Source organism: Saccopteryx bilineata, chromosome 6 (genome assembly GCF_036850765.1).
Source record: "Saccopteryx bilineata isolate mSacBil1 chromosome 6, mSacBil1_pri_phased_curated, whole genome shotgun sequence".
In the NCBI taxonomy this organism is placed as follows: Eukaryota; Metazoa; Chordata; class Mammalia; order Chiroptera; family Emballonuridae; genus Saccopteryx; species Saccopteryx bilineata.
This window is the reverse complement of record NC_089495.1, coordinates 59,750,210-59,894,388: the sequence shown is the minus strand read 5'-3', so window position 1 is coordinate 59,894,388 and position 144,179 is coordinate 59,750,210.

The following is a 144,179-nucleotide window of genomic DNA, read 5'->3' as shown; positions in this document are numbered from 1 at the left end:
GATTGAATTTTAAGAAAATGTTAATAATTAAGATTAAACAAATATCAGTTCATGGAGGTAAAGTTATTAATTTGATACCTAATGTATGACTTGGCTGCAATTAATGCCATAGCAATTTTTTGTATTATTTTTTAATAGAAGACACAATCTATTGTTTTATCAAGTTTAAAACATGCATATTTTGTATACTCTTCACCCATTTCTTCCACCCCTCATCAATCCACCCAACCTCCGCCTCTGGCAATCACCATTCAGTTCTTTGTGTCTATGAGCTTTTTTTGTTTGTTTGGGGGAGAGGGGAGTGATTTTTGTTTGTTTTAGATTCTACATACTGGGCTAAGCAAAAGTAGGTCTCCAGTTGTGAGTACACTAAAAAGAGTTTATTCTTGTATTATTATTTATTAATTATTTATTATTTTCCATACTATTAACTGTAAACTTACTTTCCCCACTTCTATATAAGAAGGCTGATATAGTATTTGTCTTTCTCTCACTTATTTCACTGAGTATGGGCTTTTAATCTAACCATGTTGTCACTAATGACAATATTTTCTCTTTTTTATGGTTAAATAATATGCCATTGTGTATTTTTATATTACAATTTATTTTTCCATTCATCTATTGATGAACACTTAGATTGTTACTATAACTTGCTTATTATAAATAATGCTACATTGAATTTAAGGATACCAATGTCTTCAATAGTTAGTATTTTCATTTCCTTCAGGTAAATAGCAAGAAGTGGAATTGCTAGAATCATATAGTGATTCTACTTTTAATTTTTTGAAGAGCTTCTATATTGTTTCTTTACAGACAACACTAATTTACCTTCCCACCCACAGTGCACAATAGTTCCTTTCCTCCACAACCTTGCCAACATTTTCTATTTGTTGTTTTGTTTTGGGTTTTTTTTTATAATGGCTATTCAGACAAGTGTGAAATGATATTTAATTGTGGTTTTGATTTGCATTTCCATGATGAGTTAGTGATGTTGAAAATATTTAAGATATTAGCCCCTATTATTAGATATACATTTTGCAAGTATTTTATCCCATTCAGTAGATTGCCTTTTTATTTTGTTAATGTTTTTCTTTGCTGTGTAAAACCTTTTAAGTTTGATGTAATTCATTACTTAAATTTAATATAAAAATTAGTATCAAAACATTAGAATGATAGTAGGTCTTCATGAATACATACTCTAAAGGTATATGTAACTGCTATAAACCAAATTGATACATATAAACATTTCTCTACTATACATACCTGAAAAATCAGTCATATCCACTTGATGGGCAACAAAGCTTTAACCATGACTTCTTAATAATAGTTTCTATGTGCTCTGTTACACTATTTTGGGAAAAGAAGGAAAGTGAGCATAAAAACAAAGCCTAAACATAAAAACAAAAATTTAAGAAGAAGCAAAAAACCATAGACAAAAAATTTTTTTTCCAGAGAAGTTGGTCATCCTAACAGTTATTTTTTTCAGAATACTTTTTTCTGCTTAAGACTGTAGGTCAATATGGATAACATCTCTAAGACGAAACCCCAAGTTAGAATCATTCTCTAAAAAATAAAGATTCTTTGCTTGATGGTCTCTTGTTTCCTTGATTCTCATTATTGTGCCATACTATGTTTAAACTTTAACAGGTTAAAAATTTATTGCAGCCCTGGCTGGTTGGCTCAGTGGATAGAGGGTTGGCCTGACATATAGACTTCTTGGGTTTGATTCCCGGTCAGGGAATAGAAGAGAAACAGCCACTTGCTTCTTTCCCTCTCCTTCTTCTTTTCCTCTTCCCCTCTCCCAGCAAGTGGCTCCATTGGTTCAAGAATCACCCTAGTGCTGAGGATAACTTGGTTGGTCCCAATGTATCTGCACCAGGTGCTAAAAATAGCTAGGTTGGTTCAAGCTTCCCGGTGGATCCCAATTGGAGCACATGCAAGAGTCTGTCTCTCTATCTCCCCTCCTCTCACTGGAAAAAAAGTTATTGCTTTCTTAGAAAACTAAAACAGGTTCCCCCTAATTGGGAGAGCAATATCATAAACAAATATGATAATAGGAAGTGACGGGGTGAGCTGCAATAACCATGCCAGAACTATTCCAACAGCAACAATAGGAGTCATAGTGATGGGAGTCCTTAGAATTATCCTCTAGAAATAGGGCTCAAAAACTACATAAGAGATATCAGCTTGCAAAAGAAGACATCTTATCAGTAGCTTAGTATAAGATTCAAATAGTAATGAAATAAAAGAGGTCTTGGAACATGACTGACACTACTTTTAAGCAATGATAATTGAAAAACAATGTTGGTTCTTCAATAAAGAGTGAACAACTAACACTATTAAGGTAGTAGCAAGTGGTATTCTTAGAAATTCTTTTTACAAGTGTTCTTATATACTTCTCTACATGCATAGCAGAATTTATATAACTTGCCTTCACTGACATAACACTGTTCTCAAGGTACCAAGCAAGTAGCATTCTTTCATTTTTTTTCTTTCTCTTTTTCTTTTTTGGTCATAATATACCACAATTTATAAGCATGTAGAGAATTGTATAAGAGCACTTGTAATAAAGATATTATTAAGAATGTTAAAAAGAGAATGAATAATGAAAATCATGTGTAGTTACATACAAAAAAAAGATTTAACAAATGTTTTATATGGGCAACAATATTTTATGTGATATATATCTATTTCATGAAGTTATATATATGCAAGCCCACTTTTTTTTAAACCTACATTTTTTTAAGACTTTATTTAGTCATTTTAGAAAGGAGAGAGAGGGAGGCAGGAAGCATCAGATCTCATATGTGCCTTGACCAGGTAAGGCCAGGGCTTTGAACCAGCAACCACAGTGTTCCAAGTTGATGCTTTATCCATTGCACCACTACAGGTCAGGTTGTAAGCCCACACTCTGTGATTATAAATTGACTGTTATCTTGACAAACCTAACTGCAAAATGACATAAAGTAAAACTATTTCAGAGTTTTGGCCATTTTAAACTCATTCTTTGTTTTATAAAATAATGCAATAAAGTATTACTCTTAGTATGAAAACCTGGGAAACATTTACTCAGCAGCCAAAAAGCTAATCCCACCAGAATTGACCTAAGTACAGACAGACCTTCCTCTGAAATCATTTACTCCCCTCAAGATAAAAATAATATGCCTTTTGAGTGATCTCCAAATGTTTCTCTATGTAATCATCCAGCTATTCTATCCATAATGCCATGTGTTATTTGACAAATATTTACTTAATATTGGCTGTATATAGAGTATTATTCTAGTTACTGGAGATGTGTTAGTTAACAAAAGCAAGTTTCTATTCTCTTGTGGAACTTATGTTCTAGAAGGAAAGATTATAGCAGAAGGAATACAGACAATATATAATAAATCAAATAAATAATCACAATTTATCCTATGTAATAGGCATTGTGGTGATGATAAATGCAATGAATACATTTAGTACATACATTTAAAGTAGCAATGTATGTGCTCCATTTTAATGTACTTGTTGATATGTTGACCACTGTGCTCCTTAACATTGAGTGCAACTAACAAAGACCTGGTATGGTGTCTTAAACAAATTAACGGTTTATTATTCCACATAAGAGAAGTCCATAGGAAATTATTCCAGTGCTTTCATAATGTATTAAGAAGTCATTAGGCTGTTTCTTTCTGTTCAGTTCTTAGAACATGACTTACATTCTTAAGATAACAAGATGGATGCTGTGATCTAATTTTATGTCCTACGTTTCATGTAAGAAGAAGGGAAACATCAGGGAGCAAAATAATGCCTTTCCTCTCAAGTCTGCTTCTTAGAGACACATCCCGGATTTCAGACACTGTGACCTCTTAAAGCAAATTGGTTACAAACAAGGATGAGAAATATAGTATTTTACCTTAAAACATTGGTGTCCTAAATAAAATCAGTTATTTTACCAAGCAAGCAGGGATAATGAATATTTGGAAAGTTCCCAGCAGTCTTAGCACAGCCTCCTAGACTTCAGACTTCTTTAACACAGTGGGAATTCTTATACTCACCTTGGCAACCAGCACAATGTATGGCATATTAAATATGCTCAGTAACTGCTAGAAAGAACCTTGAATAAATGAACCAATGAAGTCTTCTGTTTCACTGACAGCGGTTCCTTCCCTGTTGTCTGAAAGAGGAAATAGTCCAAAAATGAACAATCCAAGTATCATGCAAGCACTGTGGCCATTCTTGAGCCTACAAAGGTGGATAAAGCAGTCTTTTACAAGAACATTAAAACCTACTATAATCACTAGACTAATATATACTCAGTGCAACTTAGAATGTTGTATCATATGACAGGTATAAGCAACCTAGAAAACTGTATCATATTACAGATATAAGCAAACTGTTATGGCAGAACTTAAGAAAGAGAGAGGGCTTACAAAGGCAAGATAATTAAATCAAAAATATTTATTGTTTTGAGTATTTGACGCTGTGTTAAATTTATATTGTGCATTATTCTAATTTTATTTATTTATTTATTTTAGGTGAGAGGAGGGGAGATAGTGAGGCAGACTCCCATATGCATCTTGAGCAGAATTCACCCAGCAACGTTGTCTGGGGCCTATGCTCAAGTACTGAGCAATTTTTAACACCTGAGGCTAATGTGCTCAGACCATCCAAGCTATCCTCAGTACCCAGGGCCTTGCTCAAACCTATAAAGCCACTGGCTGTTGGAAGGGAAGAAGAAGAGAAGGGAGAAAGGGAAGAGGATAGAAGAAGATGGTGGTTTCTCCTGTGTGCCTTCACCAGGAATTAAATCCAGGATGCCCATATGCCTGGCCGACGTCCTATGCACTGAACTATTTGGTCAGGGCCTATTTTGATTTTAAAATATAAAACACTACTATCTGCAAAAGTTGTATATAATTTGAAAGAAATGCTAATGATAGCATTAGAGAATATGAGTTCATAAGACCAACATTACTTTAATATGCAAGGCAAATATTCCAAATGCATTCTGTAAGATAGTTGTGTTTTCTATTTTGTTTAGGTGTTAATATATAACAAAAGGTCAATAGAGAAGCAGCACTTACATTGTGCATTTTGGAGATTTATTTATTTATTTATTTATGGTATGGCTTCCAGAAAAAGATAAATCAATCACTTTAGGATATTATTCTTTAGTATTCCCACAATATTTATTTCTCATCACAATGTGAATGTTTTAAAGAATTAGTGCTTGTTTTTAAAATAAACTCTATATAAATGCATATATACATATACATACAGTATATTTATATATATGAAACTAAGAATGATAGACCATCATATATGGTCATATGTAATTTTTTTTCTTGAACTGTTTCTAGAAAATAACTATGGCCAAGTTTTGTCTCAAAATGAGAATCGATCATTACAAATTTTTAAGAATCTAAATAAAAATGATGAAATCTCTCATAAGGTAGAAAATAATAGATTTGCAAAATGTAGAAAGTAGCATTTATACACTTGCACAAAGAAGTATACTAAGAGAAACTCAGTACCAGTTCAAAGTATGGGAAAGGGATTATCCAATAAGGGATATTAGTTTGTAACCATAATATAATTTTTATTAAATTTATTGGGATGATATTGGTTAATAAAATTATATATGCTTCAAATGTAAAATTCTATGATATATCATCTATATAGCATTGTATGTTTACCACCCAAAGTCAAATTTTCTTCTGTCATTTGATTTTCTTTACTCCATACTACCTTGTCACTCTCCTTTCCCTCTAGTAATAACCACATTGTTGCCTGTGTTTATGAGTTTTTGTTTGTTTGTAGATGAAAATTTTAAAACCATTTATTGGCAAAGATATATGCACCTGTATGTTCATTGCAGCATTATTCACAGGGGCCAAGACATGGAAACAACTGAAATGTCCCTTGACAGATTATTGAATAAAGAAAATGTGGTATGTATATACAGTGAAATATTATACAGCTATAAAGAAAAGATAAAATATTGCCATTTGCAACAGTATGGATGAACCTTGAGACCATCAAGCTAACTGAAAAGTGTCAGATGAAAAAAATTTCCAGAACTATATGATTTCACTCATATGTAGAATATAAAACTGCAAGCAACAAACTAATAAAGACAAACTAGCAAATACAATATAATTTTTAGTACATTGTAGAAAACTGAGCATTTTCCCTTGGAAGATTACTATACCTGTGGCTAGTGTGCTAAAATTTTAGGTGTGTGTGCTTTATGTTGGTAAGTCTTAGATTCATTCCTAGAGTCACCATGCATGATTAGTATCTGTTCTCTGTCACAGAATGAGATCTGATTTATATTTTATGTTTGCAAAATACATTATGCAGGTTCATAAAATAAATACAGTGGTACCTTGAGATATGAATTTAATTTGTTCTGTAACCGAGCTTGTAAGTCAGTCAACTCATACATCAAACTGCCGATATTGGACCTATGCACCAACGCGCTAACTAGTGGCAGCTTCCCGAACCATGACTCGTGTCTCAGAATTTCACTCAGATCTTGAACAAAAATACAGACTGAGTCGCAGCTCGTAACTTAAAAAATTTGTATGATGATCTATTTGTATCTCAAGGTACCACTGTATAGAACACATTTATGCATGATTAGGCATGTGTATATGAGTGTGCATATGCCATGATGTACCTGTAGACATTTGTAGATAGATATAAACAATTTCAACCATATCTATTTGTATTGTCTTGAAAATCAGACACTAATGTAGCCACACTAGCAGTGGCTAAATGAAGAAAACAACCAATTTAATCAATGTTTTTCTGGGTAGCTGTATTGAAGATGTAGGAAACCACATAGTGCTATAAAAACTTTTCAATATAATATTCTATTCCTACTTACATTGTAATGCTATAGTTTCATCATAGGGCTAAATAAATTGTGGCTTTCAAATAGTTTGTTTCATCTTAGTATTTTAAAAAATCCCAGAATTTGTAGTGATACATCAAATCCTCCTTTACCCTGTATCATGTGAGTAATTCCAGGAGAATGGCTGGATAGAATCAGTTATTACTCATTTTAATCATAGTTTATAGCAATGTTAGTAACTTAAATTTCATTTAGTGTAGTGCCTGACCACAACATATATTTAGAAAAGCGTTTTTTAGAATGAATGATGAAATATTATGCACCAAATCTAAAGTGCATACAAGGCCTCTTAGATCTTATGAGACCTAAAAAGATATTTTTTTCTAGGAACCACACAGTCCATGCTGTCTTTAATGTCCCCAGTTCAATTCTCATCTTCAGGAGAAGCAGATGAAACCTTGTCAATTATCTGTATCCAGCATGGCAAAAGTATGTAGAGGCTAAAAAGAGAAATCCCAATGCACAGTTTTCTCATCATATATTTTTATCTAAGGAAAGAATTTGGACTATCCAAAGTAGGAATTTTCAAAATTTAATATGCATAAGAATTACATTAAAAGATTATGAAAAGTGATATTTCCAAAGCTTTGATCTCAAAGTCTCTGATTCTGTGGGTTAGGCAGGGCCTCTAAATTTCACTTTTTAAAATTAAATTGTTCCTGTAAACACTTGATAAAACATTAATATGTAGGAACAGAGTGAATATATATCCTTATTTCTCAGATTTCAACTTTTGACAGCAAATGTACACCAGTGATCTTGACATCATATTCAACTACAATAAACCAGTGCAGGGATTCCATTTTGCTGATTAATTAAATGTGCATGTTTAAAATTAAACAGAGAAGAGATTTGAATTGAAAAATTAAATATTGAATACCAAATATATATATGGTAACTAAGAAGAATTTTGGCTAAATAGAAACTGCACAATTTTAAGATTTTTATTAGAAAATATAGTTCACCTTCATCAATTTAAAATGTGTGGGTCATAAAGCTGCCATGATTTTGAGCCATGAAGTCTGAGCCTCTAAAAATTTAAAAATAGATGAGACTAATTGTCTAATATGGTCATACAATGAAAAACAGAGATTCAGTAAGGACTCAGGGCATCCATGTCTGTTTCTGCATGTATGCATATGTACATTCAGTAAATTGGTTGACTTGATATACTATATTTATTAACCAGTGTGCTACCACAGGTCTTGATGTACTATAACATTTGTTAAAAAACCAGTGGAATCAATAGATAATTGAAACAAATTTAATTTTAAAAGCGAATTAAAAACCATATACTTTTTTCTATTTTTGTCAGCTTTTAAGTAGAAAAAAATATATATACATATAGCTAGTATTTGTGTGCATACATCTATATTTATTATATATAAACCTAAATTTATATATCTAGATTATCTAGTATTATCAAATAATAAAATTACAAGTTTTAAAAAGATTTTTTGACCTTTCAAATTTATGTTGCTTTTGACCCTGAATCCTCTGGGAGTATTAAGGTCTTTATAGGCATCATTTTCTGCCTGCTCTCTAGTGATACCAATCAACTTAGCTATTGGTGGTCTCTCAAGGTTGAAACCTAGAGAAAGATCAATAAAGTTGCAAACAATCTCATGTTGTTTTGACTGAATTTACAAGGTAGGGGAAAATAGAATGTGTATCTCAACTGTTAAGTTCTGTGTTGGACTCATGCTTGGAAAAAGCCAATATAACTTCAATACTTAAAATAACGCCTTCAGAGAATCATTACTAACCTTCATGATTCTGATGCACTCTCACCTTAATCACCTTTTTTAAAGTTTTATTTTTTATTTTCTTTAGCTCGATTGAGGTATAAATGATAATACACAAACACATATATGTATGTACATATAAAATTGGAATGATAACACAGAAAAACTGGAAGATGCAGAAAGCAGTAATCCAAAGCTACAATCATTTCTTTCAACAGATGCATTACCTTCAGTGTCAAAGAGATGGTTTGCATCAGAAATCTCAGTGAATGTTATGTTATGTTAGCATCCCACAAGGACTGTGTGTGACCACCTGCCATACCTTTTGTGAAAATTAAGCTATAAAACTCACAGAACAATATCCCTGCAATTCCTTAAGTCATAGTCACTAAGACACAATGTGAAGAATTTGCTTAAAAACTTCTTGTAGAAATTTATAAGAAAACCAGTGTTTGAGCAAATTGTGTAATATAAATACAACCATTTTTAATAAAAATAAAAGGTATTTAACATGGGTTTTTGACATAAATATACCTTGTGTAATGATTATCACAATTAAGCTAATTAACATATTTACTTTTTTGTATATTTGGTGAGAACACAGGCTGGAGAGGATGTAAAAAAAAAGAAACCTTTGTACAACATCAGGAAATGTAAATTGATATAGTCATTATGAATAATACTATAGAAAGTTCTCAAAAAATTTAAAACAACACTATATATGATAATGTCTTTGAAGTAGAAAAATGTTTGTATGTATACCAAAAAGATGGTATAATAATAAGTGAAATATTGTAGTGAGAAAGTTGTCTTAAACACTGAAAATGCAATAGCAGGAAAAGTAAAGAGGGGTTGTAAGAATTATTTGAGGTAATTACTGAGAAAATAGAACTTTGACAGTGCTCAGAAAATTAAAGGACTAATAAAAAATAAAAACTGAGTGAAGAAATAACAAAAGTGGATGCCAATAAAGGAGCTAACAAAAATTAGAGAAAACAAATGAAATCATAGGAGAGAAAATTAAGAAATACATGGTGTAAAAAATCTTTCTTAGTCCTGAAGGATACTGTATTCCACACTAAAAGTGTTTGCTAGCTGGTCTGGTCCCCAGGAAAACAAATGAAGAAAGACCACAGCAAAACACATTATTGTGAAACTTTAGAAAAGAGAAACAAACAATTAAATAATTAAACAAATCAAACAAAATTGTTTGTCAGAAGTGACAATGACAAACAAGATCGTAAAAGTTTGAGAAAACCAGGGACCTACATAGAAGTTGCTATACAAAAAAACTGAGAAGCAGAAAGGTATCAAATGTTTAGAATGACAATGGAAGTTCTAAAGACTCTGAAAGGATGTTTTTAAGAGAAAAAAAAATGATAGTAATTATCTCCCCAATCAAATCACTAAAGAAATATTAGGGTAGAAACATAAAATTTTTGGATGCACAAATTTAAAAATATACCTCCCAAGTACTTTTGCTCAGGTTACTTACTATTTGAGATGTGAGCTACACCAAAATAGACAGGTGTACAAGAGAGAATTGGGAAGATTCCAACCAGGAGTCAGGTAAAGGGACTCTGCAGTAAGAAAGCAGGGCAGGAGAGCAACCAGTCAAGGTTGGGATAGGAAGAGAGGAGTATCAAGGACAAATGGACATGTTTAACAGTATGGAGAATGTTGTCCAAAAGTTCTTTCAGAACTTTGGACAATTAGTGGTAAGTTAGGTTGAAAATTAAGCTGATAAATAGGAAAAGTCCAGGAAAAAAATGTCTTCTACCTAAACATTTTTGCAGTTACAATTTAAATGCTAATCAAATAGTGTAATATAACTATTGCAAGAATAAGAAGAATAGAAGTGCAGTGATACCTTGAGATACGAATTTAATTCATTCTATAACTGAGCTTGTAAGTTAGTCAACTCGTATATCAAACTGCCGATACTGGACCCATGTGGCAACGCGCCAACTAGTGGCAGCTTCCTGAATCATGACTTGTATTTTGGAATTTCACTCGGATCTAGAACAAAAATAGAGACCGAGTCATAGCTCGTTTTTTAAAAAATTCATATGTTAGTCTGTTTGTATCTCAAGGTACCACTGTATGTATATATATATATGTGCTAGGGCAGAGAATGAGCATGAAAGGCTAACAAAGATAAATATTCACTTACTATAGTTAAAGAATATCAAGAAATAGTATTATAAGTGGTGTAAGCTTATTAAGTGGAAACATGGAAGCATATATAAAAAAAGCTTTTTCGAAGAGTTTATAAGAGTTGCCTCTAGGTATTGGGAATTTGGAAAAAGAAAGTGGTAAAGTAATAGACTACTTATACTTATTATCTTTTATATTTAAAACTGTGCTTCAATATAACTTTAAAAATACAAATGATTTAAATAATATTTAGCTAAGTGCTAAGCATTTTAACCATATAATTAATTATTTAAAAATTTTAAAATTAATTAATGCTTGAAAATTTTTAGTGTCACACATGTCCACAAAATATGGCTATTATTATAGCATTGTTTATAAGAGCAGAAGATTAGAATCAGACTAAACATCTATTAATAGAAGCAGGGGGCAATAAAATACAACAATTTATATAATGTAATAATATGCTTCAGTCAACAAAAATACAAATTTTGATCTGGAACTTCCTCTAAAATTATTTGCTAAGCCAAAATATTATAACAGTGTCTTTGGAAGCCACCATGTGTTAAGTATATGTGGTGCATGTGTGGAAGGGACTATACATAAAATAATATATCATAGTATCGTATCGTATAGTATAGTATAATATAGTATACTGTTATAGAATATAGTATATAATCTATGTGTAAACTTACAGATGTGTGTGTGTTTTATATAGTATTTTGCATGTACAAAAAGAAAGATTTGTATGTGGTTCACAGAATCAGAAGATAACCTACATCTTCAGCTTGGCTCCGTTACCTTTCTTTGCTCTGTACCTTAGAAGAGAAGTACTATTCAGTGCCTCACTCCTCACTGTTATATTGTTGATGCTCTTATTCTCAGTATATTATTATTTACTTATTTTGGTTGCCAAAGTGTTTCAACTTTAAAAACTTCTCTAAAGACTACTATTGAGATACCTGAAGCAGATAAACCCAACAGATTATTTCAATAAAAATCTTACTTTATACATTTATAAAATATATTTTATTGTAACTAGTCATCCCAGTTACCTCATTTCTATGATTCTATTCTAAGAAATAATTAGATTTGTCTCAAAAATGCATGCCATAAATTTTACATCACAGCATTATTTATAACAAAAGTGATAAACATTAAATTTCTATAATAAGCAATTATTTGAATACATCAGATTAAATCTTCAGAATAAAACTACTCTTTATTTTTTTAAGTATTTAAAAATTAAATTTAATGGGGTGACATTAATCAATAAAAGTACAGAGGTTTTAGGTAAACATTTCTATAGCATTTGAACTGTTGATTATGTTGTATGCTCATCACCAAAGTTAAATCATTTTCTGTCACCTTATATTTGTCCCTCTTTACTCCCATCCTCCTCACCCTCCTCCCCCAACTCCATGCCCCTAGTAACCACAGCACTTTTAACTATGTTCATGAGTCTCATTTTTATATCCCACCTATGTGTGAAAACATAGTTCTTAGCTTCTTCTGATTTAGTTATTTCACTTAGTATGATATGTAGTTAGTCTCAATGTCCATCCATGTTGTTGTAAATGGAAATATGTCATAATTTCTTATGGTTGAGTAGTCTTACATGTATGTATGTAACACATCAGCATTTTAAAATGTAGTTTTAAGTTACATATGTTAAAAATAAAAACAAAGTCTACAAAAACAAAATTATATAAACCTGGTGGGTCAAGTTTATTTTTAAAAGGCAATTACTACCCACTTATGTATATACATATTAATCTTTTTATCTCTATATGGATGCAAAGATACCAAAATAACAGCAGTTACCCACGCTTGATGGCAGTATTGTTTTCCTCCTTCTTCTACTTCTCTTTATTCTTCTTAGTCTCCTTTTTCTCCTATATATTTTTAAATATACTATATTGCTTGAAATATTGCCTGAACAAGGCATGTTTATGGGATGGGAAAGGTACATATCATACTTGCATTCACCTTGACAGAGAGGAGAATAGTGCCTTAACTTCAGCTGTCTTCCTGCACCACACCTCAGCATGTCTATGTCTGACAAGGTGTAGCTGTAGCTGTCATTATCTGGAAGGACAGATGGCATAGTTTTGTCACACCAACACACAAACTGCCTTGAGCCATTGCTTACAAATTTCTAAATATAAACCTTGGTCATTAGCAAGAACAAACCAGTATTCTGTTTCCTAAGTAAACAAGAGTTAACTATTACTAAAAGTTTATAATGAAGCTTCCTTTTATAGTTTGGATAAAAATCATTATATCCAAATGTATATATCCAATTATATTCATAGCAAAGAAAATGTTTGTTATGAATCAAGAACAAGGGCAGCCTGAAGTTTGATGGAAATAATTAGTTTTAAAGATGTCCTTCTGTAGTATAAACTTGAAAAAAAATTTGCTTCTCTATTTAACTATTGGGATTATATTGAATTATTGTTAATTGTTATTTTAAAGATAATAAGCAATTATATGAAGGAAAAATGATTATAAAACAAAGATAGCTTGTGAATGCATTTTCAAGTTCTGTAGACAAAATTGTACAATATGTTCTTTCAAACATAAGGAAGATTATTATCACATGCTGTATTTGGAAAATCAAGATAAAATTACATAATATATTAGATGTTAAAATGTAAGGGCATGAAAAATGTGCAGTAGAAGAGGGGCAAAAAGAAAGATTCAAGGAGCTAGTTTGTCACATGCCACAGAATGTTCAGAAGTATTTTTAAATGTGTTATTAAAAGTAGTACTTACACTAGTAAATTTTGGAAGTCATGTGGGGAAACAGAAACCAATATTCTTTCAGTAGGATTACAAATTAAAGTAGTGGTTCCAATGTGGAATCAGCCATTTCTTCATGAAACTGAGAAGAAACATTCCCTATGACCCAGCAATCCTGTCTGAAAGAGGATATGAAGGCAGTACTGTTCATTAGTAATGAGGGACTGAAGCAATGTGGCAAATGTCAGAGAAAGAGATAAGTCATACAGAAGTCTGTGGTATACGCTTCAGCAGTTAGGTATATAAAAAATTCACATTTTTCATTATGAACAATCTTTTATGAGGACATATTAAGAAAAGGAATGACTCATATGAAATATCATTTATATAAAATAATACACATGAACACATATAGCATATGGACATTTGTTAAACTTATTATAGAGGGAACCTAAATAGAAAAGGAGATGAAGAATTGTGAGAGGTTATAAAGAGGATAAGGAAGGCTTAAATATATTAATGATTACAGAGGAGATTAATTCAGTCAATCCTCTAGCTCTCTGCACTAAAGTAAAAAAAATAGTAATAATGATAATAAACATGTGTTCTTGAATGTTTGAAATGCAATTTTTTTCATTCCACTATTGTCATGTAGCTTTCTATGTTGGCTGAGAAGGATTGAGCTCTCAAGACACTCCTACTAAAATCTCTTAGCTGTTGGATCTTTGCAATTTTCTTAGCAAATGTTTGCTAGATACTTAATGTACTTATTATATTTATCACAGGCTAGAGTCATCCCTTTTTCAATGTCAATGTTCATTTCTAAAGTGAAAGCACAAAGATTAATGATGATAAAATGTAAGGACATGGGACAACCTCAATCTGGTTTGAAAACATGTCCAAAGGTCCTGTATGATAAGAACCTTTGTAAAACAATCAAATATCTATATTGCTATTATTTTCTAAGAAGTAGTCTACCTGGAAAAAAATCATATTTTTAAAAAAATTTATATAGACTTTATTTATTTAATTTATAGAGAGGAGAGAGAGAAAGAGAGAGAGAGAGAGAGGCAAGGAGAGACAGAGAGAGAGGAGGAGGGAGGAGCAGGAAGCATCAACTCCCATATGTGCTTTGACCAGGCAAGCCCAGAATTTTGAACTGGCAATCTCAGTGTTCCAGGTCAATGTGCTTTATCCACTGTGCCATCACAGGTCAGGGTTTAATCTAGAACATCCTTAACTTGAATGCCAAACCTAACAATGTTAAGATGTGAAGGGAATTTGGCAATTTATTAACATCAGTTCTGTAGGAAATTACTCAGTTTCTTTAATGGTATTGTATGGATTTTATTGCTTTCAGTGTGAAATTATTTAAGCATGACACAGTCTGATCATATTGTGCATCAAAAAAATCAACTTTCTATGTGTAAAATTAATGGGAAGGGAGATTTTTTGGACATCTGCTAAAAAAATACGTGAAAAAAAAACTATAGAGACAGTCAAAAGATCAGTGGTTGCCAAAGGTTAAGGGGGCAGAAGAGATGAATAGACAGAGCATAGATTATTTTAAAGACAATAAAACTACTCTGTATGATAGTACAATGGTAGATACATGTCATTATGCATTTGTCAAAACTCATTGCATGCAAAACAGCAAAAGTGCACTGTAGTGTAAAATATGGACTTTGGGTGATAATGATGTGTCAATATAGGTTCATTGATTATAACAAATGACTGCATCCTGTGCTGCAGGATGTCAATAGCAGGGAAGGTTATAGGTACATGAGAACAAGGAATACATGGGGATTCTCTACTTTTATTCAATTTGGCGGTAAACCTGAAACTGCTCTAATTTATTTTTATTAAAAAAAACACAGATGTAGTAGAAATGTGAAGGAGAGGACACATTTGAGAGCTAGTTAGAATAAGGAATCAACAGGAATTTACTGAGCAATTGGCTATTAGAAAACATAGGAGAAGTAGTATTACCCAAATTTTTCGCTTAAGGGAATGTAGTAAATCTGCTTAGCATTCAATGGTAAATAAAATAGAAGAGGAGAACCAAGCTTCAGAAAGAAGTGTGTGAGAAATTATTATTTTTGATGTACTGAATCTGTGCAGCTCATTAGACACTGTAGCAGAGATTGCTGAAAAATAGTGACAGAAATAGCCAGAGCCCAATACTTTGAAGCCATGGCCCCCAAAAGGCAAACTCCAAAGCTGGATACTTTTACAGTGTCTGGACTTCACATTACACAACCTAGTCATTTAACATGGCTTTTTGTTATGATTAAGGTATCTGTAATAGCATTTGTTTCCTGGCATCTTGACTACCTATGTAAATATTAAAGAAAGAAAAATATCTCTGTTGAAGAAAAAGAATAACTTTCTACTTAGATGGTCATCCTCTGGTAAGTATCCTTATTAAGTAGAATTTTTATAAATAGAACAGCTTAGAGTAAGTCAAGATGAAGAAAAAGGTTTGCAGTGAGAAGAATAATAAGAATTACCCTGCTTTTTATCATAAGGAAAGAAAATTAAAATAGAATAAAAGTCTGTTCCATCTTTTTGGCAACACAAACATGTCCATGAAAAACTACTGTGCTTTACATGCATGCCATGTATGTCTTGAACTGCACATTGGGGATCTACCCATTCTCTATGGTTTTTCAGAACTTGTTAATTCTATAAGCAGTCTTTCCCCAATGCAGAATTAGGCTATATTATCTCTGAAAAAAAAATTTCATTTGCATAGATGTATTTTTTTTAAAGTTCATTTAGTAAAAGAACTGGTAAGTTCAGAGCTTTTGTTGCTTATAAGAATAAACTAGAATTTAATAACGCATTTTCAAATTTGTTCATGGCTTAGAACCCAATAGAATTTTAGAGTTTTATGACAAGAATTGAGAAGATGACCTCTGAAATCATAAACCCAGGAAGTACCCAAGAAATACAATTCCCTTAGCTGGAAATTATGAATTTTTTTAGCAAGGAGATGGTTGAGCTTTGGCCAATAATAATAGCAATTAATAATAATAAAAATAATAATATTGAAGTCCAGTGTGCAGTAAAAAAGGTAAACTAAAGAGAGACAGAGCCAAGTTAAAAGACTTCAGGAGAACACACTCTTTAGGAAGGATTAAATCTTCACTTTCAATATGCAGAAAAGTAAATAACTAAAAACTACAAATATTTTTCTTTATATGTAGATAACTAAAATTAATTCACTGTATTGGGGTTGTTTAGAGAAACAGAACCAAAAGGATGTGAGTATATAAAAAGAGATTTAATTTATGGGTTTGGCTTATGCATTATAAATGCTGGCAATTCCAAAATTTGCAGTGTAGGCTAGCAGGTTGAGGACTCAAGAAAGAGCCAACATTTTAGTTCAAGTCCAAAAGCCATTGGCTGGCAGAATTCTGTCTTCTACTAAGGAAGTCAGTCTTTTTCTGTGAATGCCCTCAATTGATTGGCTAAAACTCACCCATATAATAAAGAGTAATTTGCTTTACTCAATGTCTACCAATTTCAACATTAATCTCATCTAAAAATACCTTCACCAAAAACCCTAGAGTAATGATTGACCAAATATCTGGGTAGTCTAGTCAAATTGACAAATAAAATTACCCATCAAAGTGACATTTTTCAAAATTTATGAAACTAATTTTTATTATAATAAATTGGTATCCAGTTGTTGGTACAAGAAAACAGTAGTCCAAGAAGGATGCTCTGCCCTACTTTTTTCTAAACTTTACACTGAGAAATGGAATAAGTTTGTCTAATGTGCAGAATAAAGACAGCAAAAAGGGTGCAAGAGAGCAAGAAAATATAGACTGTCCACATACCAGATATTATAAAAACAAGTTTCCTGACTTTCTTTTGAGTTTTGAAATGGGAGAAACTTCTCATCATCCAGCTCACAACTAAGAGGGGATCTATTGTCTTTAAATGTACATTAGGTACATTTAAGTTTCAGACAAACCCTCTCCCATTCTTTAGTCTATCAGTAAGGTTTACATAAGTAGTATCAAATTAATGATAGCTATCAGTGAAATATAAAAAAATATTGTAAATGCATGGCAGCTCAGTGATGCAACTTCTAAGAAAATTTTCATCTCTGCTAAAACATATAATAAATAATCTGGCCACCAAAAATCTTGAAACTTGGTCTTTGGATTTATGAACACAAAATTCTGTAATGTCTAGAGATGTTACTCCTGCAGTTGGATCTAAACATCTTGTTATGTGAAACCAATTCCAGAGAAACTATTTTGATGTCAAGATACTCAGTCACAAAAAAAAAAATGTAGCTCGTTGGACTTTTGAATAGCTCAGGCATTTTATAATCCAGAGATCACTTTTCAGTCAGACTTTCCATTGTAAGGTAAATTATAGTAATGGTCTCACTGTCTTCAAATGAGATTGAAACTTTCTGAAAGCTATTTTTTTCTTTTCTGAATCTATCTATTTTCTCTCAGCCTACATAAAGTAATAAGCTTTGAAACCTAAGCTAGTAGAAATCCCTTATCGTCAGCAATTTGGGCCATGATAATCTTAGCACAAGATAAATTCTCTGTTCTTATATTTTTTAGGGCATGGCAGATGAGTTTGAAAACTTGAAAATCCCTTATCAAAGAGCATGGGCCTGTTGCTCTTAAAACAAGTCAATCCTCCTCACAGATACAAAGAGGCCAACATGGGGTCAGTTACATAGTCACAGTCTTGGTATACAGTGGACACCTGCCTCTTGTTTGTAGGGCTTCTCAAGGTCACCTGTGGGTAAGCTTTGAAGTGGAATGGTTAACCATAACCTAAGGTGAAGCTTATAGTCTGGGTGAAAAACAAAATTAGTAAATGACCAATAGCAGCAGCAAGTTTATATGCTTCCCTTATCTAATTTCCATTCATGGGAACTGTTCCAATCTTAGACCCACTCAGTAGCTGCTTCTGTCATTCATGACCTTCCACTTAAGTTGGATAGAGAAATTTAAATTGGTGGAATAGTACTTTGAGGGTGAATAGAATCCTCAAAGGCCTATAAATGGACTTGAAAAGGGATAAACAGCTTGCAGCTTGACCCAAAATCCTGCATACCCATAAATGGCGTGCTAGATGTTTCTCTGACAATATTTCATCAGTTCCTTATTGTAAATGTTTAGTGTCTTAAGATATATAGGTAAATCCTGACAACCCTGCTGGTGCATGGCTAATGTAACTCATTCAAGAGTTTAAAATAAAAGGTGGTGGTCAGAGATACAGAAATGCATCTGGAGACATGATTTGAGTCCTTATAAATCTAGTATAATAAACAGTGAGGTAAGGTTTTTTACCTTGTTTTCTGGGGACTGAGTAGAATAAAGTAAATATATAGGGCTGTATGTGTACAGGGCATCAAGATTCTGATCATAATCCCTGGCCAGTTGGTTCAGTGGTAGGACGTCGGCCCAGTGGGTGGATGTCTTAAGTTTGATTACTGGTCTGGGCACTCAGGAGAAGCAACCATCTGCTTCTCCATCCCTCCTCTCTCCCTTCTCTCTCTCTATCTCTCTCTTTCCCTTCTACAGTCATGGCTCAGTTGGAGCAAGTTGGCCCTGAGAACTGAGGTTGGCTCCATGGCCTTGCCTTAGGGACTAAAATAGCTGTTACCAAGTAACAGAGCAATGGCCCCAGATGGGCAGAGAATCGGCCTATAAGGGGCTTGCTGGGTGGATCCTGGTCAGGGTGCAAGCAGGAGTCTGTCTCTGCATCCCTGCTTTCCATTTAAGAAAAAAAAAGAGTTTCTGATTATAAAATACTGACTCACCAGTTACAATTAAGTTAAAGTTTCTCAGATGTGGAATTTCTACAACAACCATATTCAATTTCTTAAAGTTTTATTAATATCACTTATGAGCTGTGTATAACTCAGTGAATTTACAATACCACATGGCTAAGAACAAAGTCTGAAAATAGAGTGCATTGTCAAATGTAGATAATTCATTTTCTAAAACTTAATTCTTAGCTGAGAAAACATATTTATTGTGTAATATCTATGTTCCCAAACAACTACTGAGTAACAGGTAAGTTTGGTAGACATAAAGCCATATACAAAAAAAAAAAAAAATTTAGAGCCCTATTGTGCATTTCGATGTCACTATAGGCAGCCAGGGCTGGAGATTATGGGGCCCAAGGGAGGGGTGTGTGGGGAGGAATGAACACATAATTAGCTTGAGGTAATTGCAGTAAGAGAAATAACTTGTTTTGAGTAAGGACAGACTTTGAAAGAAAAAGAGTCATAAACAGAGTTGGCAGTGACTATTAACTTCCATTTGTATGCTGCACCACCCATTCCAAAACACTTCCATATGTTTTATCTCAGTCGAATTGGAAATTATCCTGAAAGTTAGAAAAGGCAGGTATTGTTCTGCCTATTTTATATGCAAGGAAAGGAATACAGAGAGGTTAATTGAGCTGGCTGAGGTCACATTGCCACTTAGAGAAGCAACAAGGAACAGAACCTAGGTTTCCAGAACCTCAGTGTAATGTATTTTTAACCACTCCTGTCTGTACAGAGCAGTTTTGCTGACAAAGAAATTCTTAACTCATTTACAGCTTAGATAACATTGGTGTTTTTAGCCAGTCTTACCCTAATAACAATGATGTCAGTTCATCCTTCTCCAGCCATAAAATCACGGGACCCAGAGGCCATCTGGTTCATCCATCATCAATTGTGCCACAACATCACCAGTCCAAGACATTAACCTTTTCAGCAGCCCCATCAAATTTTTTTTCCTATTATTCTTAAGGCTTAACATAAACATCAGAGAAAATTATAATACATAAAATAACTTAGTTTTACTTAGAAGAAATAGCATCTTTTCTAAAGAACATATTCAATCTACTTTGTGTCAGACGTGGCTGAGAAAAATATGGGGTATTTACAATGTATATTATGATATTAGACTATGGGTGGGTTTGGTTTTTCTTAGCAAATCACCTAAAAATGCAAAAGGATTGTTTATGTTTATTTCCCAAGCTAACATATCTTTTTCTATATCCCAAGTATATAAATTAAATTCCATTGCCATGAGTGCTATAAAAGGGAGGAGAAAAACAGCTGCATTTTGGTGCCTAATCACAACCTGTCAATACCTGTTGTTTATCAGCAGTGAACTCCACTTTTAATTGTCAAACAATTGACTTTTCCCAGGCAATGCGGGTAAAGTAGAAGAAAAAATCTCTTGTGTTTGCATTCAGGACAAGTCCTCCTACTTCTAATAACTGAACCCTTAATCAAAATAATTTCACTCCACATTCTAATTATATCAGTTCTCAATGTCTCCAGCATCAAAAATATCTCCTTTTCTCTGCCAGTTGAGCATTTCAAGTACAAGAAAATATAATCTAAAGTGGGAGTGAAAAGAAGCATGATTTGAATCGCGAGAGCTGTTTTGCATAAGGCAAAGCTGTACTTTAGTTTGCATTTGAATATATTTCAGTCTTTGAAGCTCTACATTTCTCTTCTTACAATGGTATTATCATTGATTGTGCAACTTGTATGAATAAATGAGGCTTAAAAGATAACTACATGACTTAAAGTTCTTTCACCAGTGAGAATACTTGTAATTTGTCCTCCAGTTTGAAATTCAAAATACAGCTAGGAAAACCTAAATTTGTTTAATGTTCTGCCTTTTTCTTCATTGGCTGCCTAATGTTTTTGATCTAGTCAATTCAGCCCATTTTTGATTGATGGGCACCACCAAAATCTAGCTGCTGATGCTGCGTGCCTTCAGTCAATAGCAATGGGACATTGCCTCAAATTATATTTATCAAAATATTCGCATAGTTCTGTTGCCATACTTTAGTGAGCCACATTTTCTTTTCTTTACTAAGTAAAGTCAATTTCGCACATTTGAGTTACAAAATAAATGGCAAGAGACTAATCTAAGTACTGTGGAGAGTAAAAGGAATTCAAGATATGGTCAATGATCTCTAAAAAAAGAGGAGACTGACAAATCTTGAACCCTTACAATCTGTGATATACTAAACATTTAAAATGTAAAGAAAAATGTCTTACTCATTCTTTTAAATAAGGAGACATTTACTGACACTCAAAGAAATATAATCACATGTTATTGTCACTCAGTGAGTACATGAGATGTCTCTAGTTCCAAAGCCAGTGATTTTTGCAACACATTACAATCTCCCAAAACATATTCTATTGTCTAGTTGAAAATTAGACATAGAAGTCATACAAGTTATAACACAAAGATGCAAATGAGAAAATGAAGATATTTCTTAGTGGTGATAAAGACACTAGTTACTGTAGTAACTATGCTTTAAGACAGTGGTTGGCAAACCGCAGCTCGCAAACCACATGCGGCTCTTTGGCCCCTTGAGTGTGGCTCTTTCACAAAATACCACGTGCAGGCACACAGGTACATGTGGGGGTGTATGCCAGTGCAGCTAGGGGAGATGTGGCATGGGGGAAGTGCATGTAACTCATGCACAAGTTGAGTGAGCCAGTCAGTCAGCAATCTCATTGTGCAGTGGTTAGTGCTAGTCGCATCACAAATAGCACATAGGAGACCAAGGTACCTACTGGAAGCATAAAGTTACCTGTATTTTTCCAACCAGCTGCAAATCCTACAGGTATTTTTGTCACCAATTTAAGAATTGTGTTAGTGGCTTTATTATTATAAAATAAAACATTTTTTTAGTTGCCCTGTTGGACATGGCTACAAAGAAGAAGCAAACAAAAACGGAAGATGAAAACCATGAATTTAAAGTTGAATGAACAGAGACTTTCATGTTTATTCAAAACTTAAATGGCCTTCCAACCTGTCTTATTTGTCAGGAAATATTGGTGCATAACAAGAATTCAAATTTGGAGAGACACTTTGCAACTAAACACGTATCATTAAGTACCTTGTCAGTGATGCAAGGAAGAAAGCAGTTGAGGAACTTCAGAAGAGTCAAGAAAAGTCAAGTTCTATATTTAATAACTGGATGCAATCTTCCAACAATGTTAATATTGCAAGTTTTGTGGTTAGTCAAGAGATTGCTAAGAGAGGAAAACCATATACAGATGGCAAATACATAAAAAGTTGTTTTATAAATGCATCCGAAGAGCTATTTTGGGATTTTAAGAACAAAGAAGATATTCTAAAAAAAATTAAAGAGTTACCATTGTCTGCTAAAACAGTGAAAGATAGAACAGTCAAAATGTCTTTGAATATAACCAACCAGCAAGTCAAAGACCTTAAATTGGTTCCAGCTTTATCAATAGTAGTTGACGAGTCTTGTGACATAAATAATATAGCAAAAGTTTCACTTTTTGATGATTTATTTCATCTATAGGTCCTAAAGAAAAACTTTTAGGATTATGGCCACTCGAAGATCAAACACGTGGAGAGGATATAGCAAATGCTGTAATTGAGTGCATGGAAAACATCATATTCCACATGATAAAATTGTCAATTTGAACAGATGGGGTGAAAAGTATGACCGGTGTAAGAAACGGATTTGTTGCTATTTTAAAAGAAAAATTAATCACGAGATACTTACTTATCATTGCATCATTCATCAAGAAGCACTTTGTGCACAGACATTTCCAGAAGAAATTTGCAAAGTTATGGAATTGGTGAATAACATTATCAACTCCATTATAGCTAAAGCTTTTAATCATTGCCAATTTAAAGAATTTTTAGTTGAAATGGAGAGTGAGTATGCAGATCTTCTGCTGCATAACAAGGTACATTGGTTATCAAGAGGAAACGTTTTAAAATGTTTTGTTTCCTTATTAACAGAAATTAAAGCATTTCTCCTTGAGAATTGTGTTCACTATCCAGAACTAACAAAAGATCAGTGGATCCAAAAATTTCATTTCATGGTAGACATTATGTCTCATCTAAATCAGCTTAATAGTAAACTACAGGGGAAAAGAAACAATTATTTTGATGTAAAAAGAAGTTATTTCATTCAAAAACAAATTATGTCTTTTTGCTTAAGATTTTGAAAGAGAAACTTTGATTCACTTTCCAAGCCTGTTGGAACATTGCCAAGAAAATAATTCTGATATTGACATTTGCTATTTCAAAACAACACTTTTAAATATGAGGAAAGCTTTTTTCAACAGGTTTCAGGAATTTAGAAACAGCAAAGCAACAATAGCCTTTGTTAAAAAACCTCTTAATGCTACTGTAACAGAATTAAATTTTTCTCCCTTTAATATTGACATTGGCAACTTTGAAATGCAATTGCTGGATTTAAAAAACAAAGAATTGTGGAGCTTGAAATTTGAACGTCTTTGTGCTGATATAGAAATATTGGAGAAAAACAAATGTGAACTTAGTTCACAGCACAAGTGGTCTGTTTTGAAATACCTGGAAAAGGAGAGTATGTTGATTTTTAAGATCTGGAATAATATTCCTGACTCATATAATTAGCTGAAAAAACTAGCATTTGCTGTTCTTTCCTTATTTGGGTCTACATTTTCATGTGAACAATCATTTTCAAGCATAAACCTTATCAAGAGTAAATTGAGAAGCTGTCTTATTGATGAGAACTTGGAATCATATCTAAAATTAAAAACAACAACATATAAACCTGACTTACCTAAACTGTCCAAAGAGATGCAAGACCATTGTTCACATTAGTATTTGTCAGGCATTGCCATGATTTAATTTTATAGATACCTTACAATTTAATTTTATCAATAAGTAATATCATTATTAAGTATAATATCAAGTTTTATTCAACATACTTATAGTTTAACTATGACTTAAAACTTTAAAGTTTATTAAATTAATTTTAGGAAACATTGTGAAGTGAAAGAAGATGTAGTATTGAGGACTGAGAAAGGAATTTTGAGATGGTTTGGACATATAAAAAGGATGAACAAAAGGAGATAGATGAAACAAATATACAAGACGAGTGTGGATGAGAGAGTTGGAAGGGGTCTACCTCAGTGAACGTACCTCAATCAGACTGAGGACATTTTTAGCAAAGGCCAGTTTAGGAGTACCCTAATTAAGTTAGTAACAATGTATCTACCTATATAGTTTAAGTTTAAAAAATTTGGCTTTCAAAAGAAATTTCAATTGTTGTACTGTTGATATTTGGCTCTGTTGACTAATGAGTTTGCCAACCACTGCTTTAAGAGCATAGTGAAACTAGAAATTACTTTAGGTAAAAATGTTTAAGCAAGTCTTTGAGGGAGTTAAGATAATTAAAATACTCCTTGAAGAATGGTAGAATTTGAATAGATAAGTATGATGGGCTGAGTATTCTGCATGAGGAAAATGGTATGAGGAAAATACTCAGACATTTAAAGCAACGTGCTCAGGTGTATAAATAAAATTCAGGGCTTGCTTTCTATGCCCTCTTTCATTTTAGAGAATAGACTGGCTGAAACATGATGTCCTAGACATAGCCTGATCAAATATCTACCTCATGGGTATATTGGAAATCAGGCTCAATAGCTTGTCTACTTAAAAATTGCTGCATCAAATGGCCATATGATTATTTGAAATTCTCATTAGTATATATTTTTTTCAGTTTTTAGGTCTGTGTAGTTATTATGATATCTCTAAACTAAATGTCAATTTTTTTTGAAGTTCTTCATACATTAACCACTATGCTGTCAGCAACATATCTGTTTTGGATTTTCATGAACATGTGACTCCAATAGTTAATTCTGAGGCTTGTGAAAGGATCAACAGCACAAGGGATTGCCTAAGGAAGATTAGCCTGAGAGTGGGTGAGCAGTGAGAATAGAAAAGATGATTGAGATCCCTAAAATGATGGGTACACCAAGTATACTTGATGGTAAGGTGAAAGGTAGAAAGTACTTCAGGAAAGGCAAAGGATATTCATATAACACAGAGAGACATTTTTAGAATAGCCTGAATAAACGAGATTACTTCATATGAAAAGTAAAATAAAGGTCAAATAGTATAGATGACAAAAATGTTTATTTTTTGAAGATTAGTGAATTTATTTTAATAGTTCTTATACTTGGAGAAAGACTAGTACTTGGGAATAAATGTATTCTTCACAATACAAAATATTAAACATTTTTTAAATATTATATGACAGGAAATTAGTAGTATTACTCATTAAATGTCAGTAGTTTTTATAGTATTACAACTTGGATTAAAATAAAGTACCTCTGTAGTCTAACTCTATGAGAATTTTTTAAATTAAGATATTTGGTGACATCAGAGAAATGATGGTGTGATAGATACTTTTGATCTCTCCCCTTAAAATTAAAAAAAAACTGAACTAAAATACAGTGGAAAAAAATCCAGCTGAGCTCATAGCTCCACCTGAAAGATCCATGGAATGAATGGACTGAAGTGGGGACGGTTGAAAACCAGGGGTGGAAGATAAAATGTGTTCATGGAAGAATCTGGAGAGGAGAGAAGGTGGAGGGTTAAATTTTTCTTTCTCTTTGCTGTACTGAGGGAGGGAGGCTCGAGTTTTATTCTGAGCAAGGAGAGGAGGAGAAGCTGAGGGGAAAAGGGGAAAGAACTGAACTCATGTGGGCAGCAACCATGTGTAGGGTTAGGACCTGGGTTACTGAGGACTGCCCATGTCGCTTGGCTTGTGAATAACTGGCAATTGGGCCCACACCCAGTCTTCAGTGCTCATTTGATCGGTGCTCATTTGATCAGTGCACACTGGGACCAAAGTGCTTGGCTCTTGAGGCATGTGATGTGCACTGCATCAGCATTTGCTGGACCTATGGTGCCTGGCTTATGCAGGGCGGTGCATGCTCTATTGGTGGGCACTTAGCCCCCAAAGTTCAGCCCACGTAGCACTGTGCATGCTAGGCCCAGAGCACTCAAGCACACACAGCCATGCCAGTACTCTATAAGCAGCTCACACTTTGCACAGTGTCAGGGAGGACCAAAGTGAACCCCTCCAGTATTTCATATCTCACCTCTCTCCTTATAGAGTATAAAGAGTGGTGGTGGCCCTGGCCGGTTGGCTCAGTGGTACAGCGTCGGCCTGGCATGCGGGGGACCAGGGTTCGATTCCTGGCCAGGGCACATAGGAGAAGCGCCCATTTGTTTCTCCACCCCCGCCCTCCCCTCCTTCCTCTCTGTCTCTCTCTTCCCCTCCCACAGCCAAGGCTCCATTGGAGCAAAGATGGCCCGGCCACTGGGGATGGCTCCTTGGCCTCTGCCCCAGGCGCTAGAGTGGCTCTGGTCGCAAAAGAGTGACGCCCCGGAGGGGCAGAGCGTGGCCCTTGGTGGGCGTGCCGGGTGGATCCCGGTCGGGCGCATGCGGGAGTCTGTCTGACTGTCTCTCCCCGTTTCCAGCTTCAAATAAGAAAAAATAAAAAATAAATAAAGAGTGGTGGTGAGAGGCCCCCCACAGCTGACTTACTGGGGCCACTCTCTTCCCTGAGAGGTGGAAGTGTACCTCATGTGATCCCCTGGTCTGCAGAGATGTGGGAAAAGTGCCTAGAAACCTAAAACCACCACTGCTAAAGTCATAAAGCTGCAACACCATAAAGCTGAAACCCTAAAGTCTTCACAACACGCTCCACCCACCAACTCACCTGTGGCCCTGCCTATATCACTATGACAGCAACATTTCACTGAAGGTCTACCCAAGAATTGCACAAAGCCAAATCTTGTAATACAGCAACATCTCCTGAAAAAAAAAATTGTTTCTTGTTAGAATTCTTAATAATACCACACTCAAATGTCATCAAGAAAGAAGAAATCAAATATCATGGATACACAAGACAGAGACATAGTTCAGATAGATAATTAAATATCTCCAGAAAAAAAATCTTGATTAGATGGAAACCTTGGAGTTAAATGAAAGAGAATTAAAAATCAAAGTTCTAAAACTACTCAATGAGCTGTGAGAAAACACTGATAGGCAATTTAATGAGCTAAAAAAAATTAATGAACAAAAAGAATACTTCACCAAAAAAATGGAAACTTTAAAAAAGAACCAAACAGAAATGACAAACTCAATACATGAGCTGGAAAACGAGGTAACAAGTCTAGCTAATAAAACAGACCAGATAGAGGAGAGAATCAGTGACATTGAACTAGGGATACTATAGAGAGACAAAGAGAAAGACTCACAAATTTAAAAAAGAAAAAAATGAGAGAACTCTACAAGAATTGTTTGAATATATCAGAAAAAGCATTATAAGAATAATGAGTATATCAGAAGAAGAGAGGGAAAAGGGAATGGAGAACCTGTTTAATCAAATAATTGATGAAAACTTCCAAAACCTATGGAGAGGGTTAGAGCCTCGAATCTAAGAAGTAAACAGAACACCGAGTTACCAAAACCCAAACAGACCTACTCTAAGGCATATCATAATGAAATTGTCACAAATCAATGACAAGGGAAGAATCCTCAAGGCAGCTAGAGAAAAGAATATAACATATAAGGATAACATTAAGTTGTCATCAGATTTCTCAGAAGAACCCCTACAAGCCAGAAAAGAGTGGACCCAACCATTTAAAGTACTGAAAGAGAGAAATTACCAGCCAAGAATACTATATACATCATAGCTATCCTTCAAATATGAAGGAGAATAAAAACTTTTATAGACATAAAGAAGTGAGGAAATTTATCACCAGAAAACCTCCACTGTAGGAAATAATAATGGGGATCATTTGACCAGATACAAAGAAAAAAACAAACAAACAAAATAATACAAGTAAAAGCTCCAACAAGAGCACACACACACAAAAAGACAAGAATAATCTGTGACAACAATAACATAAAAAGGGAGAGGATAAAGATCATCAGTAGGAAAGGAGGATGGAGTGCAGAAGCACTGATATTATAATGGACTCATAAATATAATAATTTCTCTATGAATAACCAACCTAAAGGTAACGATCCACAAAAACGCCACTAGTGAAAAACATAGCTTAAAAAAAAAAAAAGAAAGAAACAAGGGGAAAAAGTAAGGAATACCAAAAGAAAAAAGGAACTGACAGAGAAACAAAAGAGAAGAACCAAACAAGACCAGAGCTATCAGAAAACAAAACATAAAATGCCTATAGAAAATCTTCAAGTGTCAAAAATTACTGTAAATGTAAATGAATTGAACTCATGTATAAAGAGACACAGAATAGTAGATTGAATCAAAAAGCAAAACCCAGCCAGATGCTGCCTTCAAGAGACACATCTAAGCTTCAAGGACAGAAGTAGACCCAAAGTGAAAGGTTGGAAAATATTTCTCCAAGCAAATAATACCCAAAGAAAAGCAGGTGTAGCTATACTCATATCTGACAATTCTCACTTCAAGACAACAAAGGTAACCAGAAACAAAGATGGTCATTTCATAATGATAAAGGAGACATTGTATCAAGAAGACATAACACCTCTTTAATATGTATGCACCAAACCAGAGAGCACTACAATATATAACACATCTACTAACTGAGTTAAAAATAAAAACAAACAAAAACACATTCATACTTTGACACTCAACACACCATTGATGGCTCTAGAACAATCATCCAAACAGAAAATCAATCAAGAAATATTGGCCTTTAATTACCCACTAGACCAGGGGTCTCAAACTCGCGGCCCGCCCACCAATTTTGTGCGGCCCGCAGACTAATCAAACTTCGTGGATTAGTCTGTGGGCCAGTCTGCGGCCGCACAAAATTGGTAGGCGGGCCGCGAGTTTGATACCCCTGCACTAGACCAAATGAACATAATAGACATTTATGAGACATATCACTTCAGACTTCAGAGTACACATTTTATCTAGTGTACATGAAATATTCTTAAGGATAGACCATATGTTGGGCCACAGAACAATCAACAAATTCAGGAAGATTAAAATTATACCAAGCATATTCTCTGAACATAAGGCTCTGAAATTAGAATTCAACTGAAAAAAAGAAGAAATCCATAAAAATGTAGAAATTAAACTAGATACCTCTAAAAAGTGACTAGGTCAAAGGAGAAATAAAAACAAAGATCAAAAAATACATACAGGCCCTAGCAGGTTGGCTCAGCGGTAGAGCATCAGTCCAGTGTGTGATGTCCCAGTTTCGATTCCCAGTCAGGGAATACAAGAGAAGCATAATCTACTTCTCCACGCTTCTCCCTCTCCTTTCTCTCTATTTTTCTCTTTCCCTCCTGCAGCCAAGGCTCCATTGGAGTCAGGTTGGCCCAGGTGCTGAGGATGGCTCCATGGCCTCCACCCCAAGCAGTAGAATGGCTCTGGTTGCAATGAAGCAATGCCCCAAATGGGCAGAGTATCACCCCTTAGTTGGCATGCCAGGTGGTTCTTGGTTGGATGCATGCAGGATTCTGTCTCTCTGCCTTCTTGTTTCTCTTCTTTTTTTTTTTTTTTTTTGTATTTTTCTGAAGCTGGAAACAGGGAGAGACAGTCAGACAGACTCCCGCATGCGCCCGACCAGGATCCACCTGGCATCCCACCAGGGCCGACGCTCTGCCTGCCAGGGGGCGATGCTCTGCCCCTCCGAGGTGTCGCTCTGCCACGACCAGAGCCACTCTAGCGCCTGGGGCAGAGGCCAAGGAGCCATCCCCAGCGCCCGGGCCATCTTTGCTCCAATGGAGCCTTGGCTGTGGGAGGGGAAGAGAGAGACAGAGAGGAAGGAGGGGCAGGGGTGGAGAAGCAAATGGGCGCTTCTCCTGTGTGCCCTGGCCGGGAATCGAACCTGGGACTTCTGCACGTCAGGCCGACGCTCTACCACTGAGCCAACCGGGCAGGGCCCCTTCTTGTTTCTCAGTTCAGAAAAATACAAAAAAAAAATACAGACAGACAAATGAAAATGACAACACAACATAGCAAAATTTCTAGGATGCAGTAATAAGAGGGAAGTTTATATCATCACAGGCTTATATTATGAAACAAGAGATGGCCCAAGTAAACAACCTAATATCACATCATAAGAAACTATAAAAAGAACAAAAGCAATCCAAAATCAGCAGAAGAAAAAATAAATAAAATTAGAGCAGAAATAAATGAAAAAGATAAAAAAAACTATAGAAAAATCAATACAACAAAGAGCTAGTTCTTTGAAAAGATCTATAAAATTGAAAAACCTCTTGCTAGACTCACTAAGGAAAAAAGGGAAAGGACTCATATAAACAAAATCTGAAATGAGAGAGGTGAAATTATCACAGACATCATAGATATACAAAGGATTATTGTAGAATACTATGAAAAATTATATGCCACCAAATTCAACAATCTAGAAGAAATGGATAAATTCCTAGAACTATACAATCTTCCTAGACCAGCAGTTCTCAACTTGTGGGTCACGACCCTGGTGGGGGTCGAACGACCAAAACACTGGGGTCGCCCAGAGCCATCGGAAATACATATTTTATTTTAAAATGTATTGTATAGTAAATATATATTTTCTTTTTTTTTTCTTTTTTTTTTTGTATTTTTCTGAAGCTGGAAACGGGGAGAGACAGTCAGACAGACTCCTGCATGCGCTCAACCGGGATCCACCCAGCACGCCCACCAGGGGCGATGCTCTGCCGCGACCAGAGCCACTCTAGCGCCTGGGGCAGAGGCCAAGGAGCAATCCCCAGCGTCCGGGCCATCTTTGCTCCAATGGAGCCTCGCTGTGGGAGGGGAAGAGCGAGACAGAAAGGAAGGAGGGAGGGGGGTGGAGAAACAGATGGGCGCTTCTCCTGTGTGCCCTGGCCGGGAATCGAACCCGGGTCCCCTGCACGCCAGGGTGACACTCTACCGCTGAGCCAACTGGCCAGGGCCTATAAATATGTATTTTCTGATGCCTTTAGGTGACCCCTGTGTTTTGGTCATTCAACCCCCACCAGGGTCACAACCCACAGGTTGAGAACCACTGTCCTAGACTGAGTCACAAAAAGTGGAAAGCTTAAATAGACTCATAAGCAAGGAGGAAATAAAAACAACTATCAAAAACCTTTTCAAAAATTAAAATCCAGGACCAGATGGCTGCACTAATAAGTTCTACTAAACATTCATTGAAGCTTGGTTCCTATCTCTCTCAAAGTCTTCCAAAAAATAGAAAAGGAAGCAATGCCTCCTAACACATTTTATGAGGTCAACATAACCCTCATTCTAAAATCTGGCAAGGACATTACAAACAAAGAAAACTACAGACCAATATCTCTAATGAATACAAATCCAAAAATCCTAAACAAAAAGTAGCAAATAGAATACAACAACACATTAAAAAAAATACATCACAATCAAGTGGGATTCATGCCAGGAGCACAAGGTTGGTTCAACATATACAAATAGATTACATTATATACCATATCAACAAAACAAAGATCATATAATCCTATCAATAGATGCTGAGAAGGCATTCTAAGATATAACATCCCTTTATGTTTAAAACATTCAATAAAATGGGTATAGAAGAAAAACACCTCAACATAATAAAGGCCATGTATGACAAACCATCAGCTAATATCATACTACATGGTGAAAACTGAAAACTTTTCCTCTAAAATCAGGAACAAGACAAGGTTGCCTACTCTCTCCATTCTTATTTAACATAGTGCTGAAAGTTTTAACTAGAGCAATCAGACAAGAAAGAGAAATAAAAGGCATTACTATTGGAAAAAAAGAAGTAAAGGTTTCACTTTTTGCTCATGACATAATTTTGTACATAGAAAACCTCAAAGACTCCATAGAAAGACTATTAGAAACAATAAACCAATACAATAAGGTCACAGGATTAAAAATATTGCTATACAGAAGTCTATTGCTTTCAAATATGCCAGCAATAACCTTTGGAAAATAAACTAAAAAAATAATTTCTATTACAGTTGGAACAACAACAAAAAATCTAGTGATAAACTTAACAACGAATGTAAATAATCTATATACTGAGAACTACAAAGCATTAGTAAAGAAAATTGAAAAAGACAATAAAATAGGAAAATAATCTATGTTCATGGACAGGAAGGATCAACATAGTTAAAAAATGGCCATATTGCCCAAAGCAATATACAAATTTAATGCAATTTCAATCAAAATTCCGATGTCATTATTTTAATAAATGGGAAAAAATCACAGGTTTGTATGGAATCATAAAAAATCCTGAATAGCCAATGCAATTTTGAGAAAAAAGGATAAAGCCAGAAGTATTATAATACCTGACTTAAAACTATACTACAAAGCCAAAATAATCAAAACAGCATGGTATTGGCAGAAAATAGACACACAGACCAATAGAACTAAATCATGAGCCCAGAAATAAAACCATATATATATGGACAAATTGTCTTCAACAAAAAATTTAAAAACAGACAATGGAGAAAATAAAACCTCTTCAATAAATGGTGCTTGGAAAATAGGAAGCGACATGCAAAAGAATAAAACTTGAATACAGTTTGTTCCCCTGCTCAAAAATTAATTCAAAATGGATCAAAGACCTAAATATAAAATCTGAAACAATAAGTTACATAGAAGAAAACATAGACACTAAACTCAGAGACCTTGGCTATAGAGAATAATTTATAAATTTGACCCCAAAGGCAAGGGAAGTAAAGGCAAAAATAAATGAATGAAACTATATCACACTACAAAGCTTCTGCACAACAAAAGAAACTGACAACAAAACAATAGACAGCCAACAAAATGGGAGAAGATATTTGCAAACAACAGCTCTGATAAGAGGTTAGAATCCAAAATACACTGCTCACAAATATTAGGGAATATTTTAAAATGAATATGAAAAAATAAAAAAAGAAGCATATGATTTTTTCTTATTAAAGAATATCAGAAGAGGCCCTGGCCGGTTGGCTCAGTGGTAGAGCGTCGGCCTGGTGTGCGGGGGACCCGGGTTTGATTCCCGGCCAGGGCACATAGGAGAACCACCCATTTGCTTCTCCACCCCCCCTCCTTCCTCTCTGTCTCTCTCTTCCTCTCCCGCAGCCAAGGCTCCATTGGAGCAAAGATGGCCCGGGTGCTGGGGATGGCTCCTTGGCCTCTGCCCCAGGTGCTGGAGTGGCTCTGGTCTCGGCAGAGCGACGCCCCGGAAGGGCAGGGCATCACCCACTGGTGGGCAGAGCATCGCCCCTGGTGGGCGTGCCAGGTGGATCCCGGTCAGTCGGGCGCAAGCGGGAGTCTGTCTGACTGTCTCTCCCCATTTCCAGCTTCAGAAAAATACAAAAAAAAAAAAAAAAGAATATCAGAAGAGCAAATGAAAAGTCAAAAAAAGTTCAATTATGCAAAGGAGATGCAAAATCAACTTTTATTTCATTGGTGAAAATGCACTATACAGAAAGCTAAAAGTACTGGAGTATCTGCACATTCCTTTATCCCCTAATTTCTGTGAGCTATGTTTATAAAGAACCCACAAAGCTTAGCAACAAGCAAGCAAGCAATCCAATTAAAAAATGGGGAGAGGACCTGAACAGACACTTCTCCCAAGAAGACATACAGATGGCCAACGAATATATGAAAAAATGTTCATCTTTGAGAAATGCAAATCAAAACTACAATGACATACCACTTCACACCTGTTAGATTGGCTATTATCAACAAGACAGGTAATAACAAGTGTTGGAAAGGCTGTGGAGAAAAAGAAACAATCATTTACTGCTGATAAGAATGCAAATTAGTACAATCATTATGGAAGAAAGTATGGTGGTGCCTCAAAAAATTAAGAATAGAGCCACCATATGAAGCAGCAATCCTTCTACTTGGTATCTACTGCCCAAGTTAAAAATTTTGATGTATAAAACACATGCGCCCCCATATTCATCACACCACTTTTTACAGTGACCAAGACATGGAGACAACCAAAGTGCCCCTCGATAAAGAATTGGATAAAGAAAATGAGGGAGGAGAAGGTGGGGGGAGAGTGTATAAAGAGGAACAAATATAAGGTAATGAAAAACCATTTGACTTTGGGTAATGGATATACAACATAACTGACTTCAAATGATGTAATGATATGTACCTGATATTTATGTACACTTGTTGGTCAATGTCATCCTGTTAAATTATCTAAATAAAAAAAAATTAAGATATAATTGATACATATCACAATAGTTTAAGGTGTAGAACATAATTCATTATTTGTATACATTGAAAAATTATCACAATGTCTAGTTAACATCACTATATACAGCTATAATTTTTTTCCTGTGGTAAGGACTTTTATGATCCAGCTTTAACATTTGGATTAAATAAGACTAACAACTTTCAAGTAGACAATACATTACTATTAACTGTAGTCACTATACATTACATTCCTAGGGCTTTTATTTTATTACTAGAAATTTATCATTTTTTACCACCTTCACCCATTTTGCTTACCCTTTATCCGTGACCTCTGGCAACGACCAATGGGTTCTCTGTATCTATCAGTTTGGTTTTCTTTATTCTTGCTTGGTTTTTTGGTTTGTTTGTTTTAGATTTCATTTATAAATAAGATCATAGAGTTTTTGTATTTCTGTCTGACTTATTCTACTTAGTCTAGTGTCCCCAAGGTCCATCCATGTTGGTGCAATGAAGTACACAACTTCTTTTTTCATTCATCCATCAATGGATATGTAGATTACTTCCATGTCTTGGCTATTGTAAATAATACTACAATAAACAGGTATCCACATATCTTTGAGAGTTAGTTTTCTTTTTCTCTCTCTTTTTTTTCCAAGGGAGAGGAGGGAACATAGAGAGACAGAGTCCTGCATTTGTGCCGACTGGAGTCCACCTGCAACATCCATTTAGGGCCATTGCTCTGCCCATCTATAGCCATGCTCACAACCAAGCTATTTTAGCACCTGAGGCAGAGATTACATGCAGCCATCCTCAGCACTTGTGCTAATGCACTCAAACCAATTGAGCCATGGATGCAAGAGGGGAAGAGAGAGAGAAAAGGAGATGGAGGAGGGGTGGAGAAGCTGATGCTCACTTCTGTGTTCCCTGATTGGAAATTGACTCCAGGACATCCACACACCAGGCCAATACTCTACCACTGAGCCAACCAGCCAGGGCCAAGTTAGAGTTTTCATTTAGCTTCAGAAAAAACATACAGAATTGAAATTGCTAGATCATGGAGTAATTTTATTTTCCTTTTTGAGAAAACTCCGTACTCTTTTCCACAGTAGTTGCATCAATTACATTGTCTACCAACACTGCACAAGAATTTCCTTTATTCCACATCCTCACCTACTTTTGTTATTTCTTGTATTTTTGATAATAGCCATCTAACTAGTGTGAGGTGATTTTGATTTGCATTTCCTTGATGATTAGTAATGTTGACCACATTTTTATGTACTGTTGGACATCTGTATGTTTTCTTGGGGGATGAAGAATGTCTTTTCATACTCTGTGCTTATTTTAAAGTCATATTTTCTTTTGTTATTGAGTTATATAAGTTTTTAAAACTATTTTAGATATTAACCTCTTATCAGATATATGCTGTGCAAATATTTTCTTCATTCAGTAGGTTGACTTCTCATTACGTTGATGGTTTTCTTTGCTGTAATGTTTAGTTTGATATAATTCCAGTTGTTTGTTTTAGTTTTTGTTGCCTTTGCTTTTGGTGTCAGATTAAAAAATTATTACTCAAGCCTATACAGTATTATAGAGCTTACTGGCTACAGTCTACAGTTTCAAGTTTTACACTGAAGACTTAAGTCAATTTTGAGGGATTTTTTTGTATGACATAAGTTAGTGGTCCAGTTTCAGCCATTTGCATGTGGCAGTCTAGTCTTTCCAACATACACAGCTTATTGAAAAGACTGTCTTTTTTTCACTATTCTTCTTCCTGAATATAGCTTTTACTATTTAGAGTTGTTTGTGGTTTCATGCAATTTCGGATTGCTTGTTCTATATGTGAGTAATGTTATTGGAAATTTTATTTTGATTGCAATGAATCTGTACACTTCTTTGGCAGTTTTCACATTGTAACAATATTAATTTTTACAACTCATGAGAACAGAATCTTTTATATACCTTCATCAAATTCTTTTGTCAAAAACATGAAGTTTGCAGTATACAGGTCTTTCACATCCTTGGTTAATTTTACTCGTAGTGTCTTTCTTCTTTTTAATGTAATCATAAATAGAATTTCTTACTTCTTATAGCACATTATTAGTGTATAAAACCCAGAAGATTTTTGTATGCTGAATGTTATGTCCTGCATCTTGCTGAATTTATTGATAAGTCCTAAGAGTTTTTCAGTGTAGTCTTTAGTCTGTGAACAATACAGTTTTATTTCTTTCTTTCTGGTTTGAATACCTTTTATTTTTTTGCTTTGCCTAATTGTTTTGGCTAAGACTACCAATACAGTTAAAACTGGTGAGAGTAGACATCTTTGTCTTAATCTTAGTTTTAGAGAAAATGCTTTCAGCTTTTTACCATTAAGTATGATGTCACCTGCAGTTTTGTCATAAATGGCATTTATTATGCTAAGGTATGTTCTCCCTATACTAACTTGATTGAATTTTACCAAATGCTTTTCCTGCATCTACTGAGATAATCACATGATTTTTATGCTTACTTTTGTTTATGCAGTGTATCACATTGTTTGATTTGCAGATGTTAGACCATCCTTGCATTGCTGTAATAAATTTTATTTGATCATAGTTTATGAACCTTTTAACATACTGTTAAATTTGGTTTGTTAATATTTTTTTGCCCTGGCAGTTTGGCTCAGTGGTAGAGCATTGGCCCAGCTTGTGGAAGTCCTGATTTGATTTCTGCTTCTAACTTTGGAAAAATACAATATATATATATATTTTTTAAATGAAAAAAAAATATATATATATTTGTTGTTGTTGTTGTTGTTGAAGATTTTTGCAGACATGTCCATCAGTGATATTGGCCTCTGATTTTCTTTTCTTGTTGTGTTCCTGCCTAGTTTTGTTTTCAGGGTAAACCTGGCTTTGTAAAATAAATTTGAAACTGTTTCTTCCTCTTCTACTTTTTGTAATAGTGTGTGAAAGATTGGTATTCTTTTTTAAATTTTTGGCAGAATTCACCAGCAAAGCCATCTGGTCTTGGACTTTTGTTTGTTGGGAGGTTTTAGATTACTGATTTAATGTTCTTATTATAATTCATCTGTTCAGATTTTATGCTTCTTTATGATTCAGTCATGGTAGGCTGTATGTTTCTAAGAATTTACTCATTTCTTCTAGGTTGTCCCTTGGAAATATTAACTAAAGGCAGAGTGGCTAAATCATTGTGAGATAGGGTAAAATAAAACACAAAAATAACTAGTACTAAATCACCAATCATTATTACCTTATTAAAAATACCCATGTGCTGTGTTATATTTTTCCCTTAACCTCTCTTTTCACATTTTCTATTAATTTATCTAATTTGACAAATTGCACTTTTCTCTTTAGCAATAATACATCTTGATAATCCTTGCTCACCCCAAGCACTGAAAAGTTTTTGTACACAATAGATACTTTATATTTTAGTTAATTCTGAAGTCTACAATGTTGTTCTCAAATATGTCTCTGATATTCTAAAAATAGCTAAAATGTTTAGGAATCACTGGGTACCCACTAAAATACAGTGGACTCACCAACTATTTCCTGGTTAAATAAAATGTATAAAAAAATAAGAACAACAACATTCACTTATATAATTTGTATAATGTACTCTACATGGTTTAGACATTTTTACATTTACTTATTAAATATTTGTAACAACCTTATGATGTAAGTAAATGATTATCTCTTCTTACAAATGAAACAAACCAAGTAACACATAGAGCCAATATTCAATCCTAGACACTCTGACATCATTTATATTACCCACTGTGTTAAGAATGAATTAAGCTCAACAAATGAATGTTTGAAACTACAGAGTTTTCAATGATATCTATCAGTCAGTCATTTCTGTATGAATTCTTTAGCTCCAATCAGTTTTACTAGTATGTGCCACATTGTGTAATATTAATCATAAATGTTAAAATCTTTCATTGAGTCCTACATCAGTTTATAAAAACATGATATACGGGATTTTCTTAATGTTAGGGATCCTAACTTATAAGATACTCTTTGGACAATGCAAACTAAATTCTGCTGGCTGATGTTAAGATTAGTAACACTGCCTGACCAGGTGGTGGTGCAGTGGATAGAGCATCAGACTGGAATGCACACAACCCAGGTTCAGAACGCAAGGTCGCTGGTTTGAATGCCTGTTCATCTGGCTTCAGCAGGTGCTCACCAGCTTACGTGCAGGTTCACTGGTTTGAGCAGAGGATCATAAACATAACCCCATGGTTGCTGGCTTGAGCCCAAGGTTGCTGGCTTGAAGCTCAAGGTCGCTGGCTTGAGAAAGGGGTCACTCTTTCTACTATAGTCCCCTGTTCAAGCCACATATGAGAAAGCAATCAATGAACAACAAAGGAGACTAAAGAGCCACAATGAATAATTGATGCTTCTCATCTCTCCCCCTTCCTGCCTGTCTGTTCCTATCTGTCCTTCGCTCTGCCTCTCTCTCTGTTACTGTCAAACAAACAAATGAATAAACATCAAACAAAAACTAGCAGCACCACAGGGAGAGGAAAACCAACAATTTAGAGATTGCATTATATGAATTCAATTTTCTCAACATCTTCTAAATGTACTTAACCAAAGATTGATAGCAAATTTTACGTAGTTCATTCTTATGCTGAATAGGCATGATGCTATTATATAAAATAGAAACAACTAGAAAGATGTCAGAAATGCACTTTAGAACATTAATTAATAATGCCATTGATTGTTCAATATCATACTGTATTAGAGCCTAAGAACTACTTCAACAGTATGCAAGACAGATGACATGTAAAAATTTCAAGTAAAATGCATGTTAAAAAAAAAACATTATTATTTCAAAGATAAAATGTCAATGTTTCTTTAAAGAAATATGCCAATAAACTGTTTTTTGTCATATAAAGTAAAGCAACCATTTTGGTAAATTATGTTGTCTTATTCTTTGGATATACTGGGTATTCATTTGGTAAAATGTTATGTATATTGTTTTGTTTTTACACTGTATATTATGTGTGTGTTTTTATTGCACTTTATTTAATGGACATTTATTGAGCATTTTTTTCTGCTTGACTTCACTGGTGAAACATAAGGGAGAAAGAGAAATTGTTTAATGATTTACAGAATGCCATCCCAGACTGTGGGAGGAAGCAGCATACAATGAAGTTTATGCTGAGTGGGTCCCAAATGCTCTACGTTACTTCCCCTTTTTCACCTTAGCAAGTGTTGGCAGGTCTGACTGATTATATTTTGTTAAAATGTCCATCAGAGCAATGAGAGGCAGAGAATCAAATTATAATCATTTGGCTGAAACAAGAATTAACAAACTCATGGGTCTTAGCTTTTGACTTTGCTCACTCTTCCCTATCTCCTGCATTGGGGAAGAGTAAGGGTGAATCTGCTCAGTTAGCCAAAACAGCATTAAGAATACTACCAAAAAGATTGACGGCAAAATTTTTCTAAAGCATGAAGAGGTTTAAATAGCTAACTCAGAGAGGTAATTGAAGGAGTTTATGTTGTTATGATCCGCTAAACACATGACCTCCTGACTGTACTAACAGTGAATATTTGTCATTACAAGGAAGAAAACACAGAAAAAGAAGGATTTGAAGAAGCATTATTAAAAATTTTAAAGTGAAGGTAAATAGTTTAAAATTATAAATTTTTATTATTTTTACACATGTAAAATAATGACACAACTATTTATGTTCAATATTAATTGGTTCCCTTCCATCCAAAAATGTGTAAAGTCCCAGAGGCAACTACATCTGAGTATATTGTTATTTGATATTAGAACTATTTCATTATAAAGGATAAAGGTGCAACTCATTTATTTTACTTGCCACTTCTATCTATCCTCAAGTCCACTCAATCAAAATTTTAAATCAGTTTGTACTTGATTATTTTAAAAACATGTTATTTACATTTTTTATTTATTGCTTAATCTCTTTTACATATTCTCTCTTAATTTCTAACTGGGTGTGAATATTGACATTTCTCCATTCCACATCTTCTTCCCCATAGCATTTTTCAACATTTGCAAGTCCCTATACTAATATATTATCAAAGTAAATACATTTTTTAAAATGATTATACTGAAAGCAACCTAAGTGTCTACTGATAGATGGATAAACACAGGAGATATGGTATGTATACAGTGGAATATTACTCAGTCATAAAAAACAATGAAATCTTGCAATTTACAAAAATGTGGATGGATATGGAAAGTATCATGCTAAGTGACATAAGTCAAACAGAGAAAGACAAATACTATATGATTTCTCTTAGATGTAGAATCTAAAAAACAAAACATACAGAACAGAAACAGACTCATAGATACAGGAAACAAACTGGTAGTTACTGGGGAGTGGAGGGATTAAGGGGTAGAAAACATAGGTGAAGGGGATCAAGAGGTACAAACTCCAAGTTATAAAATAAACTGTGGAGATAAAATGTACAGCATAGGAACTATAATCAATAATATTGTAATAACTTTGTATAGTGACAGATGGTAACTAGACATTGTGAGGAGCCTTTCATAACCATTCACTATGTTGTACACCTGAAACAAATATCATATTGTATATTAGTTATACATTAATTAAATTTTTAACTATGCATTTAGTTATTGGTCTGCAGATAATTTCTCAAGGTTGAAAACAAATAAACATTTGCCTAAGTCTGATTATATACATATCTTTCATTCTAAAATACACAGCTGAGGTAAAAACTATTTCTGCCTTTAACTAGTTTCTCTAAGGTCCAATGCTAGGATAAGAATGACACAGAAGAAAGGAGCCACTAAAGTTTAGTCTTTATATAACTACTTTTAAGGTGTTCTACAGTGAATATTTGTGTCCCTCTCAATTTATATGCTAACACTCATTTCCCCAATGTTATAGTAGTTGGAAGTGGGGCCTTTGGGAGTTAATTAGGTCTACCTTCATAAAGAGATTGGTGCCCTTATAAAAGAGACCCTTTGCCCTTTTGCCATGTGAGATTACAAGAAAAGGTGGCCATCAATGAACCAAAATGGACTGTAACCAGACTCCAAATCCACTGTGCCTTAACTTTGAATTTACCAGATTTCCAGAAGTGTATGAAATAAATTTTCATTGTATATAAGCCACTTAGTCTATGTGATTCTGCTGTAGCCACCCAGATAGATCAAGACACAAGCCTACTGCAGAATCATCATTCCAATATTTTGTTTTCTTGAACTTTTCAGTCATGGACATTGTTCCTGCAATTTCACAGCCTCTGTTTCTGCTTATATTTACCTCAGCACTGAGTAACCCTCTGCTCTTTTTTTAACATTCATCTGCTCAACAGTGTATTCCAAGCACCTGTAATAATGTTCATTACATCCATAGGTGAAGAAAATGGCAAGTGAGGATGCCAATCAAGAAGTAATACGAAAATATCTTAAAAAAGAGTTTTATTGGTTTTTTGTCAGGTATTATTTAATATTTTTATTAGTATTTTAAAACTCTTATAACATAATCCAGTATTTTTACCTCTTTTATTCTTATTTAAGTATTAAATGTACAAAATAACAAACTACCTTTCAGTATATCACATTTTATACTTAGAATGGTTATTAGGGAAGACAATCAGTTGTTAAATAATTTGAATAGCACTACCGGAGGCAATGTTGCTAAATTGAGGAGATTCAGATAAGAATTCAAGGAAACTAAGTTAGCTAGAATTTCTAGGGCAGAATGTTAGAGAGAAAGGGACAGTTTAGAGAGAAACACCATAGATTTATAAAGAAAGCCTCTAAAATGCTTTGTTAAGTACTGATCTGGATATGCATAAGAAAAAATTATCTTGAGCCAAACAGAATCAATGGAAAGAAGTAAGCCAAATAATTCCTGAAGTTCACACAAGGCCAAGAATAATCTTTGTCCTACCAGCAAGAGTGGAAATAACTTATAAACCATAAAATATTCTGAAAAATCCTAAGAAGAGTATCAACTTAATGAGGAGTTACATAAGCCCTATAAGTAAGGCCCTGCTATAGCTAAAAATGTTGATAAAACTCAGAAGGACCAAACTAATTTTTTTTTTAATAAATTTTTATTAATGGTAATGGGATGACATTAATAAATCAGGGTACATATATTCAAAGAAAACATGTCTAGGTTATTTTGTCATTAAATTATGTTGCGTACCCCTCGCCCAAAGTCAGATTGTCCACCGCCACCCTCTATCTAGTTCTCTGTGCCCCTCCCCCTCCCCCTAACTCTCTCCCTCCCTCCCTCCCATATCCTCCCTCCCCCCACCCCTGGTAACCACCACACTCTTGTCCATGTCTCTTAGTCTCATTTTTATGTTCCACCAATGTATGGAATCATGTAGTTCTTGTTTTTTTCTGATTTACTTATTTCACTCCTTATAATGTTATCAAGATCCCACCATTTTGCTGTAAATGATCTGATGTCATCATTTCTTATGGCTGAGTAGTATTCCATAGGGACCAAACTGATTTCAAATAAATTAACTGAATACTAGAACAGTGTCCAATATTCAACAATGTAAAAATCAAAACACATAATATGCTATCAAATTTTACCAAGCATGTAAAAATTATAATAATATGGAGATTAAATAAAGAAAAAATCAATATAAACAAAACAAGAAATGATATATATGATGGAATTAGTATCTGTGATAAGTATGTTCTATATTTTTAGGAAAGTAAAGAAAATTGTGAACAGTTAGAGTAACATTACATAAAAAGTTAAAGTTTATATAGAGTTAGAAAAACATATATAATTTGTTCTTAGCTGCTTACATGTAAAAATAAAATAAAATTTTATGTACTGACATTGAGCTGAAGGCATAGTTATAGAAGTTCTGTATATACTTTGAATGTTAACATTTTTTCAGGTACATGATAAGTAAATATCTTCTTGCATTTAGCAGGGTTACCTTTACATTTTGATGATGGTTATATTTGCTTGTAGAAGCTTTTTAGCTTGATGTTATCTTCCCTGTTAATTTTACTATGTTGTCCTTGATTTTGTTCAGATACAAAAATATGATAATTGCCAAGACTGATATTATCCAGGTTAAAGCTTATATTTTCCTCTGGGAGTTTTATGGTTTCATATCTTTGTTTAAGTCTTCCATTCATTTTGAGGTTTTTTCTGTATATATGGTATAAGATAATAGTCAATTTTCATCCTTTTAAATGTGGCTGTCCAGTTTTCCAACACAATTTATTGAACAGACTGTCCTTTTCTTATTGTATATTTTTGTCTTCTCTCACTACTTAATTGACCATATATGCATGGGTTTATTTCTGGACTCTTTATCCCATTTCAATGATCTATGACAGTTTTTATGCCAATATCATGCTGTTTTGATTATCATAGACATTAAGCAGAACAAAAAGTAGCTCCATTTTGTCCCTTCTAACTCCCATTTTTATTAGGACTTGGCAGATAACAATGACCACAGTCTAACCCAAGAGGAACAAACATGATTGAGAGGCTCAAAGGCTGTAAACACCTTTCTGGTTTTCCTGGACTGACTAACCACAGAATGAGCCACCTGAATTCCAAGGAGCAAAGTTTTACCAGTTTCCTAGCAATACACAGGTTATCAGGGACTATCCAACCCTATAAATCTCCCAGACTCCCTCTTATTGAGGGTGACGCCTTTTTCAAACTCAGCCCATCTGCACCCAGATGTGCTAATAAAGTTTATTGTTTTACCTCCTTCGGCCTTATGCAACTCCTCTCAGCCAACCTAAAAATAGCTATGTAATATAGGTCAAAATCAGGAAGCATGATGCCTCCAACTTTGTTATCTATCTCAAGATTACTTTCATAATTTGGAATCTTGGTTACTCAAAAATTTTCTGGATTTTTTTTTTGGTACCATTTCTGTCTTAAAAAATGTCATAGATATTTTGATAGAGATTGGATTGAATCTGTAAATTGCTTTGGGTAATAAGAACATGTTAAAAATATGCTTCTAATCCATGAGCATGGAATAACTTTCCATGTATTTGTGTGTTCAGGTTCTTTCATTAGTGTTTTATGTTTCAATGGAAAGGTCTTTTACCCCTGGCTATTCACAGGTATAGAATATTATTCTCTTGGTAGTATTAAAATTGAATTGTTTTCTTAATTTCTCTTTCTAATAATTTATTATTAGTGTATAGAAATGCAACAGATTTTTGTAAATTAATTTTTTAATCTGAAAGTTTACTGAATTTGTTGATTAGTTCTAACAGTTCATTAATGAACAAAAATTTTACTTATTAAATTTAAGCATCTAATTGGCTTTACTGAGAGATTCATGAATCAGGCATCATCCCTGTTAGTAAATACAGGAAGTCTTTGGGTTATGACACAGTGCCATTCCTACGACAGTGATATAACCCGAATTTTGGTTTAAGTCAAAACATACCCTAGTCCAAATTACTTACCTATCCTAATACAGTTGTAAAATTATAATCTATAACATAAAAATACATGTAAGCTGCAGAAAAAGTACATAAATATACAATACTGTACACTGTACTATAGTAAAAGAAACAATGACAAAAAAATGAATATAAAAAATTATTTTGAGAGAGACAGAGAGAGGGATAGATAGGGACAGACAGACAGGAAGGGAGAGATGAAAAGCATCAATTTTTTTATTGCAGCACTTTAATTCTTCATTGATTGCTTTCTCATATGTTCCTTGACCATGGGGCTACAGCAATAACCAAGTAACCCCTTGCTTAAGCCAGTGACCTTGGGTCCAAGCTGGTGAGCTTTTGCTCAAACCAGATGAACTCACGCTCAAGCTGGTGACCTTGGGATCTCAAACCTGGGTCCTGCACGTCCCAGTCCGAGTCTGACACTCTATCCACTGCACCACCGCCTGGTCAGGCAAAAACATTTTTACTTTTATTCCTGTGGTTGGCTTGCACACTGGAGGGGCATTGCAAGGTGTAAGAGAATGACTTATTGAGAAGAGGGAACTAGAAAGGTAGGAAAATCTGCAGAAAGTGCTGGAGATACTGGGTCAGGTGAATCAAGATTGTCTAAAGAATCTGCAGGAGACACTGGAGATGATTCTACCTGTACTACAGGTGTTTCATCTTGTGTAGCGGCTGATGTAGAGGGTACAGGATCTGTTGCAGGTTTCTCTACCTTCTTAAAAAATTGTTCCAGGCTAGTCTGGAAGGTTGATGACTTCTTCTTTTCCAAAATCTGCCTATAGCATTGCAAGGCATTTGTAACAACTCAGTAGACCTTGCTGAATCTGTCATCACTGGGTCCTCAGCCTGAAATTTTACCAACCAATTCTCTACCATACAAAACCTTCTGCCAAACCCTTAGTAGTAAATACCTTGGGTTCTGAGGTTTCTGTATCTTCCTCTTTAATCAGCTGCTTCTCCAGCTGAATGAGGTCCTCGGCAGACAGCTCTTCTCCATGTGATGCCAGTACCTTTGTGATATCTTCAACCTTCATCTCCAAATTAAGCTGTTAACCGATAGCAATAATCTTCTCTGTTACAGCCTCCACTGACTCCTCAAAGCCATGGAAGTCATACAGAAACTAGAGACACAGTTTTTTTCACACACAATTTAAGTTTGTTTGCCTCACTTTATCCCAGGTAAAAGCAATGTTTTGTACAGTATTGTTAATGTTATAAGACTTCCAAGGTCTTTATTGTCAGGTTCTTATCCTTCTCAGTTGCATTAAGGGTCATAGAACTGTCTTCCAAAGATAATAGACCTTGAAAAAAGCAATGACAGCTTGGTCCATGGGCTTTAAAAGGGCAGTAGTATTAGATGGAAGGTAAACCACCTTGACATTAGGATTAAAGTCATTTAAGTGGGCTGGGTGAGCAGGGACATTTTCCAGCATTAGCAACACCTTAAGTTAGTCCATTACTAACACAGTAGTCTTTTTTGCTGGCACAGAATGGCTGGAAAACCACTTCTGAAAAATCTGAAGTGTCACCCATGCCTTCTTGTTAGACTTCCAGACAACAGAAAGTTGACCCTTCCAAATGCCCTTTAGTGCCCTTGGATTCTCTGTCTGGTACACCAACAGAAGCTTGAGTTTGAAGTCACCTGCAGCATTACCCCCAAGAAGCAAAGTCAGTCTCTCCTTGCCAGCTTTATGGCCTGATGCTGTCTTCACCTCCTTGGTGATGTAGGTCCTGTTAGGCATACGCTTCCAAAAAAGGCCTGACCACCATCACAGCTACCTGGCCTATGCAGGTTTGCATTTGTTTCAGACAGACAGTAATGAAACAACAGAGCCAAGAACTGGTGGGCCATCATCTTTATCTTAGCTTGCACCCAGCAGGCAAGAAATATACACAGTGGGAAAACACTTCCCTTTTCATTCAGTGTGCCCAAAGCCACTGATTTATCAGAGTTTCCTAGAATCAAAGTTTTCTACCTCACCAGCCTTATTCACCTCTGTTTCCCATCTCCTTCTCTCTGCACAAACTGGCTTCTCCTTCAGCACTCCACCATCTTGGCTGCTTCTCCTCTCCTCCATGTGGCCTTTCTCTGCTCTCTCCTCTAATGCTAATCTCAGGAACTGAGAGAGCAAGCTTCCGGTCTGCCCATTTTATAATGTAGAAATAAAAACCTTTAATCCAATATAAAAACAAGGAAATCTCTGATACAAAGTCACTTAGAGTGGGAAAGGCTTAGTCTTAAAACTAAGCCTTAGGGTATAACAACCCTGTCTGCTTACAGCCTGTCCCCCACACCCTATGCAAACTATAAGTGAGCAAACCTATATTTCATATTTACAAACTTATTTGACCAACACTTATCAACATTAAACACTTGTTCAGCACAGTAGCACTTCTCTTTAATTAACTCAGCCTACCTCTTAGGGAATTTGCTTGCTGCTTTCTCATCCCCACTAGCAGCTTCACCCTGTATCTGAAGGTTATGCAAGTTGACACAAGCTTTGAAACTCATTAACCAACCCCTACTGGCCACAAACTCTTCACTGCCTTCCCCTTTTTACTTTTTATTACCTCAAATAATTGTTTAGCTTTGCCCTGAATTAATGATAGACTAACTAGTATATACTATTGATGTTGGTCTTCCAGCCACAAAACTAGCAGTCTTTCCATCTCAATCATGTCACTTTGCTGTTTAGTAATCACAGTTAATTTCATAGGGACTGATTCCTTTACATGCTCTAGGTTACAGTCTTTATCCTTGATAATTGTTGCTGCAGTAGAGCAGCTAAGGCCTAGCACATGGCTGATGTTTGTCACTGATTCTCCTTTTTCTGATCTCTTTACAATATCTAAATTCCCTTCCATCATGATGAATTTCCTCTTTTTTGAAGCAATACCATCTGAAGACTCTGACTTTAATTTACGAGCCATAACAAGGACCACAAGGTCACCATACAAAGCAACACAAACCAGAACACTTGCATTTTTAACAGTCCAAAATGGCATAGGTAAGTGTAAAGCCAGTAGTCACGGGCCACCATCACACCCGCCTGGCCCATGCAAGTTCGCATTTGATTCGAACAGAGGGTAATGAAACAACAGAGCCAAGAACTGATGGGCCATTAGCTTTAACCCTAGCTTGCACCCGGCGGGCAAGTAAAAACACACACTGGGCTCCAAAATCACTCATTCAGTGCTCACAAAACTACTTACTTATCCGAGTTTCCTAGAATCAAAGGTTTCTAGTTCACTAGCCTTATTCACTTCTGTTTTACTTACTTATCCGAGTTTCCTAGAATCAAAGGTTTCTAGCTCACTAGCTTTATTCACTTCTGTTTCCCATCTCCTTCTTTCTGCACAAACTCTGCACAAACTGGCTTCTTCTTCAGCATTCCTCCATCTTGGCTGCTTCTGCTTTCCTCCACGTGGCCTTACTCTGCTCTCCTCTCTGCTCTCCTCCCTGCTCTCTGCTTTCCTCCTAGAACACAATCACTCTTTCTTGGAACATTATCTCTCTTCCTTTTAAAACCTTTTGGTGCAAAAGCCCTCCCCCTACACACATTAATGTAATCACGCCCATCCCAAGCAAGAAGGGGAATTAATATCACCTGGGCGAGGGGCTTCCACGTGGGCAGCATCATCTTTAACAAAGTGCACATAATATATTTTATCTGCTAAAAGTAAGCATACTGGGGAACTCCCTCACTCATACTTTGTATTACTGCATATTCTTCCACCACGCACAACCAAACTAGTTTTTCCATGTGGTGCATGTTGGGAAAATAAGTTTTTAAAATGTGTTTTTTAGGTTTGCTCACTTATATTTTGCATTGGCCTGGGCAGCACCATGTGTATTAGTCTGTGAAAAGCTGTGGTGCTTGCCCTCTGGGGAGTGCAGATTGCAAATTGTGGATTACCTTCCTGCTTGGGAGGGGTCATTGTATTGCTAATGTTTGCTGGAGAAGGGATTTTTTCCCCAGCCTGGGTTTTGCAGGAAGAGGAGTGCAAACGTGGAACCAGAGCTGAGGACTGGGAGCTCCACCAAGGCTGGTTAGAGCCTTTGACTCCAGGAGTAACTGGAGAAGATTTTCTGGGTTGTGGAACTGGAGAATGCATCAGGGCTTTGAGAGCTCTGAATGAGAGGGAAGCAGTCTTCCTTGCCTGTTTGCTCATCTACCAGTATAAGACTTTAATAAATGGAATGGCCCACCAATTTTTGGCTTCACTGTTTCTTTACCATCTGCCCAAATCCAGTGAGAACCTCCATGGTGGGTGGTAGCAGAGCAACGAAATGGCCCTACAATCGGCCCATCATGAAAGCTAAAACACCCACTAGTGGGTGGGAGGGACGAGGTTGACCAGCACTGCAAAAGTGGGTGGTTTTTATAAAAAGGTTCACCATCACAGTCCTATATAGTATATATTATATTGAGATACATACCCTTTATAACCACAATGTTGAAACTTTTTGTCATAAATGGATGTTGAGTTTTTTCAAATGCTTTTTCTACATCTATTAATATAATTGTATGATTCTTATCCTTACTTTTGTTTATGTAGTGTTTTGTAATAATTAATTTTTTAATGTTTTTTAATGTTTGCATCCTTGAAATAAATCTCACTTCATTATGGTATATAATCTTTTAAATGCACTGTTGAATTCAGTTTGTTAATATTTTGCTGAGGAGTTTTGCATCTATGTTCATCATCAGCAGTGGTTGGTAATTTTCTTTTCTTTTAGTATCTTTGTCTGCTTTTTCTATAAGGGTAATGCTGACCCTGTGAAATGAGTTTGGAAGTGATTTTTTCAACTTCTATATTTTGAAAGAATTTGAAAAGCATTGCTACTAATTCTTTAAATGTACAGTAGAAATCACTAACTTAACTTTTAATTAAGCTTTATTTTAGTGATACTTTTGGAAAAATAAATATGTGGATTACTTGAGCCTGATCTTCCATTAACAAAAAAAAATAAAATTATTCCATGGGTTGATAATTCTACATTCAAATATTTATTAACAGTTTTATGTGTATCTTTGTCAGCAATCAAAATTTAAGTAGAAAACTTATTCTGAAGTCTCTATAAGGTAGCAATTCTGCAATATAAAATTACCAATGGCTTTTGCAAAAGACAAAACTTTAGGAAGATGATGTATGACAACAATAAGAAAAATAAAATTATTTTAATATAATTTTCTTTGAAGTAGCACAATTACATTGTCATAAGTGTGATCTATTACAAAATCTATTATATTATAAAAAGCTTTGTGGTTTAAGTTGTATTTGACTATTTTCAAACATAAAAACTGAATTCATGACTCTCCTTGATGTCCTGTACTAACGCTATATTTCTAATTAAATTTTATAATATTGATATTTTATAAATATTCTAGATATAGAAGTTTTGGAAGCTAAAATATGTAATTATATATATATATATTTCTGAAATATATTTCTATAAACCTGTAAGTAAAATTAAATCTGACACATATATACTGGTCAATAACTCAAAAATTTCTTTAGAATGGCAAATTATCTTGAAATAATTCCTGTTTCTTAGATAATAAGATTAGCATAAGAATAACATATCTTCTGTACTTCCAGTGACCCAGAATTTTCAAATTTGTTTCTCTGTATACTCTAAATGTATAACTATGATACTGAAACAATCAACAGTCTAAGAACATTACTTTGAAAAAAAATCACTATGTCTAAACATGATCATTTTGAGAATTATAATAATTTATACACAATGGAAACCTTCAGTAGTAGAAACTATAGACATAGTTTTAAGGAAAAAGCCTTTGAAAAGTATACTTGGGCGCCAATGGTAGTAGTTTCTATATTTTATTTTTTTGTAAATAAAGTATATAAACAAGATCAGAAGTGGGACTGTGTTAGGTGCATATTTTTGTTTTATTATCTCACATGATTCATTGATGTGTATGTGTTAATCTAAATTTTGTCTCTGCATTGGGAGTAATTCACAAGAGTTTTGCTTCTATCTTGCTAACAATAAAGGGATTTCTTTCAAAATTCCTATTAATCAAACATTTTATGAATTTATAAAGAATGCTTATGTCAGTGGCACAGTGTATAGAGCATCATCCTGGAGTAACGAGGTTGCTGGTTCTGATCCTGCATTGCCAGCTCCATTCTGGGGTCCCAGCTTGACCCGGAGGTAACCAATTCAAGTCCAGTCAGAGTATATGTGGGAAGCAATCATTGAGTACACAGTTAATTGGAAAAATAAGTTGATGCTTCTCTTTTTCTATCAATCAATGAATAATTTTTAAAAATAATAATAGTTTAATATTTATTGATATACATTTTAAATGATACCCTCTGAATTGTATTTCTAACTAAAAATTGAATATTTAAGTCTCTGCTTCACCCAATATATTGTCACTTATTTCATCTGTGATGAAAACCAAAATGGTATATAATATTAGAATTAGAACCTTTGTCTATTGTTTATAATTCAACTACAAATAACATGTTTAGAATTTGCAAGAAAATTGAATGGACAGATATATGCCAAACTCAGGTTCTAGTTATAATGCCTACAAAGTCATAATGGTATCATGATTAGAAATACTATGCCACAGTTATTTTCAACATGCTTTGGGCTTGTAACAATTTTTTTATTAGTATATTATTATATCAATAAATTAATTTTATAGAATATTTGTTTAATATATTTTCTAATAAAAGTTTTATATTTAATATGAACACTTCTGAAATTTAAAAAAGTATATGTATAAGAACAAAGAAAGACATATGAAATTGAAATCTCCAAAAGATCAATGTTTCCTGCTTTATTTATATTCAAATCCTAAAACAATATTCACAATTGACCATATATATCAAGATCTATAAATATGAATAACTCCTGTTATTTAACTTGGCCCTTACTAAAAACAAAATAAAAATATAAGTACACACATTTTGTAATGAGAATTATTATAAATAGACTGTACTCTCAGAAAATGAGACATGAAGTATTTGATTTTTATGCCACATCTCCAGCAAGTTATTTCACCAAGGAGCTGAAAGTATATTGTATTAACTAATTAGGACAACTATGATAAGTTATCACAGACTGGGTTTCTAAACATCAGAAATTAATTTTTTTCATAGTTCTAGAGGCTAGAAGTCTAAGATCAAGATGTTGGCAAGTTTAGTTTCATTTGAGGCCTCTCTCCTTGGTTTAAAGCAGGGGTCAGGAACCTATGGCTCATGAGCCAGATGTGGCTCTTTTATGGCTGCATCTGGCTCGCAGACAAATCTTTAATAAAAAAATAATAACGTTGGAGATGACGTCAGAGTAATGGCGGGGTAGGAAGCGCTACCGATAAATCTCCTCCAAAACTCAACAAGATCTTCAACCAGAAACAGAAAAACCTATACTTGGAGCTTCCAGATGCTTCGCAATACACCCGGAGGTATGGTCGAGTGAAAAATTGGCTTAATATATAACCAAACCCCAAAGGAAATAGGGAGTAAGAAATGCTCCGCCTTCCTCACTAACCTAAACAGGGCGGCTTTCTCTGGTAACTGTGAATATAGAAACTGAGGCGGGCAAAGGGGGTGAATAGATCCAGGCCGCCACGGCACAAACGGCCGAACCAGGCTGTGGCACGGAGATCCAAGCCGAGGAAAATCTGATCCTGTGGCAACCCGGGCAATATAAGCTAACACTCGTGCCAAACCCAAACAAAGAAAGACAAGTGGAGCGGCCATTTTACCCGGTCTCCTGGTCGGTGCGCAGTTAGTGGGCGAGAATTTCTTACTAGGCCCCGAGAGTGGGTGCCCGTGTTGCCCCACGGAGAGGCAGGGTCAGAGGCCTTTCTGTGGGCCGAGGGCAGAGTCTCTGGGCAGCCCCAGCGCCCTGGGAAAGCCACGCACGGGAGGGAGTGAGAACTAATTCCAATGGTGGAGATTTTCCGTGCTGGAGAGTGTTTCACTCAGAGGGAAACGCGGCTGGCCTAATATCCTGGTTTGCGCGCGCAGATAAGGAGTGAGCAATTCCTCCGAGTGCCTCGGCAGTGAGCGCCCGTGTTATCGCACAGAGGGGCAGAGTCAGGGGCCTTTGTGTGGGCCAAAGCGGAATCTCGAGCCACCCCAGCGCCTTGCAAAAGCCACGCACGGGGACGGAGCAAGACTCAATTCCAACGCTGCAACTTTTCCCTGCGGTTGGGGGTTTCACTCAGAGCATGAGACTGCTGGCCGGATATCCTGGTCACAGACAGTGAGTGAGAGTTTCCTCCAAGCACCCCGGAAGTGGGCGCCCGCTTGTGTTACCGGACAGAGTGGCAGAGCCAGAGGTCTTTGAGTGGGCGGAAAGCCTGCCTGATTATGCTAGCAACTCTGACTGACTGAGCCTTACCCAGAGCCCTGAGCTGAGTGGAAATAGAGTGGGGAGTTGCCAGCTCTTTGAGCCTCTTACTATCCAGGCAGAGGCAGCAGCAACCCCATAGCTGGATTATCAGGCTACTAATTGAGGAAGGAAAGACTAGGAGAAAGGCTCCAGGAACACGGACTCTCTCACTGTCGGAGCCTATAAATGCTAATGAGCTTCGACTGCCAACGAGACTAAAGCACAATACATGACATTGCCATAGAGACTTATCAACTGCAAACCTCTACCTGAGCGTGCCAAAGGGGCAGAACCCGGGGTACAGAGTCACCGACCAGGAAGAGGGAGAGAAAAGAAAAAGCAAGAAGATAACCTCTCAAAATCAAGAATAATCTGCAGACTTTATAACCTATCCCATTTTATTATATTTGTTCGTTTGTTTCTCTTATCTTCATTCTTGAGACTTTTTTTTCCTCCTCCAATTTGGCCAATTAACTCTCTACCGGTCTTACTCTCTCCTCTCCTTGAACTACACTACCTATAAGTGTTACATCTCCCATTATCTTTTCTCTTCTCTTCCTTTCTCTCTATGAGGGTTGCACTCCAAAACCCTTAACTCTCTCTCTCTCTCTCTCTCCTTTCTTTTTTCTTCTTTTAGTGGTTCCCTCTTTTTTTCTCTCTCTCTCTTTCTTTTCTCCCTCTATATTAGTTTCTTCCTTTCTCCTTTACATCTCCTCTCATTCAAACCTCAATAACAAACAAATTATCTTATCTGGGACTCAAACCTATGTTTGTGGCATTTTGGGGGATTTTTACTTCACCTTTTTAACTCACTAGCAGTGCTCCCATCCCTGGTTCTCCATATTATCTAGTTCTTGTTCCACTAAATACAATAGTAATTTTTTAAATTGTCCCCCCATTTTTCCGTTTTCCTCTTATTCCTCTTATCATAACTCTTAGACAACCAACAACTAAAAGCAAATCATTTTATTCTTGACCCAAATTTTTTCCTTATTTGCTTTTTGTGGGTCCATACGCTCTTTTTTTTCTTTTTTCTTTTTTTTTTCCTTTTTTTTTTCTTTTTTGCCCCTTTATTACTTTTCCCCAATTCAGGCCCTCCATCACAGGCATTGTTTGTTATAATTCACAGTCCACCACAAGATTTTCTCAAGAAAGAAGGGAGAGGAGAGGAGAGGAAAAAAAAAGGGGGGGAATAATTTCCTTTCTTAAAAAATTTTTATTTAATTTTATTTTTCTTTATTTCATTATTAATTTTTTTTAAAAAAACAACTCTTCGATTTTTTTTTGATTTTTTTTAATTTTTTATTCTTTATTAAATCTCATTAATAATATCAACAAAACCACCCTCAGATGCCATTAAGGAAGAGAAAATCGAATATCATGGATACAAAAGAAAGAGAGGTAACACAGCTAGATGAGGAAAAATCTATGGAGAAAAAATTTAATATATTGGAAATCTTGGAGCTAAATGACAGAGAATTCAAGATAGAAATCCTAAAAATCCTCCGAGATATACAAGAAAACACAGAAAGGCAATTTAGGGAGCTCAGAAAACAACTCCATGAACACAAAGAATATATGTCCAAGGAAATTGAAACTATAAAAACAAATCAAACAGAGATGAAAAACTCAATTCACGAGCTGAAAAACGAAGTAACAAGCTTAGCTAATAGAACAGGTCAGATAGAAGAGAGGATTAGTGAAATAGAAGACAAGCAACTTGAGGCACAACAGAGAGAAGAAGAAAGAGACTCAAAAATTTAAAAAAATGAGATAGCCCTACAAGAATTATCTGACTCCATCAAAAAGAATAACATAAGAATAATAGGTATATCAGAGGGAGAAGAGAGAGAAAATGGAATGGAGAACATACTCAAACAAATAATAGATGAGAACTTCCCAAGCCTGTGGAAAGAACTAAAGCCTCAAGTTCAAGAAGCAAACAGAACTCTGAGTTTCCTTAACCCCAACAACCCTACTCCAAGGCATATCATAATGAAATTGACACAAACCAACAGCAAAAAAAAAATTCTCAAGGCAGCCAGGGAAAAGAAGAATACAACATATAAAGGAAGGCCCATTAGATTTTCATCAGATTTCTCAGCAGAAACTCTACAAGCTAGAAGAGAGTGGACCCCAATATTTAAAGTCCTGAAAGAGAGGAACTTTCAGCCACGAATACTATACCCTTCAAATACAAAGCTATCCTTCAAATATGAAGGAGAAATAAAAACATTCACAGATACAGAAAAGATGAGGGAATTTATCATCAGAAAACCCCACTCCAGGAATTACTAAAGGGGGTTCTCCAATCAGATACAAAGAACAAAAAAAAAAAACAGAGCCACAAGTAAAAGCTCCAAGAAGAACACAATAAAACCAAATTTAAACTGTGACAACAACAAAAAGAAAGAGGGGGAGAAGATGGAGATTAACAGTAGCAAAGGACGATGGAGTGCAAAAGCACTCACAAAATAGTTCACTACAATGAACAGGGTAGGGACCCTTTTCATTACTCAAAGGTAACCACCATTGAAAAAACCACCACAGAAGCACATGAGATAAAAAAGATAGCAACAGAGGAAAGATGTATGGAATACAACCAAATAAAAACAAAAGATAGAAAAACGAAAGAGAAGGATCAAACAAGACACAAAACTAACAGAAAGCAAGATATAAAATGGCAATAGGGAACTCACAAGTATCAATAATTACACTAAATGTAAACGGATTAAACTCACCAATAAAAAGGCACAGAGTAGCAGAATGGATTAAAAAAGAAAATCCAACTGTATGCTGCCTACAGGAAACTCATCTAAGTAACAAGGATAAAAACAAATTCAAAGTGAAAGGCTGGAAAACAATACTCCAAGCAAATAACATCCAAAGAAAAGCAGGTGTAGCAATACTCATATCGGATAATGCTGACTACAAGACAGGAAAAGTACTCAGAGACAAAAATGGCCATTTCATAATGGCTAAGGGGACACTGAATCAAGAAGACATAACAATTCTTAATATATATGCACCAAACCAAGGAGCACCAAAATATATAAGACAGCTACTTATTGACCTTAAAACAAAAACTGACAAAAATACAATCATACTTGGAGACCTCAATACACTGCTGACGGCTCTAGATCGGTCATCCAAACAGAGAATCAACAAAGACATAGTGGCCTTAAACAAAACACTAGAGCACCTGGATATGATAGACATCTACAGGACATTTCATCCCAAAGTGACTGAGTATACATTTTTCTCCAGTGTACATGGATCATTCTCAAGAATTGACCATATGTTGGGCCACAAAAACAACATCAGCAAATTCAGAAAAATCAAAGTTGTACCAAGCATATTTTCTGATCATAAAGCCTTGAAACTAGAATTCAACTGCAAAAAAGAGGAAAAAAATCCCACAAAAATGAGGAAACTAAACAACATACTTTTAAAAAATGAATGGGTCAAAGAAGAAATAAGTGCAGAGATCAAAAGATATATACAGACTAATGAAAATGACAATACGACATATCAGAATCTATGGGATGCAGCAAAAGCAGTGATAAGAGGGAAGTTCATATCGCTTCAGGCATATATGAACAAACAAGAGAGAGCCCAAGTGAACCACTTAACTTCCCACCTTAAGGAACTAGAAAAAGAAGAACAAAGACAACCCAAAAACAGCCGAAGAAAGGAGATAATAAAAATCAGAAATAAATGAATTAGAGAACAGAAAAACTATAGAAAAAATTAATAGAACAAGGAGCTGGTTCTTTGAAAAGATCAACAAAATTGACAAACCCTTGGCAAGACTTACCAAGGAAAAAAGAGAAAGAACTCATATAAACAAAATCCAAAATGAAAGAGGAGAAATCACCATGGACACCGTAGATATACAAAGAATTATTGTAGAATACTATGAAAAACTATATGCCACTAAATTCAACAACCTAGAAGAAATGGATAAATTCCTAGAACAATGCAACCTTCCTAGACTGAGTCAAGAAGAAGCAGAAAGCCTAAACAGACCTATCAGTAGAGAAGAAATAGAAAAAACCATTAAAAACCTCCCCAAAAATAAAAGTCCAGGCCCTGCCGGCTATACCAGCGAATTTTATCAAACATTCAAAGAAGACTTGGTTCCTATTCTACTCAAAGTCTTCCAAAAAATTGAAGAAGCAATACTTCCAAACACATTTTATGAGGCCAACATAACCCTCATACCAAAACCAGGCAAGGATGGCACAAAAAAAGAAAACTACAGACCAATATCTCTAATGAATACAGATGCTAAAATACTAAACAAAATACTAGCAAATCGAATACAACAACATATTAAAAAAATAATACATCATGATCAAGTGGGATTCATCCCAGAATCTCAAGGATGGTTCAACATACGTAAAACGGTTAACGTAATACACCATATCAACAAAACAAAGAACAAAAACCACATGATCTTATCAATAGATGCAGAAAAGGCTTTCGATAAAATACAACACAATTTTATGTTTAAGACTCTCAACAAAATGGGTATAGAAGGAAAATATCTCAACATGATAAAGGCCATATATGATAAACCATCAGCTAACATCATATTAAATGGCACTAAACTGAAGGCTTTCCCCCTTAACTCAGGAACAAGACAGGGTTGTCCACTCTCTCCACTCTTATTTAATGTGGTACTAGAGGTTCTAGCCAGAGCAATCAAACAAGACAAAGAAATAAAAGGCATCCATATCGGAAAAGAAGAAGTAAAGGTATCACTTTTTGCAGATAATATGATCCTATACATCGAAAACCCCAAAGAATCCACAAAAAGACTACTAGAAACAATAAGCCAATACAGTAAGGTCGCAGGATACAAAATTAACATACAGAAGTCAATAGCCTTTCTATATGCCAACAATGAAACAACTGAGAAGGAACTCTAAAGAATAATCCCCTTCACGATTGCAACAAAAAAAATAAAATACTTAGGAATAAACATAACAAAGAATGTAAAGGACTTATATAATGAAAACTATAAACCATTGTTAAGGGAAATCGAAAAAGATATAATGAGATGGAAGAATATACCTTGTTCTTGGCTAGGAAGAATAAATATAATCAAGATGTCTATATTACCCAAAGCAATATACAAATTTAATGCAATTCCCATTAAACTTCCATTGACATTTTTTAAAGAAATAGAGCAAAAAATCATCAGATTTATATGGAACTATAAAAAACCCGAATAGCCAAAGTAATCCTAAAGAAAAAGAATGAAGCTGGGGGCATAACAATACCTGACTTCAAACTCTATTATAGGGTCACGACAATCAAAACAGCATGGTATTGGCAGAAAAATAGACACTCAGACCAATGGAACAGAATAGAAAGTCCAGAAATAAAACCACATATATATAGTCAAATAATTTTTGATAAAGGGGCCAACAACACACAATGGAGAAAAGAAAGCCTCTTCAATAAATGGTGCTGGGAAAAATGGAAAGCCACATGCAAAAGAATGAAACTGGACTACAGTTTGTCCCCCTGTACAAAAATTAACTCAAAATGGATCAAAGATCTAAACATAAGACCTGAAACAATTAAGTACATAGAAGAAGACATAGGTACTCAACTCATGGACCTGGGTTTTAAAGAGCATTTTATGAATTTGACTCCAATGGCAAGAGAAGTGAAGGCAAAAATTAATGAATGGGACTACATCAGACTAAGAAGTTTTTGCTCAGCAAAAGAAACTGATAACAAAATAAACAGAAAGCCAACTAAATGGCAAATGATATTTTCAAACAACAGCTCAGATAAGGGCCTAATATCCAAAATATACAAAGAACTCATAAAACTCAACAACAAACAAACAAACAATCCCATAAAAAAATGGGAAGAGGATATGAATAGACACTTCTCCCAGGAAGAAATACAAATGGCCAACAGATATATGAAAAGATGCTCATCTTCTTTAGCTATTAGAGAAATGCAAATCAAAACGGCAATGAGATACCACCTCACACCTGTTTGATTAGCTGTTATTAGCAAGTCATGTAATAGCAAATGTTGGAGAGGCTGTGGAGAAAAAGGAACCCTCATCCACTGTTGGTGGGAATGTAAAGTAGTACAACCATTATGGAAGAAAGTATGGTGGTTCCTCAAAAAACTGAAAATAGAACTTCCTTATGACCCAGCAATCCCTCTACTGGGTATATATCCCCAAAACTCAGAAACATTGATACGTAAAGACACATGCAGCCCCATGTTTATTGCAGCATTGTTCATTGTGGCCAGGACATGGAAACAACCAAAAAGCCCATCAATAGATGACTGGATAAAGAAGATGTGGCACATATACACTATGGAATACTACTCAGCCATAAGAAATGATGACATCGGAACATTTACAGCAAAATGGTGGGATCTTGATAACATGATACGAAGCGAAATAAGTAAATCAGAAAAAAACAGGAACTGTATTATTCCATATGTAGGTGGGACATAATAGTGAAACTAAGAGACATTGATAAGAGTGTGGTGGTTACGGGGGGGAGGGGGGAATGGGAGAGGGATAGGGGGTGGGGAGGGGCACAAAGAAAACAAGATAGAAGGTGACAGAGGACAATCTGACTTTGGGTGGTGGGTATGCAACATAATTGAACGACAAGATAACCTGGACTTGTTATCTTTGAATATATGTATCCTGATTTAATGATGTCACCCCATTAAAAAAAAAGAAAATTATAAAAAAAAATAATAATAATAACGTTAAAAATATAAAACATTCTCATGTATTACAATCCATTCATTTACTACCGCTCATGTTCATGGTTGCAGGTGGCTGGAGCCAATCACAGCTATCCTCTGGGACAACACCAAATTTTTATTGGATAATGCATAACGTACATGGGTCGTTGTATGGCTCTCACAGAATTACATTTTAAAATATGTGGCATTCATGGCTTTCTCAGACAAAAAGGTTCCCGACCGCTGGTTTAAAGGATACCAATCATATTGGATTGGCTCATCCATGTGACCTCATTTTATTTTCATCACCTCTTTAAGGGCCTCATGTTTAAATTCAGTCACATTATAAGGAGCTGCATTATAAGGACTTCAACATATGAATTGAGGGGGAGTGAGGCATACAGCCCTTATTATTAATCCTTTGTTAACCTGTTATTAAACCAGTGAGCCATTATTGTAGCTAAGTTAATAAGCTATAGTCTCCACTCTCTTCCCTGGGTTCAACATTGCTCTTGTCTCTTATTCTCTGGACTGCTCTAGAGTGTTCAAATCTAGTTTGTTTGTTTGTTTTCAGGTCTTTTAAACTGTAAAAAATCCTGAGACATTTTTGCTCAATGTACTGATGGTGAGGTCACCAGTTCTTTTTCTAAATTGTACAATAGTTTTTGCATTCTGTTTCTTTACTTACTAATCTCACTCCATCAGCATTGGCATTTACTTTAGCCTGAAATGATGAGAACAATTAAAAGTCATTTCCTGTTTGAATTTCTTCCTAACTAAATCTTGGAACTGGAATCTATTCTCCCATTTAATTAGATCAAAACATGTCCTGTGTCACACCTGCAGTCACAGTAACTGCTGTAAGCAGTGATCGATGGGTGATCGATGCAAGCTAAACAGCTCGAAAGTCAAGCAAGGCCACTGAGTTGGGACACAAATGAACTTTAATATGAAGTCTTTACCTTGAAAATAAATCATTAGTTACAATTCTTGAAGCTAGACACTGAAATAATATTCTCTTCAAAATATTTTCCTTTTTTATTAACAAAGTAATCATATTTCTATGTGTTAGGAGGTGAGGAGGTATTAAAGGCATTTTTTAAAAATACTATTGTAACAAATTGAATTTCAGTTATCAAAAGCTTCTGAAGCCACAAAGCTAACCATACAAATTACTAGCATTTATTACCTTAAAGTATATGTCTAATTTTTTTATTAGTAATTCTAGATATAATATTGGCAAGTAAATATAAATGTATTTTTAATACATGTAACTTTTATTATTAGTTATGGTGGTTAATCCTAACTAACTATAATGAATGAATAGGTAAAATTTTATTTTTAAAATATTTTTAAAAGATTTTATGTACTGAATTAACAGAAAGTAAGGTAGGGCAGGGTGGTGAAAGGAGCAGGAAACATCACCTCATAGTAGTTGCTTCTCATATGTGCTTTGGGCAAGCCCCGTGTTTTGAACTGGCAATCTCGGTATTCCAGATCAACACTTTATTCACTCACCACCACAAGTCAGACCAAATAGGTAAAATGTTAATATTTTTATTTATTTTTATTTTTATTATTGATTTCAGTGAGAAAGGAAAGGAGAGAAAGAGAGAGAGAGAGAGAGACAGGAACATCCAGCTGTTCCTGTGTATACTCTGACCAGGGATCAACCCAGCAACCTCTGCACCTCAGGATGATACTTTAACCAATCGAGTTACTGGCCAGGACAAAATTGTAATATTTTTAAAAATTATTCTCAGTGATCTGTAGAACTATAAAGCCATTCTATCATAAATTTATATTATATTCTAAAATACAAAATTGTGATGAATTAATGTCCTGGTTATTTACAGCTCCATGAATTTATACATTAAATTTCCCTCTCACATTTACTTTATGTTATTTTTGAACATATATGATTAAGTACTATCTGGAAATTAATATTTTGATTTCTTCTCGTGTTTTTGTGTCTCATGCCTACCAGGTCAGTTTGCTGTTGTTGAAGTGCTTTTCAAAGGATACCAATAGAGAGTGCAATGGTTGATTTTATATGTCAACTTGGCTGGGACGTAGTATCTGATCTGTATAGTCAAACACTGTTCTGTATGTTTCTGTGACAGTGTCTTTAGATTAAATTAACATTTAAATTGGGAGAATCTGAGTAAGCAGATTAGCCTCAATAATGTAGGTGGGCCTCAACCAACCAGCTGATGGGCTGAATAGAACAAAATACTGGCCTTCCCTGAAGCAAGTTACACACACACACACACACACACACACCCCTTATTGGTTTTGCCTTGGAGTACAATCCTGAATAATACAGAGAATATTTCCAAAAACTTTATAAAACATAACAACAAAAATTAAGAATAGAAAAAGGTAAAGTGAAGGAACTGAAGAAAGAAATAAAGGGAAAAAAAGGAGAAAAATATTACTTTTTAAAGTACAAAGTTAAAAGAAAAGGAAGAAACATAAACAAATGTATACCTACACATTCATGAAACATAAATATTTTGCATGTTATGGAAGAAAACCTTCAAAAAGTGATTTATTTGCAATCAAAGGGAGAAAAAATGTATCTATGTCATTTTGAAACAATAGTTACTATTTATCATAAAACTGTTTGCATAATTATCTTATTTAATCCTTACCACAAACCTATGTGGTAGGTATTATTTCTTTTTTGAAAATAAGAAAATAAAAATTCAGTAATATTAGTTGATACTCCTAAGTTTCAAAGTTGCTAAGTGACAGATAGTTCAAAATCAAATTTGCATCTCAAAAAATTTCACATTTCAGAACTAACTTTTTCTGTTTCTCAAAGGGATAGACTGTCATTTAGATAACAGTAGAATCAATACCTTTACAAATAAATCTGCCATGACTATAATATAATAATATAATATAATATAATATAATATAATATAATATAATATAATATAATATAATATAATATAATGGGATTTCACTCCCTTAGATTATATGGCTCATTATATTTACAAATAACCATACTGATTGAAAACATTTCAATATATTTATATTAAATTTTATTAACATTCTGTTCCTTCTAATTTTCCAGAAAGGCAAAGAAATATACCAATTGATCATTTTATTGTATAAATTAATAAGTTACATTCTTGTTAATATTTTAAGAGAAATGAATAGAAATACATAGTTAATTTATTTAGTCTTAATATGTGACCATTGATTGGGAATGCAGCATTTGGCTTGAGTTCTTACCTGATTTTTTAAATATTGTCTGGCAAAATGTAAATTTATCACGAACTGGAAAATATCTAGCTCTTAGTCTTGCTAAGTTTATAAACTTGGAAAGATTAGAAATACTTATAAAGAAAGAAATACACGTAGTATAGTAGTTTTAAAGTTGGAAGTTACCTATTGAGTACTCCTTTTTTAGATAAAGAATTTAAATTTCTGAGGTGAAAATTGCCTTGCTTGTTTTCAAAAGGTATACATAAAATATAAGTGCAGAGGGAGATTGAAAAATATATTTTAAAGTAAAATTTTATTGGGATTCCAATCAAGATGGCAGAGTAGGTAAATACAATACAGGCATTTTCCTACAACTACATCAAATTTACAACTAAACTACAGAGGAGCCATCATTGAAAACCACCTGAAATCTAGCTAAGCAGAAGTTCTGTAACTAAGAATATACTGAAGAGGTTATGCAGAGAGACTGGTAGGGTGGTGGAGACATGAAACATGCTGGTCTCAGACCTTTATGTGGCAGTTAAAAATAGAGGGGGGATAGCTCAGCTGCAGAGGTCCCCTTGAGGGGTAAGTGTTCTCAACTCCACACCAGGCACAGCAGCTTAGTATGTTAGTGCCAGAAAGTGAAGTTCCCCTAAATTTCTGGGTGTGAAAATCGGTGAAGATTGTGGCTGTGTGAGAAGAAGGGCTGTTGGAATCCCAGAGGATCCTCTGAAAGGGCTCACATATGAACTTACTTGAAGTCTCTTACTGATAGCTCCAGCTATGGGGCATCAGCTCAAAAGATATCAGGGAGATATAGGAAAAAAAGAAACTGTCAGGCTTTGGGGCAAGTGCTGAAGGGAAGTTTTTTTTTTTTTTTCCCAGAAACAAAAAAAATGACAAAAGTCATTGTTTCTTTGCTGGATCTTCCTATTGCAGACAGAGGCGAGCACCATATTTGAATCTCCATCAACCTTGCCTACATTGTTTGCCCCATCCAATTTGTGGTCTTATCTAAGCGACTTCCAGTGCCTTTTCCATACAAATAACCTGTCTTGACTCTTGTTTAAACTGTCCTAAAATCTCAACCAAGCAGCATCTGCCTCCACATGTCTTTTACCTCTTGTTAAGTGGTCCTGAGCCTTGAACTAGTGGCAGCCAGCCTTGGTTCATCACTTGGCCTCTCCTAGATGTCTCCAATCCCAACAAAGGTAACATCCATATGTAGCTCATGCTGGGTGACCCCAAGTATTGGACAGGCAGTAGCTTACCTTAGCCTGCACCTCCTAGATGGCCCCAAAGCCAGTACACCCAGTGGCTAGATTTAAACAATGCCAGAGCACCACTTAATCACCTCCACAAATGACAAACCCAAGCGACAGATTTGGAAGAAACCAGAATTCTGTTGAAGTCAATTCTCTCTATGAAGTGGGCCCATGCACAGCAGCTCCACACAAAATTGTAGCTAATCTTAATAGCTGATAAGCTTCGAGGTCAATCCCTTCCACTGATGTGCCAACAACTATCAAGGCCAACTATAACAAAAAAGTTCATGCAGCCTACCTGAGAAGTGCACCTGAAGCACTCAGCTTAGGTGACCAGTGAGATTGCACCACTGGGCCCTATAAAACACCTACTACATAAGGCCACTCTGCCAAGACTTGTAGATATAACAAATATACCTAATACACAGAAACAAAAACAAAGAGAAAGCTAACATGGAGAAACAAAGAAACATGTCCCATGAAAGAATACGAGAAATCTCCAGGAAAAAAAAAATGACATGGAGGCAAGCAAAGTACCAGATACAGAATTCAAAACAATGTCTATATGGATGCTCAATGAACTTAGTGAGAAAAAAGAGATAGAAAGATAATAAAGGACATAGAAACCATAAAAAAGAGCAAGTCAAAAATAAAGAATACAATCATTGAAATGAATAATGCACTAGAAAGAATCAACAGAAGATTAGATAAAGCAGGCAATTTGATATGTGACTTAGAAGACAAAATAGCAGAAAACATCCAAGCAAAATAGAAAATGAAAAAAAATTAATTTTAATGATAGTTTAAGGGACCTCTGGGAAAACATGAAGTGTAACCATATCATAGGAGTACCAGAAAAAGAGACAACAAGGGACTGAGAATTTATTTGAGAAAATAATGACTGAAAACTTTCCTAACCTGGTGAGTGATAAAAAAACAAAACACAGTCCAGAAAGCTCAGAGAGTCCCAAATAAGATGAAAAAATGTTAAAGGGTCTTCTTTAAGAAGAAGAAGAAAAAAAGATCTAAAATATGCTTAATGAAATGTCAATAAGTACGTATATAACAACAATTATTTTAATGCAAATTGATTAACTTCTCCAATTAAAAGACATAAGGAGGCTGAATGGCTGAAAAAGTAAGATCTTTACATATGCTGTCTATAAAAAATTCATTTCATATTGACAGACACAAATTGAAAGTAAAGGAATTGAAAAATATATTAGCGATATTTATACCAGGCAAAACAGACTTTGAAACAAAGCACATAACAAGAGACAAAGAAGGACACAGTAATTCCACTTTTGAATATTTACCCAAAGAAACCCAAAACACTGTATAAAAATGACATATGCATGTATAGTTCATTGCAGCATTATTTTAATAAAGAAGACATGTAAGCAACTTAAGTGTTCATCTATAGCTAAATGAAGAAAAACTGGTGCATATATATAATCAAATATGACGCAGCCATAAAAAAAAAAATGAAATCTTGCTGTTTGCAACTACATGGATGAACCTAGAAGGTATTGTGCTGAATGAAATGAGAAATGAGTCAGACTTAGATGGATGCCATGTGAATTCATTCATATGTGGAATCTAAAAATGAACAAGCAGACCAAAAAAGATCAAAATACAGAGAACATTTTGACAACTGTCAGATAGGAGCAAGCTTAGGGGATGTGTAAAAAAGAAGGAATAAAGTAGTACAAATTAATACTTATAGAATAGTCATTAATAGAGAATACAGGCAATAACATTGTAATAACAATGTATTGTGTCAGATGACTACTAGATTTATTGAGGTGCTCACTCAGTATAAATAAGTGAGCTATAGAACTGTCTAATCACTAGGAGGTTGTACACCTGAAACTAATATAAATGTCTAATCACTGGGTTGTACCCCTGAAATTAATATTTTACATCAAATATAATTTAAAAATAAAAAAAATATTTTATAAAAGTAAAAGTAGGCCTTGCCCAGTTAGCTCAGCAGTAGAGCATTGGCCCAGCATGTGAAAGTCCCAGGTTAGATTTCTGATCAGAGCACACAGGAGAAGGAACCATCTGCTTCTCCCCCCCCCCCCATATCTATCTCTCTCTCTTCTCCTCCCGCAGCCATGGCTTGAATGCTTCCAGCAAAGTTGGCCCCAGGTGCTGAGGATGGCTCCATGGCCTGGGCCTCAGGCACTAAAATAGCTCAGTTGCTGAGTAATGGAGCTGCAATACAGCCGGGCAAAGTATTGCATGGTAGATACTTGCCTAGTGGATCTGGGTTGGGGAGCATGTAGAAGTCTGTTTCGGCCTCTCCAACTCTCACTTAAAAAAAAAAAAGTAAAATTATATTAATCACTATTTTTTAAAGTTGAATTGCTTTTCACTTAGAATATTAAAAAAAATTAGGAATCGTTACTAGCTAATTCAAACAAAAAATATAGAATAAAATATCCAACTGCAGTCAGAAAGAATTGAAACTTTAAAATTCAAATTATTTTTTGTTAGGTATGGGTCAAGAATTTCCAAAAGAGAAAACAGAAATAAAATTTTTGCAGAGCCCTGGCCTGTTGGCTCAGTGGTAGAGCAACAGCCCAGTGTGTGGAAGTCCCAGGTTCAATTCCCAGTCAGAACACAAAGGAGAGGCTCCCATCTGCTTCTCCACCTTTTCCTCTCTCTTTTCTCTCTATCTCTCTCTTCCCCTCTTGCAGCCAAGGCTCCACTGGAGCAAAGTTGGCCCGGTGCTGAGGATGACTCTATGGCCTCCACTTCAGGGGCTAAAATGGCTCCGGTTGTGGTGGAGCAATGCCCCAGATGGGCAGAGCATCACTCCCTGCCGGGCATACCAGGTGGATCCCAGGCATGTATGTGTGGGAGCCTCTCCCTCTGCCTCCTCACTTCTTCTCACTTGAGGAAAATATAAAAGTAAAAATAAAAAAATGTTTGCAGAGCAATGCATTTTACAAAGAATAAATATCTTGAGAATACCTTTTTAACTTAAACCATTTTTAAACTATCTTAAAAAGTCGTCTGACTCATAAAATTGATTACAATTAACTTAAATGTTAAAAATTATTTTTTAACTATATTTTTTAAGTTAAGGAATTATTTTAAACTTTAGAAAATATTTTTCTACTTAATCTCTGACAAGTCATGAACTCAATTAAAAATTTGTAAAGGTTTTCTTAAGAATATTAAAAATGTGTTCTCTAAGACCATTGCTAATAATCATCTGATGGCAGCTATTTCTCAGCATACATAATAAAATAAACACACATGAATTCAGAGTTGGATATTCAGTTTTTCAATAAACAAAACAATAATTAATTTAAATATATCTAGAGAATGAAACAGCCTACATTTTTCTTTTAGAGCTTTAACTCAACAATACCTCACCCTCAAACCCTTGTTTCAAAGACACCATTAAGGCCAATAAGCATCGATACACTTCTTTGGGTTTCTCTAAATATTCTCACTTAACAATGATTTTAAATTTATGTCTGGTTTGGCCTCATCCATTGTGGTGCAGTGAATAGAGCATCGCTGATGTCTCAGGTTCAAACCCCGAGATCACCGGCGTGAGTATGGGATCAACAACATGATTACAAGGGCACAGGCTTGAGCCCAAAAGTCACTGGCTTGAAGCTCAAGGTCATTGGTTTAAGCCTAAGGTTGTTGGCTTGAGCAAGGGGTCACTGGCTTGGCTTGGCTTGAGCTCCCCAGTCAGTGCACGTATGAGAAGCAATCAATGAATAGCTAAAGTGATGCAACTATAAGTTGATGGTTCTCATCTCTCTCTTTCTATCTTTCTCTCTCTCTCTCTCTCTCTCTCTCTCTCTCTCTTAAAAAAATTATGTCTGGTTGTTCCAGCTTGGTACCTATACTGACCTTTGATCTGCATCTGAAATAATCTTGCATTTGAGGTTTTCAAGTGTCTTTTGCTTTCTTTAATTTTCACTCTTAAATTCAACACAAGATTGTTTTCTGTTAAAAACTTAACATTTATCTCCAAAACAACAATTTTTGACCCAGTAAATGGGATTATGTCCTACAATTTCTACATAAGTTTTTTATGTCAATATATTTATTACTACAGTAAGCATTAGGAACAGTTCTCTGTGCTTTACATATACAGAGATTCCATTTTCACAGCGGTCCCCTTGCTTCCTCCTTCACTGAGAAAACTGAAACTTTCAGCAGAGAACTTCACAGATTCCTACTTACAAACCAGCCACACTTACCAACATTTGTCCTTCATTTTCTTCTTCCTACCTTTCATCAGAGATGATCTTGTCAAACTTCTCTCTAAAACCAGCTCTCTACAGAAGCACCAGATCCCATCGTGTCTTTCTTACAAACTTCACATTTTCTGCTCTGTACTGGATCATTCTCATTGAAAGATTATCTCCAATGAGCTTTATTAGACCCTACTTCCCCTACCTCTTTATTTCTTGGCTCCTCATGTGCAGCTTAACTCTTCAAAAGTTTTATTATCCTCATTCTCTTTAATTCTCCTCCCAGGCTTTCTTAACTTACTCATTAGTCCAGAAAACCATGGAAACTGCTCTCATTCAAGATGCTGCCATTGTGCTGAGACCACCGGGCTCTCAGGCTGCTCTCAGTCCATGAGTAAGCATAGCAGGGATACTATGAAAACTTGAAATAATAAGATATGGGGTCTTATGATGTGTGAATAGGGGTTAAGGATTCTCAATTAGCCTGGCTTAATATTTTTTTGAGTATACTATAGTTCAGGATTCTTTCTACCCAATCTGAAACGGGAAATAATGTTCATTCTGCCTGTCACTACTCAGCCAAATAAGTAGAGACAAGAATTGAATCTTTATGAGTAGTTTATTCAAATGGCTGCCGATCTGATCTGAGAAGACAGGGGTTATGTACTTTAAAAAGCCATTGTAACATCTCATCTCAGGCCAACTTTTTTTATAAGGTGAAAAAAAGAGTAGGAAAGAATTTGGAACTGAGAAGAAAGTTCGTTAGATAAAAGTTGTATTTCAGAGACTTTTCTTGTATTGCTAGGAATTCCTTACCTGCACTATAATTAGGAGGTGGGGTGTCTATCTCTGGAGCAAAAAGGCTTTGCTCACAGACCTCTGGAGTACAAAGGGTGAATTACTTGCAGCCTTTGTGAAGTCATATAGACTATTCATGTACCCCAGCTCCTGGAAAAAAAGCTTTTTACTTGCATTCATCATTAAGCCTATTAATTATATCTAAAAGCTACTATTACTAAAGCTAAAATGTTAACTCTTGAGTTGCTCATATTATTCTCCACTGTTAGTTTTAACTATCTTATATCTATGAGATTAGTTTCACATAAAAGTAATTCTGCTGCTGAGCATGTATCTTACTTAGCATTAGAAAGTCTCATAGAGGGTCATTAGTCAATGACCTGAGGTCAGCCATGGCATTCCTTTATCCAATTTTGCTGCTTTGCTGGGGATGGAGCTGAAACACAAGTGAAGCCTAGATGTTATTCCTAGAAATTAATATAGTACTTAAGCACTATTCTCTGGCACCCTGGTTCATTTCCCGGCTAAGGGTATCTAACCTACCTGACCAAAAATATTCTAGTGGAGGAAATGTTACCCTGGGGGCAAGTTCCTTCTTTTTCAGTTCTGCCCATTGCTAGGTACCTGGGGATTTCTTCTCTAATGACCTACTGTGTCTGGCCTATAGTCTTGTTTTCACAGGTGTCAAACTTGCATTGTGGTTAAAATATTCACTTTGTTCCCTTTTTTTTATCTTTCACAGAAATTTTCCCAATAAAATCTCTTAGACATCTAATCCCACTTGGCATCTGTTTCTCAGAGAACCCAAACTATCATACCAGGTGAGTCCACCTCTGAGAAATAATTGCTTTTATGTTTTGTTTTGCTTTTTTCCTTATCAGGTTAAACATACTAGTTTTCTAGGGCTGCTATGATAAAGTATCACAAACTGGGCAGCTTAAACAACAGAACTTGATTGTATCACAGTTCTGAAGACTAAAATTCAGGATTAAGTTGTATGCAGGACTGCTTCCTTGAAAGGGGTTTTGGGGAAAATCTGCTCCATACTGCTCTTCCAGCTTCCAGTGGTTTGTGGACAATCATGTGTGTTCCTTGTGGGTGGCACTGTCCCTGATCTTCATACCATCTTCCATCTGTACGTATCTCTGTCATCTGTGGCACACTTTTCACAAGGACACCAGTTATATTGGATTAGAGGTCTACCCTACTCCAGTATGACTTTCCCTTAACTAATTATATCTATAATGAACATATTTCCAAATCAGATTACATTCTGAGACACTGGGGTTAGGATTTTAACATATAAATTTTGACAAGCTGAAATTCAACCTAAAATACCAAACATAACACCTAACTTCTTCCTCATGTAAAACAAGAACAAAACAAATAATACCTCCATAAAGTAATAGTGAAGATTTGAGGTTGGCATGATTTGACTCACAGCATGTAATACAGAGCAACATTTTTAAATTGCTTTTCTGATATGCTTAAGACATTTGAGGCAGCCACCTTCAAGGGATAGATCTCTTCAATAAAGTCACCAACTTAGTACCCACCTCCCGAGATTTCACTGGTTTATCTCCTCTGCCATTTTTCTCTCTTCTTCCATCATGTTTTCCTTTTTTCTTTGGGGAAGAAAAACAAATCCTTTTCATTTTCTCTTTCATATTTGATAACTACTGCCCTAGAGTAAAAATATGAGACAACTGCAATAAACAAGTCTAATCTCCTTAGATGCAAAATGCACCTTGAAATAACACTTTACTCCTCTCCTTCAGGCAGCAGTGAAGTAACACAAAATAGTATCACAGGTGCTTATGAAGTATACAGCAAAAATTTATTGCTTCATAAGACTAGTGGCTCTAGAATACAGTGAACCACAAATGGGATATAGTATCTCTTACAGCGAGGTAATTTTTCTTAAAAAATTTTTTATCATAGATTTCTCCCCTCTAAAAAAGTATTAGAGTTGATAGTTGATAATAAGTGTTAATGTCAGGTGAAATAAAAATAAATTATTATGTTCTCCTATAATTTCTTATAATTTCATAGCTATTTGACTCTTTCTCTGAGTGATAGGGGCTCCAGTTTTGTACATAAGGGACTATTCAGAAAAGCATATAAATTATCAACTAACAAAAACTTCCCATCTCAAGAAGAACTGTAGTGTTTTGAATTCAAATTTACCAAGTTAATGCAAACTAACAGTCACAGCAGCTAGCATCCCTTGTGAGTTACATAAATGTTCTCTCTTGCTCTGAGATTCTATTCCCTCTCTGAACACCAATTTTGAATAATTGAACTCTGTAAGAGAAACAAATTAAGATGTTTAAGTATGGCAACAAGAGAATCATTTTTGCTTCCACATGACTCATATACTTTAGGATTAAGCGTTAATCATATTGAATTTAAGTAGAACACAAGATTTATTTAGCAGCTTGGCCCTATTAAAACTATCATATTGCCATAGCAAGGGATCCTATAGATACATTTCACTTCAATACTAATTTAGACACTGTATCAAACTCATTTCCCAAACAGACTAATGTTTTCCTAATTGGAATCTGGGACTAGCTGTCACTATATTAAACTGACATGCCTTTCCTAATACATGCAAGACTAGCTTACTTTTCTCTCAATTATAGAGGTAGAAATTCAAGAGTTACCACAAATTCCTGCCTTTCCCTGATACCTCACCTTGCCTTTAACTCTATTTGTCCCAAGACTCTATCTTGACTTTTTCATCACTTCCACTGCTCTCCGCACAATGGGAATTTTTAAATAAAATGGCTAGAAAAATAACTTAAATGTATTGTACTATTGCTGTGATCATTCACAATTTGCTCTGTATTTTACATAATTAATTAATGCAATTTTTACACCAGAACATCACAGCATGGAAACATTCAGGATTGTCAAAAAAATTTTAAAAGAATCATTTTTTCTTCCAGATCCTCTCACATAATATCCAAATTCTCAACTTTCAAACAAAATATAAAAACTTCTCTATACTTGATTCTCATTTCTCTTTTCCAGTTTTCTTTTTATCATTTTTTTCCTTTCTTAAGATGAAATATAGGACCCACAATATAAAATATAATATTTAAACCTGGCATAAAAGTAATACAATGAATGCTTACACCCAGATTATGCCATAGAGCAGAGTATCAATAGAGTATCTAAAGTTTCCTATAATCCCTTTTAGGATTACATTTCCATGAAAAGTTGCTCAACATCATTAAGCAACAGAAAATACAAATCAAAACTATAATCAGATACCACCTCATACCTGTCAGAATAACTATCATCAATAAATCAACAAACAACAAGTGTTGGTACATTTATACAATGGAATATTACTGGGCCATAAAAAAGAGAAAATTCCTTTTGAATAAATATTGAATTCATTGGGATGACATTGGTTAATAAAATGATGTAAGTTTCAGGTATAAAATTCTATAAAACATTATCTGTATACTGTATTTTGTGTTCACCACCCCAAGTCAAGTCTCCTTCCATCACCATGTATCCCTGCCTTTACACTCCTTTTACCTCCTTGCATCCCCCTTTTCCCTCTCACCATGCGATTATCTGTTCCTATGAGGTCTTTTCTCCATTAATCTCTTGACTTTTTCACCTGATTCCCCCAAATCCCTCCTTCTTACATCTGTCAGTCTGTTCTTTGCATCTATGCGTCTATTTCAATTTTGTTTGTTAGTTTATTTTTCTCATAAAATTCCACATAGAAGTGAAATAATATGGTACTTGTCTTTCTCTGGATTTCTCTCCAGTTTTATCCATGCAATCAACAAAAGATGATATTTCCTTGTTTTTTTATGGCCACATGGTATCCAATTATGTAAATGTACCACCGCTTTTTTATCCATTCATTTAATGATGGGCATTTGGGATGCTTCCATATCTTGGCTATTCTAAAAAATGCTGCAATAAACATGGAAATACACTTTTTTTTTAAAATTAGTGTTTTCAGTTTCTTCAGCTCTATCTCCAGAAGTGGAATTGCTGGGTCATAAGGTAGTTCTATTTTTATTTTTTGAAGCAATTCCTTCCTGCTTTCCATAGTGGCGGCACCAATCTGCATTCCCACTACCAGTGCACTAGGGTTTCCTTTTCTCTACACCCTTGTCAGCACTTGTTTGTTGAGTTATTGAAGATAGCCATTCTGACAGGTGTGAGGGGATATCTCACAATGGTTTTAATTTGGATTATTGGGTGATTGCAGACATTCAGTATCTTTTTATAAGTCTGTTGACCATTTGTATTCCATCTTTAGAAAAATGTCTGTTCAGGTCTTTTGTCCATTTAATAATTGTATGGTTTGTTTTGGGGGGATGAGTTTTATATCTTCTTTATGGATTTTGGATATTAACCCATTATCAGATATTTCATTGGCAAATATGCTCTTCCATATAGCAAGCTGAATTTTCATGTTGTTGATGGTGGTTTCCTTTGTTGTGAAAATCTTTTTAGTTTGTTGTAGTCTCATTTGTTTATTTATTTTCTTTTGTTTCCCTTGCCCAAGGAGACACAGCATAAAAATTATTTCTTCAAGAAATGTCAGAGATCAATTAACAAAGATGGCAACGGAGAATGCAGTCTTTCCAACTGCCAACTCCCAGGACCAAATTGGATTACAACTTAATTTAAGAACAATCATCCTGAAAAGAAAAAACAACCTTGGACTAAACTGAGAGGAATCTATGACCAAGGATCACCAAAGAAGCCACAGTGAGAATGGTACAAAGTGCGGAAATGTAGAAAGGGCTGCCCCGCTCCCAGGAGCGAGAGGCAGCTGAGAGTTCGGAGGGACTCTCACTGTGGGGAGGGTCACCCTGAGAGGTGTGGGTGCTTAGTCCCAGGCCTGGAGCCCCAGCTTAGAGCCCCAGACCCTAGAAGAGGCTCTCAGACAGCATTTAGCTGTGAAAAGAGGCAGGTTTCTGTCTGCCAGAAGGAGACAGAATTCTCAGATGCAGACACTGTCTTAAAGGGTACGCACACAGAAAACCTTGTTCACAGCCACTTACCCAGGGCTCTGACAGGGGAGAGCTGAGAGGATTGGAGCTGCATGAGGAGAGTGTAAAGTTGGAGGCCCAAGGAGAGACACTGTGGGGGATGGCCACCAGAACCCCTGTGCTGAGTCATTCTCCAGTACTAAAGTTGCCATTTTTCTTGGGTAGAACAATCCCCTCTGAGTGCCATTAGCCTGGGGAAAAGCAGCTGCTTCACCCTGAAGAGTATCTCTTACCACAGTCATGGTAACGGGTCATTCTGAGAGGCCAGGAAGCAGAAGCAGGGGTCACATCAGTGACTCAGTTTTCTGGTGTTGAAACTGGAGCTCCTCCCCCCACACTCTCCTGAGTCTATGACTGGTGCTTCTATCTCACAAGAAACTCAGTTAAAACTGTCTCGAGGGTCACCAGACCACATCTCTGGGTCTCAGAGGCCACACCTATCAGACTCCTGAGGCCACACCCTACTGAGATCTGTCCAAAAAGTCTAGACAGACTAATACCTGGGGCCAAGGGGTTAAACCATACCTTACCTCCTCCCTTTCTAATCCCTGAAATGCCACAGGCTCTAGACCAGGGGTAGTCAAACTTTTTATAACTACCATCCACTTTTGTATCTCTGTTAGTAGTAAAATTTTCTAACCACCCACTGGTTCCAAAGTAATGGTGATTTATAAAGTAGGGAAGTAACTTTACTTTATAAAATTTATAAAGCAGAGTTGCAGCAAGTTAAAGCATATAATAATAATTACTTACCAAGTACTTTATGTCAGATTTTCACTGTTTGTCAGAATAAATTTTTATAAAACAACTTACTATAGTTAAATCTATCTTTTTATTTGTATTTTGTTGCTCGGCTACCACCCACCATGAAGCTGGAATGCCCACTAGTGGGCAGTAGGGACCAGGTTGACTACCAATGCTCTATACCCCAGCAGAGATTTTTTTCAGTGGCTGAGCCCAAAAAGCAACCAACAGACAGAGGCTGCAGGAAGTGAGATTCAGGAATATTTGGACGTTTGAGCAGACTTTTCCCCAGGCCCAGTGTAGGTAAAAGCCAGCCTAGCAGCACAGCTTGGTATTTCCATTTATACCTGGGTCTAGCAGAGGCAGCAACAAATTCTGGATTGCTTGTAGCTCCAAGAAGGTTGCTGAAGGCCAGTCACGGGCAGTGTCTGCCAATGGTCTGTGCTGGGTTCTTGCTAGGGAGGCCCAAGACTGGCACATCCAGGGGCCAGCTGTGGAAAGCATCGGTTCAAGACCTAACAACCCTAGCTAGATTAGTATCCTAAGGAAAGTCTCCTCAGAGCTGGACCAGTTGAGGTGAGTTTCACTCTCTGTGATCAGCACCAGCACAGTGGCTCCTGTGCATTGAATAAGGTAGGGCATCACAGTTAGACAGCCTGGGTGCTGGATATCATGTCCTGATGGGCTAGGTTCACAGGGGAAAGGGAGAGAGGCTTGGTGCATGGACATTTAATGTATGGTTCCCTGTTAGTCTATTGTTGGATCTGGTGGAGAGGCTTAGCCACCTTTGGGGGAGAGGGACATAGTCAGCCCCAAGAAAGGACTCTCCACTTTTCCTCCCTGAGACCAGGGTCTCACCAGCTGAAAGAACTTCTGCAGAGAAAACTGTCAGCAACACACTCTTTCTGGACCTGCTGCTCTCCTAGTTGGGGAGAAATAAAATTTGAGTATACAGCAGTGGCTGAGAGATCAAGCTCTGGAGTAGGGACAACATTCCTCATATTGAGCTCCTGATCAAGAGGCCACTGAAGTAAGGAATCCCACAGACTTTGTATTTATAATTTTACCTGACCTAAACCACCAACCATGCAACCTGTAGAAAGATTGGTTGAATGAGGCCAATCTGACCCCACACTACAGTTTTAATATAGAAGACTCTGTGGGAATTCCAGGCAGCTACAAGAGGAGGAAAAGCAGCTGAAAAGTGAAAACAAATCTTACAGAGCTTGAGGCTTTTATGGAGCTGCTGTCATCACTAAACAGGAGGCAGCTGATCCTTATACAAAGGTTGGCCCCTCCCACAGTACACAAACACAAAACACAGATACAAACAGCAAAAACTGCAGCAGCTTCAGACTGGTAGCCCGCAGCAGGTTACTAACAACAGCAGATGCCAATCCAAAAAGAACTAGAGTCAACACTACTGGTAGTGGATGGCAGACAGCACCAACCCTAGACTTAACTACCTACACAAGCAGCATACCCAAAGGTGGAGTATAGCAGGCACCAGACACTGTGCACAATAAATAAACCCAAGAGGACAGACATTGCACAGTGTGTGATACACACAATCAAGGTTGACTCTTAGAGCCAACAAGCCTGAAGGGATAACTGTACCTACAAAATGTCCAACTGCCTCTAATACTCATACAACAAGAGGAAAAATATACCCTCAAGAAGCATTCTGAGAACAAAAACAGGTGGCCTGAAGGTCAGTACCACCAATCCCATCTTCTTCATACAGACCCTATTAAAATTTCAAAGTCGGACAGTGCTACCTATTTCACAGACAAAATGGGCAGAGAAATGCAACCTAAATGAATCAATAAGAGAAATACCCAGAAAAAAAACCTGAATTAAATGGAAATAACCAAAGTACCAGATACAGAATTTAAAACAATGATTTTTAAGATGCTCAAGGATCTTATAGCAACAATGGATGAACATAATGAGCACTTACATAAAGAGATAGCAAGCATCAAAACAGAGATTGAAATCATAGAAAAGAACCAGTCAGAAATAACAAATACAATATCAGAAATGAAGACTGAACTAGAAAGAATTAACAGCAGGCTCAGTGAAGAGAGGATCAAATCAGCGATTTACAGGAAAAGATAAACAAAAACACAGAAGCAGAGAAGCAAAAAAAAAAAAAAGAGGTTTAAAAAGTCTGAGTAAACTCTATGACAACCTAAAGAAACAGCATCCACATCATAAGAATTCCTAAAGGAGAAGAGAATGAACAGTGGATAGAGAACCTATTTGAAGAAATCATAGCTGAAAACTGCCCTAAAGTGATATAGGAAACAGTTATACAAGCTCAAGAAACACAGAGAATCCCATTAAAGGGAACTCAAGGAGGCCTACACCAAGACACATCATAATTAAAGAGTCAAATTTAAGTGACAAAGAAAGAATACTAAGAGTTGCAAGAGAAATCAGTTAGTTACCTACAGAGGAGCCGCCATATGGATGACATCTTACTTCTCAACAGAAACACTTGAAGCCAGAAGGGATTGGCAAGAAATATTCAAAGTGAAGCAAACCAAAAACCTACAATCAAGATTTCTTAATTCAGCAAAGCTATAATTTAAAATTGAAGAAGAAATAAAAAGCTTCCCTGAAAAAAAAAAAAAAAAACCTCAAGAAATTTATTACAACCAAGCCAGTATTATAAGAAATGTTAAGGGGACTGCTATAAAAAAAGCAAAGAAAAAAATCTTGAAAAAATTAATTGTAGATTTAAAGAATAAAATGAAAATAAACAACTACATATTAATAATAACATTAAATGTAAATGGATTAAATACTCCAATCAAAAGACATAAGGTAGCTGCATGGACAAGAAAACAGGACCTGTACATACAGTGTCTACCTCAGAAAAAAAGATACATATAGACTGAAATTGAAGAGGTAGAAAAAATATTTCATGCAAATGGAAATGAAAAAAAGCTGGGATAGCAATACTTATATCTGACAAAATAGACTTTAAAACAAAGGCTATAGTAAAGGATAATGAAGATCACAACATAATAATAAAGGAAGTAATCCAGCAGGAGGATATAATCATTTTAAATATCAATGCGCCTAACATAGGAGCACCTAAATATATAAAGCAGATTTTGATGGACATAAAGGGCAAGATCAACAATACTATAATAGTACGGGATTTTAATAACCCACTAACATCAATGGATAGATCCTACAGACAGTAAATTAACAAAGAAACAGCGGCCTTAAATGACACACTAGATCAACTGGATTTAAGAGATACCTTCATAACTTTTCACCCCAAAGTAGCAGAATATACATTCTTTTTAAGTGTTCATGGTACATTCTCTTAGATGGACCACATGTTAGGACACAAAACAAGTCTCAATAAATTTATAAAGATTGAAATCATATCAAGCATCTTCTCTGATCACAATGGCACAAAAGTAAAAATCAACTATAATAGAAAAACTGAAAAGCATTCACACACTTGGAAGCTAAATAGCATGTTATTAAATAATGAATGGGTTAACAATGAGGTCAAGGAAGAAATCAAAACTTTTTTTGAAACAAATGAAAATGAACATACAACAACTCCAAATTTATGGGACACAGAAAAAGCAGTCCTGAGAGGAAAGTTCATAGCATTACAGGCATAATCAAGAAAAAGATTATGAATCAAGAAAAAGCTCAAATAAACAACTAAAAGAACTAGAAAAAGAAAAACAAATAAAGCCCAGTGGAAGTAGAAGGGAGGAAATAATAAAGATCAGAGAGGACATAAATGACATAGTGCCTAAAAAAAAATACAGATCAATAAAACCAAGAGCTCATTCTTTGAAAAGGTAAACAAGATTGATAAATCTTTAACCAGACTCAACAAGAAAAAAAGAGAGATGACTCAAATAAATAAAATTAGAAATTAAAGTGGAGAAGTAACAACTGATATTACAGAAATAAAAAAGAATGTAAGAAAATACTATGAAGATCTGTTTGTCAAAAATTGGACAACCATAGTGAAATGAGTAAATTCCTAGAAACATAATCTTCCAAAACTCAATCTGGAAGAATCAGAAAACCTAAGCAGACAGATTACAACAAACGAAATTGAGACAGTTATCAAACAACTCCCAACAAACAAAAGTCCTGGATCAGATGACTTCATAGGCAAGTTATACCAAATAGTCAAAGAAGAACTAACACCTATACTTCTCAAGCTATTTCAAAAAAATTCAAGAGGAAGGATAAATTTCAAGCTCCTTTTATGAGGCAAACATAATCTTTATTCCAAAACCAAGTAAAGACATATCAAGAAAGAAAACTTCAGGCCAATATCCCTGATGAATTTATATGCTAAAATCCTCAATGCAATATTAGCAATCTGGATTCAGCAATACATTGAAAAAAATCATACATCATGATCAAGTGGGATTTATTCTAGGGAGGCAAGGCTGGTACAATATTTGCAAATCAATAAATGTGATTCATCACATAAACAAACGAAGGATAAAAATTACATGATAATATCAATAGATGCAGAAAAATCTTTGATAAAATCCAGCACCCATTTATGACCAAAACTCTCAGAAATGTGGGCATACAGGGAACATACCTCAACATGATAAAGGCCATTTATGACAAACGGACAGCCAACATCATACTCATGGACAAAATTTAAAAACAATCCCCTTAAGATCAGGAACAAATTAGGGTGCCCCCTTTCACCACTCAGATTCAACATGGTTTTTGAAGTTCTAACAATGGCAATCAGACAAGAAGAAGAAATAAAAGGCATCCAAATTGGAAATGAAGAAGTAAAACTCATTATTTGCTGATGACATGATACTATACGTAGAAAACCCTAAAGTCTCAGTCAAAACATTACTAGAGCTGATAAATGAATTTGGCAAGGTGGCAAGATATAAAATTAATATTCAGAAATCAGTGGCATTCTTATACACCAACAATAAACTGTCTGAAAGAGAAATCAAGGAAACAATCCCTTCACTATTGCAACAAAAAAAAAAATAAACTACCTACGAGTAAATTTAACCATAGGGGTAAAAGACTTGTAGTAGGAAAATTATAAAACATTGATAAAAGAAATCAAGAAAAATACAGACAAGTGGAAGCATATAGTGTGTTCATGGATAGGAAGAATGAACATCATTAAAGTATCTATATTACCCAAAGAAATCTGTAAATTCAATGCAATTCCTACAAAAATACCCATGACATATTTCAAAAATATAGAACAAATATTCCAAAAATTGATATGGAACCAAAAAAGAAGACGACTAGCCTCAGCCATCTTGAAAATGAAGAATAAAGGGGGAGGTATCACACTTCCTGATATCAAGTTATGCTACAAGGCCCTTGTAATCAAAATGGCCTGGCACTGGCATAAAAACAGGCATACAGATCAATGGAACAGAACAGAGAACCCAGAAATAAACCTACGCCCCTATGGTCAATTGATATTTGACTAAGGAGGTAAGAGCATACAACAAAGTAAAGACATTCTCTTTAATAAATGGTGTTAGGAAAATTGGGCAAGTACATGCAAAAAAATGAAACTAGACCACCAACTTACACCATTCATAAAAATAACTTCAAAATGGATAAAAGACTTAAATGTAAGTGTGACACCATAAACATATTGGAAGAAAACATAGGCGGGAAACTCTCCAATATCTCTCATTAGCAATATTTTTGCTGATTTATCTCCATGGGCAAGTGAAATAAAGGACAGGATGAGCAAATGATGGCAGCAAAAGACACCATGAACAAAATAAAACGACAACCCACAAAATGGTAGAACATATTCGACAATACGTCTGATAAGGAAGGGGTTAATAACCAAAATTTATAAAGAACTTCTAAAACTCAACACCAGGAAGGTAAACAATCCAATTAAAAAACTGGCAAAAGAACTGAATGGACACTTCTCCAAAGAGGACATACAGATAGCCAATAGGCATATGAAAAAATGGTCAATGTCACCAATCATCAGAGAAATGCAAATTAAAACAACGAGATACCACCTCACATGTGTCAGAATGATGCTCATTAACAAAACAACACACAGTAAGTACTGGCGAGAGTGTGGAGAAAAGGGAACCCTCCTCACTGCTGGTGGGAATGCAGACTTGCACAGCTACTGTGGAGAACTCTATGGGTTTCCTCAAAAAATAAAAAATAGAACTGCCTTTTGACCCAGCTATCCCATCATTAGGAATATATATCCTGAGAATACTAAATCACTGATTCAAAAGAAGACATGCAGCCCCATGATTATTGCATCATTTTTTACAATAGTCAAGATGTAGAAATAGCCTAAGTGTCCATCAGTGGACGGGTGGATTACAAAGCCATGGTACATATATACAATGGAATACTATGCAGCGTGAAAAAGGAAATTTTACCTTTTGCAATGACATGGATGGACCTGGAGATTATTATGCTAAGTGAAATAAGCCAGGCAGAGAAAGACAAATATCATATGATCTCACTTATATGTGGAATGAACAAAGTGAACTGAGGAACGGAACAGAGGCAGAGGCAGGGTCACAGATACCAGAGGGACAGCAGTCAGAAGCAAGGGGGATGAGAAGATGGGATCAGAGAAGGTAAAGAGATTAGTGAAATTATATATTCATAACACATAGATATAGATAAGAAGACAGCAAATCCTAGAGCAGGAGTCCCCAAACTTTTTACACAGGGGGCCAGTTCACTGTCCCTCAGACCATTGGAGGGCCGGACTATAAAAAAAAAAACTATGAACAAATCCCTATGCACACTGCACATATCTTATTTTAAAGTAAAAAAACAAACAAAACAGGAACAAATACAATATTTAAAATAAAGAACAAGTAAATTTAAGTCAAAAACTGACCAGTATTTCAATGGGAACTTTGCTCCTCTAACTGACCTCCAATGAAAGAGGTGCCCCCTTCCAGAAGTGCGGCGGGGGCCGGATAAATGGCCTCAGGGGGCCGCATGTGGCCCGCAGGCCGTAGTTTGGGGACTCCTGTCCTAGAGAGTTAGGAGGAGGGGAGCATAAGGGGTATAAAAAAGGACACAGGGGTGGGGGGATGAAGGACTTATAATCAGTGGGACACTTGAATCCATGTAAACACAATAAATTAAAATTAATTAAAAAAACAAAATGTCTGAGATTTTACTGGCTATCTTTTCTTCTAAGAATTTTATTATTTTGATAATAACATTTATGTCTTTATTTAATTTGAGTTTATTCTTGTACATGGGATTAGAAAATAGTCCAGTTTCTTTCTTTACTTTTTTTTTTTGCACATGTGTGTCCAATTTTTCCAGCACCGTTTGGTGAATAGACTACCTTTACTCCAATGTTTCTGCCTTCTCTGTCAAACATTAATTGACCATAAAGGTATGGTTTTATTTTCAGACTTTCTATTAGGTTTCATTGAGATATGTGTCTGTTTTTATGCCAGTACTAAGCTGTTTTGATTACTATAGTCTTGTACTGTAATTTGATATCAGGTAGCATAATTCCTCCAACTTTGTTCTTTTTACTCAAAATTGTGGTGGCTATTGAGGGCTTTTTGTGCTTCCATATAAATTTATGGAATATTTGTTTTAGTTCTATGAAATACTAATACATTAGTATCTTGATAGAAAGTGCATTGAATCTATACATTTCTTTGGAAATTATGAGTATTTTAATAATGTTCTTCTGTTTCATGAACACAGTATATCCTTCGACTTATTTGTATTTTTAAAAATCTTTTTATTTAGTGTCTTATAATTTTCTAAGTACAAGTCTTTTACATATTTGGTTAAATTTTTTTCTAATTATTTTATTCTTTTTGAAGTGCTACTACTTTACTGAATTTTGAATCCTACTACTTTACTGAATTTATGTGTCAGTTCTAATAGATTTTTAGTGGAATCTTTAGGGTTCTTTATATACAGTATCATGTCATCTACAAATAATAACAATTTTACTTTTATTTCCAATTTAGATGCCATTTTTTTTTGTATTTTTCTGAAGCTGGAAACCGGGAGAGACAGTCAGACAGACTCCCGCATGCGCCAGACCGGGATCCACCCGGCACGCCCACCAGGGGGGACGCTCTGCCCACCAGGGGGCGATGCTCTGCCTCTCCAGGGCTTCGCTCTGTTGCGACCAGAGCCATTCTAGCGCCTGGGGCAGAGACCGAGGAGCCATCCCCAGCGCCCGGGCCATCTTTGCTCCAATGGAGCCTCGACTGCGGGAGGAGAAGAGAGAGACAGAGAGAAAGGAGAGGGGGAGGGGTGGAGAGGCAGATGGGCGCCTCTTCTGTGTGCCCTGGCCGGGAATCGAACCCAGGACTTCTGTACGCCAGGCCAATGCTCTACCACTGAGCCAACTGGCCAGGGCCAATTTAGATGCCTTTTATTTCTTCTTCTTGTCTGATTGCTGTGGCTAGGACCTTCAGTACTATATTGAATAAGTGTGGTGAAAACAGATATCCCTGTTTTATTCCTAATCTTAAGGGTAATGACTTTAGTTTTTCAAATTGAGTATGATGTTGGCTGTAAGTTCATCATATACGGCCTTTATTAAACTGAAGTATGTTTCCTCTATTCCCACTTTGCTGAGTGTTTTTATCATAGGTGGGTGGTAAATATTATCAGTCACTTTTTCTGCATTTATTGATATAATCATGTGCTTTTTATTCATTTTGTTTATGTGGTGTATCACATTAACTGATTTGTGGATATTGTACTTGATCTTTTTAATATATTTCTGTGTCCAGTTTGCTAATATTTTGTTGAAGATTTTAACATTTATATTCATCAGGGATATTGGCCTATAATTTTCTTTCTTTGTAGTGGGGTTAGAATTAGGATAATTCTGGCCTTGTAAAATGAGCTTGGAAGTTTTCTCTTGAATTATTTTTTGAATAATTTGGAAAAGACAGGTGTTAGTTCTTCTTTGAATGTGTGGTGAAACTCTCTTTTGAAACCATGTGGTCCAGGACTTTTGTTTGTTGGGAGTTTTATTCATTACTGCTTCAATTGCATTACTGGTGATCTGTTTATTTAAATTTTCCGATTCTTTCTTGATTTAATTTGAAAGTTTGTAGTTTTCTAGAAGTTTATACACTTCATTCAGATTGTCCAATTTGTTGGCATATTGTTGTTTGTAATATTTTCTTACAATATTTTATATTTTTATGTCAGTTGTTACTTTTCTTTCTCTTTTTGTTTATTTGCCCCCTTCTCTCTTTCTCTCTCTCTCTCTCTCTCTCTCTTTTGATGAATCTGGTTAAATACTTGTCAGTCTTGTTTATCTAAAAGATCGTGATAGATCTTTTCAGAGATCTATCTTGTTCTCATTAATTATTTTATTGTTATATTAGACTATCATTTATTTATTTCTGCATTGATCTTTATTTCATTTCTTCTGCTCTCTTAGGGTTTTGTTTATTATTCTTTTTGTAGTTCCTTTAAGTACTATATAAAGTTAGGTTGTTTAATTGAGATTTTTTTTGTTTCTTGAGGTAGGTCTGTAATGTTATGAATATCTATTGTGTCATTCAAGGCCACTGTGTCCTTATAGATTTTATGACTGGAAGATGTCTATTTATGTCAGTGGAGTGTTAAAATACCTTACAATGACTGTATTATTATTGATCACTCCTTTTAAGTCCATCAATATTTGCACTATATATTTAAGTGCTCCTATGTTGGATGCATAAATATTTATAAGGGTTATATCCTCTTGTTAGATGGTTTCCTTTATTCTTTACTGCCCTACTTTATCTCTTACTATAACCAGTGTTTTAAAGTTTATGGTGTATAGAGGTGGTTGTAGAATTGGGCATCTGAAATATGTTTACTTACATTACTCAGTATCACCCCAATTAATTTAATTAAAATACAAATAGATTAAGTTTATTTTGTCAGATATAAGTATTGCTACCTCAGTTTTTTATTATTCATTTCATATATTGTATTATTCTTTTATGACTGGTTTAATTTATTATGTCTCTGTCTAAGTTCTAAGTTCCTTGAGGATCCTTACAACCATTTTTTGAACTCTATTGTTCAAAAATTGCTTGCCTATATATCAATCAGCTCTTTTTCTGGGGATTTCTATTGTTATTTCCTTTGGGACATGTTACTTTGTCTGCACATTTTGGTTGCCTTTTTGTGTTTGTTTTTATGTAATCAATACATCTACTATGATACCCAGTCTTGGTAGAGTGGCCTTATGTAACAGATGTCCTGTGAGACTCAGTAGCACAACCTCCTTGATCATCTGACCTGGGGTGACCCAGGAATGTTCCTTGTGTGGGTTATATGAGCTCTCCTGTTATAATTGAGTCTTGTTTGCTATTGGTCCATTCATGAGTGAGGTTGACATTGACTGTGAGGATTCACCCCAGCCACAGTATATAGCTGAAGTACATGTGTTGATCACACAAAGTGGAATTTGCCTCCATGGGGTCTGGTGCCTGCCAAGATCTCCCTTTGGATATATCATTTGTGAAATTAATTGGATCTGGCTCTGTTTTATGAAGTTGACCACTGGTTGTGTTGGTTCTGAGGCCTCTTGCAAAGGACATTGGTTTAGACCAATGTCAGACACTGCCTGTGAATGGCCCTGGGCAACATGTATGGAGCTATACAGGGATCCACAGTTTGTGTCTGCCTCTGGCTGGGCCTGAGTATGTTTAGAAAGGATCAAGTTTCACACCAAGATTGGTTTTTACCAGCACCAGAATCAAGGGCCTGTCAGCAAAAGTCCCAAGGCACCCCAAAATACTCACTACTTTTGCCAGCCTCTGCCTAATGGCTGCCTTATAGGTTTAGACTCTGAAAGAGCTTCTGGTTCTACTTGAGCTGCATTAAGTAGGTTCTCAATGAGTCACCAGTGGTGTTTACAAAATATGCATGTTCAAACTCAGTGCCAGTGTTGGGTCTGAGGCCACGCAGCAAATGACTCAGCAAATGCCACTCAGGTGGCAGCAAAGTCTAGCTGCCACCCCCTGGGTGCCTGAAAACATTTATTGTAGGAGAGGTCTTAGAAAGTCATCAAAGGGAGGGCAGCAGAGATTATCAGGCCCCAAAAGACCAAGCTTTAACCACATGAAGGGAGGGCTCTACACCCATCATATGTGCAAGGGAGAAATAGCCTTCATTCTAGAGCCACACAACTTTGTCTAAAATTCTCCTGGAGCCCAAGAGTTGGGAGGGTGGTGCTATGGGTCTCCAGTGAGTGGGAGGTACTGGTCATACTTAAGGAACAATAGGAGGAATGACCCCCACCCCAGAACTTTACCACTCATTCCATCTCTGATTCTGCCCAAACTTTGTCAGGGTGGGGTCACCAAGAGTCAAGAGGGTGAGGCCACCTAGCACCCAGTAGTTGTAGATAGAGTATCTCTCATGAGGAGTTGGTGCTAGTCAGGTTCATGGGAAAAAGTGTGGGTAATGGCCCTGTCCCAAAGCCATACCACTCAATCACTGACATCCCCTGAGACTTCCCAGACCTCTACACCTCGGCCAAGGCAGCTAACTCTTCAGCATAGCATGAGATTTGTAGGGTGAGCTACATGGAGCCCTTAGGGTGATCCTGTAAGGAGAGGAGTTCTACACCCAAGAGAAATGGCATCTCTGGTGCAGGAAGTTAACTCAGCACAGGGATCCCAGTGACTATCTCGTCAGCAATCTTTGCAGAGGCACAAACCCTAGTCTCTCCTCACATAACTTCAGCCCATTTCATGCTTTCTCTGCCAGAGTCCAGAGTGAGTTGTTGCAATGATATTTTGTACATTGACCTGTTGGAAGAGCATCTATATCTAGAACAGATTATCATCTCTCCCTGACAGACAGAATCTCAGCTGATTTTCACAGTCAGATATTATGTGGGTACCTCTTCCCAGCTCTTGTGCTCTGGCTGAAGGTCCTGGAATAGGGTTGAGAACCCACACTCCTCAGAGGAATATTTTTGCAGCTATCTTCCCAAAAGCTCAGCTGCTGCTCAAAGGAGTGGGGCCACACCTTTTCACCTCTGTGCCCTTCCTACCAGTCTTGATGTGGTTTCATCTGTAAATTTTTGGTTATAAGACTTCTATTCAGTTAGTCTTCAGTTGGTTATTCAGGTTGATTGTTCTATATTTTAGTTGTGATTTCAGTTTTTGTTCTAAAGGAGATGAGTGTAACATTCATCTAGACTTCTACCATCTTAGATCTTTAAGAAGGAAATCTCTTAGAGGGTATTACACTAAATAAACTAATCAGAGGAAGACAAATATGATATGATTTCATTTATATGTGGAAACTAAGGAACAAAATAAATAAACAAAACAGAAACTGACTCATAGATAAAGAGAAAAGACTGACAGTTGTCAGATGGAGTATTAGGAGGCTAGGTGAAATAAGTGAAGAGGTTAAATAATACAAATTGGGAGTTGCAAAATTGCCACAGGACATGTGTATTACAACATAGGTAATACAGTCAATAATATTGAGAAAAAATAATTATGGGGTCAGGAGAGCCACTCTGTAATTTTTTAACCACCTCACTGTACCTCTAAAACTAATACATTATAATATTTAATGTAAACTATAATTGAAAATAAAAAAAATTATAAAGATTACATTTCCAATTGTCCATCCTAAAGGTAAAATTTAATCCTTGGGCATTTGATTTATGGAGACAGCAGACTGGTTTATTTCAGGTCAACTCCTAGTGAAGGATTAAAAAACATTTTTTTATTGGATTGTTTGCTTGTTTGTTGTTGAGTTTTATGAGTTCTTTGTATATTTTGGATATTAGGCCCTTATTTGAGCTGTTGTTTGAAAATATCATTTGCCATTTAGTTGGCTTTCTGTTTATTTTGTTGTCAGTTTCTCTTGCTGAGCAAAAACTTCTTAGTCTGATGTAGTCCCATTCATTTATCTTTGCCTTCACTTCTCTTGCCTTTGGAGTCAAATCCATAAAATGCTCTTTAAAACCAAGGTCTATGAGTTTAGTACCTGTGTTTTCTTCTATATACTTTATTGTTTCAGGTCTTATATTTAGGGCTTTGATCCATTTTGAATTAATTTTAGTACAAAAAACTGAAAATAGAACTACCTTATGACCCAGCGATCCCTCTACTGGGTATCTACCCCCAAAACTCAGAGACATTGATACGTAAAGACACTTGCAGCCCCATGTTCATTGCAGCATTGTTCACAGTGGCCAAGACATGGAAACAACTAAAAAGCCCTTCAATAGATGACTGGATAAAGAAGATGTGGTACATATACACTATGGAATACTACTCAGCCATAAGAAACGGTGACATTGGATCATTTACAACAAAATGGTTGGATCTTGATAATATTATATGGAGTGAAATAAATAAATCAGAAAAAACTAAGAACTGCATGATTCCATACATAGGTGGGACATATTGATAAAAATGAGACTAAAAGACATGGACAAGAGTATGGTGGTTACGGGGGCAGGGGGGAGAGGAGAGGGAGGGAGAGGGGGAGCGGGAGGGGGAGGGGCACAAAGAAAACTAGATAGAAGGTGACAGAGGACAATCTGAGTTTGGGTGATGGGTATGCAACATAACTGAATGACAAGATAACCTGGACATGTTTTCTTTGAACATATTTACCCTGATTTATTGATGTCACCCATTAAAATTAAAAAAATTTATAAACAAAAAACAAAAAAAATATTTTAAAGGAATTGTTTAAAAGAATTAAAATGCTAACAAGGCAGAATGATTTTGAAGATAGGGAAGCCAAACATTTTAGGCCTGCCTTCTAAGCATTAACCAGAAGCCATAGGCTGAGAAACCAGGTATAAGGTGAAAAGTGGAAGAGGTTTAGCAACTGAGAAAATCTTCTGAGAATCTTAGAAGAATAGCAAGAACTGGGAACAAAACCGGACTGCAGGCCATATCAAGAGGATAGACCTTGGTAAATACTCTGGGGTTTTAGTTGAGAATGTCTAGAAAAGAGTGTATAAAAACTAGATAAGTTTAGCTTCAAATCAATTTAAACTCTATTTGGACTAAAATCTTCATCTCTACTAAATTCATGATAAAAGCAAAAAGAAATTATTTCTGGAAGAACTGACTCAAATAATCAAATTTTCTTTATAATATTTTATACATGTTTAGAATTCAATCAAAATTCACCTGAAATACCCACAGATAAAAATAAGTAAAAAAAAAAAAATTAAAAAGTACATATATAAAAATCAATGTTCATTTAATAAGGCACTGATATTTATAATTGATTAAAACATTCAAGAAATTAGGTAAGAAAGAATATTTTTAGAGACTTTTACAGAATATAAAAACAAATTTTGCCTGGCTAGGATAGAACATCAGACTGGGACACGGAGGACCCAGATTTGAAACCCTGAAGTCGCCGGATGAGCAGGAGCTCATCTGCTTTGAGCAAGGCTCATCAGCTTGAGCCCAACGTCACTGGCTTGAGCAAGGGGTCACTCGGTCTGCTGTAGCCCCCAGTCAAGGCACATATGAGAAACAAATCAATGAGAAACTAAGGTGCTGCAATGAAGAACTAATACTTCTCATCTCTCTCCCTTCCTGTCTGTCCTTATCTGTCTCTCTTTGTCTCTCTCTGTCTCTTTCACACACACACATACAAAAATAAAAAATTGAATTACTTATATTTACAAAACTGCAAAATATAACTGAATTTGAGAACTCAATCTAAGAGTTTAAAATAAAAATTTATAGAGCTGAAGGGAGATTTAATGAATTGTAAAAAAGGGCAAAATGAAATATCTAGACTGAAGCCCAGAAAGGAAATTACCTCATCAGCAAGACTTTCCCTAAATACTACATATAAAGTATTTTCAGCTTACTTTTATTTATGGTGTCTCTTTTCCTCAAGTATTTTATTTATATTTTTATATTTGTTGGAAATTTAATAAAAATTTTTTTGAGTTTACAGAAGAAGGTGACTCCTGTAAAAATGTTTGCGTTTGCTTTTGCTGGACATCTGAAGACATTTCAATCCAGAATCCATTTAAATACTGAATAACACTTAAAATAGAAATTATCAGAGAATGTGTTCAGGTCTGAAAATGTGTGTGCTATAACTTCTGGACTCAAAAACTCAACGTGTCTATTTTCTTTTCCACCAGATCCAATCCTTTGGCAAATGAGTACATTTTTCACCCTTTATGAAATATTTTTTCTCCTAAATAACCATTACAGTAATGATGTAGTTCTATGAGACTCACAGCTCTAATGCAACTCCAACAATTGCATGACCTTGGTTCTATTTTTTCTTCTATTCCTGTTTATAAGTTATAAATGATGCTCTTGGCAAATGGAAACCAATAGAAACTTTTAGTATACAGGTTGTTTCATGACTGGCTTACCTTTTTGGAAACAGTGTTCTGATTTTCTTTTTTTTTTCTTTGTTTTGTTTTAGCCTTTAAAATGTTTTTGTTTGTTTATCTGTTTGTTTATTGGTTTGTTTTATCTGGGAGGAGGGGAGCATGTGAGATTTCCACATGTGACCCAACTGGAATCAACCGGCAACTCTGGTCTTGGACCAATGCTCGAATCAATCTAGCTATTTTAGCACCTGAGGCAGATGCGTTGAGACCAGCCAAACTATCCTCAGTTCTAGGGGTTGATGCTTTTGAACCAATCAAGCCACTGGCTTCAGGAGGGGAAGAGTGAGAGAAGGAGGAGAGAAAGGGGAAAAGAAGCAGATGGGTGCTTCTCTTGTGTGCCCTGACTGGCAATCAAACCTAGAATGTCCATACACCGGGTGATGCTCTGTCCACTGAGCCAACCAGCCAGGGCTTAAAAAGTTTTTTTATAATATGACAGTATATTAACTATTTATAAAAAATGTTTTAAGTTTTTAAATGTTTTAAAAGTTTATATAAGTGTTTCGTTAAATAGTTTGAGTCTTTTAGTATGAAAGATTTTCACAGTACCTGGAACTTTGATAAGAAAGATATTTAGCCTATCAAATTATCACTCTTCAATTCAAACTGTCCTGATTAGTTTCATCAAGAACTTCTTGTTGCTGAATTTCATAAGTCTGAATTTTTTGTCTTACTTGAGTTGTTAATAACACATGACATAGTTAATCATTATTCCTTTTGATGTACTTTCTCTACTGTACCTTCAGGATGCTCTCTCAACATTTTTTTTTCTCCTCTCTGGACATTGGACCCTCCTCTCAAACTAAAGCATAAGAAAACTCTTATTCTCAATTCTCTATTTCTCTGATTTCATACAGTCCTGTTCTGAAAATAGCATTTATGAACTGATAGTTCCTAATTTGTATCTCCAGCCTCAAGTTGAACAAAAAGTTATATAAAACCACTTGAAATCTCCACTTGTATATCTAAAGAGAATCTCAAACGAAAGTCCTGATTCTGTTCCTCTTGTTATATTCTGGCACCTTTCAGCAAAATGTGCTTTCCGTAAAAGATGGTTCCATTTCTGTGAATGCTGGGGCGAAAAAGCAATTGGTCACCCTAGGCTATTCCTTTTCAAGTCTCTCTCTTTTGACGCATATGAAAACACTGTTAACTGTACCTTCCAAATACCTAAAATTGAACCATTTTAACCTTGTACTACCACCGCCTTAATTCAAGCCATCATTATCATTCACATAGATTATTCCGATAACCTCATTACGTGTACTTTTATCTAATGCTCATTTATCTTCTGTAGAACAGCCAAAATAATCCTATTAAAACAGTAGCAATGGCCCTGGCCGGTTGGCTCAGCGGTAGAGCGTCGGCCTGGCGTGCGGGGGACCCGGGTTCGATTCCCGGCCAGGGCACATAGGGGAAGCGCCCATTTGCTTCTCCCCCCCCTTCCTCTCTGTCTCTCTCTTCCCCTCCCGCAGCCAAGGCTCCATTGGAGCAAGGATGGCCCGGGCGCTGGGGATGGCTCCTTGGCCTCTGCCCCAGGTGCTAGAGTGGCTCTGGTCGCGGCAGAGCGATGCCCCGGAGGGCATCGCCCCCTGGTGGGCAGAGCGTCGCCCCTGGTGGGCGTGCCTGGTGGATCCCGGTCGGTCGGGCGCATGCGGGAGTCTGTCTGACTGTCTCTCCCCGTTTCCAGCTTCAGGAAAAAAAAAAACAAAACAGTAGCAACACCTTATCACATTTACATCCAACACCTCTAATGTGTTTTTTCAATTACATGTATTCAAAATAAAATCCAAGTCCTTTCTGTGGTCAACAAAGCTTGATGGCATTTGATCCCTGACCTCTAATCTCATCTCTCCCACTCTAACCCTTAGTCATCATGTTCAGCCACACTGCCCTCTTGGCTATTCTGTGAACATGCCCAGTACACTCCCACCTCAGGTAACTTGCACTTACTGTCTTCTCTGCCTGGACTTTCAACACATTAAAGCCACATGAGAACCCAACAGCTTTCTCCTCAGTGAGAACTACTGTAACCACTTGACTTAAAACAGTGACTTCCATCATTCTCTACTCCCTATCTCTAGTTTCTGTCACAGAATTTATCTCTACATTACATACCGTATAAGGATTTTTTTTTATGCATTGCTTTTCCTCATCCAAAATTTAATCGTGATGTAAGCATGGAATTTTTTTCTTTGCTCACTGCTATGACACCAGCTCCAGAACAAAGACTGGCACACAGTACCTGTGCAGAAAATAAAACAGAAGTTAAGAGATATAATCCCATGGTTTAGAACAAAAGATGATGGCTAAGATAGTTTTATGTGTTTTCCAGTATAATAAAGTAGTAAGTAGAATAGCTAGAAATTAAATGCTGGTCAATTTTAAAACAATAACAAAACAAAACAGAAAGTGCCCTTTTCTGGTCTCATAAAAATGTTTCATGCGGTATTCATGACCCCAATCTGCCTTTGGAGCTTCATCTCTTACTATTAATCACTTTCTTGCAGAACACCTATCTAAACTACATTTCTGTGGTTTTAGCAGCCTTTCTCTGAAAAGGTCTTGCCCTAGTTTACTCTGCGCTCTGCTTCATATTCCTCCCGTAGCCTGGTGTGGCTTCTTTCCCTATTTCTGGCTAATGAATTTTTTTCTTTAACTCTGATCAAATGTCATTTATACCATTAAGTCAGTTTTATCATCACAGGAAAAATTAATCTCTTTTCCTCCCAAGTAGTGCCAAATCATTTAGTTTTTATTGAACTTTTGGCACTTTATACTATGTGCCTTGTGTTAAATACAATACAGTGCCTGCTTGTGTCTTCATGAGAAACCAAGCTTCTTGACTATAGTGATTTCTTTCTAATCACTTTTACGTCATTTTTTTAAGTATTACCAGTGTTCCATATGCACAGTTTGTATTCAATTAAATATATATAACAGAAGTTCCTTTAACTACCCTGTCATATTCAGGTGTCCTGATAAGGAAAATTTCTAGTGATTCTCATCTCTAATGTTATTGTTCTGATACATAATATTATAAACTTCAGTTTCCCTTTTTCTGATTTGACCTATTTGTTATTATACTGCTGAATAATAAACTCAATAGTCGTTATTTATAACATGTTATAAAAAATCCACATTACTTTAAAAACATAAAGAAAAATTATTAAGAGAAAATAATAATAATAATTCAGAAGAAGGCAAACATAAAGGAGCAAAATATGTGTCTGGGAGAGAAATTCTCACCGAGACATGAAGGGAAACTAAGTCTAGTCATCTCAGTCCCTTTAGTTCTTTGGTTTTGTTCCATACAAAGTCCAGTAAATTTTGTTTTTATTGTAAATATTTACTTATTTTTCAACCCTTGTGGTACATATCTATGGTAAAGCAGATAATTTGATGTAGTTAAAAAAAAGATAAAATGTGAAGATACTGTTAAGTTGATAAATATGACAAAAATAGAGTCTAATTAGCAAGTACCTTATGATATTAAAATATTTTATTGTATTCCTAATGCACATGAAGAGCCAATGAAGGGTTTTGAGCAAAAGAAGTAACTTAACCATGTTTGATGTTTGAGAATTTTAACACTGAATTCAGCAGAAAATATAAACTGTCTAGAAAAATTTTAGTCAAGGAGTTTGTTATCAGAATAAAAAAATAAAGACCTCATTTTTTACAACAGATCAGTAATAGTGGAGGAAAATGAGAAAACTCAATGTTTTATAAACTTAGACCACGGGTCCTACAGAAATAATTTACTAAAGTACTTACTAAGTCTTATTTTATTAACTTGTATTGAATACTTAACATTAGTCTAACAGTAAGAATGTACTACTATTAAAGCAGAAAACTATAATTTTTTTTTTTACATAGTCAGGAAGATGAGAGAAATGACTACAATTGAGAAGAAATAGTGTGGGTTAACTATGAAGTGAAAGAGAAAAGGAGAAGTATTTCTTTTTTAGTATTATTATTAATTTTAATTTATTGTGTTAACATGGATTCAAGTGTCCCCCTGAATATAACACCCTCACCCTCCACCCCCATGTTCTTATTTACACCCTTTTCTGCCCCCTCCCTCTAACTCCCTCCCCCCCTTTCCTAGAAGCATTTCAAACAATGGGAACAGCATGTACAGTTCCAGTGACAGAAAAGAAAATGGAAAGTTTGAGAAACTAATTATATGTCCAGTGGTAACTTCAGAAGACAGTAAGATGGTTCATGGTATGAGATAAGACTGAAGAAACAAGGAAGGACATTGTAGACCACGTTAAGAATAATTTATCTCTTTTAACAAAATAGGATTTAGACATTCAACCACTTTCACGTGGGGTTATTTTGAAAGATACAGAGCAAATACTTTCTCACATATGAGGAGAATTTGAAATTAAATTCCTTTTTGTCCTTTAGGGCAGAGGCAAAAAATCATATTCTGATTTTAATAGAATGCCAAAGAAAAAGATAAAGTTTTTCTGTTTCTTTGTTTTTGTTCGTTTCTGCTTCCTTATTTTCCCCAACCTGTTGAAAACTAAAGAAGAGGTAGACCCAGGGACCCAGAATTGACTGGGAAGTAAGGAATATTACCCCCAGTATATGAACTGGGAAACCAAATAGCATAATAACCAAACAGGAAAATAAAAGGACCCAAAAGGAAAAGGAAATAAGTGAGTCGAACTTGTTGAATATATCTGCATGGGACCATCTAAAGTGTCATATTCAGGATCTCATATCATAGGAGACCATCTGATTTTTGTCCAGGCCATGGGATTTGCATGGCCATCTCTAGTTACCCTTTATGCCCATCCTAGAGCACCTGTACCCAGTATCTCTAGCATACTTACTTCTTCAAGGAGGAAAGCTCCCTATAGGATTGGGATTGCACTAAAGAAATTCCTGGATCTCAATGGAATTGTGATCAGTGACACATCATTTTTGCAAAGAAAAATAAAAAGGAAAGACTGATTTAATATATTTGTGTATTAGGAGGAGCATTTTGGCTGCAGAATGATGAAATAACTGAGTCATGAAGGAGAAAGTGCATGTAACATTTGCAAGCTATTGTAATAGACACATCTATAATTTTGTACCATCAAGGGAGCAGTGAAAATGGAAAAACAATTTTTTATAGAAAAAAAAGATAATTAAAAAAAAGTATTACTAACAACTCATTGATTGGACATTTAAGACAAGAAAAGATCATTGAGCCAAGGGATGTCAAGTTATCTGAATTAGGAGGAAAATTAGTTTGGTGTGCAAGTTGAATAGAAAGTTTTCAAATGATATTTCTGTGTTGATGTCCGTCAGAGAGTTGCAAATGTAGATCTAAAACATGCTTTAAAGTTGAAAGTTAATGATTTCAACCATTTGCAGAGGAAAATATAATAACAGAAAAGTGTTGATTGTTATAATTTATAAATGTTATTCCATCTACTCTTTGGAATAACATTAGGACACCAATTTATAGATGAGAAAAGTGAGACTTATAGAGTGTAATTTGTTTAGAATCTGATTTTGAAGTTTGCCTTTTTTATTACTATTATTTTCAGCCTCTCTATGAATGAATGAGGTTTCTCAGAAAGAAAGAAAAAAGAATCCCCAGCAAAAGAAAATTAAAAAAGAAGACTGGGAAGCATATGAAGAAAGAAAACTGAAATTCTTTTGGAATGAACCATGGAGATATGGTTTTGAATGTTGGTTTAATAACGTTTTTTAACCTTGAAAAGTGCTTCAAAGATGTATACTAATGAGGGTTGAGACCAAGTTACATTAATTAAGTTATTCAAAAAATTTTATTGAGTATCTAATCTGTGCAGCATGCTGCAAATATAAGTTAACAGCACAGAGAAAAATCACCTTCCTAATGTACATTAAGTTCTACTAGGGGATAGAAAAAAACAAATAAATAATCATATATTTAAGATCATGATGTGACACTTACTAACAAAGAGCCCATTGGTATTACAAAAGTGAAGTGAATTACAAAAGTGAAGCAGATTCTCTGGATGTACAAAATCTTGAACTAACTTAAAAATATTTGTTCTTATTTAATTATTTAGAACACTGAATATACATTTTCAATGGGTCGGTTTGCTCTAGCCCTGCAACATCCCTGTGTCTCATTATAATAGAGGCTCCACATGCATTGCAAAATGTCAATTTTGCTGCTAAGGAGTAAGTTCTTAGTGTATTTCACAGAATGTAGGAAAACAACCAATTAAAAAACTTTTCTCACAGCAAGATCTCCCACTAAGTATTCTAATCATAAGAAATACCTCATATTCCTGCAAAGAGTTGGCTCATGGCTAATATTAACTTAAGATGTGTGATTTCTAACATTTGCTTCCTTATTGACTTCGTATATTTTTAGTAAATGTTCTTATTGCACTTACAAACAATATGTAAGAATCAGTTGGTACTGTCCAAGTTACTGCAGTGATTTTCTGGCTAATCTCCCAGTATCTGTGTCCATTTGTGAGTGCTTCATTGAACTTTATAACATTTGGTATACATCTTATTTCTTATATTGCTCTGTTACTCTGGCTAGATTCTTCTATCTTTCAAGTCAAAGCTTAAATGTCATTTGGGTGAGTTTGATCTGATTCTCTTCAGGCTATGGCCAAATTCTTTTGTTACAAGTACACACTAGACATTGATTTTTTTTATACTTTATTGAAGCAAATATATACATAAATATATACTTATATATGCATGCATATATAAAATATACATGCATATGTATATAATACACAAAATTAATATTTATATATACATTATTAATATACAGATTGATATATGTCAGGGGTCCCCAAACTTTTTACACAGGGGGCCAGTTCACTGTCCCTCAGACCGTTGGAGGGCCGGACTATAAAAAAAACTATGAACAAATTCCTATGCACACTGCACATATCTTATTTTAAAGTAAAAAAAAACAAAACGGGAACAAATACAATATTTAAAATAAAGAACAAATAAATTTAAATCAACAAACTGACCAACATTTCAATGGGAACTATGCTCCTCTCACTGACCACCAATGAAAGAGGTGCCCTTCCAGAAGTGCAGTGGGGGGCAGGATAAATGGCCTCAGGGGGCTGCATGTGGCCCACGGGCTGTAGTTTGGGGACCCCGATATATGTGGAAGTTACCACATTTACATCTAGAAACCATCCAGATCAACAATAAGAATATAGTGGTATCTTGACACATGAGCACTTTAAATCACAAGCAATTTGAGAGATGAGCAGTCAGTCACTCATGGAATTTTTTTGCTTTAAGTCATGAGAGGATAGTTGAATCACGAGCTCCACTAAATGGCCTGCTAAATATTCTGAAAGGGAGGAAGAAACAAACTTCCATGGAAAGGTTTTTTGTTGAAACGACCTCTAAGAGAAAGTGAGGAAAATGTGGCGAAAAAGCCAAAAGTCAGTGAAGAAAATGATGATGATTAAGCAAAGTAAAAAAATAGCAATTAAGTTTAGGAATAAAGTTACATAACATATGTAGTGTCTAAGTTAAAATTTGCAGTTAAATGTAGCATTAAGTGTGTAGAGAGTAACTATGTTAAACAATAGCGCACGGAATGAAAACCTCCTCCGCCAGTCTCCTCCCCCTCCACCAGCATCTTCGTCTGACCTTCAAGGTAAATACACTTCATAAACCAGTTTATTTCTCTACATTCTCTCTTACTGTGTGTGTGTGTATTTGTTATTTAGAAAGTACATTTTCTTATTTAAAAGCATATAAAAATTAAAATTCATATGATTTTGGGGGACCAGAACAGATTAATTGCATTCCCATTAATTTAAATGGGGAAATTTGATTTGACACACAAGCAAACTGAGTCACGAGCTCTGCCATGAAACAAATTAAACTCGTGTGTCAAGGTATTACTGTATTACCAGACAGAGCACCATTACCATCTTGTACCTCATTTAAAATTTGAATAGGAAGTCACATTGCCCTCAGTTTCATGTAGCTATAGACAAGCTCCCCTGTGCACTTTAGATTCAGGTTGTGCACTTTAAACCCAGGTTTCTTCTACCTGGAACTTGTCCTCTGCCCTTCACTAGAAGACTGATTTCAGCTTTTCCCAGTCAATGGCTTTCCTGAATCATGGCCTACATTTACTGAGACTTTAGAGCCCAGCCTCTCGGGCAGCAAGAACAAACATAGGCTTTGGAATCAATGAGAAAATTAAATTGACTTCTTAGAGCCTTGGTACTCTATTGAGAGATCTGGAGTTTAAAATATCTACTTTAAGGGATTTGAAAAAAAATTGTATGATACAGAATATGTAAAGTGCCCAGCACAAAATTGGTACTATTTAAATATTTATTAAATATCTTTCTTTCTACTCCTTCACTTTGCTATTTAAGGAAGATTTTATTTTTTTCATAACCCTGCCAAATACTTCTGCTCTTATTCTTTAATTTTCTGCCCTTTTAGAGAGGTAGAAAATATATTCTTAAGAGATAGATATAGGAATATTTTTTTACTATTTAATAAAAATTATACCATTCATTTTGTGTCTATTTAGCCAAACATGGTTGGTCAGTTTATACTATCCTTCATCTGTATAATCTTATTTCATGGCAGATATAATTATCTCACTTATTAAATGACTTATCATGTTAGGATTCGCATTCAGGAGTCATGCCTCTACACCTCACTACTTTCAGTGTGCATTGTGTCATATGAAGGTGACTTTGAGAAGAACATTGAATAAAATCAGGAAAAATGTAGTAATTTATTTGCATTCTTTACTACATTGGTAAGACTACTTTTTTAATTTGAATATATCTGAATCTTTTCATTTTAAATTTCTTATTTGTCTTGCAAATACTTAAGGAGTACATAATCTCTAACTGAAATAAATTGTGTTGTTATAAATGCTGTATGAATGGAGCAAAATGCTTCCACCCAACCCAGAAGAATATTGCATTTGCTAATTCCACATTATCTGTGAAGGAACAGATTGTTAGAAAACAAGTAACATGGGTAAAATGCCTTTTTAAACATTTACTCCTAATCTCTAACATTCCATTTGGGCTCTATTATATCATGCTTCTATGAATATAAACATATATTTGTAATACATATTGGTTGCCATTCAGTCCATAATGTTAACAAATTATGGTTGATAAATATCTTCAAACAGGCATATTGCTATATATGTCAAAAGAACTGTGATTCCATGTAAGTGCTTTTGATCTGAGTTTCTGTACCTAAATGTTGTATTTGCAAGCATAATATTCCAGAGTAGTTTATCAACAATAAAAGTCTGTTATACTGGTCGTGCCAAAGTAGCTCAGATAAAAGGTTGTCCCGACTTTTAAGGTTGCAGGTTATATCCCTGGTCAGGGCACATACAAGAGACAACAAATGATGGCATGAATAAGTGGAACAACACATCCAAAGAGTCGGTCTCTCTCTCTCTCTCCATCCTGACCCCTTCCTCTCTCTCTAAAAATCAATAAATAAAATTTTAAAAAAAAGATTGTCATATTGCCGATCTTCCTATCCTTTGTTGTGTATTCATTTTTTATTTGTTTATGTTTAACTGACAATTGTGTCACTGATTCTAAACTTATTTATTGAAATTTTGAATGAAGATAGAGATTAAAATATGTATATGTGCCATAAAGAAGGTATATATTACCTTGACTTTCTTGTTTATTATGATATAACTAAGTTTTGTGAGATGTTTTATATTAAATTAATAAAAATAGCCCTGGCCGGTTGGCTCAGTGGTAGAGAGTCGGCCTGGCATGCAGGGGTACCGGGTTTGATTCCCGGCCAGGGCACACAGGAGAAGCTCCCATCTGCTTCTCCACCCCTCCCCCTCTCCTTCCTCTCTGTCTCTCTCTTCCCCTCTCGCAGCGAGGCTCCATTGGAGCAAAGATGGCCCGGGCGCTGGGGATGGCTCCTTGGCCTCTGCCCCAGGCGCTAGAGTGGCTCTGGTCGCGACAGAGCGACGCCCCGGAGGGGCAGAGCATGCCCCCTTGTGGGCAGAGCGTCGCCCCTGGTGGGCGTGCGGGGTGGATTCCGGTCGGGCACATGCGGGAGTCTGTCTGACTGTCTCTCCCGGTTTCCAGCTTCGGAAAAATACAAAAAAAAAAAAATAATAATAAAAATATCTTTATTTTAAAATTCCAATACTATAATTTTAGTATGAGTTATTTAAATTTTATATAATGAATCTAGATTTTTGAAAGGACTGATTGCTATTTTACATTTAAAATTTTCATAATAGTGGACATGAATACAAATAGAACTTGTATTCATATTTGCAACTTATGAGCAAATGTCACATAAAATAACCTAAAATCTTTTTGAATAGTTTATTTGTTGAATGCATTATGAACTTTTTGAAATTGAAAATTCTTGCCCTGGTTTGTTGACTAAGCAGTAGAACATTAGCCTGGAGTGTGAAAGTCCCAGCTTCGATTCCCAGTCAGGGCATACAGGAGAAGCATCCATCTGCTTCTCCACCCCTCTCTCTTACCTTTTCTCTCTCTCTGTCTCTCTTTCTTTCTTCCCCTTCCACAGCCGTGATTCCAATGGTTTAAGCAAGTTAGCCCCAAGCACTGAGGATGGCTCCATGGTCTCGCCTCAGACATTGAAATAGCTCAGTTGATGAGCAACAGAGCAGTAACCCCAGATGAGCAGAGAATTACCCTATGGAGGGCTTGCCAGATGGATCCCAGTCGGAGCACATGCAGGAGTCTGTCTCTCTGCCTCCCTGCCACCCCAATTTTCACTTAATAAAAAATAAAATAAATAAATAAAACAAAGAAAGTGAAAACTCTTAAGATGATGTCTTTTGCATTAATTACTCTACAAATATATATAAGAGGAAAGTTAAAGGTCAAATAATGAAGAGTATATATGAGAACTTTTTACCATGATAGTTTTTATAGGTCACTTCATGCATTGTAATAAAGCATGAAATAAATTAATGCGTATTTGGCCTTGATACTAGTAATAAACAAACTTTAAATGATGCATTTAAATCTCGAAAGTTCAAAGATTATAATATATTATAGATTTGGACATATGAAATATAGATTCTCAAAATAAAATTGTAATTCTTGATTATCTTATCTAATTTACCAAGTTCAAAACAACATCTTACCATGGTAGGATAGCTTGATTGGTTATCTCAATACACAGAAGTTGCTGGTTCAGTCCCCAGTCAGGGCACATACAGGAACAGGTCTATGTTTTTCTCTCTCTCTCTCTTCCTCTCTCTAAAATCAATCAAAAATTTTAAATAGTATTTTATAGGATAGTTTACTTAATACTAGGAAGTGTCACCAATTTAGTAACCCATTAATATTGTCTTTATACCTGTCAGACACAGATCAGGAAACTGAAGATTAGAAGATATCTCCATTAAACTATTTAGTTGACCTATCTACCTGATTTCTGTTAAATTCTTCAAATTCTGATAAAGCTGAGAAGTAGCTAAAGGAGAAAAACACTTAAATAGCATGATTGCATAATCTATTCAACATTCCTTTTATAGAATTTATATTTAGGATCTATTGTATCCCAGAAATGATGCTGAGGATAGAACGATAAAAAAGGCAAGGTTCTTGGCTTCATAGAACTCATACTTGATAGGTTCTACATAAATTCAAGACATGATTATATAAATTATTTCATTAAAATTGCTCCAATTTACATAAAGAAAAAGTAAAATGTTATAATATAGAAGCCCCAAATTAGCCTAGGCCCTAGAGAGTCAGGGACAGATTTCAGAATAGTAGGGTTTAGCCTCACACCTGAAAGTAGTTCATAATTTCAAGCCTAAAAGAAATAGAGAAAGCTTTTAAACAGAGGTGTATGTATAAACCTTGTTTTGAGGAGGAAAGGTGAGGTTTCATTTTAAGTAAAGAAATGGAGACTAACACAGAGAGTTGTAAGATTTAATCAAAATAAAGCTGAATAATGAAGCAGTGGTGAATACAACAGGCTTTTCAAATGCTATCTTAAAACCAATGGAATGTCAAAGCTTATTGAGAGAATTGACAAGATCAAATTTGTGAGGTTTATTTCTTTTAATATTATTTTAGCTTCTTCTTGGACAATGTGTTAAAGCAAAGTAAGAGTTGTCAGAATACAAGTCAGAGGCCACTGTTTTCATATGGGCAACAGTGTTGTTAGGTAGACCTTATTTTAATGGAAAGGGGAAAAAGGAAACAGATTTGAAATATCATCAGATAAAGAGAGTAGCTCATTCACTGATGAGCTATAGGAAGAAGTAAGTTACCAAGGATATCAAGAATAATGCCAAGTAATAAGGCTATGTCAATAGAGAAAGGAAACCATTAAAGAAATAATGAATAGGGAGAGAAAGGAATTAATAGAAAATGATCAAGTTTTAAAATTTGGGTATATTGTGTACAAGATGCCTGAGAGTTACCCAAGTGGAGATGCTAAATAGACATTCTGGCATATGTGCAGAAAACTCAGTAAAGAGATCTCGCTATAGTTATAAATTTGGAATTTGTTGATATGGTAAAAAAGTAAAAATAATTTTTCCTCTACTCTTCTAAGTTCTTGGCTGGAATCTCTATAATAAAAAAACAGATTAACAAGAGAAAAACAAATAGGTGTTTTTTAACACTTATATTTTATGTATACATAGGATATATCCAAGGGAAGTTAAGTAATTCAAAGAGGTAGCTTCTGAATTCAGAAATAAATTAACACCTTAACATGGAAAAATGAGGGGAGATATAAACCTTTTGTTACTAGAACAAGAGAGAGTTTGAGTTGCCCATCGCTGCCAATTAATCACAGAGATGGATCTGGTTGTATTTTATTCAATTTGCCAGTAGGCTGAGAAAGCAGAGGACTCATGTTCAAAAGAACTGCCTTAACAGTATCAGCTGACTGGCTAGTTTATATATCTTTTGGGGATTAGTAATTCATAATAGAGTATACAGTTAGTCACACAGCAGTGTGTGCGAGGCGGGAGTTTGGTTTGCAGGGAGGCCTCCCCAGAATGGCTTTCTGACACTGGCACAGGTCTATCTAGTGTTTTTGATGTTGGTTCGGAATGTATGGGATCTGGCAGTGCCTCTGGGAACCATTCACTTACACTTTCACAGAAAAGAGAAAATTATTTTTAGGAAAGATAAATGAATCCTTAAAATAATGATGGGAAGTATGATAGTTTGGGTGAGGTGTTTACTTCTAGTCTCCTCTACATTGATTGATAAAACTCACTCTCCTGAGAAAGAGATCTATGATATTGAATTTCTTTTCTAATTGAGTTTATCGAGGTAAAATTGATTAATAAAATTACACAGGTTTCAGTTCTACAATTCTATTATCATCTGTATATTATATTGTGTGTTCACCACACTAAGTCAAGTCTCCTTATCACCATTTATTAAGTTTCTTTTGGAGGATTTAACTTTAAGCAGGTAAAAGAAGTTCAGAGAAATTTCTACCTGCATTTGCTATTTTTCGAGTGCCTACAGCTCAAAGTATTCAGATATATTTTGGGGTAGCATAGTCTGCTTAGCCTTCAACATATAGGTGCTTTTTTATTCCATGAAAGGAGGTGAGATTTCCTTAAAGGAGAATATAGTTTAAAAAGAAGAGTGTGTGGGACAAAGCCCTGAGGAACTCATGTATTTAAAGTTTTTACAGAAATGGAGAAACCAGTGTTAAAGAACAAGATTTACCTGAGTAAATTTGACGATCCAGTTGACGTTAGTAAGTAATTCATGAATCCAGCAGCATTCCACCCAGCAACTAGAAGGGACCCTGGGAGGAGTTCTGGAAAATAGAATATTTTTATAGGGAAAAGGATAGGACAGGAAAGCTATTAACAAAAGAAAGAAAAAAATTATTTTCAGGACATTTTTTGAGGAAAAGGAAATGACAAGTTTTATTTTTGTTGTTGTTGTTTTGTCTTTTTATCACGCAGACTGCCTCTTCTTTCTATGAAGGGGTGGGGGTGGGAAGATGGTCCACTTGATGGAATATTTCATGGATGTTGCTCAGAAAAATTCCAAACCGGCTCTTTAATATGAAAAAAGATAACAAAGAAGGAATGATCAGAAAGATATAAATAAACAATGAGAAGTGCAGTAACTTAAAAGCTAAACTGTTTCATAATGGAAGGAGCAGTCAACAGAACCAGATTCCTGATTTTACATGGCTGAAATCATTGAAGACTTTTAAGCAAGCGCATTCACATTTATTTTTTTAGGCCTATAAATAAGTTGAATTGTGGAGGGTGTGGAAGAAGAAAAAATGAAGAAGAATAGCTAAAAAAAAAAAGGAGTGGGCTTTCTGAGGACTTTTATAAAAAGTACTAGATTATGTTTAGATGATAACTGGAAGGATCCAATTAAAACTTGATGATTTTATTAAATTTAATGATCCAACTGAAAGTTTAATGATTCAAAGAGCTGTAAGACACATTTTTTAGTATTGTGGACAAAAAAAAAAAGAATGAAAAAGGAAAGGGGATTCTATGGAAAATAATCTCACAGAGTGATCTGATCATAAATTCTTAAGTTGACAGGTCACGGTAGGTAGTCTTACCCAGGCATATGTTTTTTAGTAAATGTCTTATATACTGCTCACAAAAATTAAAGGATATTTCAAAACGAATATGAAGCTATAAAATATTCCCTAATTTTTGTGAGCATTAAAGCAAGCCCTGTTCATTGTTTCTGTGTATCTTGGTTAACACCTTTGAAATACCCTCTTTCAGAACCTCTTTCTAAAACATGAGAGCAACTAACCTTAACTATCCCATAGTCAGATCCCTGCCTTGCTTTCTCCTGCTTTCATGTAATCTTAATTACTTTCCTTCTTTAATTTCAAATGCATAAAACGAAAACTGCAATACTGCTATTCCTGAGAGTATTTTAGATGTTGCTCTCCAGCATATGTCATCAGTGTGGCTCAAATAAACATAAAAATTCTCTACAGGTTTGTATGTGTTTTTTTTTATATTGACAGTATATACAGTTTCTAAGAAGGGAGCAAAAAGGGATGGAAGTACATAAAAATGAATAGGAAAGTACATTCTGAATGAGTATTTTATGAAAAAGGATACTTCCTTTTCATAGGTGAATAGGAGGGAAGGTGAATAAGTATAGACATTGATGATAGTAAGTTAATATATTTATTTTTTTAATTTATTTTATTTATTTTTGTAACAGAGAGAGGGACAGATAGGAACAGACAGACAAGAAGGAAGAGAGATGAGAAGCATCAACTCTTCGTTGCAACACCTTAGTTTCTCATTGATTGCTTTCTCATATGTGCCTTGATGGGGGAGAGGAGGCTACGCAGAGCGAGTGATCCCTTGCCCAAACCAGCGACCTCTGAGTTTTGAACCTGGGTCCTCCGCATCCCAGACCGACGTTCTATCCACTGCGCCAGTATCTGGTCAAGTTTGGTCAGGCAAGTTTATATATTTAATGTTTCTAAATTTTCTAATGATTTTTCCTGTAAGAACATAATCATCTTTAGTATGGATGGACCATAAAGGTAATGAGAAAAACAATGCTTAAAGTATTAGAATACGTGATGAAAATGACAGGAATTCATGAAAAAATAGGATACTGAAGAAATAAGTTTCAGAATGATTTCTTTGGCTATAACAGAGACAATAAATTTAAGATGGCCAATGTGGAAGTAAAGGACACTGAGATTAAATGTCTTCATAAAGATTATTACTGATGCTCTTGGCTTTGTTCTCCCTGCCTCTCACCAACCTTCCTTCTTCTTCCCCCTCATTCCATCTCCCCATGCACCTCACAAAAGTTTGAATTTGTCTTTCCTTCTCATTGGCTAGGAAAAACCATGCGAGGCTTGGTCTGTGTCTGCATAATAGTGATGTTAACAAAAGTTGTCTGATCAATTTTTTTATGCTACCATGCAGACAGACAGTGCTGGTTGTCTGGATCAGTACACTATTATAAATCCTTTTCTTTTTTAACAAAATTCTATCAGGTGCTCTGTTCACACTGTACCAGGCACTGAGGTTAGCACGAAGGTTTTTCATGAACCAAAATGAAAATATTTTTTAAACCGCTATGCCTTCAAGTAGACATGGCCACTGAGAATCATGAATAGGTGTTCCTGATCACTTAAATTTTTTCTTTAATTTTTTGTTCTGTGTATGTTGGATTATAAGCCTATAGTAAATAATCCATGGCTGCTTAGGAAAGGATCAAATTGAGTAATATATTACTCCATTTGGAATTAGGGGTGAATTTGAGCTCTTTAATACTCTTGGTTTTATGGCACCAAACTTAAAAATTTAGAATTGTCTATTTACCTATTCAAACCTTAATGCACATAAAATATTTAGCTACTTGGAGCTATTTTTCATATCCATGGCAATCTTTTTTTTATTACTGTATATGTGTATTGGTAAGGCAGATTACATTGTGCTTTTTAATTATATCAAAACTGTTAAATCCCTTACACATTATAATTTTATTATGTATAAATTCAGTTCAGCACCCAAGAAAACCTACCAAACTTTAAATTTTTTTTTCAGAAGCCAATTTTTGTCTTTTGGATAATGACACTATCAAAATATGTAACAGAACACTTCTTAGAACGCTAAGAAGTTTATTAATTACACTCTGTGTATGGAAAAACAAAAACATATATGTTAAAGCAAATGAATATGCTACATAATGAACTGATGTATTGTTTTTAAAGACTGAATTTTCCTCTGACCTGAAAAATATCAATAAGATACAGGTTTACAGAGAAATCCACAGAGAGAGAAAGGCTCCTTCCCCGGTAAAATTTTTTCTCATGTAAGTCGATAGAGAATCTCTTGTCTGTAACAATAGCCACTTTGTAAAGTCTTTTCCATGCCCTTATTTTTCCAGAGGAAATCACCCCAGCAACATGAAATAGCAGTGGGTCTTCTAGAGAAAGCAGTTAGGAGTTAACCTTGAAACAATAGATAAGGAGTTCCATTGCATGGAGAATAAAATGTGTTTCATTTTCTTGTACTTCTAGTAATGCTTTCCACAGTAAGCATTTTTGAAATGTCATGAAATCATAATTGCTTTTGAATTAAAAAGAAATTGCTATACAAGTTTTGTCATAAATCTCAGAACTCACTTTGGATATATTGAAACTCTTTGGTAATTTCTTTTGGTAAATCATCAAATTTAACTAGGACTATAAACTGACAATTAATTTTGGAACATCTATTAATGATTTCATTGTTCTAAGACAAATTATCTTTTTTCAAATGCTGCCTTAGCCATTTATTAATTTGTTGGCCTTGGGCACATCATATAAACACCTTCTAGTTTGGTTTCCTCATCTACAAAGTGAGACTAATGCAAACAGCTAACTTATCAATGAAAGTATTAATTTGAGCATTATAAAACTAATATACGTTAAAGGTTTAGAATTTAGATCAAGCCCGAGCACATAATAAGCATATACGTGCATCTATCATTATTATCATCATCATTATATTTATGGCCCATTCTAATCAGTTTTCATTTCTGCTATGTAGTTGTACTCTTATCTGAGACAATTTGTAAGTTAAGGGTAAATATAGAGTATCAGAGTTCAGAATTTTTACTCTATTTTCTTCCTAAATGAGATGACAACTCCAATTGGTAAAAATTCCTTTGAATAAAGTTTTAAATGAATTGAATTATTCCTTTGCTGGAAGTAAGTTCAACTGATATAATTCAGTTCTGAATATTCTAATATATATATAGTTACCTTGTGTACAGAAAATTTACACATAACTTATGGCAGAGTTAGTTAAAGTAATGCAATAGCTTTATTCTTATGCAAGACTAAATATATACACAGCGAAGAAGGGAAATGCATTAGAAATCCAGGGACACAATTCAATGCTAAATAGTAATTGAAATAGAGATGTTGCCTGGAAACTGCAGAGAACACTGCTTTGTTTCAAGTGAAAGGTAATATAAATCATGCAGTAAAATAGTAGAACCTTTTAAAAATTTCAACAATGCAATTGATGAGAATTTTAATAAGCTCTGACACATCCCTTGGAATAGTGCCTTTCAATCATACAGATTGTTCACCAAGATAACCTACAAGCACTGATAAATTTATATGAAGGTTTAGTTACATACCTTATGAGGCTTCAGATTATGGTTGCATAAACTGGACTCAGATTAAAAGTAATGAAATATTTCTTCTAAGAATAATCACTCTTTCAGAAAACAACTGCACCTAATCAGAGGTGGCATGCATCATTGAGGTTTGAGCATAAGACTTGCTATTTAATAGCTGTTTGGTGACATTTGCAATTGGATGCAGTTATTAAACAATGTAAGATACTAATTTGTTACTGGGCAGGAGGAGTGAGTCCTCCCAGTTGCAAAACATGATGACCCTGAAAGTTAGTGAAATAAAGAGATTCACACAGACAGAGCAAAAATCACAAACAATGGCAATGACTATTCATTCTTTGTTTGGCTGCTTGAGGGATAAAATTCAAATACTTGCAGACAAGGCCTTTGAATTGTAAGGTGTTCGCACCATCATTAATTTCTCAGTCCAGAAGACTTATTATATGCAAGTCTTCTCCTATAGTTCTGAAAGTTCTTCCAAGATGAAAAATAATTGATCTGTTCATGGAGCAGTTTCTGAGGCCCTGATATTTTAGAAATTCATTCTTTGCTTAACCCAAACTTAATCTGATCATTTCTTAGCTAATTATAAACAAGCATTAAGCTTCTTGTTTAAGCATTTGTCATCTAAAGTTATTTTCTTATCTCAACTTAAAGAGATCAACTTATAGCAATTATAAATATAATTAGTGTAATAGAGAGAAAAGCATTTCTGAGTCCAGTTGGGTACCAGGCACCTTACTTACTTGGTTTTTGTTTTTAAAAGAGCACAAGGAACTGCTGAGGTAAACACCAATGAAATTAAGTTTATAATAATAAGTTATCAATCATTAAAAATGTAAAAATAGGTCCTGGCCGGTTGGCTCAGTGGTAGAACGTCAGCCCAGTGTATGGAAGTTTTGGGTTTGATTCCTGGTCAGGGCACACAGGAGCGGTGTCCATCTGCTTCTCCATCCTTCCCCCTCTCCTTTATTTCTATCTCTCTCTTACCCTCCTACAGCCAAGGCTCCACTGGAGCAAAGCTGGCCTAGGTGCTGAGGATGGCTCCATGGCCTCCCCTCAGGATCTAGAATGGCTCCAATTGCAACAGAGCAACGCCCCAGATAAGCAGAGCATCACCTCATGCTGGGCTTGCTGGGAGGATCCCGGTTGGGCACATGCAGGACTCTGTCTCTCTGCCTCCCTGCTTCTCACTTCAGAAAAATACAAAAAAAAAAAAAAAAAAAGTAAATATACCCAGAATTTAGAGTAGCTTTTGAGTGGCTTTTGTTAACAAGAGATTTTAGTACTTTTTTAGTACTTTTCCCTATTAGTAAAAGAATAAGTTAAGATAACTATATAGGGATTGCAAGAGGGAAGTGTGGTTGGGGGAGGTAGAAGAGGGTAAAGTGGGGATTAATGATGATGAAAGGAGATTCGACTTGGGGTGTCAAAATCAACAATTTATAGATGATGTAATATATAGAACTGTACACCTCCAACCTGCATAATTTTATTAACCAATATCATCCCAATAAATTCAGTAAAGATTTTTTAAAGACTACATGTATAGAATAATGAAAAGTATTAGCTTTGATTTGAAATTAATAGAATCAGAATGTATATAAGTGTAAAAATTGATACCATAAATGTTACAGAAACTTGAAATTCTAAGAACATCATCTCTAAAAAAAACTATCTAAAAAGAATTTTTGTTACATACTATACTAAAAACAATTTTCAAATTAAATCTTTCCAATTGTTTTGGATATCTGTTTCATATTTCAATATTTTTGGTAATTTTAATTTATCTAATTAGTGATATTTCAACACTTGACAGTAATAAAGAGTATAAAAGTATTTAGTGATTTCAAGTAAACAAAATGTATTTTTTTAAATTTAATACCATTTAGGACAGACTAGGTTATTATGAGGTGACATCAGAAAAGCCTTACTGACTCAGAAGAACAAAGATTTACCTTCTTTCCCAAGCTAGAATACCACAGAGGAGGAGGAATGAATCTCTGCTAATCGCATTGTCTCGGCCAGTCTGAGGGAGCCACCATCTCCAATGTTGCCACGTCAGAGGGAAAGGAGAAGCATTGAAAAGGAGTCCTGCATGCACCACTAAATATTGTATTTTATATTTCAAAGTTGCTAAAAATTCTCATCACAGGAAAAAATTATTAACTAATATAATGAATGTTAACTAAACTTACTGTTTATCATTTTGAAATATATATATATACTAGATATATGTATATATATACATAAAATGATTATGTTGTACACCTTAAAATAATACAATGTTATATGTAATTATGTCTCAATAAAAGTGGGAAAAACATTTTGCCTCATATATGACATTTATCACTTTTGCTCATAACTCATCAGCCAAAACTGGGTCAAACATGAAGATCAAAGAAAAAACAATCTCTCTTTGTTCCCAGAATGTTGAGGTACCAGAAATAAGAGTTGAATTAACTCTTATAATTACTGCTGATAGATTCTATTCTTAGAATTGCCTTACAGATAAAGAGACAAGGCAGGTGCTTTAAAAAGTTTAAGTGGCTTGTTCAAAATGATCTAGTCATTAAATTTCAGAACCAGGACTCACATACATACTTGTAAACTCCAATTCAGTGTTCTTTTCATTATACATATTTTTTGTTATAACTTTGTTCAATCCACATCATTTCAATCTACATCTACTTCAAAACTGTGTGTCAGAGATTTGTAATCATTGTTTTTCACAGAACTGGCATATTTTTTTTCTCTTGCTCCAGACCAGTGCTTTGACTGGAATTGTTGGTATATGATATAGAAATCTGACATGTAGTAGTCTCAAACTGAACTCAAAATTCTACTCCAATTTTCTTTCTCTTTTAACTCAGGCACTTGGTATGATTATCTACTTAGCTACACATTTTGGGATTATCCACAACCTCTTATCCAAAATCTTTCTCCCATCCAAGGCATGTTACTAAACCTTAAGTATCACCTCTCAGAAATGTGACCTTAGTCATGTGCTTCTCTCTTTTTCAGTGCTAGTGTTCTCATTCACGTATAAAAGAAATGTTGCATCAGACAGTGGTTAAAAACTTCAAGGAAGACTTTATTCAAGTCTATTGCAATAAGTATCAGAACTGTTACAATAGAAGAGATATGAACTCTGCAGAAACAAAAAGTGGAAGAGTTTTTAGGTGCTGAGTTAGAGTGGAGGTACTGAAGGACATTAGTAGGGTGGAGGGTCAATGTGACTAGGCTATCTGCATTTGATAACTGATGCTTATTGAAGTTAGGCTTCTACCCTCCCCAAAAGACTGAGAGGCAAGGACCCAATCTTTCTTGAGGACTATTCAAAATAATGGCTCTCAGTTCTTTGAGAAAGACTTTCTTGGGTTGTAAAACTGCCAAGAGACTGGGAAAACATTTACATCTCAAAGAAGCAGAGTAAGATTTACAACTGTAAATTTTCTAGAATAAATTATCTAAAAGAAGTCTGGGGGGCCTAGAGTTTAGATAGGAAGAAACCTATCTAAAGTTCAGGCAAACTAAGGGGAATGTTAAGGCCTTCTTAGACACTGGTCTATAACTCCCTTCCCTGATGTATAGGACAATATCTGTCCCTGTTCCTTGTATCTCCCCATTCCTATGTGTTCTTTCTTAGCTTCTAAACTATACCAACAAAACAAGTCAGATCACTCTCCTCCATAAAGAAAATAATTCCTGATCCCCACATACTTAATATACAAAATATTTTTGCAACTCTAGACTTCTGTGCTACCATTCAATTTGCCCTATATGTACATCTGATATACCACTACACTGATCTTCTCACTGTTGTCTGAAAATATATTTCCACCAATTTTTATCTTTGCACAGTCAATTGCTAGAACTTCAAGACCAGTTTAAATTTCATCTGTTTAACAAAACCTCCTTATATCTTATAGTCAGGGCTAGTGTCTCGACGATCTGGCCTCACAGAATACCTAAAACTCTTCAGTCCTCAATAGGATTCAGCAGATTGCTTTCCAATTTGTCTATCCATAGTCCTGCCTATTTCTCTGGTGCCGAACACCTCTAGGCCAAGGATTCTGTGTCACTTAGCTTTATATTTTCAGTATTCATCAAGTGTTCTATTGTAGTACATAGAAGTTGCTCGGTAAATCTTTTTGGGGATGTCCTTTGATATTCAATATTTTATACACAATGTTAATTTAATTTTATAACTTTTGCTTTTAAAATAAATACATTCAATAAATCCATTATGTAAGTATATTCAATAAAGATGTTAGGCACCTTCTGTATATGAATAGAAATATCAAGTGCATATACTTGAGATTATATTTTTGATAAAGTTCAAGCTCCTTAAAGAGCTTACAGAATTACTATTTAATGATCTACTAGACAAATGTACATGACTCAGTTAAGGGTAAAATGAACAAGGGTAGTGTGGTCATTGCCAAACTTCACAAATCTCAGAAATTGCCTCGACTTCTCAGAGGAAGGAGTGTGTCAGGGTAGGCTGAAAGTGACGGGAACTAGCTCAGCCTAACTCCTGGGATGGAAAGCATTCTGCATAGAAAGACCAGCACATGTGAAGGCTTGAAGACATGGGAAATAAAGCATTTTCTGGGAACTACAAATAATTGAGTATTCTTGGAGCATAAAATATGAGTAATGAGGTGGGGGGGGGTAAAAAGTCCAATGTTAAATCTGAACTAATTATTCAAAGAATGCCTATAAGGACCTATAATGCTATCTAAGGCAATTTAGAATTTATCCCGTCACAATGACAAAAATTGAAGAGTCAAACCTTCATGCGATTTGTTCAAACTCTCTAGTGAGGCGAGGAAGCAGATCCTTGCCGATAGCATGGTACTTAAGGAGTGTTTTTTTCTTCAGAATATGTTGTATTCAGTAATTAACTAGTATTGAATCCTGAGAAAGAGCTAAATTCACTTCACTTTTCAAAATAAAGCTGATTAACAGAACTGAAGAGTCAAGGCCACAGTAACATCCTTTTGATTTAAGAATTAACATTAAACTGATTTAACTGCTAAGTTTAGTTTTTTGTCTTTTGCCTCCCTTAGTAAATTATTGATATATATTTACATTTTTGAATTAAGACCCCAATATTCCTTCTAAATTTAATTTTTAAAATTCATATAATTTTTATGGTCTGAAATTACTTGTTGAATTTGTGATGAAGTAAATATCTGGTAAACATGTTGAAAAAATAAAATATTGATAACAACATAGGAAGAAGCAATGCATTTCCTTCACCTGTGTATCACCTAACAGAGTTTAAATATATAGTATTTCTATAATTAACTAACAGCAAAAAATAAAGCTAATTGCAAGTTTTTCAGTAAAAACTGTTATTTAGTGATGTGGTATGTTTCCCAGGTGGCATCTTTATATGTGGTGCACATTGCAAATGAAAATCTTTTCTAGGAAGAATGCATATCTCTTGAAAATATAATATATCGTATTTAATAATCTATGAAACAATAAATAATCCTAATGGCAAATGTCTTCAATGAAATGACTGCAGTGCTGGTAGAGGTTGATGCCCAGAATTCACAGTAGCCCTGTCTTACTGTATCACCGGGGTGATCAGCTTGCCTCTGAAAACTTTTGAAATGATCTTTATTTTTTTATCCTTGGGACATGATGAGGATGCTGGGGAGTAGAGAGATAATTATAATGGGGGTATTTCCCTCCTAGAATATAAATTCACTTTAGAAATCTCCTTCATCTTCAGTGATAAAAAGTAAATGCTTTGATCAAAATCATATGAATTATGACACACAGAATGATTTCTCTTCCTTTAAAAACAAACTGCTTTCTTTTATATTTAGACTAAAAGCTTCATATTAGAGAGGATGTGTAGTGAGCAGTTAGGCATGAGCAGAGCAGGAAGGATAGGCCAGGTGCACAGGGTCAAGAGGGCAGAAAGCCCCGGGTGCCTAGCAATGGGCAAAACTATGAGCTCTTTCAGCATCACTTCCTTAAGCATTAGTCCCTGGAGATGACATCTAAGCCTCAGCTGCTGTGTTTCAGCTCCAGGACCAGAAAAGGAGTAAAACCAGGCTGACATCAGGACCAGCTGCAGTGATTAATAATCACCTCCCCTGGTGCCCACAGTCAGTGGAGGCCATACCCAGAGGAGAGACACACAGGGAAAACTAATGAATATTTTATTGAGATCCTCCCCTGAGATCTTAAAGCCCTCAGGAAGCTCTCTTTATGGAGCACACCGCACCTTTCTCCACCCTTTTCTTTCTCTGGGGATCTCTCTCTCTCTCTCTCTCTCTCTCTCTCTCTCTCTCTTTCTCTTTCTCTTTCTCTTTCCCTCTTTCTCTTTCTCTCCCCCCCCCCGCCACTCTCTTCATTCCCCACCCCAAAGCTGCAAGGACCCTTCTTTAAGTATAACTTGTTTCCTGAGCCCATTTCTTCCATGATTCACTTCTTCAACCTCTGTGATTTTTGTAAATAAATTTTCTCTTATAATTTGAGTCTTGGCTCTAAATTCTTCTCTTAGCCAGAACTCAAGAACTGCGGTTGCTGAACCAAGGTTAACACCTGGTGCAGTTTGTTTGTTTTTTTTGCCACTAACAGATGGATATTCATAAACTTTGAGCTATCTTTGAAGAAAGCAAATTTCATAGCTGACTTTTTGGCAAGGTTTTTCTTACCAATTAATTTAATTTTTACACCACAGTTTTCATATTTGCACCATTGGAGAGGACTCCTCAACTTTTATTTTTTATTTCATCCCCACATTTTTTTTACTGAAGGCAAATGTGCTTATAGGATTAGCTGAAATATAATTATTTTTATATATTTTAGTTTTTTCCACTTTAACCATTTAATGCATTTTAATCATACTATATGTTTTATAATATACTTAGAGTAGTGAATGTATATAATTTACAAATAGTTAATTTTACTTATTGGACTCTATTTTTGTACATGATAAGTATATGTTATCAAAAATTGGAAGGCCTCTTCTTTCTATTTTTTTTATTTTTCATTTATTTATTTTTTATTGATTGATTTTTAGAGGGGGGGAGAGAGAGAGAGTAAGGAGAGGAGCAGGAAGCATCAACTCCCATATGTGCCTTGACCGGGCAAGCCCAAGGTTTCAAACCAGCGACCTCAGCATTTCCAGGTCGACGCTTTATCCCACTGCGCCACCGCAGGTCAGGCAGGAAGGCCTCTTCTTTATAAAACTTTGCTTCTAGAAATTAGCTTTCAGCTTTAAAATATTTCCAGGTACATTTTATCTTTCCCTAATAATATTTATGATATAAGGGTATGGATTAAAGATAAGAGTAGTGATGTCTTGATATATGAATCAAGTGACATCTTTCCATTACTCCTTTTTGTTTTTGTTTTTTTGTCTTGGCATTAGATTTAACACTATTCATTATTATTATTTTTCTTAATAAAAAGAATAAAAAAGAACACTCTTAAAACTTGGCTACTTGTATAACAGTCTTTGTTGATTTTCCTCCTTTTGCTCTGCTCTCTCTTTCCACTGATTCTCCTGAGCATTGGTTCTCAACCTGAAAGTAATGTTTCCAAGAATTTCATCTTCAGTTGTCTTCCCTTCTATAATTGTTCCCTGGGCTACAACAACCACACTCATTATTTCATCATCTAAGTAACAAAAATTCCCCATTCAACCTGCCTGCTATTTCCACACTCATTTCAAACTTTTCATATTCAAAATGCAACTCAAAATCTTTTTTTCTCAAATGTGTTCTATTATTGTAATCACTACCTAAGAAAAATGAAACAATCATTCTCTAGTTACCCAAGCCACAAATGTGATTGCTATTCTAGATTCTTTTTACTTATTGATTTTTAAAGAGAGGAGCAAGGGGATCAGGAAGCATCAACTCATAGTAGTTACTTTTTATATATGCTTTGAACAGGCAAGCCCAGGATTTTGAGCCAGTGACCTCAGAGCTCCAGTTGGAGGCTTTATTCACTGTATCACCACAAGTCAGCCTCTTAGATTCTTTTCTCCCTCCCCACCATGTCAAATCAATAGTAAGACATATACAATTTTACTTTCTGATCACTTTTAAATCCGTATCATTCTCTTCATCCAAATGCTTTTTGTTCTATATTTGTCACAAAGATTGTTAGAACTAAGTGACTTTCCCTCACCCATTTTGTACCAATTAGTCCCATCTCACACTATTTGAATTATCTTTCAATGATTAATCTAATTATATTATTCTTTTGCTAAAAGTATTACCTCTGGATCAACATTGACTGAATGATTAAAATATGACCTATGAACACACTCAGAACTTTATATTTTTTGTCTTGTTTCTATCTGTGCTGTACAATATGATACAAATTAATATTTACATCATTATGTTTCTAATATATGTATATATATATGTATATATATATATAGCCACAAAATAGAGGTAATTATTTAAAGATAGAGTTGATTACTTAGTGGGTAATAAAATTTAATTCAGAATACTACTTTATTGCAATAAAAGATGATGGAGAGCAGAATATGTCACCCTCAAATATGCTACTTGTGCATATTTATTATTTTGAATCAAAGTTACTTAAAGAACAGCTAATCAAGCTGGTGCCTTATATGAGTTTCCATCCACCTGGCCTACTCTGAGACCACACCTCACCCAACTTGTGAGCCCACCCAAGCTATTTCCAGTGGCTTTTCCATATAAAATAGCCTGTCTTGGCTCATGCTTTGGACTTTGTTAAAACCTCTCAGATAAGCAACATTTGGCTTCTTTATACCCAATAACTCTTGTTAAGTGTCCCCAGGCCTGGCACTAGTGGAAGCCAGCCTTGGTTCACAGCTTGGTCTCTCCTAAGCACCTCCAAACCCAGCACAAATAGCAGCCATCTGTACATTGCTCTGTAGCTCATGCCAGGTGGTTCCAGGCAGGAGCTGCCTGTGCAGTGGTTGACCTTGTACCTCCTGGGAGGTCCTGGAGCCAGTACACACAGTTAATAGCTTCAGGTCACATTACCACCTCCACAAGCAACACACTCAAGGAGAGTACTCAGTGAGTACTAAAGCCCCACTGAAGCAAGTCCTACTACTTAGGGTAGACTTCTGCACAGCAGCTCCTCCACTGTAGTCACAGCCAGTACTCAAAGCTGACCAGCCTGCTGGTTAATACTTCCCAATGACACCAACAGAGAACAAGGCTCAACTACAATAGTACAGTGCATATAGCCACACAGGGGTACACCTGGAGCACCCAGCTCAGGTGACTGGGAAGGCTATGCCACTGGGTCCTACAGGATACTACTACACAAGGATATTCTACCAAATATGGGAGACATACCAGCTCTACCTAATACATAGAAACAAACATAGAGAAGCAGCCAAAATGCGGAGACAAGATATATGTCCCAAAGGAAAGAATAAAGGAAATATCCAGAAAAAAGAACTAAACAAAATGGAGGCAAGCAAACTACTATAAACAGAGTTCAAAGCAATGGTTATTAGAATACTCAAAGAACTTAGTGAGAACTTCAACAAAAAAAGGAATAAGCATAAGAAAGGACAAAGAAATCATAAAAATGAGCCACCAGAAATGAAGGATGCACTAATTGAAATGAAGATTAATATACAGGGAATCAACAGTAGAGTACATCAAGCTGAGAATCAAATCAGTGACTTGGAATATAAGGAAGCAATAAACACCCAACCAGAACAGCAAAAAGAAATAAGAATCCCCTAAAATGAGAATAGTGTAGGGAGTGTCTGGGACAACTTCAGGTGTACCGACATTTGCATCATGGGGGATGCCAGAAGGAGAGGAGAGAAGGCAAGGAATTGGAAACCTATCTGAAAAAAATAAAGACAGAGAAATTTAACCTGGTGAAGAAAATAGACATACCACTCCAGGAAGCACAGAGAGTTCCAAACAAGATGAACCCAAAGAGGCCCACACCAAGACACATCATAATTAAACTGCAAAGGTTAAAGACAAAGATAGAATCTTAAAAGCATCAAGAGAAAAACAGTAATCTATAAGGGAGCTCCCATAAAACGGTTAGTTGATTTTTCAATACAAACTTTGCAGGATAATCACTTAGTAAGTTATATAATGTCTAATCACTAGCTTGTGCATGTGAAACTAATATAATATTGTATTTCTACTGTAATTGAAAAATAAAAAAATATTTAAAAAGAAAAAAAAACAGCCAGTGCATAAAGGACACTGTGACTTTTTTTTGTCCTCCCTGAAAACAAGAAATAAATTTCATATGAGAAAATTACCCTCCCTCACCAGGAGGGTAGAATCCTTATCACAAGACATAGAAATTTAGGGCCAAGACATCTATATAAAAAAATTTTTTTTCACTAGCTCACTACTCCAAGCCGAAAGTTCTTTGTTTTATCAATTCTTTACAAATTTAAAAGCTGCCTACTTTGATTCTTTTGTTTTCATTCTTTCTTCTTTCTTTCTTTCTTTCTTTCTTTCTTTCTTTCTTTCTTTCTTTCTTTCTTTCTTTTTCTTTCTTCTTTTTATGGTAAAAAAGGGGAGATAGTGAGGCAGACTCACTCATGTGCCCCAGCTGGGATCCCCCTGACCATACTGTCTGGGGCCAAGATCCTCTACAAAGCTATTTTTAGTGCCTGCCTGAGGCTGGTGCACTCGGACCAATGGAGCTATCCTCAGCATTCAGAGCCATGCTCAAACCAATCAAGCTACTGGCTATGGGAGTAGAAGAAGGAAGGAAGGGGGAGAAAGAAGGAGAGAAAAGCAGATGGTTACTACTCCTATGTGCCCTGACTGGAAACCGAACCCAGGATGTCCATACACTGGACCAACACGCTATTCACTAAGCCACTGGCCAGAGCTAGTCACTTCTTTGAGTCATATTGTCATGGAGCTTTCAAAGTATGCAATTAAATATTTTCCTCCTGTTAATCTGTTTTATATTCACTGAATTATTACACCAGCCAAAGAACCTAGAAGGGAAGAAGTGTATTTTTTTTTCTTTCCTATAACAGCATTAGTTGAATACAAGAAACAGTATTTACAAATTTAGACAATTACTAATAATATATGTTATTAAGTCAACCACCTACTCCATCATCCATTAGTGCTTTTTAATTTTACAGTTGAGCAATAGAGGTTGAATTGTCTCAAAATGTCACATATACCATCACTCAACAGAAATATTCATAAGTCTGCATTTAGGAGAGATATTTTGTTGCTTTACTTCTTTTAACTCTTAGAACATATAGCATTATATAATTTTGACCTGTATTCTACTACTCAGACGATTGAATTAAAGATTATAACAATTTCTAATGACATGTTTTAATATTATTCCTGAAATAAAATCTTCAGATGTTTTAGTTCCAATCTTCCCAACCCAAGAAATAATGAATTCAGAATTTATTTTGAAAAATGATGTAGAAGACAAATTCTTGTCCCATCCATTTTTACATTAAATATCTGTTATGATATATTCACAATGTTTTCTGAGCTAGTTGGGGACTGAGTAAAAAATAGAGAAATTCTATAAATCATACAGATTCTCATGGCGTTTCAAATAGACTTTTATTTTTTGTGTAATTGGCCATCATTTAGGACAAGTTTACACCCAGGTTTATAGAAATTTTCTTAATTCTTAAGTGTTCAAATCATTGAGAGAGACTCATCTTACATGAGACACACAGACTTTAATTCACTAAACTCATTTGGTAACTTATGCAGTATTAATTTTAAAACACACTCTCTCTGACATAATTTGATTTATATGCATGATTTGTTTGATTCTTTTACATCATTCCAGAGATTCTGCACCATTGTGTTATTTCCTTCTTTCCCTCTTAAGTTAATCATCCTTTAATTTTTTAAAAATCAAAAAAATTTAAAATTTAAAACCTTTAAGCTTTCTTTGTACATCGATCAAGTTTTATCTGTAATTTCTACAAACACACATTGTTGGGCAAACAAGTGTGTTGGCTTGCTCACTTGTACTTTGCCTGACTGGTGCATGAGCATTGGGCAGCCTCACCTGTGTATAGTCTATGTAATGCTGCAGGTACTTGCCCTCAGGGCAGCAGATTGTAGATTGTGGATGCCTGCTACCATTAGGAGGGGCCATTTTTGCTATTGTTTGTGGGAGAAAGGATTTTTCCCCTGGCTTGTTTGCTTGTCAGCCAGGAGAGAAAGAAGGAAGCTGTTTTCCCTGCCTGCTCGCTCCTCCACTATTGCAAGACTCTAATCAACAGAATGACGCACTATCCCCCAGCTCCACAGTCCTTTACCATCAGCCTGAATCCAATGTGAACCTGCATGGCCACAACCACCACCAACCTTACACACACACACACACACACACACACACACACACACACAAACAAAACAACAAACACTTCATTTTATGAAATAATGTTTTAATCAAGATTCAGATATAATAGATTTTTCTCTTCACTATGGTAGATATGGATTTACTTGAGATCCATCCGGTCCTTATATACAGTTGTAACCAGGTATTGTAGAAAACTAATCTGTGAATCAATGCTCTTCCACAGTGCAGTTTGGGATTTCAATTCAGGAGTACTAGCTAGCCCCAAGGTTTTCAGCATGATTACATTCATCTATATTTAAAGTACAAAAGAATCAGCGTACTGAAAAGTAATTGCTCTGTTGCCATAGGGAAAAAGATTAGGAAAACTGTGAGTTTAAGGAAGAAAGTGCCTGGGTAGTAATCTCTTTTATTATCTACTCTAAGCCATAAACGATTCTATTCCTAACCTAACAGATAATTATTTCATGAACTATAAGGTCAGAGGACTGTTAGCAAGATTGTTAAGAAATACAACTATTAGAAACTTTCTATATTCCTAAGGTCACATTATCCTTTTTAAAAGTTTGTTTCTGACAGCACTGAATACAAGCAGATGCTAATGCACACAGCAGGGGAGCACAATTACTAAAACCATTCATTTACTAGGTGATCTCTAAGGCCCCTTCTAACTTTAAAATTCTATGTCTATGTCTAACTTAGAGTCATTTCCATTTGACTTGACAAAGCTAATCATATGTTTTAATTAAGATACGTTCCCTCTTTAAATGACTGTGTGAGAGATCAGGGAATTATGTTAAAAGGAACCCAAAATTTATCTAGAAAACCAGGGTCACGGAGCAGGCAGAAAATAGACAAGTGATGCGAGATCTCACAAAGTAAGTTTGCCAGCAGAGCCTGCACTAAGGCTTTTGTCTATTGGGCAAGGGGAATAGACAAATTTACAGACAAGGCCAGATGAGAACAAGAATCAGTGGAGGTAAACATGGTGTGAATAGACAAAGCCCACACGGGTTTCATGAAAAGGTAAACAAAGCAAGCTCTGGGGATGTGAGTCTAATCTTATTTTTTCTACTAGGTCTCTCAGAATATTCAGCTTTGGTTTTGCTTCTAAGATGAGCTCTTTTAGCTTGTTAATTTTGGGTCCATTCTGCCATTTTATAAATTCTTGATAATTGTAAAGCCCGTGGCCAGGGCCACCATCACAACCTCCGGGCCCTTGCAGGTTCGCATTGGATTCGGACAGTCGGTAAAGAAACAATGGAGCCAATAACTGATGGGCCATTATATGTAATTCTAGCTTGCACCCGGCGGGCAAGTAAAAACACACATTGGGCTCCAAAACCCACTCACATTCAGTGCTCACAAAGCTACTGACTTATCCGAGTTTCCTAGAATCAAAGGTGTAAGGTCAGGAGCCATGGCTGTCACTATCAAAGCAGCCGCCTGGCCCATGCAGGTTCCCATTGGATTCGGGCAGATGGTAAAGAAACGGCGGAGTCGGAGGATAGTGGGCCATCCTATTTATTGGTGTCTCACCAAGACAGGCAAACCACAAAAGAAGACAAGGGAAAAGCAGAAAACCAGCTTTTCTCATGAAGGACAAGGGATCAGGGAAGCCCCTGCAATTGTGATAGCAGGAACTGAGTGAGCAAGCTCCTGGTCTGTCCCACTTTATAGTGTAGAAAACCAAAATCCCTTAATCCAATATACAAACAAGGAAGTCTCTGATACAAAGTCACTTATCCAAGGCATAATTGGATTCCTCATGAGAGTGCACCACCCAGATCATACAATCAGTCAAGGGTGTGGGGAAAAGTTTAGTCCTAAAACCAAACCTTAGGCTACAACGACCTGGCCTGCTTATAGCCTGTCCCCCACACCCAATATAAGTCACAAGCGAGCAAACATATGTATCATATTTACAAACTTATTTGACCAACAAAAGGTTTCTAGCTCACCAGACTTATTCACCTCTGTTCCCCATCTCCTTCCTTCTCCCTGCATAAACTCTGCACTAACTGACTTCTCACTCAACACTCTGCCATCTTGGCTGCTTCTCCTGGCTACATGGCCTCTTTCTGCTCTCTGCTCTGCTCTCCCTGCTCTCTCATGCTAATCTCAGGAACCAAGAGAGCAAGCTCCCGTTCTGCCCCTATTTTATAGTGTAGAAATCCAAACCTTTAATCCAATATACAAAATAGGGAAGTCTCTAATACAAAGTCACTTCTCTGAGGCATGATTGGATTGTACCACCCCACATCAAAAAGGGTGGGAAAGGCTTAATCCCAAAACCAAGCCCCAGGCTACAACGATCCTGCCTGCCCACAGCCTGCCCCCAACACACATTAATATCACCTGGGCAACGGCCTCCACATGGGCAGCGCCATCTTTAACAAAGTGAGCATAATATATTTTATCTGCCCAACAATAATCATATATAGAAATAACCCTAGATAGATGGACAAATTATGAATACATTATGAAACTTGGGATTTGGGCATAAAGTGGATATTAAAACCCCCTATGGACTATGTAGTTGCTAATAATTTAGAGATTTTTTTTTTGTTTCCTTTATTATCATTTTCTACTTCTAGAACCCAAAACTCCACTCTGAGTCTAAGATGAAGTGCCAACACTTAAGTATTTGTCCAGAAACTAAAGGGAAATAATTAGTTTTAATGAGTAAATAATGAATTTTACTTATTCTCTACAGAATAACATATTTCCTCCTTACCTGTATAAGACTGTATCTCAAATCCCACTTCTAATATATAAAGCTACAATGAACATGCCTGACCAAGATGGCTTCCTCTAACTCTGCATACTCTAGGGACAGAAAATAATTTCTATCCTACCTTTCTAAATTCTCCTGACTGGAGTAATAATAACATTAACATGAGACAAATTAACAAGAGAAAATTACCAAATTTATTATGTATGCACATATGGTGTTTCTATAAGAATGAGAACTGCAGACAGATCAGGTTTATATACCTTCTTCAGCTAAGAAGGAAGGAGCCAGAGGGGATTGTGGTTTGTAATTTTAAAGGACACAGAGGCAATTCAGGTGAAGATGGAAAAGCAAATATTTGGTAAATAAATATTTGCTGGGCCATTTTTAACAATGGAACATAAAGAGAACTGATCAAATGGGCCTAGTACTAGTTTTCTCTCTATCATACTGTTGGGCAGATAAAAAATATTATGCTCACTTTGTTAAAGATGGCACTGCCCACATAGAAGCCATCACCCAGGTGATATTAAAGTGTGTTGGGGGCGGGCTGTGGGCAGGCAGGATCCTTGTAGCCTGGGGCTTGGTTTTAGGACTAAGCCTTTCCCACCCTTTTTGATGTGGGGTGGTACAATCCCATTATGCCTCAGATAAGTGACTTTGTATCAGAGACTTACTTATTTGTATATTGGATTAAGGGTTTTTGGATTTCTACATTATAAAATGGGGGCAGAACAGGAGCTTGCTCTCTCAGTTCCTGAAATTAGCATTAGAGAGCAGAGCAGAGAAAGGCCATGTGGAGGAGGCCAGGAGAAGCAGCCAAGATGGCGGAGTGTTGAGTGAGAAGCCAGTTTGTGCAGAGTTTGGCTAGAAAGAAGGAATGAGATGGGAAACAGAGGTGAATAAGTCTGGTAAGCTAGAAACCTTTGATTCTAGGAAACTGGATAAGTCAGTAGCTTTGTGAGCACTGAATGTGAGTGGGTTTTGGAGCCCAGTGTGTGTTTTTACTTGCCCACTGGGTGCAAGCTAGGATTAAAGATGATGGCCCACCAGTTTTTGACTCTGTTGTTTCTTTACCGTCTGTCCAAATCCAATGCGAACCTGCATGGGCCAGGCGGCTGTGATGGTAGCCCTGGCTACTGGCCATACATTTGGCGTAGTCTTTGGCAGGATTCGATACAGATCGGCAAGGAGCCACCACCACCTTTGAGTGGTGGAGTAGAGGACTGGCTGCTGTTATGGTTCCCCATGGCTGTCCTTTTGGGGGCCATAGGCTGGCTGACTTTTACAGCCATGCGTGAGGAAACCAAGAGCTCCGTGGAAGAGGCTGCCCGGGACTTGCATACCGAGCAGTGGAAGGAGCCGGAGCAAACTTGGGAGAAACAGATGCTGACCCTGGAGCTGGAGGAAGCGTTGGAGAAGGAGGCCGACCAGGTTTGTGAGATTCACCTGGAAATGGAGCAGCTGCTGGAGGGAGAATCACAGGTTCATGAGTTGCAGATTGCCCTGGACATTGTGGAGAGCCAGCAGTGGCAGGAGGCCAGGGCTGAGGCTGAGGCTGAAGCTGAGGCCGGGTCTGGAGCTGCAAGGTCTGCGGAGCAGAAGGCTGCAGCAGCGGCCCAGGGCTCAAGCCTGGCAGCTGGAGCTGGTGTTTTCAGTTCCTCTTTGGAGGATGAGGAAAATTAGGCTGGAGTTGCAATCCACAGTCTCCATAAGATGAGAGCCCAGCTGGAAGGAGCACCTACTACGGCCCTGGTAGGTCTGCGACTTTGGAACATAGGCTGGACGCCATCATGCTCTCCAGAGCAGAGATGGAAATGCTGACTGCCATTGCCACGTGCTCCTCCTTGGGACAGTGTAAGACCTGCTAGGACGGCAGGGATGAGGGGGATGGCTGAGGCCCCATGTGCATGGACTGATTTCCTGGACTACGATCAGAGTGGGCATTGGCTCCTTTGTTGAATGGGCTTACGGATTTTGGACAATGTGAAATATCCTGATGGGGGTGGGGGGTGGCTTTGGATTCACGAGATTTCTCCAAACATCTTACTTCAAATCTCCAATGTCCCCAGTCTTAGCAAAAGGAACCATCACCTACCTACTGTCTCAACCTGAATGCGAGGACCTTCTTTTCTTTACCCTTTCTCCATATTCACATACATGCTGTCATCAGATCCACATGTCTTTAATGTAACTGAATATACTCATTTATTTCTATTCTCAATTTTAAATGCTTATTGTTTCTCATCTAGATTTAATGCTACCTTGTTAGAGAAGTAGGTGTTAATTTAAAGAAAGCAGAACTTGCTTTTAAATTTCTTGCTTAATCATTAAATTTCTTGCTTAACCCCACTTCACAAAACAACACTTTTACTTAGAGTTCGAACTCAGCTAAAATTTCTTTCTACTGGGAGACCTCTTTTAACTTCAAAAACTAGGGTAGGTATCTTATTATATGTTCCCATGGCACATTTTTCTATTATTTAAAACCTTTATAATTATCGGTTCCTTGTTTGTGTTTTAAACTAAATTGTAAATACCATAAAGACATTCTCTTTGCCTATTTTCTGTACCTCTGTTTCCTCAGTGTTTGGCAATAGCAGATGTTCAATAATTCATTAAAGAATGAATAAATAGAGGTTAAAGAAGGTAATATTTGAAGACCTCCCCCAAGATGTGCCAATTTGGCATATGAATTATTTTGAGCTAAAGGCATTTGAGATCCTAAGAGCTTAAGAAAAACTTTTACCTTTGCCTTAAGAATTTAAATTTGAGGACTTGCCCATAATAAGAGTTATCATCATAAATAACTTTTTCTGACATAGCTATAAGCAGGGAAAACTTCAATTACTGAACATCTGCTTTTATCATCCTGCAAATGACCCTCCTCCCCCCTGAGCTTCTGAATAAAGCATCTTACTTTATTCCTTAGCTCAGGATGTCAAGTATACTCATTTTACCTTTCTGACTCTGAATCTCTCATGTAGTATATATGCATGTAATTATATTTGGCTATTTTTTATGATTATGTCTCATAGAAATTTAATTATTAATCAGCTGAAAGAATCTAGAAGAATAGGTAAGAATTTCCACCTCCCCCAAGTAACACTAAATAGTAGCCATTTGCTTTCATATCATGAAAGTTATTGGTGATTTACCCAGAAGCAATTTCAGTGTGGGAATTGTATCAGGAGACATAAAAGGTAAATAAAAGAAAAATAAATTAAATAGTTTAAATATATTTCTAAGAAGTGGCTGACATTGTAGATGAGTTAGAAGAAGAAATTGTAACAACTGATTAAAATGAAAGTACCCTCTGCTCATTGACAGTTACCCACTGACTTGAATAATTGAAAGCTGGAATGCTTGCAAAGTTGTAAACAATGAGATCAGCAAGAAGTACTACAGTTATATTTTGTTCAATTTCTTTGAAAATGCTAGATATCAATCAGATTTTTTTGATTCCCAGCAGAGTAAAATAAGAATTATAAAATCATTACTTGTAATCACAATGCATTTGATAATGCTCGACTGATTTTCCATATTCCAAAAACACTATGACACTCTAAGGGACAGACATAGACATAGAATAGTCATATTCAGATTAAAAATTGCAAGGGCTTGAACCCCCAAAAGGCACATAACAATCTTGTAGCCACCCAGACAGCCAATGCAATAAAGAAACTTCGAGAGGTTAAGTTTGATCTGCTTTTTTCCCTTGGGAACCTCATAGTCAAGGTGGGTCCATGATTCCCCTAAGCTAATTCTGTCATAAGAGTCAGAAAAATAGTGAAAAGGTATAATTAATATTTCTTTTCAGTCAAAATTCTTCCAAGGATAATGAAAAAATATATAAAGTAGCTTGTGCAATACTGTTCTCCTTTATCTAAAAAAATTCTTTGTAGACTGTGTTTTTTCCCAAGTGAATTTTATTGCCTAAATATTGTTCTTTTACTCCAACAAAACAGCGTTGAATACAGATCAGCATAAGACACTCATAAACTCTAAATAGAAATCCTGGCCGATGGGTGCAGTGGATAGAGCATCAGCCTAATATATGAATATCCTGGGTTCAATTCTCAGTCAGGGCACACAAGAGAAGGAACCATCTGCTTCTCTCCCCCATTTTCTTCCCGCCTTCTCCCTTTTCCCCTCCCGCAGCTAGTGGCTTGATTGGTTCAAGACTCAGGCCCCAGATACTGATGATAGTTTGGTTGGTCCAAACATGTTGGCCTCAGGTGCTAAAGATAACTCAGTTTATTTGAGCATCAGTTCCAGACAGGGTTTGCCAGGTGGATGCCAGGTAAGGGCACATATGGGAGTCATAGAAGAGGGTATTTTTTTTCTTTTTTTAATTTAGAAGTTAAATTTAATGGGGTGAAATTGATCAATAAGAGCACTTAGATTTCTGTTGAACATCTCTATAGCATTTGAACTATAGATAAAATTAAAGTGATTACCAGAGAGAGAAGAGGATAATTTAAAAGTGAAATATTAACTGATTTGCACTTTGTCTATCTGCAGGTCTGGACTAGATAGGTGCTCCTTTTTTAGTGGATTCAGTCATATGATAGATGGTCCTTTTACTGCTTTAAAATTTTTTGAAGTACAAATTAGAATAATATATTAAGGGATTTCAATTTTATTCAACATTCACAATTTCAAAGGAAGAATTAAAATACAACAGATTACTAGGTATATTGAAATGATCATAATAGTTTTACCCAGTAAAAAATCAATGGGGCTAAAGTTTCTGCATAATAAATATTCTTAACATTTAAGCAGGTAAAAATGAAATGAATTCAGTGCTATCATTCAATACCACATAAACATGACAATGAGATTTCTGCTATTTCTTTTCTTTTTTTTTTTTTTTGTATTTTTCTGAAGTTGGAAATGGGGAGGCAGACAGACTCCTGCATGAGCCCGACCGGGATCCGCCCGGCATGCCCACCAGGGAGTGATGCTCCGCCCATCTGGGGCACCGCTCTGTTGCAACCAGAGCCATTCTAGCGCCTGAGGCAGAGGCCATAGAGCCATCCTCAGCGCCCGGGCCAACTTTGCTCCAATGGAGAGACAGAGAGGAAAGAGAGAGGGAGGGGTGGAGAAGCAGATGGGTGCCTCTCCTGTGTGCCTTCGCCAGGAATTGAACCTGGGACTCCTGCATGCCAGGCCGATGCTCTACCACCGAGCCAACTGGCCAGGGCCAGATTTCTGCTATTTCTAACATTCAAAACCAGAAGGTGGGAGCAAGGAAAGAAAGACTATTCAAGGACTTTGAAGTGGGTACTCTTTTGATGGTTAGGACATTCAATGTTCAAGTTTGTCCTATTGTAGCTATGAGTTATCCTTGTAATTTGTCTCATTAAGATGATTTTGTTTTAATATACAACAAGCCTAAAATGGAATCACTGGTGCTAATATTCATATCAGTAAACTGATAATTAATATCCTAACCTAATTACAGTTTTAGCCTCTTCCATGAATGTAATCTATAACCAGTCAATCTGGAATTACCTGATTAGTACCAGTAAGGTAATCTGCCTGATAGACTCCTTCTATCCCCCATAGCAAAGTGACCTTGTCTCAGCAATCTACTAATTGCCTGAAATCACATTTCCCACCCCTTTCTGTCTATAAAAACCTTTCTTTTTGTGCAACTCTTGGGAGCTGCTTTCTGTTTGCTAAATGGGAGTCTGCCTGATTCATAAATCATTGAATAAAGTCAATTTGGTCTTTACATTTACTTAATCAACTTTGCCAACCTGTAGATAAAAAGAATTTTCAAGGAATTTTTTAGAGAATGTTTGTTGAAATGGGAGAATTTTTGTTCCTTATATGGTTTTGAAAATTACTCTCTGAGTTCTTTATATCTGACACTGAGCTATTTTGTAAAGGAAAATATTCTGAGTCCAAAAAGAATGTGAAGATATATATATTTTTTATTTATTATAATTTTTTAAGTGAAAGGAGGGGAGACAGTAAGACAGACTCCCATGTGTATCCTGAACAGGATCCACCTGACAACCCCCATCTAGGGACGATGCTCAAATCAACTGAGTCACTCTTAGTGCCTGGGGCCAATGCTTTAACCAACTGAGCCAAAGCACTAATTCAAAATAATATATGCACCCCTATGTTTATTGCAACATTATTTACTATAGCTAAGATTTGGAAGCAGCCCAAGTGCCCATCAGTAGATTAATGGATAAAAAGGCTGTGGTACATTTACACAATGGAATACCACTTGGCCATAAAGAAGAAGGAAATCTTACCATTTCTGGGAATATTTCAAACAGTATGTCTTACCCTTTGCAACAGCATGGATAAACCTGGAGAGTATTATGTTAAGTGAAATAAGCCAGTCAGAGAAAGATAAGTACCTTATTATTGCACTCATATGTGGAATCTAATGAAGAAAATGAACTAATTAATAGAGACTGACTCATAGATAGAGAGGTGGCTGAAAGCTTTAGAGGGGCTAAGAAGGGTGGAGGGATTGAGCAAAAAAGAAAAACAAAGATAGTAATCTCATGGACATGGACAACAGTGTAGTGATTGCCAAGGAGAGGGGAAGAGGTATAAATGGAGCAGGATGTACAGGGGATAAATGATGATGGGTGACAACTTGACTTGGGGTGGTGAACACACAATACAGTGTACAGATGACAAGTTATAAAACTGTGCACCTGATACTTGTATAATTTGTATAATTTTGTTAACCAGTGTTACCCTTATAAATTTAATAAAAAGGAGAAAAAGGAATATGTAATGTGTAGAGGGTAGAAGAAAGAGTATTGTGGTCCAGGTTAGAAAAATTCTATGGACTCTTAAAATTGATCCTAGTGACAGCTCAACAACAAAAGGAAACTTGTAGAGAGAACTTTCATGTTTTTAATGAATATGTAAATTATCATGTACAGAATGTTGGTAGAAATATGGATGATAAAGGCTAGGATTAGGAGGTCTCAGGCAGAAAGGAGAAACATGTTATTGGACCCTGAAGAAAAGATTATTCTTGTTGTGAAGGGACAAAGAACTTTGCTGAATTGTGTTTTGGTTCTAGTGTTTTATGGATGGTAGAACTTGGGAGTGATAAAATTGGATATTTTGTTGAGACTATTTCTAAACAACATGTTTAAAGAGGGACTCATTTCCTCCTGACTGCTTATAAATGTAAGAAGAGAGACAAACTCTCAAGAAAAAGTTGTTAAGTAATAAGTAAAAAAGAAACTGGAACTTAAAGACTTAAAAAAATTCTCAATCTATCTATATTGCAGAAAACTTGAAAGCATGTTCCAAAGAACACTGGGGGTTGTGACTGACCAACCACAGTGATAACGAGATTAGAGTAGGTAAGCACCATGGACCTAATCAGCCATCTAAGAGAAGCCAGGAACAGAGATGAGATTATACTATCAGAAATAGTGCCAGTGGGGCCTAAAGAGAACAGAGGAGGAAATGGGGTGGAATGAGGAAAGGCTTTCGGAAGGACTTCTTTGATTCTGTAAGACGTAAAATTAAAGTTATTTTCTGCTGTAAATTTTTGTTATTCTTCAAGAAATAGGGAGAATGGCCCTGAAGGTGATTCAGATATTATCAGGGCCACCACCTGAGGCCAGTTGGCCTGAGTTGGAAGTTTGGAAATGGAGCTGCCTGTAGTCAGGGGGGTGCAACTCCTGCCCAGATGAATATGATCATTTATATCAAAATTGATATGATATTAGTTTCCTGACAATAGTGCTTATAATCTATTGTTTTCACCATTTTGTGTAGAACTTCAGAATTAAGACTTGCTTTATAAATATTAAATATTGCAGGACACTTTCTATTATTGTGAATAAAGGGAGTACATACTCTAGTTGAGTAAAAATTTGAGAAAGAATGAAATTATTTGTATTCTAGCCCTATCTTTATCATTAATTATCTGTCTGATTTTCAACTGGGCTCCGTCATTCTCTCTGCCTTGGAATTTTTATGAGGAAAATAATAATCTCCATATTTCCTACGGTTGTTTTGAGTAAAATAACTCTGGTAATACAGTAATTTGGAAATTTGATGAATGATAAAAGAGATCTATTATTGATGGTATAGTTTTAGTAGCTAAAATAAATTTGATTATTCAAGTAATGATAGTCATACTTAAATATAGCTACTTCTCTGCTGAATATACAATTATATTTGTTGTGAATGTGTGAATATTTTCTTTTTTTTTCCTTTTTGGTACTTTGGTGCTTGTTTTATATTTTAAAAATATTTAGAGCATAACATGTTTTTGAATTATGTAAGAATTTTAAGCATTAGCCTCAAGAAAACCTAGTTACAATTGTTTGATTCCCCACCTGTTAATGTCCCTGGAGGTGTCAAGAGTGAGTTGTGAGTTTAATTTTACATTAATCATGAAAACATCACCTTGACATTTAAAGGGAAAAAAACATTTTATGGGAGTGTAAATGAGCACTTACGATATTGAAATGTCTCCTTGATGGAAAAAACTAAACGCACATCTTTTGTCTTTTAAGAATGCAAACTCTCCTCTCTATAGTAATATGCCAGAGTATCCTACATAGTTTTGGGGCAAAGAAGCTAGTTCTTGATTCTTTAAATTATCACTGGGTTTTGCGATAAACTAGTCATTTTTTATCTGGATGAACAAGCATGAAGAAACTTTCAAAATATCTGCTTTGTTCCCTGGCCAGATGGCTCAGTTGGCTAGAACATCATCCTGAAGTACAGAGGTTGCCGGTTTGATCCTTAGTAAGGGCACATGCAGGAGCAGCTAGATGTTCCTGTCTCTCTCTCTCTCTTCTTCTCTCACAGAAATCAATAAATAAAAATACATATTAAAAAAAAACCAAAAATATATGTCTTCTTTGTGAATGAAAAAATTATGCTTTAAGGAAAAACAGTAGACGTAGCTAAATCAACCATTTTTTAAAAATGATGTTTATTCATTTTCATAGAACTATAAATTTTGTGGGTGACTGACAGAAAGATCCTCTTCAAGGAGTAAGTTAATGTGTGAGCCATAAGGAGGTTTAATTGTTTGGGTGACAATGAAGTGAAGAAAGGTATTGAAAGAAGTCTGGAAATCATATGCACAACTATAGACTATCTCATTATTTCACTATACACTGATACATATATTAATTTGCTGATATATATATATAGATTTTATTTGTCATTATCAATTTTCTTAATCTGTTAGTACTAAAATTACAGCTGCTATCAGTTGAATATATACATATATTTTAGAAAAGTTTAGACATCATTAAATTAATTAAACAAGAAGGCCATTAGACTGAGTTAGCTCTAATGGCATGGTAGCCTATATAAGCAAACTAAAATCTAAGCATGTAAATGCCTCTAGGTTACCAATTGAAACCTAAGGACAATCAATTACAAATAGCCAACCTGGTTTAATATAGAGCCAATTAATAATTTTCTTACTTTGCCTTCACATTTTTTTCAAATTTATATTGAATTTATTAGGATGATATTTATTAATAAAATAATATAGGTTTCGGACACTTTTTCTTTATAAAAGTTGCTCTCCCAAGTTCCTGTTGGTGGAATACTCCTAACCACTCCCATGCAGTTAGTGGTCCCTGATTTGCATTGATTTTTTGCACAAATACATTGCTATTATTAATGTGTTAGTTTATCTTTTATAACCCCTGTCTAAAACTAATACTGATATGAAGAATTGAGATGTTACACAGCTTGAGGAAGGAGTTGTCAATACAAATTTGCAAACAAAATACATTCAGATTAAATGATAATTCTTGGCACATATTAGAAAGGTTACTTACTCACTTGAGTCCCTAAATCAATGTTATACATGCTAAATTTTAAAAAGGGTAATCATTTAACATTCGATATGTTCACAGGTACAAAAATATGTAAACAAAATAAAAATTTACTTATAGAGAAGGGGAGACAAAATTTCTGTTTGATAATGAAAATATCAGAGCATATCTGCTCTACAACTGCTGTTTCCGCTTTTGTTGCTGCTGCTGTTACTTCTGCTTCTGATGCTCCCCACTGATGCTCCTCAGTCTCAAATTCAAATGTCCCCTCCTCCAAGTCTCCTCAGTCCTGAAGTCTCTTACCTATCAGTGCACTATAGTGCCTGTAGACATAAGGCTTATGGACAATAGTGGCGTGGGACCAATATCACATCAACCATTACATCAGTGTGGTGATGTCAACTTGCTGAGCTAGCTAGCCTATACCCCAAAATGCAGTCTTCTGGGCTGCTTACTTTGAAATGCCTGGGAACCAAGGTTAAGTCAGCTAACCCAAATATGCATGGGATCTGGAGTTAAGGCAAGCAGCCCAGGAAGTCAGGGGAGCTGATGTTGCTTGCAGTTTCTCAGGAGAATCAGAGCTCACATCCTGGTTTACACTAACTATTAGGGTCCCTTCAGAAACTATTCCATCTCTTTCAAATTCCTTTTTGAAGTTTCAATAATTTATACCCTTGATCTTAGCCAAAAGCTAAGAAGCAACCCAAAAATTTATGTAAAAATTACAAATTGCTCTTACAATTGAAAAGAAAAAATTTATTTTAGGTAAACAAAAACACTCTATATAACAAAAATTAAATCCACTTATTAACCTCTTGAATTTTTACTTTTAGCTTTCCTTAATTTACTCTAGGATTTGAATCCACTTATTAACCTCTTGAATTTTTACTTTTAGCTTTTCTTTATTTACTCTAGGATTTGCATTAAACAAAGTTCCCTGGAACTGGAAAATGTTTAAATATTTATTTATTCAATAATATTCATTAAGTAACAAATATTTATAGTTACTATTTTAAAGCACTTGGAATAAACTAAGGTAAGTATGATTTCACCTGACCTAGATCCACCTGACATGCCCACTAAGGGGCAATGCTCTGCCCATCTGGGTTGTTGCTCTGTTGCAACTGGAGCCATTCTAGCATCTGAGGTGGAGGCCATGGAGCCATTCTCAGCACTCGAGCCCACTTTGTTTAGATGGAGCCTTGGCTGCAGGAGGGGAAGAGAATATAGAAAGAAAAGAGAGAGGGTGGGGTGGAGAAGCATATGGGCACTTCTCCTGTGTGCCCTGGCTGGGAACCGAGCCCAGGACTTTCACACGCTAGGCTGATGGTCTACCGTTGAGCCAGCCCGCCAGGGAAAGATGTTCTTAATGTATAAAGAGCTCATAAAAATTGATAACAAAAGCACAAAAAACACCAGTCTTAAATATAGCCAGAGTCAGGAATAGACAAAAATATGAGTAATTAACTAGAAAAAAGAGACTAATTTTCAATTTCATTTTATGTACCACGAAGCACAACTCTCTCTCTTTCAGTTGGCCAGGTTAAGGTTTGCAAAATAAGGTTAGTCTCGGCCTTCCCACAAGCTTTCTGGAAATAAGTTTAATATTAAAAAAAATATATGTGACAAAGTTTGCTACAATATAAACAAATATACTATTCACAAAAATTTAGGGATATTTTCAAAATGAATATGAAGTAATAAAATATCCCCTAATTTTTGTGAGAAATATAGTTTCTCTTATAAATACCTATGTTTAAAATTTGCCAGAGGCCCTGGCCAATTGGCTCAGTGGTAGAGTGTCGGCCTGGCGTGTAGAAGTCCCGGGTTCGATTCCCGGCCAGGGCACACAGGAGAAGCGTCCATTTGCTTCTCCACCCCTCCCCCTCTCCTTCCTCTGTCTCTCTCTTCCCCTCCCGCAGCCAGGATCCATTGGAGCAAAGATGGCCCAGGCGCTGGGGATGGCTCCTTGGCCTCTGCCCCAGGCGCTGAAGTGGCTCTGGTCGTGGCAGAGCAATGCCCTCTGGTGTGCAGAGCATCGCCTCCTGGTGGGCATGCCGGGTGGATCCCGGTTGGGCGCATGCGGGAGTCTGACTGTCTCTCCCAGTTTCTAGCTTCAGAAAAATACAAACAAAAAAAATTTGTCAGAAATTCAAATTGATATTTCCAGCAAAAGTATATATTAAAGATTTACATATGTGTAACAAAGGCAATATTGTGGGGGAAAAAAATTAGCATGCTCTTTCCCTGCTGTCTCAAATCCTAATCTTCTCCACACTCCTGAGGCTTTCATCTGTGGGGAGGAGGATAAAAGAATAAGAGATAAAGAGGGCTGAAGGACAGGCCATAAAGATTATTGAAGCAAAGAATTTATTATTTAACCTATACTATCCAAAACAGGGTTTTTCAGTATGCATCAGAAAAGTCTTTGAATACCAGACATTGTGAAGAAAACACATTTTTTCTGAATTCCTTAGGGATATATCAAAATACAGGTATCAGGGGTGGGGGAATGAAGATTCTTCCCACTAGTTAAGACCCTTCTTTTGCCCCTGAATAGGCCTTGAGTAAGCAGGAGGTACATGAGAAAGTCCCGAAGTGACAATATTGTCCACACCCTGCAGCCCCCTCTGGCCCTCAAAGGCCTAGAATCTAACAGGTAGCAGCTCTTCAACCCAAAATGCGAATGAGACCTTGTCATGTTTTAGTTATCTGTAATCAGGACTCAGATTTGTTTAGCCATTACTCTGTAGAAATCATGGTAGACCCAAAGGATACAACATGAACCTGAAGAATTCTTTTTTCACTTCCATAAAGACAGTAAACCCTGATTACAAAGTGTTAGACCAATGAAATCCTCTTGAAATGGACAGAAAGAGTAAGATTTGTTTGTTTTTTCCCTAGAGTGTACCACATTTAACAGTATTTGTATCACCATTTTAGGCTAGTTCCACCATTGATTTTGGTCTTATTCCTAATTATAGTGGAACTGATTACAATTACAGCATTTAGGTCTTTTATGAATTACATCTTCACCTAGAGAATTATCTTTTTTTTTAAGGCTATAGTTAATAGGTTTTTTTTTCCTCCTTTTAAAAAAGTTCCAAATAATGAATGCATTTTGGCTTATAATAAAATTTAGACATCCTCACCATGATCTTTATGTCACTATTGATTTTTTTTTTATTTATTTATTCATTTTAGAGAAGAGAGACAGAGAGAGAGAGAGAGAGAAGGAGGGAGGAGCAGGAAGCATCAAGTCCTGTATGTGCCTTGACCAGGCAAGCCTAGGGTTTTGAACCGGCAATCTCAGTATTCCAGGTTAACTCTTGATCCACTGGGCCACCACAGGTCAAGCTATTGATTTTAAAGCATGAATTATGAAAAGCTTATTTAGTGTGCTTTTTTTCCTGTGACAGTAAGACATGATTCAGACACTTTACATTGTCTTTTCATTTTTTTTAAAAAAAAATTCTTTTTTTATTTTAGAGAAGGGGGGAGAGAGGGAGGGGAGGAGCAGGAAGCTTCAACTCCCATATGTGCCTTAACTGGGCAAGCCCAGGGTTTTGAACCGGCGACCTCAGCTTTCCAGGTCGATGCTTTATCCACTGCACCACCACAGGTCAGGCCACATTGTCTTTTCTAAGTAAGGTATTAGTAATATTAAATTTAAATTTACATGTCAGGGTTTCGATGCTTGATGCCACATGACTCTTCAATGACAAATGTTTATGATGCTGTTAAATAACAGTACTCACTTCTGTATTTGATTTCATAGTTATGTGACTCAATAAAATATGCTGAACACATGCTTTCATATAAACATATTGTATCATAATGAATACTTGTCTTTTTAAACTCACTCAAAATCGTAATCATACATAGTTGATCAAAATATTTAAATTCAATGAAGTAAAGATAGAAGAATGCATCAATTTTAACTTCTTATAATGCCAACACTAACACAATAATAATTTCTTACTCTACTAAGTACTATATTTATTCTGGTACACAACCTCTGTATTTTAATGAAAAATTTTATTACCAGTTAATGACCTGGTCATTTTACAATATTTGTATACAAAGAAACAAAGAAACACTGGAAAAAAAATAAGACCTGATCAAATTAATATCAGCATTATTGGATATAAAATTTTATCTACTCAGAAGAAAAATTGAAATGTGTCTTTAAAAGATAAATTATCCTTATTTTATAAACAGTATGAACAGTAGTCTGTTCTACCACATTAATATCTGGTGATTACAGAACCCTTAGCCTTCTGACTTAAGGGACGGACCTCATCTCTTCAAATGCAGACTTTGATTAAAAAGAAAAATAAATGAAAACCATTTTCTTGGTTTTTTACTGCCCATTTCACTGACATACACATTTAAATTTCATTTATAATATTTTTGTCTCTTACATGCTCATACTTCTCATCCCCACAACATATTGTCACCTTTCTTTCAGTCTCTGCAATAGTTCAAACCCAGTGAAAAGAATGCATGAAGACATTGTTTCAAAACTAATTAGAAAAAGTTAAGGAGCAAAAAGTTTCATAGAAGAATAAGCCAGAAAGAAGTTGATAAGAGAGAGAGAGCTCAGGGGAGTCCTAGTTGGAAAAGCTGGAAAGGATTGGAAATAGCTTACTGTATTTTAGCATATGAAAAAGTTCTGGATTGGTGAAAGAACCCCAAGATTTTGAATCAAAATTCTTAGGTTTTCATTCCAGCTCTGACTCTTAGCTATGTGTCACCTCCACAGGATTTGTAACATCTTATTAAAGAGAGATAATATTTATATCAAAGATTTTGAGGATTACCTCAGATAATTAGTATTATACAATAAAAATGTATGAAATAAATTATAATATGTTAGTGTAAGTTATCATTAAGTTAGAAAGGTGATGGCTCAATATTTTTATTGGATGGTTAATTTACTCAGGTTAGTACTTTTGGAAATAACTATGCCATTGATCATTGTTGCATTTTATTCTTGTTAAATGGTTTCTTATATCTATCTGTTCCTCTCCCCTGAGTTCATGAGAAACAACAAGTGTATAAACCAATTCACTTAACGTTACTGATTGTATTGTGCTAGGAAATTTAAATGCATTAATTTCCTTTGTAATATTTACAATAACCTTATAAGAATGTTGTTTTCTCTACATAAGAAATTATGTCCTAGAGAAACAAATCAGGGTAATAGGTTTATATTTTATACTAGTTTGTTGCCCCCGTGTATTTCTTTTCCCTCATTCATCTATAGCTAGAATAGTTTATACCCAATGCCTCAGGAAAAATAACACCGAGTTTTTCAATTTATGATAATATATCTTAATTTCTTTCTCAAACTATAGTTCAATAAGTAACTAATAATTGGTTAATTTTAATTAATTTCTTACTATACAACAGAAAAGTTTGTAAATATCTTAAATTATTTCATCTAATCTTTTGAAAAATACTAGAAGATAATGTGTTATGAGTATACATATTTTTTAGATCCTGTCACAGATCTGAAATAAGGTATCTCTCCCAGCTCATGTAGATATCAAGAGGGAGAATGGGGTTCTAAAACTTCCTAAGCTTTACCCAAAGGGAAGACTTAAAAGACTGTTGGGGTTCTTTTACCCTATATCGTTCTACCTTTTGGATAAGCCCAATTAAAGGGAAAATGATTTTTATAAAAATAGCAGATTTGAAGATCCAAGGATATAGTGCAGCTGTGCCCTTAAAATGTGGTTAGACAGTAGAGGAATTACAAAAGCCCAGAATTACCTGAAGCCCATCATCAAACCAAAGTAGAAAAAAAAATGCTAATGTGGTACATCTAGAAAAATGGCCAAAATGCAACTTGTTGACCTAATACCATATCCATGTGTCCCAGCATTGCAATTAAAATAGTATAGTTTCAATTGATGCATAAAAAAAGCACAGAGAATGGAGTATGTGACAACCCTGCTAAACTTCTCAGAACTCTAGAACATCTTTAGATCAGCCAGATCTTCACAAGAGCTTTAAGGTGGAGAGGAAGGGAAGTAGAAATAATGGAACTAACCAAGTAGCTGTCCAGACCTGAAATGCCCATAACAGTGTCTGCATGAACAGAAATCATAGAACACAATGGGATAACCACTAAGAAGGGTTTTTCATAAAGGTATTGAAGGTTCCTAACCAGTGTGAGTTCCTCCAAAGACAAAGAATGTGTTGAAATTACTTTATTATTTTCCAATATTCTATTAAGTTGAATGTAAATTATTAAAAACATAATGCAGGCCCTGGCCGGTTGGCTCAGCAGTAGAGCGTCGGCCTAGCGTGCGGAGGACCCGGGTTCGATTCCTAGGCAGGGCACACAGAAGAAGCGCCTATTTGCTTCTCCACCCCTCCGCCGTGCTTTCCTCTCTGTCTCTCTTTTCCCCTCCTGCAGCCAAGGCTCCATTGGAGCAAAGATGGCCCAGGCGCTGGGGATGGCTCTGTGGCCTCTGCCTCAGGCGCTAGAGTGGCTCTGGTCGCAACATGGCAACGCCCAGGATGGGCAGAGCATCACCCCCTGGTGGGCAGAGCGTTGCCCCATGGTGGGCATGCCGGGTGGATCCCGGTCAGACGCATGCGGGAGTCTGTCTGACTGTCTCTCCCCATTTCCAGCTTCAGAAAAATGAAAAAAAAAAAAAAAAAAAAAAAAAACATAATGCACACTAAATGTGTAGAATTTAATGAATCTTGATGAATTTGTACCCTCATGTAACCACCAATCATAACAAGAAATAGAACATTTACATCACCCGAGAAAACTTGTGTGCCTATCAATTATGATATATCCCACTCTAAATAGGCACTCTTTCTATTTGTTCTATTTCTTTCTAGATTGCTTTATTTATATTTAGTGTATGCATTTACATATAAATTTTATAATTATCTGTTCATTTCTTTAAGTAGACTTTTAACTTGTCAGGGATTGTACCCTAAATTCTGTCTCCTTAGTACTCAGTATCTGCTAATATCTCTATTGTTTTCTCAGCCTTGAAGTTATTGGGAGTCTCAATCTATTGCATGTATAGCTCAAATAAATCAAGGATCTGAGAAGGAGTTTGTATGCAAATTTGAGCCCCAATTTATGACTTCCTTTTCTATATTATTTTTTTTCTTTTCTAGTACTTTTTAGTATGGTATAATTAGAATAACATTATATTAGTTTCAGATACATAACAAAATGATTTGATATTTGTATATACAGGGGTCCTCGGGTAATAAGAGAGTTCCATTCCTATAACAGTGACATAACTCGAATCTTGGTGTATGTCAAAACACACCATAACCCAAGTCACTTACCTATCCTACTACAGTTGTAAAATCATAATCTATAAAAACACAACTAAGCCACAGAAAAAGGGAAAGGAAATAAATATACTGTACTGTATACTGTACTGCAGTAACAAAAAAAATGACAAAAAAATAAATGTAAAAAAAATTCTTTATTCCTGTGGTTGGCTTGCACACTGGAAGGGGCATTACAAGGTAAGAGAAAGTGACCTACTGGGAGGAAGAAGCTGGAGAGGCAGGAGAACCTGCAGAAGGTGCTGGAGATACTGGGTTAGCTGAATAGGATTGCCTAAGGAACCTGCAGGAGACACTGGAAATGATTCTACCTGTACTACAGGTGTTTCCTCTCGAGAAGCAGCTGATGGAGAGGGTACAGGATCTGTTGCAGGCCTCTCTACCTTCTTAAAGAATAGTTTCAGGCTAGTCTGGAAGGTTTGTGACTTCTTTTCTTCCAAAATCTGCATATAGCATTGCAAGGCATCCATAACAGTTCTGTAGACCTTACTGAATGTGTCATTACCAGGGTCCTCAGCCTGAAATTTTGCCAACCTATTCTCCTCCATAGAAAAACCTTCTGCCAAACTCTTAGAAGTAAATATGTTGGGTTCTGGGGTTTCTATTTCCTCCTCTTCAATCAGCTGCTTCTCTAGCTGAATGAGGTCCTCAGAAGACAGCTCCTTTCCATGAAAGTGAACATCAAAAACTCAAAACGTCATATGTCAAGACTGTCATAACCCATGGACCTCCTGTATTGTGAAATGATCACCATAAAATGTCTAATTAATATCTGTCCCCTTATGTAGTTACAAAATGGTTTTTCTCTCATGATGAAAACTTTTAAGATCTACTCTCTTAACTTTCAAATATGCAATACAGTACCATTAACTAGAGTTACCATGCAGTACATTATACTGTCAAGACTTATTTATTTATTTATTCATTTTTTAATTAAGAGGAAGGGAGAGTGTAAAATAGACTCCAGCATTTGCCCTGAAAAATATCCATCCAGCAGACACCATCGGGGACTAATGTTCAAATCAACTGAGCTATTTTTAGCACCTAAGACTGATGTGCTTGGACCAACCAAGCTATTCTCAGGGCCCAGGTCTGAGGCTCGAACCTACTGAGCCACTGACTATGAGAGTAGAAGAGGGAAAGAAAGGGAAGAGGGTAGGAGAGAGAAGCTGATTTCCTGACCAAGAATCAAACCTGGGACATTCATATAACAAGCCTATGCTCTACCCACTGAGCAAACCAGCCAGAGCAAGACTTGTTTATTATCTAACTAGAATGTTGTAGCTTTTGACACCCTTCCACCACTTCCCCCACCTACTAACCCCATTGCTTCTGGCAACCAACTACCAATCTTATCTAAAATCCATATACAAATTAGATCACCTGGTATTTGTCTTTCTGTGTCTGACTAATTTCACTTAGTATAATAGCCTCAATGTTCACCCATGTGGTCACAAATGGTAAGATTTCATTATTTTTTATGGCTGATTAATATTCCATTGTATATGCATGTCACAATTTCTTTATTCATTTACCTGTCTATGGACACTTAAGTTGTTTGTGTAGCTTGGCTATTATAAATAAGGCTACAGTGGACATAGGTATGTATATATCTATTCAGGTTAGTGTTTTTATTTCCTTCAGATAAATACCCAGATATAGACCTCTTAGCTTGTGTGCTAGTTCTATTTTTACTTTTGTGGAAACCTCCACACTGTTTTCCACAGTGACTGCATTAATTTACATTTCTACTCACAGTGCACAAGAGTTCCTTTTTTTCTACATCATCTAACATCTCTAACATTTGTTGTTTCTTGTTTTTTATAATAATCCTTCTAACAGCTTTAGGTGATACCTCACTGTGTTTTTGATTTGCATTTCCTTGATGATTAGTGATGTTGGGCACCTTTTCATATACCTGTTAGTCATCTGTATGTCTTCTTTAGAAAAATGTCTATTCGGAGGATATTTTGTTCATTTTTAAATCAGATTCTTTGGTCTTTTGCTATTGAGTTGATGAATTCTTTAGATATTTGACCCCTTATTCAATACGGTAGTAACTTAAGATACGAACAGACCAACATACAAATTTTTTAAGATACGAGCTGTGACTCAGTCCGTATTTTTGTTCGAGATCCGAGTGAAATTCCTAGACACGAGTCGTGATTCGGAAACCGCAGCTAGTTGGTGCATTGGCGCATGGGTCCAGATTCAGCAGTTTGATATACGAGTTGACTGACTTACGAGCTCAGTTACAAAATGAATAAATTTGTATCTCAAGGTACCACTGTATATGATATACAAATATTTTCTTCCATTTAGCAAGTTGCCTTTTTATTTTGCTGGTAGTTTCCTTTGCTGTGCAGAAGCTTTTCAGTTTCATGTGTTTATTTTAACTTTTCCTTTTTTCAATTTTGATATCAGAGTCAGGAAATAATCAAGACCTATATCAAGGAGATTGTTACCTATGTTTTCTTCTAGGAGTTTTATGGTTTCAAGTCTTATATTCAGTTTTTAATCCATTTTTAGTTAATTTTTCTAGATGGTATAAAATAGTAGTCCAGTTTTATTCTTTTGTGTGTGGCTGTCTAGTTTTTAAAATATTATTTATGAAGGAACTGTTCTTTCCCTAATCTATATTTTTGTCATTAGTTAATTGACCATATATCCTTGAGTTTATTTCTGGGCTCTGGGTTCTGTTCCATTGTTATATGATGTCTGTTTTTATGCCAATACCATAGTGTTTTAACTACAATAGCTTTGTAATATTGTTGACATCAGGGAGTGTGACACCTCTCAAATAAGAGCAAAGCATTTGGGAGAAGTTTATATGTAGATTTTGGACATCGTATTTATGACTTCTCTTTTTAGGGTATTTTGTATTTTTTTTCACTATCTGGCTTCTTCTTTTTTTTTTAATTTTTCTGACATGAGAAGCAGGAGGTAGAGAGACAGACTCCCACATGTGCCCCACCAGGGTCCACCCGGCAAACCCACCATGGGGCGGGATGATGCTTTGCCCATCTGGGGCATTGCTCTGTCGCAACTGGAGCCATTCTAGGGCCTGAGGCA